At 37.1% G+C, this 144,179-nt stretch overlaps 1 protein-coding gene and 1 long non-coding RNA gene across 6 annotated transcripts; one reads left to right on the top strand and one right to left on the bottom strand.

Annotated features, from left to right (window-relative positions):
- Positions 1–18,986: 18,986 nt before the first annotated feature.
- Positions 18,987–35,491, bottom strand: LOC109490720. 4 transcript variants are annotated; one of them, XR_004626707.1, is made up of 8 exons: positions 35,409–35,491; positions 34,090–34,204; positions 32,921–32,958; positions 31,093–32,829; positions 30,928–31,011; positions 22,721–22,850; positions 21,994–22,041; positions 18,987–20,153 (listed from the first exon to the last, which is right to left on the bottom strand). It is a non-coding gene; the product is annotated as an uncharacterized LOC109490720 (long non-coding RNA). The 4 variants fall into 4 exon arrangements; XR_002144091.2 differs by adding an exon at positions 35,112–35,145 and having other exon boundaries at positions 30,806–32,829; positions 35,409–35,457; XR_004626706.1 differs by having other exon boundaries at positions 30,928–32,829.
- A 45-nt stretch (positions 35,492–35,536) lies between these two features.
- COG6 (component of oligomeric golgi complex 6) lies at positions 35,537–120,893 on the top strand. Of its 2 annotated transcripts, none has more exons than XM_034665089.1 (19): positions 35,537–35,743; positions 38,370–38,513; positions 42,505–42,576; positions 46,910–46,968; positions 51,429–51,540; positions 52,626–52,708; positions 53,081–53,151; positions 56,278–56,371; positions 61,495–61,623; positions 61,702–61,793; positions 63,540–63,604; positions 68,375–68,466; positions 73,484–73,601; positions 100,397–100,528; positions 100,868–101,035; positions 103,757–103,864; positions 104,942–104,995; positions 107,793–107,872; positions 119,109–120,893. In XM_034665089.1, exons 1-19 carry the CDS (start codon positions 35,591–35,593, stop codon positions 119,254–119,256), a joined length of 1,974 nt encoding a protein of 657 aa, XP_034520980.1. In that variant the 5' UTR covers positions 35,537–35,590; the 3' UTR covers positions 119,257–120,893. The 2 variants fall into 2 exon arrangements, with proteins under 2 accessions (XP_034520980.1, XP_034520981.1); XM_034665090.1 differs by having other exon boundaries at positions 35,605–35,743; positions 38,420–38,513.
- Positions 120,894–144,179: the final 23,286 nt, after the last annotated feature.

The following is a 144,179-nucleotide window of genomic DNA, read 5'->3' on the forward strand; positions in this document are numbered from 1 at the left end:
TTTATACCAGAGGACTCCTAGTGGCAGAAAGACAGCAAACCAGAGATTGGACCTACCGTAGTTTTTCTTCTAAGATACGCATGGGTGAATTAGATTGTAGCCCAAGCTTGTGTGACTTTTCTGTTAGAAATTGACTAGCATCCCAGTGTCTCCACTCCTCACACGTTAGCGTGGGAGCAGACGTGGTTCACTTATAGGTATACTGAAAATGGCATTAGGCCAAGAGAAGCCCGAGTTCTATCTTGGCTATAAACTCCCTGCCGATGCAATTCTTTTTCTTCTTTGGTTTTTACATATGTGGCTATTGTTTCTTTCATGGCCTTTGTGCCTAATAAGAAATTATGTATAATGTACTCACCGCTAAATTTTAAGTCTTTACTTACCACCTTCTTTTGATCCAAAAGTCTTCGAAGTCTTATTTGAGCCTGAGTGTTGCTTAGAAAACAATTATGGTGCAGGGAAGAAAGGAAAGAGGGGCTTCCTTGATTCAGAGGAGCTTTGAGTTAAACAGAAGAGACAGAGAATAAACATGGGTTGTTTTTTTTTTTTAAAGATTTTATTTATTTATTTATTTGACAGAGATAGAGACAGCCAGCGAGAGAGGGAACACAAGCAGGGGGAGTGGGAGAGGAAGAAGCAGGCTCATAGTGGAGGAGCCTGATGTGGGGCTCGATCCCAGAATGCCGGGATCACGCCCTGAGCCGAAGACAGACGCTTAACGACTGCACCACCCAGGTGCCCCTAAACATGGGGTTTTAATGGATGCTCCTCGCCTTCATTTTTGTCTGTGAAGAGGCAGAAAAGGGAGAGGTGCAGACTCCAACAGGAGATCTAAACACGGGGGTTGAAGTCCAGAATGCGTAGTTCTGGGTTGGGTTTAGCTGTTAAATTGGCACTTGACCTTGAAGAAGTTACACTGTAAAATGAGAGATCTGATCATCCTGCTGTTTTCTCCTCCGAAAAAAAAAAAAAAAAAAAAAGAAAAGAAAAGCTGCCTGGTTTTGTGATGAGACTGAGAACATGATTATCAGTAGTCGATGAGGCCAGTATCTGGAAATGCTCTGCTGTAACATGTTAGCTGAAACTATACCAGGTAAACGTCTCAAGGATTCAACAACCCCCAGCAGCTATATAGGTGAAAAGATGCACCGTTTTGCCAGGGATTAACTTTTTCCTATTTCTTGTTCCTACACTTATAGAAAAATATGCCCTGAAGCCTTTATAACAATTCAGTTGCACTAACCAGGGCTGGGTAATGTCAGAACAACCTGATGTCAAGCTTTCCAATGTGACAAATTAGTCTAAGCCATCAGTTTGGAATCATGTCCTTTCCCTAGACAGTTGCTGTAGAATATCTCTTCTGCCATCTTAGAATTCATTAAGTAACACAAAATTCATTAACTAACACAAAATCCAACTATAGTAAAAGTCTGACCTACCCTTTCTTTTTTATTTTTTAAACCAATCTTTTTTTTTTAAATATTTTATTTTATTTTTTCGACAGAGATAGAGACAGCCAGCGAGAGAGAGAACACAAGCAGGGGGAGTGGGAGAGGAAGAAGCAGGCTCATAGCAGAGGAGCCTGATGTGGGGCTCGATCCCATAACGGCAGGATCACGCCCTGAGCCGAAGGCAGACGCTTAACCGCTGTGCCACCCAGGCGCCCCTGACCTACCCTTTCAAGATGAATTTCAGGGTACAATGAGTTTGTCAAGGAGCATGCAAAGACCAAGACCCTTTTAGGGGTCATAACAAAAGATAATGGACCTAATTCCAATTGCCTTTCTTCTTTTATATGAAAGAGAAGAGGGGTTTTTTGTTTGTTTTTTTGTTTTCGTTTTGTTTGGTATTGGTTTTGGTCTAGATATTTTCCGGAGTGTCTTGGATTACATGTTGATGTATAATAAAGGTCAATAGAAATATAAGACACAGCATATGACTTGCTGCCACCAAGGCAGGATTGATCTGAATTTGATTTAGCCATAGAAATACCCCCTATGGGGGGGGGTGGCGCCTGGGTGGCTCAGTCAGTCGGTTAAGTGTCCAACTCTTGCTTTTGGCTCAGGTCATGATCTCGGGGTCATGAGATCCAGCCCTGCTTTGGGCTCCACACTTGGCAGGGAGTCTGCTCGAGATTCTCCCCCTTTCTCGTTGCCCTTTTTCTCGTGCTCTCTCTCTCAAATAGCTAAATAAAATCTTAAAAAAAAAAAAAAAAAAAGAAATACCCCCTATATGGGGAGCCTGGGTGGCTCAGTCATTGAGCGTCTGCCTTCGGCTCAGGGCGTGATATCAGAGTCCTGGGATCGAGCCCTTCATCGGGCTCCTCCGCTGGGAGCCTGCTTCTTTCTCTCCCACTCCCCCTGTTTGTGTTCCCTCTCTTGCTGGCTGTCTCTCTCTCTCTGTCAAATAAATAAATAAAATCTTCAAAAAAAAAAAAAAAAGGAAAGAAATACCTCCTATGGGGAGGAAGGCCTGTTCTGATTTAGGGAAGGCAGATTCTGGGCTTAGCTACTTGCTGGTTCTCTTACCTTGAATAAGTAAGTTATTCAGCCTGCCTAAAACCCAATTTGCTCATCAGTAAAATGGAAACAATAATACCTTCCCATAGTGTTATTCTAAAGACTAAATGAGATAATATATGTGGCGTACTTATCACAGTGCCAAACACATAGTCACTGCTCAATAAACAGAAGTGATTGAAGCCATTATTTTCCTGAGACTTCTTTTCAGTAGAATTCTCTCAGTAACAAATAATCCAACACATTTAAACCTATAAAAAAGGTCTGCCTTTTTAAGATAGATTGCTATATAAAAATTAAAGTGAGATTTCTTTTTAAACATGATTATTCAATACACAATCTGTTATGTTTTCCACATTTTCTTTCAAAAGAAGAAGACAGATTCTTTTTTTTTTTTTTAAGATTTTATTTATTTATTTGACAGCGAGAGAGAGACAGCCAGCGAGAGAGGGAACACAAGCAGGGGGAGTGGGAGAGGAAGAAGCAGGCTCCCAGCAGAAGAGCCTGACGTGGGGCTCGATCCCAGGACTCTGGGATCTCGCTCTGAGCCGAAGGCAGACGCTTAACGACTGAGCCACCCAGGCGCCCCGAGAAGACAGATTTTGACCAAGTTTTTCATATAAATAAAATTGTCAAAATGTACCCCAAATTTGATGCTCTATAAAATTCAATCAGAATGCTGTATAAAGACACAGGTTAAGATGGCGGAGGAGTAGGGGACCCCTTTTTCAGCCGGTCCCCTGAGTTGAGCTGGATAGGTACCAGACCAGCAGGAATATCCACGGAATCAGCCTGAGACGCAGGAAGATACATCTGGATCTCTACAAATGAACATCTCCAGCGCTGAGTATCGAGGTACGAAGCGGGGAGCCGTGAAACCGCGCACAGATATCGGAAGCTAAACAGAAGGGGGAGGGAGCCGCCGTGTCAGGGCGCCGGGAAGCGGTAGCCACCTGCAAGGGGGAGCGGACAGACCGCGGACCCGCACGCTTGAGACAGCAGGCTGAGAAGGGAGCTCCGGGAGCGCACGCGGGACGGCTGGCGGTTGGAGGGCCACCTGCACGGGGGAGCAGGCGGACTCGCGGTCAGCACCCGTGAGACACCAGACTGAGATGGGGAGCTCCGGGAGCCCACGCAGGGCGGCTGGCGGCGGGCGGGGTTGGAAACACAAAGGACAGAGACGTGCCGGCCCTGGAAGTGAGGGCTGGGACGCCGGGTGTGGGGCGCACAGCCCGGGATGCTGCAGGGTTGAGCAGCACCAACAGAAACAGAGTTAAAGTGGCCAGAACATCAGTGGAGAACGATCCGCGATCCCTCTGTTCTGAGACAGAGGCTGAATTTCAGCCGCTGCTGCTCTCTCAGAAGAGGCATAGCAAACCGCCAGGGAAAGCCGCCAGAGAACAAAAGCCCGGAAATACCGGCTCACAGGGTGCCCATCCCCATCCCCCCTCGCAAGGGACACAGAGACTCTACCCAAACAGGGTTTTCTGAGTACCTGCAGGCAGGCCCCTCCCCCAGAAGGCAGGCTGAAAAATCAAGAAGCCCACAACCCGGAGCGCCTGAGTGGCGCAGTCACCAAGCACCTGTCTTCGGATTAGGGTGTGATCACAACGCTCCGTAAGGAGTCCTTCATCGGGCTTCTCCACCGGGAACCTGCTTCTTCCTCTCCCACTCCTCTGCTTGGGTTCCCTTTCTTGCTGACTGTCTCTCTCTCTCTCAAATAAATAAATAAACTCTTTAAGGAAGAAGCCCACATCCCTAAGATCTCTATAAAACAAGGGCGCACGGCCTGGGTCCCAGTCAACACTTGGGCTCTGGACAACCCTGCAATCTCTCTTCATCAGAATGACGAGAAGGAGAAGTCCCCCCCAGCAAAGAAAAGATAATGAGTCTGTGGCCTCTGCCACAGAATTGGCCTCGGCCACAGAATTAATACATATGGATGTATCCCAATTATCAGAAATGGAATTCAGAGCAACAATGGTCAAGATGATGAGTAAACTTGAAAAAAGCATCAGAGAAAGCGTTGCTGAGAATATAGAATCCCTAAGGGCAGAAATGAGAGCGAATCTGACAGAAATTAAAAACTCAGTGGGCCAAATACAGTCAAAACTAGAGGCTCTGACGGCCAGGGTCACCGAGGCAGAGGAACGCGTTAGCGAATTGGAGGATGGGTTAGTAGAAGAAAAAACGAAAATAGAAGCTGGTCTTAAAAAAATCCACGCCCACGAATGTAGATTACGGGAGATTACTGACTCTATGAAACGATCCAATGTCAGAATCATCGGCATCCCTGAAGGGGTGGAGAAAAACAGAGGTCTAGAAGAGATATTTGAACAAATTGTAGCTGAAAACTTCCCTAATCTAGCAAGGGAAACAAGCATTCGTGTCCAAGAGGCAGAGAGGACCCCATCCAAGCTCAACCAGGACAAACCTACGCCACGGCATGTCATAGTGCAATTCGCAAATATTAGATCCAAGGATACAGTATTGAAAGCGGCCAGGGCAAAGAAATTTCTCACGTACCAAGGCAAAGGTATCAGGATTACGTCAGACCTGTCTACAGAGACCTGGAATGAGAGAAAGGCTTGGGGGGGCATTTTTAAAGCTCTTTCAGAGAAAAACATGCAGCCAAGGATCCTTTATCCAGCAAAGCTGTCATTCAGAATTGATGGAGAAATAAAGACGTTCCAAAATCGCCAATCATTAACCAATTTCGTAACCACGAAACCAGCCCTACAGGAGATATTAAGGGGGGCTCTATAAAGGTAAAAAGGCCCCAAGAGTGATACAGAGCAGCAAGTCACAACCGATACAAAGACTTTAAAGAGAAATGGCATCATTAAAATCATATCTGTCAATAATCTCTATCAATCTAAATGGCTTAAACTCTCCCATAAAACGCCACAGGGTTGCAGATTGGATAAAAAGACATGACCCATCCATTTGCTGTCTACAAGAGACTCATTTTGAACCCAAAGATGCATTCAGACTTAGAGTAAGGGGATGGAGTACCATCTTCCACGCAAATGGACCTCAAAAGAAAGCTGGAGTAGCAATTCTCATATCAGATAGACTGGATTTTAAACTAGAGGCCATAGAGAGAGATACAGAAGGGCACTATATTATTCTTAAAGGAAGTATTCAACAAGTGGATATGACAATTATTAATATATATGCCCCCAACAGGGGAGCAGCAAGATACACAAGCCAACTCTTAACCAAAATAAAGAGACATATAGATAAGAACACAGTAATAGTAGGGGACCTCAACACCCCACTATCAGAAATAGACAGAACACCCTGGCAAAAACTAAGCAAAGAATCAAAGGCTTTGAATGCCATACTCGACGAGTTGGACCTCATAGATATATATAGAACACTACACCCCAGAACCAAAGAATACTCATTCTATTCAAATGCCCATGGAACATTCTCAAGAATAGATCATGCTCTGGGACACAAAACAGGTCTCAGCCAATACCAAAAGATTGAAATTATCCCCTGCATATTCTCAGACCACAACGCTCTGAAATTGGAACTCAACCACAAGGAAAAACCTGGAAGAAACTCAAACACTTGGAGGCTAAGAACCATCCTGCTCAAGAATGACTCGATAAACCAGGAAATCAAAAAACAAATTAAACAATTTATGGAGACCAACGAGAATGAATACACAACGGTCCAAAACCTATGGGATACTGCAAAGGCAGTCCTAAGGGGGAAATACATAGCCATCCAAGCCTCACTCAAAAGAATAGAAAAATCTAAAATGCAGTTTCTATATTCTCACCTCAAGAAACTGGAACAGCAACAGAGGGACAGGCCTAACCCACTGACAAGGAAGGAGTTGACCAAGATTAGAGCAGAAATCAATGAATTAGAGACCAGAACCACAGTAGAGCAGATCAACAGGACTAGAAGCTGGTTCTTTGAGAGAATCCATAAAATTGATAGACCACTGGCAAAACTTGTCCAAAAACAAAGAGAAAGGACTGAGATTATTAAAATTATGACTGAAAAGGGAGAGGTCACGACCAGCACCATTGAAATTGCAAGGATTATTAGAAACTTTTATCAACAGCTATATGCCAAAAAACTAAACAATCTGGAAGAGATGGAGGCCTTCCTGGAAACCTATAAACTACCAAGACTGAAACAGGAAGAAATAGATTTCTTAAATAGGCCAATTAACTATGAAGAAATTGAGTCAGTGATAAACAACCTTCCAAATAATAAAACTCCAGGCCCAGACGGTTTTCCTGGGGAATTCTACCAAACATTCAAAGAAGAAATAATACCTATTCTCCTAAAGCTATTTCAAAAAATAGAAACAGAAGGAAAGCTACCAAACTCATTCTATGAGGCTAATATTACCTTGATCCCCAAACCAGGCAAAGACCCCCTCAAAAAGGAGAATTACAGACCGATTTCTCTAATGAATATGGATGCCAAAATCCTCAACAAGATCCTTGCTAATAGAATCCAACAGTACATTAAAAGGATTATCCATCATGACCAAGTGGGATTCATACCTGGGATGCAAGCATGGTTCAACACTCGCAAATCAATCAATGTGATACATCATATCAACAAGAAAAGACTCAAGAACCATATGATCCTCTCAATTGATGCAGAAAAAGCATTTGACAAAATACAGCATCCTTTCCTGATTAAAACCCTTCAGAGTGTAGGAATAGAGGGTACATTTCTCAATCTCATAAAAGCCATCTATGAAAAGCCTACTGCAAGCATTATTCTCAATGGGGAAAAGCTGGAAGCCTTTCCCTTAAGATCAGGAACACGACAAGGATGCCCACTCTCGCCACTATTATTCAACATAGTACTAGAAGTCCTTGCAACAGCAATCAGAAGACAAAAAGGGATCAAAGGTATCCAAATCGGCAAAGAAGAAGTCAAACTGTCTCTCTTTGCAGATGACATGATACTCTATATGGAAAACCCAAAGGAATCCACTCCCAAACTATTAGAAGTTATAGAACAATTCAGTAAGGTGGCAGGATACAAAATCAATGCCCAGAAATCAGTTGCATTTCTATACACGAATAACGAGACTGAAGAAAGAGAAATTAGGGAATCCATCCCATTTACAATAACACCAAAAACCATGCGTTACCTTGGAATTAACTTAACCAGAGACGTAAAGGACCTATATGCTAGAAACTATAGATCACTTTTGAAAGATATTGAGGAAGACATAAAAAGATGGAAAAATATTCCATGCTCATGGATTGGAAGAATTAACATAGTTAAAATGTCCATACTACCCAGAGCAATCTACACTTTCAATGCTATCCCGATCAAAATACCGAGGACATTTTTCAAAGAACTGGAACAAATAGTCCTTAAATTTGTATGGAACCAGAAAAGGCCCCGAATCTCCAAGGAACTGTTGAAAAGGAAAAACAAAGCTGGGGGCATCACAATGCCGGATTTCGAGCTGTACTACAAAGCTGTGATCACAAAGACAGCATGGTACTGGCACAAAAACAGACACATCGACCAATGGAACAGAATAGAGAACCCAGAAATGGACCCTCGGCTCTTTGGGCAACTAATCTTTGATAAAGCAGGAAAAAACATCCGGTGGAAAAAAGACAGTCTCTTCAATAAATGGTGCTGGGAAAATTGGACAGCTACATGCAAAAGAATGAAACTTGACCACTCTCTCACACCATACACAAAAATAAACTCCAAATGGATGAAAGACCTCAATGTGAGACAGGAATCCATCAAAATTCTAGAGGAGAACATAGGCAACAACTTCTATGACATCGGCCAGAGCAACCTTTTTCACGACACATCTCCAAAGGCAAGAGAAATAAAAGATAAAATGAACTTATGGGACTTTATCAGGATAAAGAGCTTCTGCACAGCCAAGGAAACAGTCAAAAAAACTAAGAGACAGCCCACGGAATGGGAGAATATATTTGCAAAGGACACCACAGATAAAGGACTGGTATCCAAGATCTACAAAGAACTTCTCAAACTCAATACACGAGAAACAAATAAACAAATCATAAAATGGGCAGAAGATATGAACAGACACTTTTCCAATGAAGACATACAAATGGCTAACAGACACATGAAAAAATGTTCAAAATCATTAGCCATCAGGGAAATTCAAATCAAAACCACACTGAGATACCACCTTACGCCAGTTAGAATGGCAAAGATAGACAAGGCAAGAAACAACAATTGTTGGAGAGGATGTGGAGAAAGGGGATCCCTCCTACATTGTTGGTGGGAATGCAAGTTGGTACAGCCACTCTGGAAAACAGTGTGGAGGTCCCTTAAAAAGTTAAAAATTGAACTACCCTATGACCCAGCCATTGCACTACTGGGTGTTTACCCCAAAGATACAGACGTAGTAAAGAGAAGGGCCATATGCACCCCAATGTTCATAGCTGCATTGTCCACAATAGCCAAATCATGGAAGGAGCCGAGATGCCCTTCAACAGATGACTGGATTAAGAAGCTGTGGTCCATATATACAATGGAATATTACTCAGCTATCAGAAAGAACGAATTCTCAACATTTGCTGCAACATGGACGGCACTGGAGGAGATAATGCTAAGTGAAATAAGTCAAGCAGAGAAAGACAATTATCATATGATTTCTCTCATCTATGGAACATAAGAACTAGGATGATCGGTAGGGGAAGAAAGGGATAAAGAAAAGGGGGGTAATCAGAAGGGGGAATGAAACATGAGAGACTATGGACTATGAGAAACAAACTGAAGACTTCAGAGGGGAGGGGGTGGGGGAATGGGATAGACTGGTGATGGGTAGTAAGGAGGGCACGTATTGCATGGTGCACTGGGTGTTATACGCAACTAATGAAGCATCAAACTTTACATCAGAATCAGGGGATGTACTGTATGGTGATTAACATAATATAATAAAATAAAATTAATTATAAAAAAAAATAAAAATAAAAATAAAAAATATTACACAGTCTTTTAGCTGAGTAATCCAAACTTTGACTATCTTCCTAATTTTGAAAACATCATACTTGTATCCAAAATAGAAATATAATCTTCTGCAATTGTAAAAAAAAAAAAAAGAATGCTGTATAAAATACCACAAAATGGTAGTCCCAAAAAGTTTTCCAATGGAAATAATCTTTGATACTTGAATACATTAAATTAATGAAAATTAAACACCAGGGATGTCATAGAAATACACATTTTCTCTCAATTCAGAACATCTGAGGCTAAAGCCCCCCAGAGCTAGATTCTGTATGTCTATTTTCTTTCCTCTAATCAAGTCCAATTCTACACCATGCCCTCCCTCTTCTCTCTTCCCTTCTTCCTTCCCCACTTCTGAGTCTATCTTGACAATCCGGCTTAGCGGGGACATATATATATTTGGGTTCTGTAGGGAAGGCATGTTAATACCATCCCCAAATCCTTATTAAATAGCATTAGCTCATAAGTGGTGTCACCCTTCCTGACTTACATCAATCCCAGCTAGTAACAATTAATGACCTTTGTGGATAAAATACAAAGCATACTCATGTGCAAAAATACCTGTGACCTTTTAATTCTTCACACTGTTGACCATTGTGAGAATAGAGCCTGACATCTGAGTACACAAACATGAAGAGAAGAGATTGTTCCCACGAAAATAGACTTCAGACTTTAGAATTGCCGTAGAAACCTCAGACACCGTTTTATCTTGATCAGTTTTAAGAAACCAAATAAATGCTATTTTTATTATTAAAATTTGAAAATATCCTTGCAGGGCAGAATTAAAATAAGGGTATACAGCACACTGTTTCTTTGGTCTACTGCAAGTTTACTGTTTAGGAAAAGGCCGGGTAGGCGGGGAACTGCCTGTCTGTTGCTCAATCGCGCCATCTGCTGGTTGCCCTGGAGTATGGCTAGCCACACTAGGAAGCTCGGCTCCTTGGCACTGACGCGGCTGGAATTAGAGTTAAGGCTCAGGCATAGAGAGGCTTATTTTCTAGTTTGTGGGTTTTGTAGGTCTTTAGTGACTCTTCATTCCCTCACCTACTGCCTGCCGGTTGGCTAAAAGTCTAATCTTAGCATTCTTACCAGAGGTTAAGTATGTAGAGACTAGAAAATGAATCTCACATCAGTCAATATTGTTTCTATTATTTGATGATTCAAAAAATACAAAGTTTCCTCAAGAATTCCAAATAAGATATGTAGACACACTCCCACCCCCACCCAGGAGGTGGAATTTATCCCCTCCCTCACTGCTTTGAGGGCAGGCTAGACTCAGTGACTCACAAAGATAGAGTACAGAATGGAAAAAAAAAATAGTAATTTGCAGTGGGAGAGGGCCGGCCGACAACACTTTATTCAGGTGGCCAAGGTGAACATTACCAGTGACGTGTGGATACCAGAGACCCCTGATATGATGTGAGGAAAGGGTGCTTCCCTCTGTGTATTCTTTCCCCAAACACACAACCCTAGTCTAATCACCGCAGACCAGCCCAGATTGGGGAAAATTCTACAAAATACCTGATTAATACTCCTCAAAACTGCCAAAGTTATTAAAAAACAAAAAAGCAAAAAAACAAGGGAAGACTGAGCAATTGTCAAAGGCAAGAGGAAACGAAGGAGACACATGACTAAGTCAATATGGTCTCCTGGGAGGGATCCTGAACAGAAAAGGGGCGTTCGCAGAAATCCAAATAAATCTGGGATTTAGTTAATGCTAAGGTGCCAATGTTGGTTTCTTAGTTTTGACAAATGTACCACAGTAATGTAAGATGAAAACATTAGCAGAAAACTGAAACTGGGTGAGGGGTATATGGGAATACTCTGAACTCTCCTTGCAAATTTTCTGTAAATTTCCCAGTATTCCGAAACAACAACAACAAATTTACTTTAAAAAACATCTCAAGTACCTTCTGTGTGTCCATTTCTAGGCTGGACACCTTTCAGGATTACACCTCATATTTGAAAAACACGTCACAGATGAAAATGGATTTTCATATGCTTTCTCCTGCACTCCCGCAGCAGCTCTGCAAGACAGGAGAGAGGCTATTTTTCCATCTACAACATGTAGAGGAGGAAGCAGAGACTCGGAGAACTTTCACCCCGCTCGAAGTCACAGAGGGAGGAAGAAGTACCATAGGCCAACCGCGGGACTCTTTCTACTCCCACAAGTTTGTCAGCTTTAAATTCTAATGGAACTGATTCTGTTGGGCGTGACTGATTGACCTGACGTTGTTAGACTTCATGTAACCATGTGATCCTGCCCCCTTGGTGTGAGGACCTAAGTGTGGAAAATTGTGATGAATGCTACAAGAAAAAAATGGAAAAGGGAAAGAATAAGTCAAAGTTCCAATATTTACTTCTAGACTTCATCACAAAGCAATAAAAGTCTCTGTGCCAAGAAAAATCTCTCTCATCCCTTAAGGCTTGGCTCAAGAATTACTTTGTCAGTCCTTCCCCCAGACTTCCCTCTGCATCCCGGGAGCACATTCCTCCACCTCTGTACTTCCCTAGCACTTTTCACGCTGTTTTTTCTTTTTTGGGGGGGAGGGGGAATAAATATTAGAAATACACATTCATATTTTAGCTATATATAAAATGACTCTCCCACTTCTTCTTACATATTTTTCTATCCAATCTGTTTAATACTCAAACCTTTATTTTTATTTTTGGTTGAATGGCTCAATGTGGGTAGGCATGTGAAAATACTTACTTAAAAATCTCAAATTCAAACGTCTACAGAGACCAGCAAATGAGTATACATGGGTAAAGTAGGCCTGAGTATAGGAAAAGTCAAGTGGCCCTCACGGTCTCTTATTTTTCTATTTTTGGAAAACCCAAAGAAACTGATGTTTTTTCTACTATAAGCAAAATGTTATTTGATGATAAATAGTAAGTGACATTTGACCTCAGTATTTGCGTGGAGACAAGGGTGTGATGTGAATTAGTGGCAAACCTGGAAATTCTTGGCCCGTGTTAAGGGGCAGAACTATTTTGTTCCAAATGACTGTCGCCTTGTGGAAATTTAATGTCAGTATTTGCACACATCCTCTTTCCTTCTTCTTCTTCTTGTTCTTGTTCTTCTTCTCCTCCTCCTCCTCCTTCTTCTTCCCCTTCTTCAAGGGAAGCTGGAAATTCATTCAAATTTTTAGGTTTTAAGTTTTGGCTTAGCTTTAGTTCACATTCTCTGCTGGCTAAGTGAGATGCATGTGGCCCAAATTTGGCCGAGGTGTGCCAGTTTGCAGCCTCTGATTTCAATAATATGTCAAGACTAATATAAAAATAAACCTGCTTCGAGAGTTTTGGAGAAGAGACATTTGTCCTCCAACCTGGAGCTGATCTCAGCAATTCTAGTGCTGAACCTTCTTCTTCTGAATTAAAAACGAGTTCTCTCTATTCAAAATGCAAATATCTCTTAGAAAGTAACACATTAAGTTATTATTAGTGATGTAAACCTTAATGTAAATGATAACATTGGATCCTTTTTAAAAAAAAAGATTTTATTTATTTATTTGACAGAGAGAGAGAGAGTGCACTCAAGTGGGGGGAGTGGCAGAGGCAGAGGGAGAAGCAGACTCCCTGATGAATAGGGAGCCCAATGAGGGGCTCAATCCCAGGACCCTGAGATCATAACTGAGGGCAGATGCTTAACCAACTGAGCCACCTGCTTAACTGACTGAGCCACCCAGTTGCCCCAACATTGGATCCTTTTCAACTGTTGGATAGATAAGTTGTGAGGATAGGAAAAAACTGAACAGAGCATATCAGACGAGAGGAACTAATCTGGGATAAGAAGGAACCAAAAGCTGTGTTACGTTCTACAATTAAAACTTCTACTAAATGACTTGATTTTGAGCAGTCCTTGACTTTGACGTCTAATGGTAGTTCCAGTGGGCATTGTTCTTTTCATAAACCTTGAGACAAAAAGATGGAGACTGTCTCACTTTGATGGAATGTTCTTCTCCTTGATTAGTTTCCAGTTTCCAGATGCCAAGATGTTAAAGAGGCAAGGATTACTTGTAGATGAAGTTCATAAGTGGACTTCATACAAAAGCCCCACCATATGTATCTCTTCTGACAGCTAAAGAGCAATATCCAGTCTCCTCCTTAGTTAGACACAGAGTCCTAGTTAAAATGCATCCAGTGAGAGGGATGATGTCAATCCTTTAGGATTTCAACAGAGGGAACTTGAAAGAATGAGAAAGGGCAACAAAGAATGGGATGTGGGAGGGGCTGGACTTCCGGGAAAATCTTTAGCAGCATGGGGGCAAACTTACCTCAGAGTATTTAACTTCTTTAGAAAAGGACGAAAAGAAGGGAGCTCCAAACTAGACATGGGGAATTGAAAAGTCTAGAAAGTACACTCTTTCTCATTATTTTGCCTGTATTTAGTTTTGTGAGTAGAAATGACCGTGTTATTTCCTTCTCTGGAAGTATCCTCCTCTGTTCTCCCACCTACTCTTATCTAGATGCTTCTCTGCAGGACATCTCAGTGCTTGAATGAATCTCTAATTGCTTCTATTTGGTAATTTAAGATTTAATCAAGGCAATATTCGAGTCTTTCAGGAGGGTCATCTATAATTCTCATCTCAAGTTATTCAAGGATTAATTTCATCGTTAGAATATTTTTCTGTTCTGAATTTCTTTTATGGAACCCCTGTCCCCTGGCAAAGAATTTTAGAGCCAAACAGGGAGGGAACTGACCATTGTCAAAGCATTTTGGGAAAAGGATGATGATTTTAGGAAAAAAAAATAGATGTTTATATATTGTTTGGATTTCATGATCTGGGTATTTCTCTCAAGTCATTTTTTGTTGCTGTTGTCTGGTTTCTCCCCTTTGCCTTTTAGGTGTATTTTTCAACTAACATCACTTCATTGCTTTCAGCTCATTTCTTTTTTTTTTTTTTTTTCCTTTTTAAGCTTTATTCATTTATTTGACAGAGGGAGAGAGAGCACACGCAAGAGGAGCAGCAGGCAGAGGGAGAAGCAGGCTGCCCACTGAGCAGGAAGCCTGATGTGGGGCTGGATCCCAGGACCCCGGGGTCATGACCCACGCCAAAGACAGACGCTTAACCAACTGAGCCACCCAGGTGCCCATTTTTTAACATCTTTAAGCTATAAAATATAATATGTCTATACAAAATTGCAAGAAATAGACAATGTTGGCATTCCAGAAATGCCCCCTGCCCTTCCTTGAACACAGTTCTTTCCTTCACCTCTGCAGGCAAGCACTATTCAAATTGACTTTTACCACCTCTGTCAACATTTGGTTCTTTCTGGCTTCTGTAAAGCCTCATATGATACCATCATTTAAGGTCATTCTTCTCTTGCTCAATGTTATGTTTGTGAAATTAATCTGTGTTGTTGGATATCTCTTGGAGTTTGTTCCTTTTTATCAATGCATAATGTTTCTTTGTATGAATATACCACAATTTATTCATGGATTCAGAAGTCGATGGACTTTCAGGTAGTTTCAGTTTGATTCATTACAAAGATCCATTACTCTTTGAATGTACTTTAATAGTGGAATTGTTCTATCAAGTTTTATAATGAATTCCAAAATATTTTCCAAAATGGTTGTACTAATTAATACTTGACCAGGATAGAGGCATCTGGGTGGCTCAGTCAGTTAAGCTTCTGGCTCTCAATCTCAGCTCAGGTCTTCATCTCAAGGTCATGAGTTTCAAGCCCCCAAATAAAATAAAAAATATGCCTAACTAACATAAAGTGATATTGTACTCTCCATCCTCACCCACTTGGGTATGTAATATTTCACTGTGGTTTGAATTTGCATTTTCTTTTTTTTTTTTAAAGATTTTATTTTTATTTATTCGACAGAGATAGAGACAGCCAGCGAGAGAGGGAACACAAGCAGGGGGAGTGGGAGAGGAAGAAGCAGGCTCATAGCGGAGGAGCCTGATNGATGTGGGGCTCGATCCCATAACGCCGGGATCACGCCCTGAGCCGAAGGCAGACGCTTAACCCCTGTGCCACCCAGGCACCCCTGAATTTGCATTTTCTGATTATTAGTGACATTGAGTGCCTTTTTTAATGCTTCGTGGCAATTAGATATTCTCTTTGGTGAATGGCCTGTCTAAACCCTTTGCCCAGTTCCTATTAGGTTACATAGGACAGATTGTACAAATAAGTAATATTAGGGATAGTGGATGCCAAGTTTCTCAGGGTTTGAGAAGGGAGTTATAATCACAGAAAGGCAGAAAGCTAAAATGATCCCTGTGGTGTTGACTGGAAATAGAAAGTTTGATGTGAACTCATGATTTTCAACATATGTAAATGGATATGTAGATATCAATGTAGGCAGGGAAAGTATGAGATGAGCCTGAATATATTATTATGACAGGAAGCAAGCAAAAACTCAGATGGAATTGTATCAAAAAGACACAGAATCCCATTTGGATGGCCACCCACTGGCCAAGTCTGAGACAATTTGAGCATAAAACTAAATAATAATAGCAACGGATTATGACTGATTGGATAAAATTAAAAACTCTAAGTCCTAAACAAACAAGTTTAAAGTTTGATGAAAAATGGGGTATTTATATAGTTTCAAATTACTTCCCATGAAACATTTATTCATTAGAAAAAGGAAAAACATAGTATTGCAGCTAAGAATCCTGGCCCACAGCACATTAATCAAACGATCAAAATCCACACCATCAGTGAATTGGACACATTAAAATTCTGTACCAGCTAATAAGATGCAATAAGAACATAGCACCATAGCACCAACTACAGCGGTAGCCCTACCAGTAATGCATACTGAACGAGGAAACAGAGACCCTGAAACTGAGGGACATTCTATAAAATAACTGGCCTATAATCTCCCAAAATGTCGAAGTCATAACAGTTAGAAAAGGTGGAGAAACGGTCCCAGACTGGAGGAGAGTAACGAGACTTGAGAAATAAAGATTCCGAACTATGTCTTTGGTGAAACTTGAGTGTGATCTGAGGATCTTTTTCAGGACTATGAGATGATTTACTGTGATTCAGCCTATGCTTGAAGGGCTACGAGAGACAAGGCTGAGAGGAGAGTGACCGGCTTGGGGGACTGATGGCAGCTGGGACAGTACATAACAGCCTGTGGGAGGCATCCACGGGAGGGTCTGTGGTCACCTCTGTCCCCAGTCACTGGGCTGGCCCGGCTCCGGCAGCACTTCCTTCCTTTCCTACCCTCAGTCTTTCTCCATCTTTGCCTCCTCCCTGCGTCTGGCACCTGCCAACCCAGTGCCTGGGCCGGGGGGGAGGGGCACAAAGGTCCAGCAGGACCACAGAGGGCGTGCAGCAACCTCAGGAGAGCAGGCACCTGCACTGTTCGGGGGGATGGACTCAGCTCGCACAGCTTGTGCTGCCCCATCTCTCACCCAGTGAGTGGTCCTCCACGCCAGCTCTGGGGACCACTGGGTTGTACCTGTCCTGGGGGTCCCGGAGTGTTGCAGAGCTGGAGAGAGAGCCAGAGCCAGAGTGGCTGTCCTGGCATCTCTTGGCCTATGGCTCCACACAGGGAACGCTGTACCACAGTGCACATGGCCAGGCCACCCTTGTTCCCGATCAGCACCACGGGCAAGTCTTCCAGATTCTGCACCCCCTTCATCCGCTCCCTGCACTGGTGGATGTCCTCCCCTAGGACTTGGTGCAGTGATGGTGAGCACACAGTCAGTAAATATATGCAGCCAGTCCATTTTTAATGTCATTTTCCTGAAATTGATGTTTTTATCATGGTTATATTTGCAGGAAATATACACTGAAATATTTGGTGTGATGGGAATCAAGTTGGGATTTGGTTTTACTTCCCTACAAGCTAACTGGTTAGCCTGTTGATATGTCACTGGCTCTGAGAGAAGACGTAAGATCTCTGGGTCAGCGACAAAGGAGTTTATTCCTCATGGCACGGGAAGCGGCATGGAGATCATTTGTGTCTGCTCCCCTTTCCCCCAAAGTCCCGAGGGGGCAGCACAGAGAGTCCAGATGGCACCTGCACAGTGAAGGGCGACACAGAGAGCAACACTGAACTTGGGGAACCTGCTGTTATGTAGCAAACCTTAAGCAAGACTGATTTTTGCCCAGAACATTACCTCATCCCTCAAGGTTGCTCACTGCCAACAGAACCTGGGTACATACAAAGGGATAGAGTGTGCAGCTATTAAAATGTACCAGAATTTTGGTGACAGTATTCATATTACTCCTACTATCTCCAGATTGTGAGCCACTGAAGTGTCCATCAATAGGAGAGAATCTATGTGAATTACAGTGTAGTCCTACCTGAATGAAAAGGAATAAGCTACTGGTACACAAAGCAACATGAACGAATCTTACAAACATAAGGTGAAATGACCGCTTCCAGATACAGACCGTATATAGCGTATTGTTTCATTTACATAACACTAAAAAGCAGACGGAACCAATTGACGGAGACAGAGGGAGGATGAAAGAGAGAGGGGTCTTGGCGGTAGTGACTGGCAGAGATACCCAACATTTTTTTTTTCTTCATCTGTGTGGTGGTTGCATGGTTGCGTTCACTTTGTCATAATTCATTGAGCTGAATACTTAAGATCTGAGCCGTTTCCTCGGTTGTACTTTAACAAAAGATTTACAGGTGAAAAAACTGCTGTGTATATATATTGTATAAGTGAAATAATACAAATATGTTTAAAGGGAACACTATTAACTTTCCCATCTTCCTAGTCTCCAGGGGTATCTGTTTTTAATAGGACAGTAGGCACCCTTTCCTATTTTCTCCTAGTTAAACAGGCAAATATAGTCATTTATACACACATATCTCTGGTTTCTCTTTTTTGTTTCATTATTTGTGTTTACTGTTATATGACACACACACCCTATCAACTTTAAAGTCTAATTTTTATTTGGTAATTTGTCATGGGATTTTCTGTAAATCAATAGCTATAGCTAGAACTTTTATCTCTAATTTGTCTACCCACACATTCATATTTTACAGAAATAAGATTTGCTGGTGTTTATTTTTAGTGAAGCCCTTTTTTTTTTCCTGTGCATTCTGCCTTTCCCCACACAATCTCTCCCACTTCTGAAACAATCTGGTATTTTTCTCCTTACTTAAATTATCATTTATAAATATATAATGTATATATATATATATATGACCATCTATGTATCACAAAAATTTATATACAAATGTATAAAATATGTTCACATTAATATTCCCATAATCATAAATTTCATTTAATATTTCTACTCTACCTTTTCCCAAAATACATTTAATGTACGATTCACCCACTGAATAATCAAAGTTCCATATAGTAGACCAAAATTCAAGATATTATATAAGTACACACAATTATTATAGCATTTTAAAGGTAGAAATAGTGTGGATAGGTTTATTTCTCATCACAATTCAAATACTATATGAGGAATTGGGGAAAAGTACTTTCTTTGAATTAAACATAAGACTTTATCAAAGTATATTATTTGCCTCCTACTGGTAACAAATGGAAATATTAGGCTCTATAATATGCATTAATTTTTCTTTCCAATATCTGTATTCTATTCTCCTCTCTCTAGTGGGGAAGAGCTTTATTATTAAATCATTAATGTTATGCTTATAAGGAGTTATAGGTAGTTGACAAGATGTTCTTTCGCTACACATACTTTAAATTATCTCATACCTTTTGAAAGATATAATTTCAACAATTGAGGTTAATTTCTATTTTTTAAGAAAATTATCCTGTGAATTGACATGTATTTCTTCAGAAATAGAAGCTAAGTGACATATGGAATTAAAACAAACTCATGGCGCTTTATGGTGTTTTCATTTTTTTAAAAAAGGCTGATATTAACTTCATTAGAGTTTACAAAAAATTTACATTGCTTCAGAAAGTTAAATGCAGATGAGGAACATCAATTCAATAAGTTTAAAAGATTTTCTCAGTTTAAAATTCCATCATAAATCTGTGTCAAGTATGGAAAATATGTAGACATGTATCTCATGAGTTAATTTTTGTTTTGACATCGATTTCCTATCAGAGGCTAGGGATTTATAAGCTTTTCATTGTTGATAACAGGAATAATGATGCTGCCTATACTTTACCCTAAAAAATAGGAAGGAGATAGACTTTAAAACCGGACTCCGAAGAGCCGGCCTAGAGTTATACAGGAGAAACAGAGAGGATATCTCCTTGGATATCGTCACCCATCTGATCATGTTTTCTAGGTCTGAGGTCCCAGAGAGAGGTGGGTCTGGCTTGGGCCCCTGCCTGGGGTGACAGGATCTGGTTGTTTTTGGTCTATAATCTGTTGATCAGGCTTTGGAATCCTCTCGTCTTGATGAAAGAGAAGTCTGTTTTCTCTAACCCGAGAGTATTTGAGCACACTGTTTTCCCTCTTTCAGACATCAAGAGTACGGCTGAGCTCAATAATACACGGTCCATATTTTATCAGGCCTCTCACACCGAGATGCTGGGACTTCACAAATGTCGCTTTTCACCTAGAGTCACTCCTCCCCATCTCTTCTCTGCTCTTCTCCCTCCTGGTATGAAGCGCCGGCTGGTTTGGTGGTTCTGTTCCTTAGTCTCATGGTCAAATTTCTTGCTCAGAAGGAAGCACTCCATCTCCGACACCAGGCAGCTCTTTAAACAGACGGGCTGAAAACTGCAAACCGAATAACCCCCGGGGTCAGCTATTCATTATGAGGGATGTAATCATTCATAATCATATGCCAATTGCTGGAAAGCACAATTCAAATTTTGCTAACCAGTCACTGTTGACAGCTTTGCTATCAAATCTCCTACAACAGAATCTAACCTGACTTAGGTCTTGCTGTTTCTGTGCAATTATTGCTTTAAGCTGACGAAAAATTGCATTGCATTAATATTTAAGATTAAAATCAATGATTACTCTGGCACAGTGACAGAATGCTGCTGCTGAATGCTATTGGGTTTCTCATTAATATTAATTTGTAGTTTGTAGGGAAATTGTTTAACAACTGAGCTACACACATATAATTCAAATATTGATTAACTAGGCCATAAATCTGTGATCATGAAAAAAATTGCTCTTAACCATCTGTATTTGATTTTATGATCTTAGCATTTTCAAAATCCATATTTCATAATAACCTGTAATGTACTTCTTCTAGTATGTTAGTTATTAGCAAATATTTTCCAATTTTCTTTTTTTTTTAGGTTATTTATTTGTCAGAGAGAGAGCATGTGTGCAAGCAGGGGGAGTGGCAGGCAAAGGGAGAAGCAGACTCCCCACTGAGCAGGGAGCCCGATGTGGGACTCAATCCTAGGACCCTGGGATCATGACCCGAGTCGAAGGCAGACGCTAAACCAACTGAGCCACCCAGGTGTCCCAATTCTCCAATTTTCTGGCCAGCATAAAGTTGTTTTAGGTTGCCAGGAATGATTCAAAATTTTCTGATGACTCTTTACCTAAAGGTAAATCTTTACCTGATATCACTATCATTATTAACTATGATTACTGAATGTGTTTTAAGAATTTAGGACTGAACTGAGAATCTGATTTTCCTCCAGATAGGAAAATTATGCTATTGATCCCACATTAGTAGGATACTTAATTTGAATTGCTTTTCTTGACTGTGTAATTAGCTTCCATGCCACTTAAGCTATAAATACACATGCCATGTTTGTAACATTAGGTGAGCATGTGCCCACAGAACAGAAGTTAAAGATCCGCCACCCTAACTGGGTGTGTTTGCAAATTCCAAACAGAAAACTTGCTTTCTGTAAGACAATAGCTTATTTGTTCATTGACAAATATTTATGAATGTGTAGGCATTATGCTGATTTCTGCAGTGGGTCATACAGATGAGTAACACGTGCTCTTTAACCTCTAGTCATCTTACTACAAACAAGAAAAATCGTGGAGGCGTGTATGTGATAACCATAATACAAACTCAACTTTTTATATGTTCATTTATTTATTTTTTTTACTATCTCCCTAAGACTGTGAGAACCAGAGTTGGGGAGCAAAATTAGGGCAGGGATGAAGTTTCCTCTCAGGGCCTTTTCTATTTGGGTATGCCTTCCCTGGAAAACACACGCTTCAGGCCAGCGCAGTAGAACCTGGACCTTAGTGTGTGTGTCCCAGAGTCGCTTGGAGGACTTGCTGAAACACAGACTGCTGAGCCCCCACCTCAGAGCTTCTGATGTCTAGGGCGGGGGTCGGGTGGGGTCTAAGAATTTGCATTTCTAGGAAGTTTCCAGATGCTGCTGAAGTTCCTGGTGGAGGAACCACGCCCGAAAAACCACTGGATTCGAGATGCCCAAAATTGATCAATAGTAAAAATTACATAGAGAGCATTTTCTTTCCTCCTTCCTTCCTTTTGAAACTTTCTCTTTTTCTTTTTTCCTCTCCTTCCTTATTCATTTTTTCCTTTTTAGCATGGACCTTCCTCCTTCTCACTCTTAAGAGATGCAGTGGGTCTGTGCCAAAGATCAAAAATCAACACTTTTAAAAAGCTTACCCTGTGGTTTGCTGAATCCTGGGTTACTTAATTTTCCTTTCCGCTGCACTGGGGGAAATTAAATAGGGGAGAGGATTGAGTGAACATGGTAGATAAGTGTAAAATAAAGGGTTTGGTTAAATAAAGTGGAGAACTGTTTGTACTCTTTGATTTGACTCACTGATAGGTGAATTCTCTGGTGTCCAAAGGTGGCAGGATTTAGAATATTCCAAAAGGCCAGTTCTGACTGCTGCTGGACCATGCACTCCCAGGGCTGGGGTTCATAAGGAGCTAAGGGTGGTCATGCATAGTGTAGTCATGATGAATGACTCTGAATTAATGTGACCCGTCCTCCATCTCCTCCACATCATGTGTGTTTCTCTATTTTTTAAGCAGCTTCAAGGTCCTTAGTCATTTTTCACTCTTACTATTCTTAACGCAGTAACCCATCCTTTGTGTTTCCCAAGCTAGACTACGAGAATACCAAAAATTACTATGGGGTACCTTCGGGGAACATCAGCTTTAGTTAAAAAGTGCACTGCTACATTATCTCTCAGAAGAGACTCTAAGGATGAGTATTTCAAGCGCCATAGATGTGTGTGTATTTTATACTTTAATGCTGGTAGGTGAGTAACAGTCTTAGTCATCAACCATGTTTGCAACTATTTTTTCGGACTGCTACATGGTCAAAACGGAGTATGGAAGGTGACAAACCCAGCCCTGCAAAAAATGATATAACTTCCATTACCTAAATTTCCTTCGGTGTCTGTGTCTCCCGAATGTGGCTGGATGATATCACACTGAATTCATCGATTTAATAATTCTTGTCATCAACAGCACAGCCAGTCCTCTAAAATCAGCTTGTATGTGATCAATTACTGAAATGGTTAATATGTAAAACTAGTTACTATGTGACATGACCAAACCTATTAAAATCTGAAATCACATCTAATTTTAATTCAGTATCTTCTGTAAGTATTAGTCAATAAATAAGAATGGAAATGGTTAATCTCGATTGAGATATAGCAGATGACTTCAAAATAGAACAGCATTCTCCTTGGAAATGGCCTTCAGAGATTTGGTATTTCTTTCTCCTCCAAATCACAGAGTCATGCCACTGAAAGGAACTTCAATTTGATGTTCCACCAAATGGGGAAGTCGCTTCTGTATCTCCCTGAGGGATTGCAGCTGACTCCTGCTTTAGCGCTTCCAGTGAGAATGAATGTATAACCGGTCTCTTATTGGGCAGCCCTAAATGATGGCAGGTGATTTTGTTTCCAAAATGTTCACAGAAATGCTAATTCTTCTGTGAGTCAGGTCTGTGTGATTCCCAACTTCACACTGGTCTATAGTATCACAAGGCCTCCTTAATGCACGCGTACTGCGTGCCAAGAAATCTGTAGGATAATTGTTAGGAACAGAAACATTAATAAGACGCAGTGTCTTTTCTTAAGGTGTTTATAATCTGCTCATAGAAGAAATAATACATGCACAAAATTATTTCTAATTCAAAGAGAATCTTCAAGTTCTATGAACTTTTGTTCAGATGAGGTTAATAAGGAACTATACCCAAATGCAAAGAGGTTTCATGGATGAGGAACCTGATAGGTGGAGACACTGAGGTCAAATGGGGAGAACATTCAAGGCAGAGGGGAAGGCCTGTGTGTTGTTGGGACAAAAATATTGGCATGTTTAGAAATAAGGAGTAAACTACCTGGAGTGCAGCATAAAATAAAGATGGGGCAGCTGTGTGAGTGAAATAGAAGGCTTTCTTTCTCAGATGGCTTGGGGTCAAACCACAGAGTACCCGGGAGCCAGAGACAGCCGTATGGATTTGATCCTCCACACAAGAATTCCCCAAGGTGGGGTGTCAACTCCGGGAGGGATGTAAGAGAACGCACTGCGGTGTGAGGAGACATCGAAACTTCAGTGAGTTTTCATTTTTATTCTTAAAAACTAAAAAAAAAAAAAAAAAAAAAAAAAAAAAAAAAAAGCCTTACTAAAATTTACTCTCTTAACTGGTTCTCTCACTGACCATAGTTCAAGGTCACATGTCTTATTTCATGTCCAGCAGGAGAGGCATCCTGAGGGAAGAGTGGGTGCCCCGGAATGCTGAGAGGTTAGGAGAGGCCCCTCCCTCTTTGCTAGTTTTGGGTGAGCTGCTCACTGCAACACGCTATCTACCTCTCAGGGAGTTTGCAGCTTTGGGGGCCCAGGTAGCTGGATTTATAGACTACGTCATCTAATTTTAACTAAGGGCATGCTCACAAAATGACACAGTTTTAAAGGATTCCTTCCAAGAACCCACAGGTTGGAGACAAGACTTAGGATCCAATCACAGATAAAGAAAAAGTGGCAGGGGTGACATTCCTTTTATACTAAATGCAAGACATTCATCGGCCATGTTACAAAACACCATTCCAGCAAGAAACAACTGCTCCAAAAAGTGATATTTGAAATATGGATATAGATCCAATTTTAAATGAACCCTCTCATGAATGGTATGAGATACATGATGCCTTTGTGAAATCTTAAGACTTTTTTTTTTTTCTTTTTGTCATGATAGCCCTTAAAGTAGGTATTGAAATAAACTGAGCTTGGAACAAGAACAGCGACTTCAGTTACTGTACCATAAAGTATTAACCAAAGTTTTCAAAAATAATGAGTCATATATATGCCATAAATATGAATAAAGGCACATAAACTGTACTCATAAAACAGGCACAAATTATACATTATGAGCTACCTAAATAAATATATAGAATATTAATGATAAAAATTTAGAGAGCTAGAACATTCTTGGAAACATTAATAAAGTAATTATTTGAATATCTTTTACTATTTCTTAGCTCAACTTTTTACATTTTTATGCCTGTTTAAGAACTTATCTAATATATTAGGACAGTCATAACTTAAATATGCATTTATAAATATATGTATGTCTGTAGACAGCACATTCTCAAAATATTTTACCTGAGAGGGGGTGATAGTTTTTCAAATTGTGAGAAACCATCACTCTACATTTTGGACAAGGGATTCATTAAAGGTTTTGATTCAAAGTGATAAATCACTGCATGGAGAAATATCAAGAACTGTAGGGGAATAATGGTACCAATGTGCTAAGAAAGAGACTATTTGATAATGAACTGTAAAGGAGAAAGAAGGGAGGTGACTGATAAATTGTTGAGATAAGTCAGGGCTTGAATAAAGGAGAAAGCAGTGGAAATTGAAAGGAGAAGCTAGATGCCATAGATACTGTGGAGGTAAGATCTGCAGGATTCCAATAAGTGATTTGTTACTAGAGAAAGTGAGGGGAGTCACGGAGGCAAGCCAAAGGTAACTGTAAGCTTCTCCTCCAGATAACTGAATTCAGGGTGAGGACCTTCAGCCAAAAATAGAAATGCAATGTCTTCAGTTTGGTTTAGAAGAGAATAGATTTTTCTTCAATTTGGGTCACGGTTTATTTAAATAAATCAGTCTATCCATTTATTCATATTAATTTTTAATTGGCTCCAAAAATGTTTAATAAACTCCCACTACATTTCAGAAACTGCATCAAGTGCCAAGTATTCAAAGATAAATGAGATTGTTTCTAGCCTCAGGGAGATCACAGATTAGTGAGAATAATAAAAATATATTGATAATGATGTATATGGGAGATGTGCAATTACAGAACCATCTGTAAGGGGATTTGCAAGCACATGGAAGGGCCACCTGGCCTGGCTGGGAACATTTCTGGAAGATGAGGCTCCGGAGAAGAGTAAAAGAATGACTACATGCTGGTAGCCAAGGGAAGAAAGGAATGTGTTCTAGGCAGAGGGGACAGAGCGGCCAAGGCATGGCGCAGATAGGTGGGAAGCTCAAGCAGAAGGAGTTCAACAGAAATCAGATTCCCTGTGACAGGTGGACTGCTTAATTCTGCTCAGAGGTCATGGGCTCATATATCCCGAAAAGAAAATCAATAGCAATCAATTAAAAGAGGAAGGCTGTCAGGTCTATGCAGAATGGCAACAGAGGAGGCCAAATCAAATGAAGGGAAACAATATAGTTTATATCCTAAAGCTGCGGCATAGAAGTTGAACAATGAAAGTTTTAACTGTGGCTATTTAAATTGAAGACATTACTACCCAGTAATTAAATGTGGTCAGTGTTAAATGAGAGAGGCTAGCTGGCACCCCTGCAGATGAGGACCACAGGGATAGACACACATAATTAGAAGCTTGCTTCTGGAAAATACATGCATCTATATAGGGAAAGAGGCCACAAACAGCGCTCCAGGAAGTACATGGATGCTTACAGTTTACTATTTTTTTTTAAGATTTTATTTATTTATTTGAGAGAGAGACAGAGAGAAATAGCAGGAGAGACAGAGAGCATGAGCAGGGGGGAGAGGGAGAAGCAGACTCCTTGCGGAGCAGAGAGCCTGACACCGGGCTCCATCCCAGGACCCTGGGATCATGACCTGAGCCGAAGGCAGATGTTTAACTGACTGAGCCACCCCAGTGCCCCTGCTCACACCTTACTATTAAAGTGTGTATTTATGTGTGTGCCAGATGAAACTTGAAGCTGAAAGAGGATATGGTGCTTTGCCTGAAAATGTGAAACCACTGCATGAGATGGGCAAAAATGAAAGATGATTGTTTTGTTCCACTGATGGTGGTGTCCGATAGCTCAGAATAAATGTGGCAAGTATGCGTTACTTTACAGATTATATATGACACCCCGCACACATTTTATTTCATCAGATCCTCCTTACTCAGTAAGTTGGTGGGGCTGCAGTAGTTTGCAGGTGAGACTAAGACTTGCAGGCAAAAGGGGAGGTGTCCAATGTCATACCGTGGAAAGGTGAGACTCAAACCGAGTTTTCTGACTCCAAGACCAGAGCACGTGACACTTCACTAGAGGTTTTCGAATGGGCTCCACGGAGGTCTAAGGGTCTTGCATTTCTGCATCAGGGGCGGCGTGGGGGACTTCTGTAACTTGTGGGCCATCAAGCACCATTCTCCCTTCCTCTGGTAATGATACATCAATTGTTTTGGAGAATTATCTTTTGATAATTGAGGTGGGGTTTTTTTTTTGGTGTTTTTTTTTTCTTAAATGTATATGGATAGCTTTTGCATGCAGAAAGAAATCCTTACATTTGCATTCATTTTCATCAATAGTCAACATAACAAAATTTTCAATGTAAGTTGTAGATATAATTTATATATATAAGTAAATCCACTTACAAATCTAGTGATTGTTAATTAATATTCAATTAGTTTCTGAATGTCAGATATTAAATTTCCCCAAGCATTTAAGTACAGCTTATTAATTTAAGTTATATATTATGTTAAACATGTCATAGGAAAGTCATGCAAACTGTATGTTCTCCTAAATAATTTAAGGTCTTTGTAAATGTGATTGTTTTAATTATCTGAAAGTTTTTAACTTAAAATATTTAATATATCTGGTTTTCTAAAGTACTTTAACACTTTTTTTTTAAGATTTTTTAAATTTATTTATTCGACAGAGGTAGAGACAGCCAGCGAGAGAGGGAACACAAGCAGGGGGAGTGGGAGAGGAAGAAGCAGGCTCATAGCGGAGGAGCCTGATGTGGGGCTCGATCCCATAACGCCGGGATCACGCCGTGAGCCGAAGGCAGACGCTTAACCGCTGTGCCACCCAGGCGCTCCTAAAGTACTTTAAAAAGGTAAGTGGAGTTACAAATCTAACACAAAATTTTCTTAAGTACTTAAATGACACTTATAAACCTAATAAAGATTTGATGATTCAGATTTATTTAAACTTATAAATACTGTTAAAAATTTATCAAATAATGTACCTATTAAATTTAAAATCATAAAGGATATTTTGAATTAAAATTATAAGTTTAATATCCCAAATTTAATATATCGGATTTAAAAAGAAGACAACACACGTTTTTCAGATGATTATATACTGCTCAAATTTCCCATTTTCTTTTTCATTTATTTTCTGCTGCTGTGGTCACCTAGATTTGCCCTTAACCTTCTAAATTTGGCATAGATATTCTGATTCCAAGGGTTTGATTTTATCATTCTTTTTTCTCTGGTTATTTTTACATCTTCCTGGAGTTACTAAGTCTTTTATCATCCGTTTACTCAAAAAATTTCAGGTGATGATCAGAGATCCTGGGCAGGGACCTGGAACCTAGTGGTAATTTCCAGAATAACGACGGGAGCTGCCTGTTAATATACCAAACCTGTTTGTATAAAGGGGAGGCTTTCAAATCCTTGCATTTTCTCATGAATGGTTTCATCTGGCTATTCTTAGCCATTTTATTTTTACTATAATTTCTGACACAACTCTTACTATAGCTCCTTCCTAAATATAATTGCCTAATTATATCTCTTACCCCACCCACCCAGTTGTAATTAACCTCTGCTGTCAGCTCAAAGTTAATGAAATCTTCAGGACAGTCCCTACCTCTGCCCTGTGCTGTGGTTATAACTAATATCTTTACTACCTAGTTGATTTTGCACCTTTCTTATATAGATTGCTTCCTTATCTGTCACCCAGACCACAAATTTATAGCTGTTAGGTTGGCCAGAATTACCTTTCTGGTGTTGCGTGCTATTGGGTTGGGATGATAAATCATAATGTCCTGACCAGTGGATGGGCATGTGGCCAAAGTGGACTTGCTTCAGGACTTTTAATGTTGAGTAAAGGCAAAACTAAAAACAAAACAAAAAAGAAAACACGCACACGCACACACACACACACACACACACACACACACACACAGAACTAGCAGGAGTGTCCTAAACACCAAGTGGTTCTAACCACTGAGATCTATTACTGCTGGTTCCCAGGTGAGTCTTCAGCCTTCCCTGCAGTCCTTTCAGCATTCACATCCTTCCAATAAGTTACCATGTCAGTTACTTTGCAACCCCAAACTCCAAGGGCTACAGGCAGCCTAGAGGAGGCCGCACAGATGAAGAAGGGGCTGTACTTAGTGGAGAAAGGGCAGGAGGCCTGACCCATGCCTCAGTCAGATCAGCCACACTGTTATATGTCCTGCCAATTTCATTTGAAGATTTGAAATCATTTTTTTGCTAAAAAGGTGTGAGATCATTACACCCATGATTGCTACGGTTCCAGAGAATTTTAAGGACAAAGTGAAGGATAAGAACCACTGCAAGACATATGCCTGAATAAAAAAGAAAATGAGAAACTTGAGACAGGTTTCAAAATTCATGGAGTACCAAAGAGAACAGAGAAATCATGACATATTTCAATGTGAGAAGCCTCAATGCCTAAAAAATTGAGGACTGAGCAGTAAAGGCAAATAATAAAAATGAATGGGGCACCTGGGTGGCTCAGTCGGTTAAGCACCTGCCTTCAGCTCAGGTCATGATCTCAGGGTCCTGGGATGGAGCTCTGCCTTGGGCTCCCTGCTCAGCAGGGAGTCTGCTTCTCTCTCTCCCTCTGCCCCCACACTTACCATTCTTGTGTTCTCTCTCTCTGTATCAAATAAACAAATAAAATCTTAAAAAAATAATAAGAGGTATGAAGAAAGGGCTAGGAAGTTCTTATTAAAGATGCGTAGGAAATGTGTGATCATTACTGCAAAGTCCCTGGGAGAAATATGCAGCAAAGACAGAACATGCTAGGAGTAGGAGGACTTCCACAGGGCAACTGATTTAACTAAAAATGAAAGCTAAAACTCTCATACTCGATTTCTCAGCTTTTCTAGAAACCAGAACATGGGTATATGCTTTGGGTTCAACTAATCAGACACACAAACATAGAAACACAATCGAAGGACACAAAGGAACTGATGCCATGGAGAACTTTTCCCAGAGGTGGTGTCTGTGGCACAGCTGTTTCCAATGGCAGCAGTGCCAATATGGCTAGTGGTAGGCACAATGTATAGAATCAATCAAAAAATCTTGGGTTCAGCTTGGGGGCTGGTGACTTCAACAAATTGATCTTGGAATAATTTCAACCATGGGTTTGGCTACATGGCTTCCCTCCATTTCTGCCTATTTTCTGAGCTTGAGTCTCCCGTTTTTGCAAGGATTCTTTGATTTGTCCAATAGAAACTAATCCTTCAGAAAAAGAGGGGGAAATCTAGTGTTTTCTATCTGGTCTAATTGGTGCTGAAAAAATAAAACTGGTTAATATTAAGGGATGGGATTTGGGCAGCCTATGACATGCAATGACTAGAAAAGTTAATCAAATTATCACCTGTGGGCACTCTGGAATAATACGCCTACTAACGGCAAGGGTTTGGAGGACCATGTGGCCTCCACTGCAATGGAAGTTCTTAATAATCAGATGAACAAAATGACCAGCTCTATGGATGTCAGACATCCTTCTTCCTAACCACCAACAAGTTTGTTCACTTGGGCCCATGAACAAAGTAAAAGGATGATGGTGGCAGTTGCAACAATGTGAATTTCCTTTTACCTGCCCACCACTTTTGTGGAGTGCCCAAATTTGCCAGCTGCAGCCAAATCTGAATGTCTAGTTTATGAACATAGCCCAGAAGGACTAGCAGCCTTTGAGTAATTAGATTCCCTCCCTCATGTAGGGAGAAATATTTTGTTCTACTGAACTGGAATTTGCCTCCTTTTTCTACCATCCATTCACTTACTGAATGCCTTATTTACCACCATAATTTCACATGCAACGTCACTTCTTACCTAGGAAATTGCTTTATAGTGAAAGAAATAATGTAATGTCTATGAAATTCATTAGTCTTATGATACATTCCATTAGGAAGAAGCAACTACAAAATAGTGATTGAAGCTATTCATGATTTATTACCACAACAGCCAGAAGACAATGTCTCATAAGTTTAGGGTACCTGCTATCCTCTAAATTGGAGTTCAGTATTTGTCCTGTTTCTCCCGTAGCCAGAATATATGATGTGAGGATAAAGGAGGTAGGTAGGAACAGCATCTCCTACTATATTTATTACCCACTCACAAAAATGTTGCTCTTTGTCTCCAAGTCTGGCACTGCTGCTGGTGCTGATTCTGGAATTCTGTGTTGCTGAACATCTGTTGTCTCCTGAATGTAATGAGAATAGATGCACATTATTGTAGAGCTTAAATCTTGTGATTAAAAGTTTCAGGGCCCAAGAGAACTTACACATATCGGGGGTAGTAAGAGTTGTCCCAGCTGAACTGGATGGTGAGACTCCTAGGAGCGCTGGGTGAACAACCATATGGTTGTGCAGAGTAGCCGATCCTGACCATACAGGGAAGTTGGGTTTTGCTATATGGTATAGCTAGAAAGAAGTAAGGACAGAACCTAAAGATTTCCTGAGTACTTCCTAGGACTTCCATGTCCTGGGGCAAAATTACAAGGAAAGTACGGTCACTTAATACAGCCAGATCCATCTGATGCCCTGCTTCTTTCAGTATGGCCCTTTGGGTCACCTCAATGGATAAGGAACTTTGGTCAGGGGATATATTGGCTGAAGAGAAAGGATCATGGAAAAAATAGAAATCATATATTCCAGTAACAGCTTTGTGACAGTTGCAGAAGTAAAAACTGACATTTAACCCTGTTTTCTCTTACGTCTTTTCTTTGTTGAACAACATTTTTTGAAGGATGGGCTTTTGATGGTTACTTTATAGTTTAATCCATAAGTTACATGATATTGGAGAAAGACAATAACAAAGCCAGAGAGAAATTTGACTTTGAGCTAAATAGAAAAAGATTCAATTTTAGGTTTTCCTTAGGGGATAAAGTAAGTGAGGTTTTGGTTATGTGGTAAATAAATTGCATTAAATTAGACAAAAATATTTTTTTAAGGGTAAGTATGAGAAGAAAAGTGCATGTTAATATTATCCACCTGAAGGGATAAACTGGGTGGACATTTGCTATATACATAGGTGTGTATGTGTGGGAGTGGGGGTTATACAGTCTATGAATATTCTTTCTATTTTTCAGTAGTGGTCCACTTTCTCAGCTCCCCTGACAATGGGCACAAATCTGTTATCTAAGCTCTGCCAATGAGAAGCACCTGTCCTAGACTTTGAAACAAGAGAAAGCGGCACAAAAAGCAGAGACAGTGGAGAATTCTTCAGGAACGGCAAAGTTTTAAGCAACATGATCTCCAGAGACGGCAATGGCAGTTGTGCCATGGAGGCATCCCTATGTGTGGGGTCCGGGTGGGGGTGCAGTGAGTTACGGATCCCAGCCTTCGGCAGCAATGATGACAGAGTCCACGACGAGCTTCTGTGTGGAGTGATTTTGGCAACTGTGACATGTGCCCCATCTCCTTTTGTTTCTGCCTCTTTTCCGAGCATGGTTCTTCATCCTTCCTATCGATTCTGAGACTTCTCCAATATCCTCTTGTTAAATAAATTCCTCTTTATGTCATCCATAGTCAGCTTCTATTAATTGCAATTAAGAGCTCTAACTTCTAAAGCCACTAAACTTCATTTCAATACTTTCATTCAGGAAGCCTTTGTAAGGCAGCCAGTAAGTGCAAAGCCTCGTGGCAGAAACTAGCAAGGCAAAAACGAGTGACGTAGTCCCCATTATCCAGGTACTAAGAGTCTGGGGGAGAACAACACATACATAAATCAGTTTTAAGGATAATCTTATAAAGTTATAATAGGTGTTGTATATTAAGTTCTATGGAGTCTGCTTGAGGAATGAAATAATTCTGCCCAAGAGAAGTGGGGAGCTTTGTGAAGGTACAACAGAAGAATTTATTTGAGTGGAGCTGGAAGGACAAATAGGATTTCACTAGTTTCACAGGAGCAGACACTCCCGGAAGAGTGGGTTGTATGAGCCAAGGTATGGTTTGTGATGTGTTTGTTGCCCAGAAAACACAGGTGGCTGGAGTGTTGCATCACAGGCAAATGGCAAAGGCTAGAAATAAAACCAGAGTAGTAATGTCAGATCTGATTATGAAGGCTTGTTGTACGTACCATACTAAACAGTTATTTTCTTCAGTACTTACCAGTATGGGTTTTAAAGCAAAAAGTGATAGGACCAAATCTGTTTTAGAAAAATAATGCTGATGTCAGTATGAAGACATTAAGAACAGTGTCAAGTCAATACCAGCACAGAACACATTTGAATGTTTAGCTACACAAGTTTTTGCCTACATTCCAAATGGGAAATGTACACAACTCAAAACCCAAACTGAGAAGCCATAATAGAATTTGATAACTAACTGCCAGTTTAGCTAGAACTAGCTATGTGATCTAAGGTTAGCCATATAGGCTTAGTCTTGGATTACTCATCAATAACAGAGTACTAGTTACATGGTAACATGGTAATCATCCTTATGTTGCAGGGCAGTTATCAAGAGAAGAACAGCATATTAAAAAGATCTAGCATTGAGCCTGATTATCAATAAATTTGAATGCTAAGTAATAGAGGCTATTGCTGTTAATACACTGAAAAGTATAGAGGGCTAAAAATTCTATGACTCACCAGACGTGGCTTCCTAAATGCCATGTTATATTTTGATGAAGCCACAGGGACTACTATTATATGACTTCCACTTATTTTGGAAGCCAAAGAGCAAGAAAGCTTAAATAACCATCCAAAGGAGAAGAGGGGGATTTCGGGGATGCCCTCCTTTCAAGCATTACTTGGAAGGGAAGAATCTCCACGTTTTACTCTGCAGCATGGTTCCTCTGTAGGTGTGCGAGAATGCCTCACTCTTCTACAGGCATGTATTTATTTTCCCATGAAATTGAAATATTTAAATCAGAGCCTGTCTTTTCATTCTTTCAGGGCTCTAGTATATTAAAGAGCTCAATATATGAAATTATCTTTCACATTTTCATGAAAAGAAAACGTTTATGTTTGATCTTATATACATACATTTATAACATAGGTTTGTGATGAGGCTTACCTGAATATTTACTTTAACTTTTGAAAAATATTGATTTTAAGCACTTAACTTATAATTTATAGTTAGCTTTATAGAACATATGATAATTAAGTAAACATTAAAAAACATACAAATGGCTTTAAATGTTTAAATTGTACAATAATTTCCATCCTCATACTACCACATATTATTCTAATTTTCAGATGATTTTGTTTCTTTTTTTTACAATTGCAAATTCAGAGAGGTACAAGTGAGCACAGAAAAGTAGGCCATAATTACCCTACCTTAATAATCTCTGTTAATATATTCAGTAGCACATGGGTAAGATTAGAAACTTTCAATCCATTTGGAAAAGTACAAAATAAAAAGTGAAAGCCTCCCTCTCACAGGAACGCTGTCCTGAAAAAAACCAGAAAAGTTTAAATTTACATGCATCTACAAGGGATTATATGCACTATAATGCACTTTGCTTTCTTCACATGTTATATTTTGGAATTCTTTCCACATCAGCATTTAGATCTCCTTCACAGCAGATAAGTTGCATAGTACAGTATTGAGTGAACGGACCATAATTTATTTGTACTGATGGACACTGATTGTTTCCAGTTTCTCTTTCTCTAGCTCCCTCCCTCTTCTTTATTTTCCCTCAGTAGCACTTTAAAATTTTCTTCATCTAGGTCCTATGTATTTATTGAATTGAATTCATAGCGCCTTTAGGGTCATTTCTTTTTGGTAATTGAGCCATTTCTTCTTTACTTGCCAGAATTGGGATATGTAATTTTGTTATATATATATACATATATATGTATATGTGTATATCTATACATACACATATGGCATAAGGCAAATTAAGGACAAAAGCTAAATGGTTAGTGTTTCAGAAAAATACTAAACAAGTTCAGAGATTTTACTCTGATCCAAATTTTAAAAAGTGAGAAAAGGAATTTTAAAAATAATGATATTTGTTAACTAGACCCTCCTGAGAATTTATTTTTCATCTTATTACTCACTTCCTCATGGGTTACACTGGCTTTGGCCAATTCGTGGAACACCCAAGTTCCTTCTTGTCTTTGGACCTTTGCATTTACACATTCTCCTACCTGGGAATGATTTCACCCTATGTTTCAGATTTTCCTTCAAATCTCAGTTTAAATGTCAACTCCTTACCTTCCTGGGTGAAGTAGGACCCTCCCTCCACCATTCTCTTTCGCTGCATTTCAGTACCTTCAGAGCGCTCATCACCATCTTGTAACATTCAACTCTTTTGCTTCAGACATATAATGTAGACCCCCCCCCCAATACCAACCTGAGTATGAATACGTAATATGCTTCAATAAATTCTTTTAAAAAAGAGAGAGAGAATTCAGGTAAGGTGAATTTAATTACTGTAGAGTTAACTTTTACTGAATTTATATGCCTGGCACAAGAGTCAGTGTGTGTTACTCATGTTTGGCTTAGACTTTCATAGATTCAGGATTCCGAAATCCTTTCAATCCCATAAATCTTAATCCCCAAACTTTAAATATAATTTAAATTTCAGACCTTGTGAAATCTCCCACCAGCCTCCCCTTCCCGCCCTAAGGATCCGCCCACTTACCCTTACCTTCTCTAACGCCCCGCCCTTCCAGCCACCTGGCTGAGCTGGGCCGTGCTGGCAGAGCCTTCTGGGACCCGGGACGCATGCGCGGCACATCGCGCACATGCGCAGTACTCGCGCAGCTGGCGTGGTTCCCAGCCTAAGGCTGAGGTGGCCGCCACGGAGCTGGGGGCGGGGCCTGCGACACTATGGCCGAGGGCGGCGGGGAAGTAGTGGCAGTACCCGCGTCCGAGGCTGCCAACGGCCTCAGCAATGGGGCAGGCCGGGTCCCCGCGCAGACCAGCAACCCGCTGTCGCGGAAGCTGAATAAGATCCTGGAGACGCGGCTGGACAACGACAAGGTAACCGGGGCTGGCAGGGCCAGGGGTCCCGCGTCGCCCGCGGAGCTGAGCCTGGCCGGGGGCGGTGTCTGTTTGGCACCCACTCCCTCATCCCTCCGTCCCTCCGTGGAGGGGACCGGAGACCCGCGGGATCCGACGTGGACGGGTAAGAAGGGGAGGCCGAGGAGCCCCTGGAAAAGCGAAGAGTTATCTTGGATGTCACCCCCTATTTGAAAAACCTCTTCCTGGAAGGCTCTGGGTCTGGGAGGCAAACGGTGGAGTCCTCGTACCCGGGAGGTGTTCGGGGGTCCGAACTGGGAGAGAAGAGAGCCCAGGGCAGGATTAGAAACCCATGCAAGAGTAAATTACAAGACTAGGCAACGTGAATCGGGGTTAGGAGGAACTGGAGAAGCGGGGTAGGCATAACTGAGCATTTCCACTGACGGGTGAGAACGACTGAAATAACTTGCAGCGCGAGAGAACTATTACTTGCTCAGGGCTCAGATGAAATACTGTGTAGTACTAGTTTTTGTTGATGTTAGCTAAGCTCCGCCTGTGGGCTCATGCTGTATTTCTTTATAAGATAAACCGTCCACATCCTCTCCCAAGTACCTCCTGAAATCCATCCATCCAGCTTCTGTCGTACCTGGTTATCTTTTATGTATCACTGAGTCTTTAGGTAACTTGGTCATGCCATAAAGAAAAAAACATATGCAAAAGGGAGAGAATTTTGTAGATAAATTTATAAGTAACTGAAAATAAGTTGTCAGTAAGAATTTGGGTGTAAGAAATAACATACGGTATTAAGAAAGATGGGCTCTGAGGCCACCATTTATTAGATATAACCATCAAATTGAAGCATTATGATTTGAGTAAGACCCTTAATTTCTCTGAGCTTATTTTTCATCGTTTCTAAGTTGAGGATACTGCTGGTAACTTTCTCAGGGTTGTTGTGAGGATTCAACAAGACAATCTATCTGAAGTGCTCAGCACAGGGCCCAGCGCTTACCATTTCTTATTAAATGTTAATTTTATCATACGGCTTATTGTTTAATGTGACTAATGCTGACATTTATTATCTCATTTAATACAGCTACTGTGATGTAGGCAACATTATCTCCTTTTTACCCAAGAGAAAAATAAGGTATTGAAAGAGTGTAACAAGGTTAAATCATATAACCAATAACTGGTGGAGCTGTAATTTGCACCTGTCTATGTGATTTTGTTCATTCATCATTTAGGGACTACTTGAGCCAGGCCTAGGATATTTCAAGGTTATAGTTAAAAGAAATGGTTTCATTTTGTGGCTTTTCTTATTTTTTTGGGTACATAAATCTTTGTAGTGCTTTCTAAAATATTTAATTTAAATAACTTTATTATTTTTTGTCAGTCCAGCCAATATCACAAAATAACATTTTAACTGAAACATAGAAGGGTAAGCCTATTAGAATATATGTTAGTTCAGGTGTAGGAATTTATATTTGGAGTTAGATATCCTGGGCTTGGTCTTCTCCCTTCCTTCCTCTATGCATATTCTCTCTGTAGGAGAACTCTCTCACTTTTATGGTTTTAAATAACAAAAAGGGTGATGATTCTCAAATTTATAACCCTGTTCTTGATATCTCTACTGAGCTCCAGATTTGTGTAATCCGTTGCTTATATGACACCTCCAATTAGTTACCCGATCAGCATCATAAAAACTTAACATAGCCCAATTCTCGGTTTTGGAATATCTCCTTCTTTTCATCTGCAATGCTACTGTCTTCTTCTAAATCACTATCAGATCTTTGTTTGGATTATTTTCTTCCTGCTTGCTTCCTTTCTTGCCCTCCCCCCTCCCCCAATCTGCTCTCTTCACAAAGTTAGAATAAACTTTTAAACATATAAAACACATTACATTACTCTTTTCCCTAAAGCCTCTAGTAGTGTCCCACAGCTTCAGTCATACTGGCCTTTCTGCTGCTTTAGGGTCTTTGTACTCATAGCTTTTTCTGCCTGTGAACAGCTTTGTCCCTATGGATGCCTTTCCTATTACTTAGGCCTCAGTTCAAAAGTCACCTCAGGGAGGCCTTCCCCTAGGTTCTGCTCCCAGTTACTCAGTTCCTAGCCTGGAGGCTACAGGTGGTACTTACTTCATATATATATATATGTGTGTGTGTGTGTGTGTGTATATATATATATATACACTTCCAGAGATAGTTTATACATTCACTAGTAAGTATGCATGTATATAGTCTTCTTTTTTAGCAGTTGGTATTATAACTGTTTCTATACCTTGCTGTTTCACTTACTGTATCTTGAAGTTTGTATTATATAAGTACATAAAGAATTTTCATCTTTGTTAAAATGGATATATCATAATTTCTTTAACCAATTCACTTTAGATGGACATTAAGGGTATTTCCAGTCTTTACAATTCCAGACTATTCAGCAGTGAGTAGTCTCATATACATGTCGCAGTGGACAAGTAAGTAGATTCTTATTGTGTTTTAGAAGTAAGTTTACTATTCAGTAATGTGAAGGTCGCCAGGTATTTTTGATTATTTAACGGAAACATTTGAAAATGATTTCATTAACATTTGGCTTGAGATTAGGAAAACATTTGAAAATTGTTCCCAGTAATTGTCTTCTATTATCAATTGTGTAGGAGATGTTGGAAGCTCTCAAGGCACTTTCAACCTTTTTTGTTGAAAACAGTTTGCGGACTCGAAGAAATTTACGTGGAGATATTGAACGCAGAAGTTTAGCCATCAATGAAGAATTTGTCAGCATTTTCAAAGAGGTGAAGGAAGTATGTAAATTCTTTTTGTTTAACATTTATTGAGAACTTACTGTATGCCTAACTCTGTGCTAAGTATTTTTATGAATTGGGTTATATGTTTGCTGTTCACATACCATGTTCAAATAGAAAACTTAACTACTTAACTCCAGAAGCATCCAGGTCCTTCAGTTAGTGTGATTTCTCAATCACTAATGTTGCTTCTTAGACAGTTGTAACGTTTGTTCTAGGATACTCTCTTAGAAATTTTTGTTTTTTTAACACTAACAAGGAAAAAGATTTCTTTAAATGATTTTCTAGTAGAAATTTTCTGTCACTGAATAAACCTCCTTTGGATAACCACTTCTCCATTGAAGATTAATTAGGATTGAGTTACTTTAGTGCATCACAAATTATGAAATTTTCAGATTAATTAAGATCAATTACTTCCAGCATAAGTAATAATCTATCATACTTGAGTGAGCAGACTACTCACCATAGGGTAAAAATGAATTATTTATTATGTTATTACATTTTACTTATGCAATATTTTGTTCATTTTATTAATATCACATATTCTGTATGAATTGTATGAAAGTGTTATATATGGTTTCAGTGACTAATAAACAAATGATGTTTAATAGTTTAGAAAGATTTCATTGACTGATTCTAAAAATCTGGAAGGTTGGAAGGACAGTTTGGTAGTGTTTGTAAGAATAGAAAGGGTATCCATGAGCACATCCAGATTGCAGTCTCTAAGTACCGTTTCCCACTGAAAGGAACAATCTTACAAATATCAGAAAGCAAGGAAGCTATCTGAGACCTTTGGGAAAGTGGTGGAAGAACTTTGGAGCTAACTTGATGAGGCTTCTGTTGGCCAGAGATAGGGTGATTAGAGCATCAATAAGAATAACTCAGTGGACTAAAACACATCAAACGTGTTTAAACCCACAAATTCATACTGAAAAAAACCAAACAGAACCCTCATTGATTATATTTGGTGGATATAAGGGAACCAGCTTATTTTGAAAACTGCTAAATAAAAGAAAGAGTCAAGCATTTATCCTGTATTTTGTTCCAGCTACATACAGTTGTTGAGGGGAGGCTTCCCTTTATAGCTTTATTCTAATAAATGAAGAAAGAATGATAGAAGATGAGAAGATTTTGCCACCACTGTTAAATTTATGGATCTAGTTCAAGGTTTCTCAGCTTGGCACTATTTTCGTTTTGGGTCAGACAAGTGGGGACTGTCTTCTGCTGTTTAGGACGTTGAGCAGCATCCCGGGATTCTATCCACTAAATGCCAGTAGTACTACTTTTTCTTCAGTTGTTCCACTCAAAAATATCTACAGACACTGCCAAATGCCCCATCAGGGGGCAAAGTTGCCCCGGTTGAGCACCACTGATCTAGCCATTGGTCATCACTGGCAGCTAACCTCTCAAAAACCAGCTAACCTCATATCTGTCACTTCTAATAAGGGTATATAACACTGTCTATGAAAAATTCTTTCCAGAAAACTGAACCAGAATATAATCAAGCTTCTAGATCTAACTGCCTGTTTATAGGAAATACTGGGGTCAGAGAAATATGTTAGCACCACAGATATGCAGTTAGCAAATATAGAATGTAGGGAACTGTAGAGACAGATGAGCTGCTTTCTTCAACAAATAAATTGTAAGAAAAAGAGAAACAGGGAGAAGTGAGACTGTATAGATTTAAAAAAAAAGAAATGAGAAATAGCAACCAGTTGCTATTTGTGAATCTAGTTGGTTCCTGACTTGCAATAATTATTGAAAAATTGGGACAGCTGGGGAGATTGGAACACTGACTAGATGTTTCATATTAGGAGATCATTGTTAAATACTTGATGTGAAAATGGCGTTATGTTTTTTGAGTCTTCTTAGAAGCATATACTGATGTTTATGAATGAAATGATAAAATAACGTGAATAGAAAATAATTCAGTTTGTGGGGGACGGAGAAAAGGATGAAGGAGAGGTAGAAGGTGGGTAGAGAAATAGATGACACAAGAGTTGTCAAAGCCGGGTGATATGTACATTCATTCATATTATCTCAACTTTTGGATATTTTTGAAGATTCTCCATAATAAAAAGTTTTTAGAAAGTTTATCATACACCAGTTTTATTTCTCAGCTTATAATTTTATTTAATTGGGGAGCGGGGGAAGACAGTTTGCCCTAAGTTCAAATAAAGACTTTATAAGTAATATACAGGCCATTGAATTACAATCATCAAAACGTGGCAGTGAAGTCATATATTTTAAATAGATGTAATATGTATATATTACATAGATGTAATTTATATTATTTGACAATCAGGTCCATTTGGTATATTATGGTGGCTAAAGTAAGTATTAGGAGAAACTGACTTAGCTGGCTGATGTTGTGCTATTCGTATTAGATTACACAGTGAGATTTAAGGGAATAGTGAGATTAGTGTACTTAGGTTTCTGTTATTGCTAATATTAATTGATTTTTGAAATCATGTTTTTTTTAATTGTTCACCTCAAAGCAATTTAGGACTTCATTTAATGATTTGATTTATATGCTATTTGTAGTGAAGTATAGAGAATAACATTTGAAAATATTGGGTGCTGTGATATTTATAATTCAAGGTACTTTATAGAAAGAAGGGAGAAAAATCTTACTTCGCAGACTTAGATCTATGCTCATATTTTGATAAGTGATTTTCTAACTTGTTGATCCTCACACCTTGTTTATAGCCTCACTGGGCAGCTTTCTTATCTCTTGCCCTCTGATTGGCCCATCCCTTTGTAAGATGGTCATTTTTCTATTTGAAGATCTGGGAATTGTGTTGAAAGGGATTGTCTACTGTCTACCACTGAAACCTCCTTCTATATTTTTCTGTTGTGTGACACCAGTTTGAATTGGGGAAAAGAAGATAGTAGTGCAATGTGAAGCTAAATGTGATATCATTTTTTCGTATAATATTTTTCATTGATTCAATAAGGACTAGAGAATGGTTTGGTAACAAGTGTAGAGCCTGGGAGACCTGTTGGAAAACTTTTTTTTTTTTTTAATCAGTTCACATAGAGATACCAATTGACCTGAACTAAAGTAGCTGTTAGAGTAGTAAAAAAAGAAATGGATAAGATACATACAGTCAGGGCATAAATGATCGGATTTAATGACCAGTTACATTCCCATGTACCTGGAGGGGGCTAGAGGAAGAAGTACACAGGGAGAGAATGTTACTGAGAAGATTGCCAGCTCTGTGGCATGATCTACTATGTGACTCCACAAGGTAGAGGAGGCACGGTTTTTAGTTTATTAGGTTTTTGTATTTGCTTGTTTTTATTAATTAAAAGTTACAAATAATTCATTATTGAAAAGTTAGATAAGATCAGAAGCCAGAACAATTGTTTATTATCCTATCACCCAGAAGTATCTTTTGTCATTATTTTATTGTCTGGCTTTTCCTGTGTTCTTCTGTGTGTGTGTGTGTGTGTGTGTGTGTATGTATGTGTATATACACATTTTTTTAATGGGAAGTATTATATGTATTGTTGCATAATACTTTTTTTTATCTTATATAGACATCTTTCCATGCCAACACACACACACACACACAGTCTTATGTATGTGCACAGATTTCCATTGTGTGGTTGGAAATATTTCACATTTTCCTTTTGTTTTGGGCAACTCTGTGTTGATCATCTTACATATATTGTTGCACTCTTATCTGATTAATTTCTTAGGATAAATCTTAGTGTGAGTATACCTGATTGTAGAGTTATTAATATTCTTAAAGCATTTGTCATTTCCAATTGTCACCCCCTTTAAAAAGCATATACTAATTTCTTTACATCTTTTTTAACACTAGCTGTTATTCTTTTTAATTATTTCCATTCTTAAATATGAGATCTTTTGTCATGCTTTGGCAAAAAAAAAAAAAACCTCATGAGATGAAAATAGGTTTTGGCTTAGGGAAGAGAATTTCTTTAACAATATATGTAATGCTTGTTGTTATTTTTTCCTTTTCAGGAACTTGAAAGCATAAATGAAGATGTTCAAGCAATGAGCAGTTGTTGTCAAGATATGACAAGTCGCCTGCAGGTACTGTGTAATGGCTGGATTTTAGCTTAGTTCCTGGTTCAAAGTAAGCTTTCAAAAATTGTTAGCTAGATCTACAAGATATATGGATATCTAATATATTGTCTCCTATAGGAAGGTCAAATATAAATATTATGCTTATTTTTTAACTATCAATGGGTATTTTTGGATGATGGTTTACTGATATTGCTCAGTTAACTCCAGTTGCCTTTTTATTTTGATCTAGTCAGTGTGGAGCTAACTGTATAGAATTTTGAGAAACCTCTCAATCCTGTAATATTCCATAAATCCAGCAGAAATGAGTTCCTTAGTAGAAAGTCTCAGGAGTAAGTCGAGACTGAAGCTATGCCTAACAAAGACCCAGCTTACTCATGTTTTGTGCTCAGCCTCCCCACAAAAAAAATATCTCAGGAAAATATCTGTAACTCTACATCTGTTTATTAAAGCAGTTTGGAACTTCCAGTTTGATTGCGGAGTTAAGATTTAACCTAATTACCCTCATTTATATCATTTTGGAATAGTGAGTAGAATAGGGTTCCTCCTAAGAGTTAGTCATGATTATGTTTACTAAGATTCTCCTGGAACTATTGACAGCTACAGTGATTCCAGGAAGAATCATACGCATATTCCACAAATCAATCCTAAGCTACTTGCATGATCTATCTCTAGAACCAGTTTCCCGTTTCTCTAAAATTTTAGCTTTCCTAGTCTTAACTAAATTTCAGTACTCTTATTGAATCAGATATTATTAGCATATCTATTGTTCAACCTTAGGTCCTTATGAATTACATAGTACTTAAATAGTCATAAAATCTTTGCTAATTATTGTCATTTTACATTTTTTGTAATACATTTGTTACTTAGTAATTTTGTTTGACTGTTCTGTACCTTTAACTTTTTATTTCCTTTTCTCATCTTCTGGCTTTCATGATTTAATGCCTTTTCTCAAATTACACTCTATAGGGTTTTTTGTATTTTATACTCTTACAGTTATTTTGTAGTATTTTTATATGTGATGTTATGGGATTACTCAAGTTCGTGTTTTGTTTTTTTTTTTAAAGATTTTATTTATTTATTCGACAGAGATAGAGACAGCCAGTGAGAGAGGGAACACAAGCAGGGGGAGTGGGAGAGGAAGAAGCAGGCTCATAGCAGAGGAGCCTGATGTGGGGCTCGATCCCATAACGCCAGGATCACGCCCTGAGCCGAAGGCAGACGCTTAACCGCTGTGCCACCCAGGCGCCCCTCAAGTTCGTGTTTTGGGGGGCAGTATCTCTTGTTTTCTAATTTTTATCTTTAATTGTATTTTTATCCTTTTATCATAGCTATTTGTAGATATGAAAAGATCAAAGTATTTTTATTCTTCATGCTATTTTCAAAACAGATTATAAATATTTTAAATCGCAAAGCATCCTCTTTGGTTTTGTCCTTTGTATTTTTTTTTTTTTAAGATTTTATTTATTTATTTGACAGAGAGACAGCCAGTGAGAGAAGGAACACAGCAGGGAGAGTGTGAGAGAAAGAAGCAGGCTCCCAGTGGAGGAGCCTGATGTGGGGCTCTCCCAGAATGCTGGGATCACGCCCTGAGCTGAAGGCAGACGCTTAAGGACTGCGCCACCGAGGCGCCCCTGTCCTTTGTATTTTCTTTGTACCCACCAATCCTATTTTTTCCTTATAATGGCATGGGCCCTTCTTTCTTTTTTTATATCAATTTTATTGAGGAAAAATTGATATACAATAATAAACTGCATCCATTTGATGTATACAAATCAATGCATTTTGACAGTTCTAGACCCATGAAACAGCTACCATAATGAATATGTACATTTTCATCACTTGCAAAAGATTCTCTCATAGCTTTTTAAACTGAATATTTAAAAATATTTTATACTACTTGTTGTTTACATTCAGTTTTGATTCTTAGATTAATAGGGATTAGATCTCTGATTTTGAAAGTTTTGTTCATCTGTTGGCACTGATTTATTTGCATATAGTGTTGTTGGAATCTTAATAGTACCCACTCGGACTATCAACTCTAGAGTAATGTTTTTAATTTATTCATTCATAGAAAAAAGAATTACTTCTTCATTTTAGGATGTTATACACAGGACTAATTTAATTAGCTCATATGTTTCAAAATACTTTGGACTTAGGACATTTTAGAAATTATTATTATAAGAATTATTACAAGAATAACATTTTAGAAATGTTATTAATAATTATATGTTGTGGACTTGCTTGGATAAATTACATTTAGAGGGATATGTTTATTATTTAATGAGAAATAGTCATCATTAACATTTAAGATAAATTGGAAATTGTTTTAGGATAATGATCTTTACTGGTATTATTAAACATTATTTCGGAATCATTACCACAATTTATGAATGAAGAGTCAGGAAATGTAATTCTTATTGTACACCATAAGTATCATATTTCAGCAATTAATAGATGGTATTTTTTGTAAGATATACCTTCAATTTAATAATGACTGAGACTAAAAAAAGAAGCTAGTAAGCATTTTTTGATATTGATTTTGTGAAGCATTCTTTTTTCACAAATATTAAAATGTAAATATATTTTTGAATTGTGGGAATACTACCTTTTAAACAATTACATTAGGCAAGAATAAGGTGGCAGTGGATCTTGAAAGCAAAGCAACATAAGGAAAGATAAGGAAGAATTTGAAGAAATTAGTAAATTTAAAAAGTAATAATTTTAGAATAGTACCATGAGAGCCATCGTGTTCAACTCCTTCCTTAAAAGTTATTGATCTGCTGAATTACCTAGGTTCAAATCTATTTTCTTAAAAATATTTACTATTTGCTAGGTGCATACTTTGGTTGCAAGGAACACAGACTCAACTGGAGGTGGGGGTGGGGCTCATTGATGGGATGCCCTTATGAAGCAATGAGGCAGAAAATTATATTGACGATCTGAAAGACTATAGGAGGATTAGGCCTCTAAGAACCCAGAAGTTGCAGTGGGCTAGGGATTTCTGTCTAGATCTAATGTAGCTCTAAAACATTAGCAGCAGAAGCGTGGCTCTTTATTGTAGTGTTCCAGCCTGAAAATGACCTATATCTTCACATATTTGCTCTGGTATCCTATCTTTAACAGACTGATCTTCCACAGCATGTGTTTGTCTACTTTATGCAGTTGACCGTTGAACAATGCCAGAGGTTAGGGGCATTGACCACGCATTGACCACCCACACAGGCAAAAGTCTGCATATAACTTTTGACTCCCCAAAACTTAACTACTACTAGCCTGCTGTTGACTGGAAGCTGTTAACATAAACAGCCAATTAACACATATTTTATATGTTATTTGTATTATATACTGTATTCTAATAATAAAGCAAGCTAGAGACAAGAAAATGTTACTAAGAAAATCATAAGGAAGAGAAAAGAGATTTACAGAACTGTAGTTCTTGTGTAAGTGGGCCCACGTAGTTAAAATACTTCAACTGTAATTTCCACTTACTGGTGGCTTTATTTATACATAATTCTAACTCACTCTGTGTCCCTTCAGGGCATGGACCCCATGTCTCTAGCTGCCATACACCTACTTGTTTCTCCTCTCTTTTCTAATTGCCTTATGTTTAGTTCTTTGAGAATCTGAGTAGCTACATTTGTCTTTTGTTTCAGTCCACTTTAAAATATTTGCCTAATCTTAGGATAGAATAGCTTTTCATCAAGTTTTCATTCCTGATCCTTTTAGTTCTGGCTTGGGGGAGGAAGATTGCTTAATATAAAACTTGGTCAGGAACTTTTCCTTTAGATAGGGCTGTCTCTGATCTTCCCCAAAACCCTATATAAGGGATAATTTGTACATTCCAACTCTCAAATACTTATCTCCATCTTGGGCATTTCTGTTGAGTTCCACACTAGCATTTTAGTGACTTACCTTACAATTCCATTTAGAGGTCTTATGGTATCTCAAGTCACATGTGCATAACAGAAGTCACGTTCTTCATTCTTACCCTGCTTTTCCAGTACTTCTGTTTCACTAAAAAGATCATGAACTGTTAAATTCTTTAGCGCCCTGATACCTTTTCCCTTGTAAGCCTTAGTATTATGTGTATTGAGAACTCTGAGTGGGTTCCTCTTAGTGAAAGTAGTATTTGAGCCTTGAAACATCGGTGTCAACTGGCCTTTTAAATTTTTATTTATTTATTTATATTTTACTTATTTATTTATATTTTGGCCTTTTTTAAACTTTTGAGTTCTGGATCTCACATGCTGTAAGTTTGAACTTCAATAAGTGGTACTATTAGTTTTCTGAAGTATAAAAATATTGAAATGTACTAATGTTAGATATGTTTATAATTTAGGCAGCAAAGGAACAGACACAAGATTTAATAGTAAAAACTACTAAGCTTCAAGGTGAAAGGTAAGTTTTACTTTGTTTAGTTACTTCTTCATTAATTTGGAGATTAAGTGGAAAGAAAATTATAGATAATTCCAAATCAGAGTTAAAATAATAAAAAGCGTGATTCAAAATGCATAAAACATATAAGATTCTAAGCTATTATCCAAGAGGAAAATAAACATAAAATGATAATTTAGGAGTATCAAACTTGATATTTGAGTTGAGGGATTATTCATTCTTGGAGGTGACAGTGTGTTGTTTATTGTTTGCTGTGGAATTATAAAAAGATTGCTTTTTAAAATGTAGATGTTTTTAGAGTTTTAGTAATTTTCTTTCCACACTCATTGTCTCTTATTTTTTTAGCTATGATTAATCCTCTCTGATATAATTAAGAGTTCACTGTATAAATTTTTCTTGTGGTAGTTACAGATAAGTATGTTAATATTGGTTCATTGAATAAATGGGTGAATGAAAATGAGTAGAATATGGATTCATGTATTTTAGTGTGTATTACAGTCTTTTGTAATTAGTTGTTGATTTGGTTGTCTCTTTTCCCTCTAAACTGTGAACTCGTTGAGAACAATGATAATTTCTTACCCTCTTTTTATGTCTCCAGTGCCTAACACATTGTAGATTCAATAAATAATTTTTAAGTAAAGCAATGTGGAATGCAACTAATCTAATGTCAGGAAAGGAACATAAAATAAAAGCTGAAGAAGAAGCATTGTATTGGAGTTTATACCATATATGGGACCCTGATTAATGTCTACAGGAGGCAACATTAGAATATTGTGTTTCTCTGTATATTCTCAAAACTAAGCAGGGTTGTTCATGTTTATTATTTTGGTAAGCTGATGAAAATGTTTTGGCCTGGTTTGCTTTTGGGAGTGAAAATTTCTGACATTCTAGTATCCCAAGAGCTGTAGCTTTGATGTGCCAAGTGAACATTTGTGGAAAGTATTTTAGGAAAATTACATAGCAGAAATTATAACAGATTCCTAGGAGCTGGCCGAGAGTTGTTTTTCCATTTTTAAATATTACCTTTTCTTTTTAGCAAGAAACCTTGTTAAACAAGCGATTAGCTTTAGAAATAGAAATTTTGTGGGCTTATTTGGATAACATGACATTCTTATTGAGGCAGATATATAAAGGATATGAATATTTTCCCATCTGGGTTAAAAGAAGGTCAGTCATTGTGACAGCTGATGCTCTAATAGGTAAAGGTCCATGTAGAATTGCCTTCAAGAACTTCAGCTAACATTTCTTTATGGTATTTAGTTGATAGAAGGTGAATTTCAGTGATAATCAGGAAATGATATCCACAAAATATACTTCTATATTTTTTAATACTATTGAAGTCACTATTTATTATACATTTTTTTGTCTTCTGTGAAGACCCAACAGCCAGGTTTCTTTCTGGACTCAGAAAAATAATCTCTGGTGAATGTTTGTTTCTTTTTGAGGTGTAGTTTGTTAAAGTGGAAAGAATGTAAACTTTGAAGACAAAACCCTGAATTCTAATCTAAATCTTGGGTAAGAGTTCATTAGATTTTTAATTTTGTAGAAGTTACTTCTTAACCTTTGGCCTCAGTTTTCACTTCCGAAAAAAGCAACTAGCATCTGTGTCATGGGGTTGTCGGGATGATTGGATGGTATGCATAGATACTGAACACATTGCCTGACGTCTGTCAGGGAACATTACTCTTCCATCCTCCTCCAAAGCCTTTATTAGATAAACCTGTCAGCACATCTTGTTTCTACATTGGCTTTGGTGGTTAGGAAGTTTAGGCTATTTTGTGCCTAATTTAATTAGAATAGCTTTCCTCAGCTCTTATTTACTTTTTCATCCTTTCTTACTATTTTATTTTTTAGTAGTTCTAGTTTTATTTTAATTCTGTTATTTGTTATAAACTAATTCCTCTCTAAAAAGGTTATAACAATTTACAGTTCTGTCAGCAATATATGAGGATGTCTCCTTTGTCAGTAGTAGGTATTGTCATTAAAAACTTTGCAAATTTTATAGATGAACAATAGCATCATAATTCTAATTTACATTTTATTGAATGTTGGTGAATCAGTATTCTTTTCATTTTGTCATGCCATTTATATTTCCTAATCTTTTTTGTTTTCTTTTATGTATTTTGCCCATTTTTAAATTCTTTTTCTTATTTTGAAATTATTTGGTAGAGGTTAGTCTAAAACATTGAGTTAAAATATGACAGAGGCATATTTTCAGGAAAAAAAATGCACCATAAGATTCATAAATCATGTTCTGAGAATGCTTGAAAGAATCATTATAAGGATTAATTAGTTTATTCTAAATACTTAGTTAATATATGAAGACATATCCTGAAAATTCATTTATGGATGTATTATATGTATTTTTAAAAAAAATAAATATGTGTTGCTCCACATATTTTTGGCAACTTGCTTTTTGTATCTATAAAATGCCTTAAAGATCATTTCATGTTAATATATACAGATCTACATCTTATTTATCTGCCGCATATTATTTCATAGTATGTATTTGCTGTATTTATTTATATATTATATAACATACAATATGCAGTGATTACGTGAACACATCTCAAAGAAGTTGTAATTTATTGTAGCCATTTATATGTTTTATATGAACATTTATTTTATATGATTTTATTTAGGTATTAAAAACTCTCCAAAAGATACCATATATCAATTTTGTTGTAAGAGGGTGATGAAGTCTGTATCATATGTATCTTTTGCCACACCAGACCCTGGCTTAGAGTTCTCACACATTGTAGGTCCCTGGTAATGTTACTAGATTGTGCAGATGCTCCCAAACCAAATGATTGGACTATCACTGTCTAACAGTAACTTCCTGTCAGAATGGTTGTGCAGTTTTACCTGGGAAGGATATATATGGTAACTGAAGAGTAACATGACTTAAAAATATATTAGAATTTATTTCATTACTACTTTTAAAATAGTTTTCATCTTGAGATACCAAACTCTTGTTTTAGCAGTATGGCCATTGTTCAATGTATTTTTGGACCAAATCTTTTGTAGATATAGAGCCTCTGGTTCAAAGTCTTTATTTCATGGATTTTTTTTTTTTTAGAATAGTCAACAATATTATTTGGAATGAGATTTAATGATTAAGAAGTAATATCAAGATAGGTAATACTAGCTTTGATTAAAACAAAAGTAAATTATAAACTAAAGAAATTTATTTCCTTTGTGCCTAATAAATTGACTCTAGAGATAGATCCAAAAGAAGCATCAAAAAGGTTTTAGTCAATATGATTGATCTATATAATCTCAAGGAATTTTATGAATTCTTATAATTACCTTAAATCCTGCATAATGATTGGAGCTTTAAGAGTATAAAACAAAACCTGTTAAGGTGGCTTTTTGATACCCATAATAAGACGATTAAGGACATATGCCATTTATCTATTGTAGATTTCATTGGGTGATTTACATTATTATGTGAGATAAACAGAATGTTACTGCCACCTAGAGGACTTTTACTTTCTAACTTGCTATATTATTTCAGAGCATTTGACTGAATTTAAAACCTGACAACCCTACCATACCAACAAAACAAAGATGGCCGATGCGTTGTACTCTCTATGCATATAATGTTCATGTTTATTTTGTTCACTCTCATTTGAATATTTTTAAATTGTGGAATATTACTGCCTTGTGGTTACTGCTAGTGAAACCCAATTTTATTTATATATCTCTAAATCTAAGATAGAGTAGCCAGGTATGTTGAAATCCATTCAGGTAGTTTGTACTCCTAACTTGCTTTTAGATGGTGACTCGACTCACTCCTTCAGGTCTTCGCAGACCACATTCCAGATAAGAGTGTGCCTTTTCTTAATTGTCAAGCTAGTCTAGACAGGTTGCATCCAGATAATGTAATTTAAAAGGCTTTTTTATTACCATATCATGCAGAAAAAATGGGGAAGACAAAAGTGAAGTGCTTTTATAGATTAATGAAGAATTGGCAAATGAGTTCTTGACTGCTGTTTCTAACCTAAAATTAAAAAATAATAGACCTGATTTGGGGTTGCTGTGTACTTCATGTGAAAACTTCAGAAGCTTTGGATTTTTTACTGACTAAGAATAAATTAGTTGAAGAAGGGTGTATTTCTCTCCTGTAAGATAACCTTGTTATTACAAGATGAACAATTCAAGTACATGTAAGTGGCTGAGAATTTGTTGTGCAAAGACCATTTGTGAACTTATTTCTTCTTTTCCATAATGATTAACTCCTTTTACTGTCTGCAGGTATCTGAGGTAGAACAATTTCAGCTAATTTTATTATCTACATGCCTGATGAGCTTCTAATGTTTGAGGCAGAACTGAGGCTTTCAAAGATGTTGAGAATCTTTCACACTTGTTTTAAGAAGTTATTATGTCAGAGATGTAATTTGTTTTAGGCGATGCAAATTCACAGCATGCTTAATTTTTTTATTGCTTTTTAAAAAATATAGTCAAAGATTAGAAATAAGAGCACAAGTCGCAGATGCCTTCTTATCCAAGTTCCAGCTGACTTCTGATGAAATGGGTCTCCTCCGAGGTACTAGAGAAGGACCTATTACTGAGGTATCTTGCTCTCTGTTACAATCATTTAAAGCACAGCAGATACTGACTTACAGAGAAATCACTTTTTTTAAGGCTTTATTTTACCATCTTAAAAGTTTGATTTAAAAATATTTTTTAAGTTTAGAAGCTAAGATGCATTTTAAATTACCTTAATTTGGCTTTTTTGTTTGTTGTTTATTCAAAGCAATACCTAGATTTTTTTTTAAAGAAATCAGAGTATCAAGTTTATAAAGAAAACCTACTCCTCCTCATTTCTAAGTCCTTTGACAACCATTTTCAACCTTGTTAATTGCTTCTTTCCTAAATTCTGTATCCTGGATCTGTTGATTTAAAAAAAGGGGGGGGGGCTTTTGGTTATCTATGTTCCTTATTTTCTGTTGTGAAATAGGAGATTTTAGTCTCTTTTATGCCTCCAACTTTACATTCTACTCTTGGATTAGAGGCAAGAACAGGTATATAAAAGATATGTAGGGGCGCCTGGGTGGCACAGCGGTTAAGCGTCTGCCTTCGGCTCAGGGCGTGATCCCCGCGTTATGGGATCGAGCGCCACATCAGGCTCTTCCGCTATGAGCCTGCTTCTTCCTCTCCCACTCCCCCTGCTTGTGTTCCCTCTCTCGCTGGCTGTCTCTGTCTCTGTCAAATAAATAAAATCTTAAAAAAAAAAAAAGATTAAAAAAAAAAGATGTAAAACATCATCTTCGGTGATCACAAAACTGTGGTTAATTAAGTCATAAGGTAATATGTAGCATGTTTTTCTTTATGGAGTAATCTTTAGGTTTGCATTCTCTTTCACTAGACTATGTATTTCTTGAGGACAGGGATTTTTGTCTATAAATTTTGTGTTCCCAGCAACTAGCATACTGTTTGGTACTAGCAGACATTGAATTAATGTATGTTTTAAAATTTAAATAAATATCTATTACACTTTCTATAAAAATTTAGAGAAAGTTAAGGTCAGTTATAGGAGGGCTTCATTAAAGTAAATGCAAGGATTTGTTTTTCCCTTGTAGTGATATTTCAATTTAGAGTAATGTAATTTCACCTGAAAACATGGGCATTTTAAAGTTGCATTCTTAATTTTAAAGGATTTTTTCAAGGCATTGGGAAGAGTAAAACGAATTCATAACGATGTCAAAGTTCTCTTGCGTACAAACCAACAAACAGCAGGGTAAGTAACATTTTCAATTCATAATTGTATTTCCTCTGATATTTCTAAAATTTTAAAGGCATCCTAGGTTCTTTTTGAAATATGGCATTTTGTGAAATAGGAATTTACTCTTTATGTATCTTTGGATAAGAAGGGAGTTAGTTATACCCTGATACTTACAGAGTAAAACAACACTTGCCTATCTAAGTGATGGTATTAAAATTTGACAACATTTACTTAGTCATAAAAAAATTATTGAAAAATCATTCCATAAAATGATAAAAAGTTAATATACTGTAACCAGATCACTCTGTAATTAAATAAAACAATCAAATTCTTAGGTGTAGCTGTTATCTGTACCTTTAAATTAAAATAAATCTTTAATTTTCTTAGTTTAGAAATTATGGAACAGATGGCCTTGCTTCAAGAAACAGCTTATGAAAGACTTTATCGGTGGGCTCAAAGTAAGTGATTTCTTTCATATGTTCTAGATTCATGAATATTAGTTTTCAATTTGGTTATTTCACCTGACCTTTGGTATTGTATTTTGATCTTAGTAATCATAAAGTATTTTTAAAAAGAAAAATGAGCTTTACTTTTGAACATGTTGTGTTTGTATCATGAGCATCTTGTATCATTGAAGCTCTATGTATGGTTAAGGATGATAATAAAAAAATAAAGTTAGTATTTCTGCCCTACCTTATCTTAGAGTTGATTAGACATTTTTTATTATTTAAGTACTGTTTTATACATGGTGAATTGATTTTTCTCTTGTTGCTATAACAGATCACCATAAACTTAATGACTTCAAACAACACAAATTTATTACCTTATAGTTCTGTAGGTCAGAAATCAGACACGCTGTCACACACTAATAGTGTTGGCAGGGCTGCATTCATTTCTGGAGGCTCTAAGAAGAATCTGTTTCCTTGCTCATTTAGTTTGTTGGCATAATTTAGTAACTTGAGTCTGCAGGATGGACTGAGGTGTGAGTTTCCTTGCTGGCTGTCACTGCAGGCTTTTCCCAGTTATAGAGGCTTCCTACATTCTTTGGTTTATGGCCTCTTCCTCTGTCTTTAGAGCCAGCAATAATGGATTGAGTCACTCGCTCACTTTGAATCTCTCTTGCCTCTTCGTCCATATCATATCTCTGACTGACTCTTTGCCAGCCTCTTCTACTTTTAAGACCTATGTCATTGGACTTACTTGGGTAATCCAGGAACATTTCCCTGTTTTAAGATCTGTCACCTTAATTTTGTCTGTAAAGTCCCTTTTGCCATGTACTATAACACAGTCACAGGTTCTAAGAATTAGAGATCTTCGAAGGGCCATTATTTTGCTTGCCACAAGTGGTTTATTTATTTGTTTTAAAATGTCTCAGTATTCTGTTCACAAAACTGCCTGTTAAAACCAAAGAAGACAAAGACAGAAGGGTAGGATAGAAGTACATGACATTTTAATAGGTGTTACCAACTGACTTGTTGGAAGGAGTTAGGAATACAGACAGTTAACTAGTAACATCTGTGCTAGACTGTGGAAAACTTAATTATCTGCTTGATCATTTTACTCTTTATGCCCCAAACCCATTTCTTTTTCTGTTGGTCTTGTTTGCACTGTTGACTCCTATTTGGAGTGTTGTCTGACTTTCTATCTTTAAATTCAATTCCTACTTCAGTATTCAAAGCTGAACTTAGGTTCTGCATCTTTCTGGAACCCTCCATGACTACATTAAATCACAGTGACTTTTCCCACCTCTAAACACCAACTGCTGGAAACATTTGACCTTCAGTACATTACTACTTAACTTTTCATATATGTATATCTTAGCCTCTCCAGTTACATTTCTACTTCTCAAAGGCAAGGACATTGCCTCACATTTTTTTTTGCTCCCACAACACCTAACATAGTGGTTCTAAACTATGGCCTTCTGACTCCTAAGGACTTCGGAGTCATCTTAAGATATCTCTAATTCCTGCAGAGGAAAGAATCAACAAAACAAAAAGACAACCTACTGAGTGGGAGAAGATATTTGCAAATGATATATCTTGATACCCAAAATATATAAAGAGCTCATGCAGCTCAACACTAGAAAAACAATTTGATTAAAAAATGGGCAAAGGAACTAAATAGACATTTTTCTGAAGAAGATCCACCAGATGACTAACAAACACAGCAAAAGATACTCAGCATCATTAATCATCGGGGAAATGCAAATCAGAATCACAATGAGATATCACCACACCAGTCAAAATGACTAATATCACAAAGACAAGAAATAACAAATGTCGGTGAGGATGTGGAGAAAAAGGAACCCTCATGCAGTATTCATGGGAATATAAATTGGTGCAACCATTGTGGAAAACAGTATAGAGGTTCCTCAGAAAATTACAAGCAAATACCATATGGTCCAGTGATTCCACTGCTAAATACTTACCCAGAGAAGATGAAAACAGTAATTCAGGAAGATACATACACCCTTATGTTTATTGCAGCATTATTTACAATAGCCAAGATATGGAAACAACCCAAGGTCAATTGAATGGATAAAGAAGATGTGGTGTATATATATAGAATCAGCTGTTACTCAACCATAGAAGCAATTGAAATTTTACCATTTGTGACAACATCGATAGACCTAAAGGGAATTACTGTGCCAAGTGAAGTAAGTCAGAAGGAGAAAGGCAAATACTATATGATTTCATTTATATGTGGAATCTAAAAAACAAAACAAACAAACAGACTCTTAAATACAGAGAACAAACTGGCTGTTGCCAGAGGGGAGGTAGATGGAGGTGGTGGGCAAACTAGGTGAAGGGGATTAAGAGATACAAACTTCCAGTTATAAAAAAAGTCATGTGGATGAAAAGTACAGCGTAGGGAATATAGTCAACAGTCTTGTTAAAAATAAAAGATCCCTTCAATTCCAAACATGCATGCATTTTTCTCAGCGCATGCTAGAAAATATACTGCTAGTGTGAGAGCCACATATACCAAATGTTTGGGAATTTCTGAACAAGTTCAAAGTTTTTTGAACATAGTAGATATTTAGTTAGCATTTTATGGATAACATTAGAATAGTAAAATAAAGAAAATGTTCGTGTAGAGATTTTTAAAAGTTTAGAATCTAAGCTATTTTGAAATTATAATCTTATTACCATGTATTATTTGTGTAAACATTTTTAGTAAACTGCTTAAAGTTTGCTTCCAAGGAAAGGGATTTGGTAATATATTTTTTATATTCCGCCTCTTCCCCCTTGAACATTGCCATGTATATAGCAGTTACTCAGTGAATATTTGTTCATTGTTTGGTTTCTTTGGAACTGTGGTTTTTAAATAATAATGAAATAGAGGTTTGGGATGCACTGGATAGCATGTGTGGTCATATAAAGTTATACAAATACTTAAGCTTACATTTTTAGTTTGGTTGACAGCATAAAATATTTTTTGATTGGCATATTCTCTAAGTTTTTCTGAGCATTTTTTTCATGTAATATTTGTTACAGAATTTAGACTCTGGGTGTACAATGGATGTAATAAAGACCTAATTTTAATTTAACAAGTGCTATAATTATATGTTAACTGTTTTTCAGGTGAATGCAGAACATTGACACAAGAATCATGTGACATATCTCCAGTATTAACTCAGGCTATGGAAGCCCTACAGGATAGACCTGTCTTATATAAGTTGGTGACTTTTTCCTAATTAAAAAAAAATAAATCTACTTTTTATTTGATGAGTTACACTAGCTTTCAGTGTTATCAAATTTGTATACAATAGTTTGAGTAATATAATAATTTACAGTGGTATTTTCATCTCATATGTGTATCATTGGAACATCAGCTTATGTGTGTGTTGTGTATTATAGAATGCCATATGGAGGGGAAAAGCAGGTGTCTCTATAACTAGACTACCCCTTATTTATGTAGAGGTTAAGGAGCTTTTCCTCAATCTGTCATCTCATTAATTACCTTAGAATTGCATGAAACTAAAACTCCTCTATTAACCCTTCCCTAGAAAGAAGGAGGTTAGATAGGGGACTGAGAAATATAATTTTCCAGGGGCGCCTGGGTGGCACAATGGTTAAGCGTCTGCCTTTGGCTCAGGGCGTGATCCCGGCGTTATGGGATCGAGCCCCACATCAGGCTCCTCCGCTATGAGCCTGCTTCTTTCTCTCCCACTCCCCCTGCTTGTGTTCCCTCTCTCGCTGGCTGTCTCCATCTCTGTCGAATAAATAAATAAAATCTTAAAAAAAAAAGAGAGAAATATAATTTTCCAGAAATGAAAAAAGAAAATTTAAAATCAGGATTCCATTAATAGGATTCAAGAAAAGAAAGAGTTCAGGTGTTTGATTCTGTAAGTTATGCCAGCCAACAGCTATATGATGGTGATTTGTATAAGAACTCTATGCATTATTAATTGTTCACATATTTTTTATTATTCTGTATTTTAATTTTCTTTATATAAAATAGAATTTTTTTTTTATTTTTAATTTCTGCAATAGTATGGAAATAGGGAGAGTATAACTCCAAGTGGAGAGTTATACTGGAGGAAACAGAAAACCAGGAGACTCTTCCATAGGTGTTCAGTCCTGCCCTGAGTCATGCTTTTCAGAGGCTTGTAATAGTTTTAGAGGATTTCCCATTCTTTCTGATTGGAACATTGCTTAGCCTATAAGAACTTTCCAGAACACAAATGCTGGGACAGCTGTGTAAAATAATAACATCCCAGTACTACTTACTGAGTACTTACTATATGTTAAGCACAGTTCTATGTGCTAGAGACACGATATCAGTGAAACCCTACCCTGAAATTGCTTTATTTTATTGGAGCAGATATAAAAACATCCATTTTAATGACTATATTAATTGCTATTTTAGAGTCCCTGTGTTAGGTGCTGTGTGGCTCGAGTATTCTGTGGTAGGGGAAAGGGATGAACTTTAGGGAAGGTTTCCTCTGGGAAATAGGTTTAAAGTGAGTTCTAAAAGTTGAATAGACATTTTCCAGGAAGAGAAGGGAATGAGAGTATCCCAAGTTGAGGGAACAGCAGGTGCGAAGATGTAGATTGAGAAAGAACATGTATTTTGGGGAAATTGATTGCAAAAGCTTGCACTGGCTGTTGGGTTGGTAGCAAGAGCTGCATTGTAATAGCCCTGAATGTGGTGCATGTGTATATGATAAACCATATTCACTATGGATCACCAGCTCAGCAAATTTTATCCAGCTTGGAATTTCTTTCCCAGCTTTTTTACTTTAGGTATTGGTGTTTAATTACGAGCGTCTTTTAGTACTGAAAATATTTGGTATTTGATTTTAATCAAATGTTACATTGTCCACAGATTCATATTTGTTCATAAGGTTGGTCTTTGTTTAAAAAAATGCCTTTGTGTGTTTTGGTCAGCTGACTTCTACCATGTACATATATTTTTACTAAATTTTGATTCTTTCCAAACACTTGGAAAGGAGCATTATTGCATAATAGTTTAGAAGATGGGCTCTGAATTAGATTTTTTGACAAGCCCTTCTACTTTCAAAAACCTTAGTTTCTTTAAATGAGGATAAAAATAGTGCCTGTCTTATAAGGTTTTTGTGACTATTAAATTAGATTATTCAATAAGGTATTTAGCATAATGATTTGCTCATCACTAAATATTAGCTATTATTTTTATTTTAAAAGGAGATAAGGTGGAAAGTTGTCAGCCACAGAGGTATGTATGTAGAGTCTGTTGTGACAGCCAGAAAAAGCTGGAAAGAGAAAGAATAGAAGTGATAATAGGCAAAAAAGATTTATGTTGAAGGGACAGATGTCAGGGAATAGGGAAGGCAGCAGTGCAGTTGGGAAGAGTGTAAGAGGCATTCGGAAGTTAACTTCGGAAGAAGGAGGATTTTTAAGACCAATTGATTCCCATAAGATGGGTGCTGAAAAAGAGAAAATTGGCTTTTCATTATCTCCAAAGTGATAGTTTTTTTAATTTTAGGAAAAATTTAACAGTGTGTCATGTTAACCACCAGATGGCACTATATGAACTTTAAGTAATGGGTAAAAGCTTCACCGTCCTTAGTGTGTCTCAAATGTGTCGGTTTCATGTGCAAGAAAAATGGTAATTATTGAAGTCCTTGGGAAAAGTTTCCACCCAGTTTTTATTAGGTAGTATGTAACTGGAGTGCTAATGCATTATTAATTTTTAATAAATCAAGAATAGAAATTTCTTCATAGGGGTGCCTGGGTGGCTCAGATGGTTGAGTAGCTGTCTTGGGCTCAGGTCATGATCTCTGGATGGTCCTGGGATTGAGCCCCGCCTCAGGCTCCCAGCTCAGCGGGGATTCTGCTTCTTCCTGTCACTCTGCCTCTCCCCTCTGCTCCTGCTCTCTCTCTCAAGTGAATAAATTTTTTAAAAATCTTCAAAAAAAAATTTCTTCATAAAGAAATTTATTGTAAGCAGAGTAGATTGACATCTTCCTTCCTTTGGTAGACCTTCAGAATATAAAGTGTTAAAGAATGTTGTAATTTGCCAACTTCTTCATTCTTAATGTATTTGTTACATTTCTTGGAGGCTTTTACACTATTTTAATTTGTTTTTGACCAACATGTTTCATATTTTAATTTGCTTTTTGACCAGAATTTTTCTTTTTTTGCTATGGACATTAAAAATGGGGACTGAACTTTTTATTTTAGCTAGAGGCATTTTAGAATATTTATATAATTTTAACATTCACCTCTGTAAAGCTCCATTTTGAATTTTACCTTTGTTGGGAAATAATCTCTTTTTAGTCAAAGAAATTTCCTTCTTTCTCTGGGAAAAGGAATTTCACATATATAGATGTCATTGAAGATTCATTGCAGTGCATGCTGGTTTTGCTTCAGATTATATCTATTGTTGCCGGGGGATTAACATTCGTATTAATGTATGTGTATATTTTATATAATTACACAGAGAACAGTCCACTGTTTGCCAGACTTGATAATTCACCCCACCCCCATTTAAAATGCCAGTGAATTGACTGGTTTCCAACATAACTGGTGGTCAGAGTGAATAGACCTAGAAACAAAAGTTACATTGCTTCTGTTTATTGTAGCAGGTTGGGTCCTGAGGATGAGTTTTATGTATTTGAGAAGTTAAAAGTTTGTGACTTTTGTGCTGTAAGTAATCATCTGATCATAAGTCATTTCACAGAGTTGGTGATCATTTAAAGGAATGCGTTCTTTACACTAAACATATAAATTTAAGAGCATGAGGGGGGGAAAAGCATTTTGGTTCTAATTTGTTTTAAGAAATGGAAAGTGATTGCAAGGTCACTGCATGCTTAGAGTAAGGGACAGTGCATTTCATCTTGACATACTGCTAGTATGTCACTACACAGAATTTCAGAGCCATTTCCTTTTAACTGAAGACAAAACACAAAAAAACGTGATCTGGTTTCTAGTGAACAGCCCTTTAAAAAGGTTCAGATTCCTACAAATATGTAGATATTGACCACTTTACTACACTTTCCCTTTTATTTAAAAACATTCCCTCTTTGAGCTTTCTTATGTTAAAAAATGTGGATTTTATTTTCTATTTTTTAAGATTTTACTTATTTATTGAGAGAGAGAGTATGTGTGCGAGCAGGGGAGGGGCAGAGGGAGAAACAGAATCTCGAGCTGACTTCCGGCTGAGCCTGAAACCAGATGTGGGACTCAGTCTCATGACCCTGAGATCATGACCTGAGCCAAAATCAAGAGTCAGTCACTTAACCGACTGAGCCACCCAGGCACCCCTGAAAAAAATGTGGATTTTTTATTAAATGAGTAGTATATTAAAGAAAGCAGTATAGCTTTTATAGTAGTTTAAGAAATTAATTCTTTTGGAAACCAAAATCCTAAATTTTGGTAACTTTGGTTTATGTGGAGGGCAATGAAATAATTCTTAATATGAAGTCTATTAGAAAACTGTTAAGAGATTTAAAAGTTCATGAGTCTAGAATCTGCTGACATTGGACTATGAAAAAATTTCTTGTTTTCCTGGGTAGTTTTGAAATAGCAAGAACTTTGAATTGGTGGATGGGTGTAAGGAATGGTGGTAATAGTGGGAAACCAACGCTGATTCTAGTCAAAGAAGTGGGCACTCTTGGTAACTCCAGGCCATCCTGTAATTTCACCCCAAATTACCTGATCTCCCAGTTCAAAGTTCCCTTTCCTGTAAACTCCTTCACTTAGGAAGTCTTTTTTTTTTTTCTTTTAACCATAATGGATGACTTTTAAATATAAGTTAAAACAGTTTTTGCTTTGTATGCCTCGTTGATCAGTAAATTTAGGGAACATATGTCCAGTATTGGAGTCAAAATAAGCTTTTAAATATGGATAGTATGTTTGGGGAAATTTTGATGGTAGAAGAAAAGATGTTTTTTGGATTGCAGAATTCTAACTGTAAGCAGCCTCTGAGAACTAGATATTATGGCCTGTGTGAACACTAGAACATCATGTTTTGGACCTAAGAGTACTGAAACTTGAAGAATCCCAGATTTTCCCCTTTCCTCGATTTTTACTATTACCAAACCCACTGCTCTGTCCCTTATTGCTGTTACCCTTGTTATTGATCCCAAATTCCAGCATTCTTTCTGAGAAAGAGTAAAAATATATACCTTTAGACTGAATTTTCATTATGATAAAGTTATTTCATAAAAATTTTTTGTTTAAAAACAGTATTGCTTGAGAGAGGTGTTGTGTAAAGCTGTAGATGTCTTGCTTATCTCAGAAATTGCATGAATAGTTTGATATACTCATTAAGAAGAAACTCATCTGTTTTTTCAAATAACTTGTTTTTTCTAGGTATACCTTAGATGAATTTGGAACAGCCAGAAGAAGTACGGTCGTTCGTGGATTTATCGATGCTCTCACAAGAGGGGGCCCAGGAGGCACACCAAGACCCATTGAAATGCACTCCCATGACCCTTTGAGGTATAGTCATCAGACAGTGTTGGAATAGTTGATGTTTTTCTGACAGAAATCTTTACTAACGTTTAGTTTTTACATTAGATATGTAGGAGATATGTTGGCCTGGCTCCATCAAGCTACTGCTTCTGAAAAAGAACACCTTGAAGCCCTCTTAAAGCGTGTAACCATACAAGGTGGGTCCTCTGGTGGTTATTGCTAAGGTCTAAGTGTAGAAAAGAACACAAGGCTTCTCTGTTTCTATTCTTATTGCTGCCATCTTCACAGAGGTAAACTCTTCACACCTAGGTGCCACATTAAGCACCCTCATTAATTTTCCTCTCTGGTTTCTCCCCTTTTCTGCTTATAGACTTCTCTCCTCCATCACTTTCCTGTCACGCAGCTGTTCACATTTGTATCCTGGTCCCTTGTAGCCTTCCCGTATCAGGCCTGGACTCCCCTGCCTCACTTTCAAGGCGCTTCTAGAGTGTGTAGCCTACACTGTCTCAGATCTTCCACGCCACACTTATTATCTTCTTCTTTTTTTTTTTTTAAAGATTTTATTTATTTATTTGACAGAGATAGAGACAGTCAGTGAGAGCGGGAACACAAGCAGGGGGAGTGGGAGAGGAAGAAGCAGGCTCCTAGCAGAGGAGCCTGATGTGGGGCTGGATCCCATAATGCCAGGATCACGCCCTGAGCCTAAGGCAGACGCTTAACCGCTGTGCCACCCAGGCGCCCCTTATTATCTTTTTTTTACCTGTGAGTAAACAGACTGAGTGACTTGTTTAAAGTCATTAAGCTACTAATTCTTTTCTACTATCCAACCCCTTTATTCATTCTCATGTGACTGTTGTGAAGTTTTTTGAATAATTACTCATGTAGTACCAAATATACTTAAAAATTTTGGTCTTGATTTCAAGGAAGAAAAAAATGATGATTTTTGAGTCGCTGTGTCTGTTTCCTACAGAATTTCCGATCTTCTTAGTATTGTGACTACCTTAAAATGCCTGTTAGAGTTTGAGGGGCAAATGGGAAATTAAGATACTCTGTTTTTGATAGGAATTAAAGAGAAATATTGTGACTGGTATCATTTGACTGTGTTGCATTGCCCAGCCCTGCATCCTTCTGGCTCACATGTGATCTCCTAGGGAGGCTAGTGTACAAATTGGGGAAGATCCTTACTCACCCTTCCTCATTTTTTTGTTTTTGCTCTTTGATATTCAAATTAGACTCAGCATGTATGTTTGATTGGCACAAGGTCTGAACTTTTTTAAGTTGTTTTCTGTTATCCTAATTACCTAGCTTAAAAGAATGAATTTCTTAGAGGATGTTTTAGTAAAGTATTATGAGAGGCATTGTGAAGAGATTGGAAGACTATAGATCAAAGTTGGATGAAATAGGTTATTCTTTGGGAATGGCTTCATTCTTCCAAGCCTGTTTCTCTGTGTGTAAAAAAGAAGGCAGTCACAAGCAGTAAATGCCAAGTACACAGGAACTTGGTAAATAGTCAGTATTTAGTAAATGCCAGCTTTTCTATTAGATTACAAGGTGTGCTTTCCATCTTTATATCCTCAGCTTCTGTGTTCAGCATCCCTGCCCAGGATAAGGCGTTTATAGAACAAATACTAATACATCTTCACATCACTTCCTTCAGTTAATATGTTTCCTAGTCATTTTTTCCTGTGACTCATGTATTTACTCTTTTTCACAAAGAAGTAATGTTTATTTTATTAGTCAGCAGTGCAATAAATTAACAAGGCTCTAGACCCAGATATTAATATAATTAATAATGTCCTAAAAGATATTGGACTTAATAAAATATTGCTATGTTATTTTAAATGTTTGTTATTAGAGTCATCAATCATATGCGTTATTGTTTGTTTTTTGACCTTATGTGTAATATGGAAAAAAATTTTCAGTTATGTTGTAATTAATTGTAGGTGTTGAAGAAAATATCCAGGAAGTTGTTGGGCACATTACTGAGGGTGTGTGCAGGCCTCTAAAGGTAAATATTTTGCTTTTTATATATGTTATATGGCATCTGGCTAAATTATTGCCTTACTCCTATGAATTTAAAAAAACTGTTAATGGCTTGAAGTCAAGCTATAATTTTCTCAAGTTAACACATTAGTGTAGGATAATAAAATACATTTTAAAGTAATCATTGTCAGTTTTCTTTCTAAGGAAGAAAATTTGAAATATTCTTAGTTTGTATATATTCACTTATTTTTTTTTTTTACCATATTATGTTTTCCATGGTAATTTATGTTAATCAATTGAGAAAAAGTCCCTTAAGTTGAAATAACTAATCTATGAACTCTTAACAGAAATTTTCTAAGAACATGTTCCATTTACTTGTTTCAAGCATTGTACATTTTTTGTCTATTATAGCAATAAATAATGATAAATACAAGGATAAAATAACATGTGTAAGTTTTATTATCAATACTATTTATAGTATTATCAATACTATTATAATATTATCAATACTATTTATTATCAATACTATATATAGTACAAGGAACAGAATTTGAAGTCAAACTTGGGTTAGAATTTCCACTTTGCCTCTTAATTGTGTTCACTTGTTTGAGTTGCCTCTTCTGTTGAACCTGTATATAAAAATACCTACCATGTGTCTCCTGGTTGGCTCAGTCTGTTAAACGTCTGCCTTTGGCCCAGCTCATGATCCCAGGGTTCTGAAATCTAGCCCCCGTCTGTTTGGGCTCCCTGCTCATGGGGGAGCCTGCTTCTCCCTCTCCTTCTGCCCCTCCGCCCTGCTTGTGCTCTCTCTTTCTCCTTCTCAAATAAATAAAAATCTAAAAAAAAAAAAAAGAACATTAAGGGTGGTTGTGAAGATCAAATAAGAAAAAAAAATATCCCCACTTATGCCATTGGCAAGATTCTAATGACTAACTGATTATTTGCCAACATTCAGTGTTTAAAATCTAACAAAGTAAATAGGTGATGGGGATTAAGGAGTGCACTTGTCCCAATGACCACCAGGTGATTATGGAATTGTTTAATCACTAGATTGTACACCTGAAACTTATATAACACTGTATGTTAACTAAATGGAATTAAATAAAAACTTAAAAAATAACAATAAAAAAAATTAAATCAAAAAAAAAAAAAAGAAGAGCAAATGAGAAAACTGTGTAGATGAAGTATATAGTTCCTGACACCTACTAGGCCTGCAGCAGGTGCTGTTTTTCTTCATTAGTAGTAATGGAGAGGCTCCTGGGTGGCTCAGTCGTTGGGCCTCTGCCTTCGGCTCAGGGCGTGATCCCGGCGTTCTGGGATCGAGCCCCACATCGGGCTCCTCCACTGTGACTCTGCTTCTTCCTCTCCCACTCCGCCTGCTTGTGTTCCCTCTCTCTCTCTGTCAAATAAATAAATAAATAAAATCTTAAAAAAAAAATAGTAATGGAATACTTTGTAGTTATTCGTTTACTTTCCTTATTTATTCAGTTTACTGTATAGAAATTGAAATCCAGAAGGTTTATGATTTATTCTTACCAAGAACTAAATTTTAGAAGTTTTTTTTTTGGTTTCTAAGAGTTTTTTTTTTTTTTTGGTATTTTGTTGTGGGCAAGGAAATACCAGACAACACACCCTTGTAATAATTGATTTACAGATTTAATTATTACTGTAATTTGATCACCTTAGGATTCAGTTGCATATTCAGTAAATAAATAGCAAAATATTTTGAAATTATTTTACTTAGTTCTCTGAAATATTTGCCATAGTTTGATTTTCAGACATTTACACTCATGTAAATGTTGCTTGTTTTGTATACTAGCAATTATTGGAAAGATGAAAGGAGAGAATAAAAATGTTTCTCTTCCTACACATTGTGTATTTTTTTGTAACTACACGGAGTTAAAGGAAACTCGGGGGCGCCTGGGTGGCTCAGTCGTTAAGTGTCTGCCTTCGGCTCAGGGCGTGATCCTGGTGTTATGGGATCGAGCCCCACGTCAGGCTCTTCGACTGGGAGCCTGCTTCTTCCTCTCCCACTCCCCCTCCTTGTGTTCCCTCTCTCGCTGGCTATCTCTCTCTCTGTCAAATAAATAAATAAAATCTAAAAAAAAGGAAACTCAGAGTCATAACAATGAATAAATTGCTTTGGTGAATAAATTGTATTTTATCTGCCTTATCTCCCTCTAACCCCTTCCTTACTTATGATATTATGTTCCTTATATTACTAATTCCTTTTTTTTGTTGCTGTTAAAGCAATTGTATAAGTATAATTCTAGAATCTGAGGGTTGGAATGGACTTTAGAGTTTCTTGTTCTGGTCTGAGTAAGAAATACTATGATGTTTAAAATATCAAATTAATACCCATTGTCTATATAAAGAAATTATATACCAAAGTCTGTCTTTGTTTTAAAATGTACCTCATTTCATCTTCCTTAATGTTTATATCCCAAAAGGTGTTTATAACAATTGTAGAGCATTATTGTGACTGCCTTTGAAATTTTAATGTAAGATATCAAAAGATGAAGAAAAAACAGTAAGCAAGCAAAAATATTTCTATTGTAAAATGAATAAAGACCCTTTTAGTTTCTGAAGTGACAGAAACCTTAGATCTTTTCATATGATAGTAATATTAAATGTATACTCCAGAGAATATTTAACAGATGTTCACAGTAGTTACATATCAAATTAGCTTGATAGTGATACATAAGATGATACAGCAACTCTTCCCTTCCTTTATATATTTGTGGCAATTTACACTATTTTAAGAATTTTCTTCCTGTATGACCTCATTTGGGTATCTGATATTCTTAGTTGATATACTGTAGTTGTCAGCTGAGGAAAAAAAAATAACAGCTTACTTTAACATTTTCTTTTGCAATTATAATTGTAATTTTTTTAGTGATATTTTACATTCCAGTAATATAAAAATTTTTACATTCATTAATTACATTCCATTAATAGAAATTTTTTTGACCTGATAAGCTGCTGAACTTTTCATAATGGCTTATGATATTGGATCTTTTGGTCAAATATCTCTCACTCGGTCTTGTTTCTTTGTAGGAATGAATTCTTTTTAGGAAAGGTGAGATAGTGACTTTTAGAAGCATAAGCAAAAGGTTGTAATGATAATGAGGGGTACCATTGCAAAACTGTGGACTTGGTTTACTCTACCCTGTATTTAACTTTTACTGTGTGTGTTAATAAAGTAAAACTTCGTATGTAGTAGACTATATATTTATAAATGTATGCGTAAGTTATGATTATTTCTAGTTTTAAAAATTTGTGTTGAAGCTCAACATTGTATATACTGTGGAGAAGACGCTATGGATCATCTGCATCAAAACTGTTACTTTACATGTGTCTTCATTTCAGAGTTGTAGCTACACTTACCAGAATTAATGTGTTACATCTGTTTTTCAAGTCCATAGGTAGTAAAATTATGTTTCTTTTATGTGAATGTTCTGGATTGCAGAGAGATTACCAGCTAACATTTGAGTTCTCTCTCTTTTAATAAAAACTTTAGTGTACCGTATACTCTGAGCTTCCTAAATTACGGTGGGTTATATGCTGTTATAAATCTGCTAGAGAAGAGTTGTTGTCATAAATAATATCTTTTATATTTTGTCCTAGTAATTATATTAAAATTCAGAAAGTATCACTTTTATTGATATAATATATAATTTAAATCACTGTTGATCCAGGCCTTAGACCTAGAAAGAAATTGTAATATGAAAAACCATGGTTTTTAAATTCACACTCCATTCATGATTTGTAATGTGTGTCAGATCAGTAGTACTTTATGCCAAAAGATGTATGAATTTCATAAACATATTCATGTAAAGGTTTAATTTCTGTAATCTAAGGGTTTTATATGCTCATATACATACATTTGCAAAATCTATTTTAGCAAATCACATATGTTGGCATTATGACATATTCCAAAATCTAAGTATAGAGAAACTTCAATTTTCAAAAGCGTGTATTAAGCATCTGTTGTGTATGTACTGTTCTACCAGATGCTGTAGAGATGTAAAAGAAGCAGAAAACACAATGTCTGTGTTTAGAATCTAGTTAGGAAACAAGAAGACACAATGTAAGCATCAGCTTACGAACAGATATAATATGTAAATAAGCACATTACCAGTGTGATTTAGATTGTATCCATTAATTAGGGAATATGAAGTAAGGGCGCGATTAGTAAGGAATAGAATTTAATTAAAGATTCCTAGTAGTTAATCTTAAGAGAGATCAAGTTAACTTTGAAGTAGATCTGATATTTCCCTGGTAGCAATAATTAGACATACATATTGGTGCTAATTTAAGATTTGTCTGTTATTGTCTAATAAAAAAGGAAATTTGGTGTAATAGTTTGAAGATAAGAATTCTTTCATTCTTTTCTGAATATTTGGTGAAAGAGCAGTACTTGCACTGATAATCTGTTTTCAGGGATGTAACAGCCGCTTTGCAAATCGTGCTGAACTACATTCTGTTATAATCTGGTGAAAAACCTCACAGTGACCTCATCATTGTATTATTTCTGGTAGCAACTGCCTTGAGCCAAATTCTGTAGGTAATGGACCTGGGTTTGTTTTGTTTTTTTGTAGAGTATTTCTGTGTTAAAATGTTTCTGTTATTTTACCATCCTCTATAGTTTAATATTCGAAATTACTTAGAAGGAATTTTGTGATTTCTACAGTAATTAAATTTTATCTTTTTAAATGCTGTTTATACCACATGTGATTATTGAAGGAAGTTATGCCTTTAAGAAATGTTTAATTTTTTTCACATATTTTAATAGGTTCGAATTGAACAAGTAATAGTTGCTGAACCTGGGGCAGTTTTGTTATATAAAATTTCTAACCTCCTCAAATTTTACCATCATACAATCAGGTAAGTGGAATGGTTAAATGTGCTTTATTAAATCCTATGTGATACATAATTTCAAGTAGAACACGGTATACGGGTTTTTGTGTTTTGGTTTGTTTTGTTTTCATCATTTGTACAACTAAATATAACTAGCAGAACCTCCACACCATATGAATCATTATATATGTATTATTTGTGCTATATTTTGAGGTCTGTCATTCCTTTTCTTCCCTAAACATAACTGTACACACCCTCACACACACGCACGTGCACACATACAACTTATAACAGTGTAAGTTTATAGGGTGAGTATATTTTTAATTCTCTTGCATTAGTAAAAGAGATAGTGGCACCTAACGTAACTATACAATATATTCAAATAGGACACGATAAGTGAAGTTTCCTATTCTCGATGTAAATAATGTAAATTCTTTGTCCTTTAGTTTCCTATTATGGTAAAGCAGAACTATAGCTTTATTTGCCTTAAATAAAAGCTACTTAATCTTCTTTAAATAATGATTAGAAACCACTTGTTTGCTCTATAATATGGTCTTTGACTCTCCAGTGTGCATTTATTCTCACTTTGCAGTGATGGTATACACTTGAGCTTTATTATGTCACTGTAAGACCTTGAGTCCTTTCAAGCTCTATTATAGACAGTTTCCGTATGAGTCCATTTAAAATGATTTAACAGTTACTTTTCCCCAGTCTGCTGGAATCAAGAACAGAAGTCCAATTGTTAAAATCCAAGAGGGTTATTATAACTAATAGATCCAGGAGAAGTACAAGATCACTAGTTCAAGAAGCACCAAAAGACTATGGCAGTGATGTTACCTACCTTCTAGTAGTTGAGATTAGCCACCCCAAACTTCACAGCTAAGAGGTGGGTTTCACATTTTTAAACAAAACCAACAGTCCACAGGCTGTAAAACTAATCAGAGAAAGGATTTGGGTTAGTCCTCTAACATTTTAGATATAAATTATCACCACTTGCTATGACTCAAAAGCAATAAATTAGTTTCATTTGTGATGTTATAGGCTTCCTAAAATAAGAGAATGATCCATACTGAGGAAACACAAGAGCAGCTGAAAAAAGCTAACACTGTAACTAATGCTGTATTAGGCAAAGGTAGTGGTAAATCATTTTTACATTATTTATGGAGTAATACCCATGATGGTACTGCATGAAATTTATTATTTGATGATAATGATAACTCAGTTTCTAATGCAAATAATGCTAAGAAAAGATCATTTGTATTCTGAAGGTAATAGGTTGCTTAGACTCTGAGAAGTAGAATTTTTTTCTATTTGAAGATGATGATTTTGAGGAAAGCAGTTGGATCTTTTAATACATTTTTTCCATGTTATTTTTTTACTTGTTCTCATATTTCCTTATTTAGTCAGTTAAAAAACTGATTACAAATATCACTCTTTTAGATGCTAAAGAAATGGCAGTAAACAAAATAGCTTAAGCTTACATTCTAATGGGGAAGAAAGACAAGTATAAAATAATAATTTTAACTGGTGATAAGGGCATTGAAGAGAAATAAAGCAGGAGAAAGTAAATAAAGCATGGAGAGTGACCACATATGAGCAGGCGTATGCACGTGCGGCTGTTTTAAAGGCCTTTTGGCAGAGGTGATATTTGAGTACAGACCTAAATAGCGTGAAGGAGTTGGGCATGTAAAGATATCAGAGAAGAGTGTCCTAGGCAGGGTACACTCTGGCCCTGAGGCCAACAAAAGCTTCCATTTTAGAGGACCAGAAGGAAGGCCAATGGTTGGAGTAGAGTGAATGGGAGGAGTAGGGAGGGATGAAATCAGAGAGGTAGGCAGAGGCCAGCTCATGTAGGACTTTGTAGGCTGTGGTGAGGATTTAGATTTTATATTGAGTGGTTGAAGAAATGTGTGTGTGTGTGTGTGTGTGTGTGTGTGTGTGTGTGGAGTTGGGGTGTTTCAGTGACTTGAGCTGATACATGATATAAGGTGACTCTGGGCTCTGTGTGGATAATGTAGTGTAGTGGGGTAAAGGGGAACAAGGGCAGTATTTAGGAAGTCATCTGTGTCCTAAGCAGAGACGGTGGTGAATCAGAGTAGGGTGATAGTCTTGGAGGGGGAGAAAAGTAGTTGTTTCCAGAGACAGTAGGATATGTAGAGAGAGGGTGAGATGTGAGGAGTCAGGGATGAATTCTTGGCTTTTGGTTTGAACAGTTGGGTGAATGGTATTGTCATTTGCTGAGAGGGAGGACAGTTTGATGGGAGTGGGTGGGTAATGAAGAGTCCAGCCCAGTTTTGACTGTCAGATTCACCATCATTTATGAACATACAGTGGGAGATGTTGAGTGAGCAGACAACAGAGAAATCAGGGGTGAACCTATAAATCTGATAGTTTGCAGTATATAGATGGTATTTGAAGCGTTAAGACTAGGTAAGATCACTTATGTGAGCGTAGATAAAAAGAGGCCTAGGACTAAGTCCTGAGGAGCTCTAATATTTAGAGGTTAGGAAGAAAAGAAACCTGCAAAAAAAATTGGAAAAGAATAGCCAGTGATGTCGGGGAAAAGTGGGTGACACATTTTCAAAAATATTTTGCGTCCTATACACTAAAATTCCCAAAGGATGGATTCCATCAAGAGGCCATAGTAAACCAAGAAAAGGAAGATGTAGAATGTATAAAAACAGGGAATCCAGCATACTTTGATTGCATTTCCTTTCCTGTAAAACTTTTTCTCTCTGTGGTTAATAATCTCTTTGTTTTTGTACTTGCTTGCTTTCTTGTGTCCTTATCACTATTTCAGACGCAAACTCTAAAGTAGACTCTGCATTTTCTCACCATATAGTCAAGCACATTAGCCAGTCCTTCCCAACTTCCCTGTCCTCTCCCCTTCCCACATCCATCTTGGAGACCCCGTTCTCTTTCTTCAGTCTGAACTGGTTGCTCTTTATGCCTACTGTGAGGCTGTGACACGGGATTTTGTCTTCTTTATCAGCCCGCTCATTCCCTTATGTTGAAATCCCTGATGCCTTGGGCAGCTCTGAGTAGTATTTACATGCTTGTAATAATGTAAACATTGAATATTTATTCACCAGAACCCTATGATATAACTGTATTAGGGAGCCTGGGAATGATGAAATTTGGGTGTGTTGTGGTGGGGGATGAGTATTATAAAAGAGAATTTGACCCTCATCTTTTGTAGCAGGGCTTTTCTATATAATACCTGAAATTGGAAAATGTAATGGGAGGATAAGCATGTTGGGTAGAAATGTGGAGTGAAATGCAAAAAACATCTATAAGTATCTAGCCCAGTTACTGGTACCTAGTGAGTACTTAGTAAACAATAGTAAATTCTAGATCTGAGTAACTGAAGAATATGGCTGATAACTCCATTTTTTAAAAATGAATATAAATGTGTCTTGGTATCTCTCCAAAGTTTTCATTAAAGTATCAGTTTCTGCGGTGCCTGGGTGGCTCAGTCAGTTGAGTGTCCAACTCTTGGTTTCAGCTCAGGTCATGATGTCAGGGTCCTGAGATCGAGCCCTGTGTCGGTCTCCACACTCAGCGGGGAGTCTGCTTAAGATTCTCTCTCTCCCTCTCCTTCTGCCCCCTTCCTGCTTTTGCTCCCACTCCCCACCTCTCTAAATAAATAAATAAAATCTTTAAAAATGCAAAAAAAAAAATAAATAAAATACCAGTTTCTGTTTGTATCCAATCAGTGTTTTTGCCCGTTGCTTGGGATGGTATACTTTTATTCAGAGGCATACTTACTTTTATTGTATGTATAAGCATGTATGAGAATTTCTTTCAATTTATTTTGGTGTTTAGCTTATAATATTTTAACTGAAATACTTTTTTTTTTAAATGTAGGTATTATAGCTGCCTATCTAGGAATTTACTTTTACTTTGTTGTTTGCTTTATATATATATTTTAAATGTTAATTTGCTTTGTCTGCATTAAATTTATAAGAATTCATTCCAATTTCAGTTTCAGATGTATTGAAATACATAGTATTAGTATTTGCTTTTATAATGTGTCGTATGCAGCATATCAGTTTTCTGTAAATTTGCTGGGGTTTTTTTTGTTTTTTTTTTTTTTGCTTGCTGTCTACTGCTATTTATCAATGCCATTTTATTTATTTTGAGCAATCTTTCACTTCAACAAAAACTTTTTCCCCTAACATCAGATTTTTAAATGACTTTCAGTACTTGAATTTGGAGAATAAAATTGAGAATTGTTTTATATACATGCTTGTCTTACATTTTGGCAAAAATGAGAAACTCCTTGGATAGGTCTAAGAAATATAGCAAATTAAGGAGTACAGAATGTGCTAATATTAAAATACTATCAGCTTTTTCATAATTAGTCTAAATATACTGCTATTTAGGCGGCTGTATAAAAATTGAGAAACTTTATAATTTAGATATGGTGTAAGAGTTTTAATTGAAAGAATAACTCAGTGTTAATAAAATTTAAATATTTTATGAATAGAGCTATTGATGGAATGGCTTCCTTAAAATTAAACTTAGGTCTTGGATAATCAAGAGACACATGTACTGTAATAGAGAAAAATAGAGAGATGGGTTTGTATATTATGAGTGTCTATTTTTATAAAAGAGATTGTGCAACACTGAAACCATTTGTTCATCACCTAACTCTTAAAAAAAAAACCTGTCATTTTTATATGAAACTAGAGTAGTTGTTAATTCACAGTTTATATTCTATATACACACTTTTATTTAAATATAGATGGGTTTGTTGGTTTTGTTTTGTTTTTAGAGAGAGAGCACAGGAGGTGTGGCAGAAGGGGCAGAGGGAGAGAGAGAGAAAATCTTAAGCAGGCTCCATGCCCAGCACAGAATCTGACATGGGGCTCCATCTCGTGACCCTGAGATCAGGACCTGAGCTGAAATCAGGAGTCAGATGCTTAACCGACTGAGCTACCCAGATGCCCCTAAATCTAGAGCTTTTAAATGAATTATATTCAGTTAAAGAGTTGATTGTTTTAGCCTCTGTTTCGCAACCTGAAATATTCTTTGTTTTTAGTGGCATTGTTGGAAATAGTGCAACTACCTTATTGACTACCATTGAAGAAATGCATTTGCTAAGCAAAAAAATATTCTTCAATAGCTTGAGTCTTCATGCAAGTAAATTAATGGACAAGGTATGTTTGAAAAATTTGATTCTTAAACTACGTGAGTGTGAATCTTTCACGTTTAAAAATGTTGTTTTACAGTTTTTACATTGGTGACAGTTTTTTTCCCATTCTATACAGTGTTCTCTTGAGTTCTTCCTGTGAACGACAAAATTTATTTTGAGATGGCTTTACTGTATCTAGGTTTATAGGCTGGGTTCCTGGAACAGTATAATGTTGAGTCATAATTGGTAAAATCTCAAGCCTTAGTTTCACTACCAGTTTTCTATAACCAAAAATTTGTAATTAAAGCAAACTTACTATATTTAGTTCAGGACTAAGATGACATGCAGATTGGAAAACTGGAACTCTTACTAAATGTTTTTTCTAAACAGCTTGCTTTATATATTTACTCTCTGATGGTCCAGTTTTGTCTTGAAGAAATTTATGCTCTTTTGAGTTATCTTATTTTCATATTAATTGTAGTATATAACAAAAAACTTCCCATAAAAAACAAACAACCACAACAAAAATCTGTAAGAGTCCTGAGAGCTAATATTTTTCACTTGAGCAGTGTGGTATGGCAAGACCTTAATGAATGGGTTTACAATAAGTAAATCGTTCTTTATTTTTGTTTCATTATTAAGGACTCAAATCTTTTAAGGGTGCGTCACAATCACTATACTGGGTTTTTTTTTTTTTCTTTTAATCACCACTCTATCTAATAGGCTGCCTCTATTAGGCACAGGTTGTAATATAATATAGAATAGTGAGTAGCATTCCAATCCAGAGTTCCCTGGTCAATTTTCATATCCCTAAGCTCAGAGAAGCCTTAATAGGAATCTACTTTCTGACCCCCCCCATGCACAGCTCAAATTCTTTTGGGAAAGCAACATGAATTTATAGACCTGTTTAAATTTTTTCCTGTTTTATGTATTTTTGTTTACACCATAATTTTACTAACAGTCAGTGCTGGTTATGTATGTGTTTATATGAGTTCTTATTTAAACAAAAGTTTAAAAAATCATTCATGCATACTTTGAACATGAATAAACATGTGCTAGCTGATGAGAGTACAAGGTTCGTTGCTTCTCCTTTAGTGGAAAATAGTTAAATTAATCAATGATTGCTATGGAATCACATATGTTATGAAAGATACATGCCCAAGGTGCTATGCCAGCACGAAAGGAAGAGATTTCCAGAGAGGAGGATAGCGGAGTTGAACTTTGAAGGATGTGGAATTTAAATAGGTAGAAAAGGAGGTAGACAGAGGTCATCCTAAGTAGAGGAAACAAAAAGAGTATGAAAGAACATAAGCTGTGAGTCACTGGTAAACAAATTTTTCATTTGTTAAAAAAATCACTTGGAAAGTGGTGTAGCATATAGGTAGGAGAGAGGCCAGGTTGCAGACAGAAAGATTAGGGGAGTGTCAAGGTAGTTTTTTATGAAAATACATGATCTAAAGTAGAGATTCTTGGAAGAGCCATGAAGGAACACATTCTTAAGGGGTAATGGTAAACCTTCAAAATTTGGTGACTGATTGAATATGGGTACATGAGAGGCAGGAACCTAAAATAATTTCTACGTTACCAACCTGGGAATATCAGTAGTAATCACAACTATATAGAATATAGAAAGAGGGTAAAATTTATGGGATAAAGATGTTATTGCCCACATTAGGTAGAGAGGATACCTTGAAAATATCCCATTGTTATTTGTCTAATCTAGTTAGGAGCTATACATTTGGGTTTAGAGAGTTTTACATGTAAAAGATAGTTGAATCCATGGATTTGGGTGAGGTCACTAGGAGTCATGTTTAATAAGAGTAGAGTTCACAGGACACACAGTCTTGGGAAACCCTAACATTTAAGAAAAGAAAACTACCCATGGTAGGATACTGAGGGAGGATGACAGGAGAGGCAGGAGAAAAGTGAGGAAAGAGTTTTATCAGAAGAGCCACAAGAATAGAATTTCAAGGAGGACATTGTTGATGACAGGTATTGTATAAAGAGTTCTAGTAAAACAAGGACAGCAAATTTGTTATCCTGGACAACATGTAGATGATCCGTGACTTACTGAGAACAATTTTAGCTGTGTGGTGAGGACAGGAGCAAGAGTGCAGTATGTGGAAAAGTGCATTGATATGCCTGTTACCCAAAGCTTTACCAGTCAGAAAACCTATGGACTAAAGACTGAAAATATAATATAGTAGGCATTCATATTATGAAATTTGGAAGAGAAAGAAACAACGGTAGAAGGAAAGATGGAATTAAATTTCTGTGATCAATTAGAAGACAGGAAGAAATTGATTTTCGAGAAGACCAACCTTCTAGCAATTCTTTAACCAAAGAAAAAAGAAAATTAAAATTAAAAATTAAAATTAGAATCTTACAGGGCACCTGAGTGGCTCAGTTGTTAAGCATCTGCCTTCGGCTCAGGTTGTGATCCCAGGGTCCTGGGATCAAGCCCCGCATGGGGCTCCCTGCTAAGCAGGAAGCCTGCTTCTCCCTCTCCCACTCCCCCTGCTTGTGTTCCCTCTCTCACTGTGTCTCTCTCTGTCAAATAAATAAAATCTTTAAAAACTAAATCAGAAAATCAGGAGGGCACGTATTGCATGGTGCACTGGGTGTTATACACAACTAATGAATCATCGAACTTTACGTCAGAAACCAGGGATGTACTGTATGGTGACTAACATAATATAATAAAAAAAATTAAAATAAAAAAAATCAGAAATAACCAGAGATAATAATTAAAATTTATTAGGAAATATCATATTAAAATACAGCAATCTTATACTAAAATAATCTGAAAATCTGAATAAAAGTGATTTTAAGACAATATATATTGACAAAAAGAATGAAAAAGAAGTGGAAAACTTGAATACACCTAGCAAGGCAAGAAAAACTATTAAAGAAAATGCTGCTAGGCCTAGTTCAGGTTATGCAGATAGCTTTGTTCACACCTACAGATAATTCTCCAGAATGTAGGAGAATATAGAAAACTTCCCAGTTCATTTTCAGTGTTTTAACACTGACATAAAAGCCTTTTAAAGACAGTACAAAAGTGAAAATCACAAATTAGTCACTTCAAGTTTAAAAAAAATAAAAATAGTTAAAATACCATCAGGTCAAATCCAGCATTTTGTTAAAACCAAGTATGGGTTATTCTCAGAAATACATTAAATTATGTTTCAGTGTTAAATAAGAAAATTTTATATTAAATTGTTGGGGGGAAAATCTTAGTGAAAAAAGAAAGTAAAAATACTTCCTTAACCATGTAAAGATAATAAAATTAACAGCCCACATCATAATTAACACAGAAGCACTGCCAATATAGTCTCTTTAAGTCAAAAAAGAATGAGACAAGAATGTTTGCCAATAACATTTTTAAATAATAGAAACATCAGACTAAAAAATGAGAGATATAAGTATTTCAAAGGAGGACACATTATTTATGGATGCTATGATTGTCTGCTTCAGAAACCCAAGAGAATTAATTGAAAAGTTGTAAAACTAGGAAATGGATTTAGAAAGTTATTTGGTGACAAGGTCAATATACAAAAATAAATTTTGAGGGAAGGTAGCAAAGTTGAAAGCACCAATAATCTATCTCCCCACCTAGACAAAAAATTGCACTGGCAGAATCTGGCTAATGTCATTATTTTTTAACTCTGGAGTCTAATGAAAGCTTGCAGTGTTTGGGGGAAGTCTTGGACAGTAAATTGTGATCAATTTGGTCAATTTCAACTTAGCACAGTAGCAACTACCTATCTTCCTCTCCCTGGTGCCATGCAGCAGGCAGCTGTGCACTTGTTTCTGGACCACCTTGCACACAGCTTGTTGAGCCAGGGTTGGCAAAAAGGAGACTGTCCTCCAAACTTCAAGGGAATCTGTACTCTGATCACACAGGTGCAAAGAGGAGGGCCATTGTTTTTACACTCCCCCATTGTTGCAAACACCTCCTCAGGCTAGAGTGACTTCCTGGAAATTTCAGTTTTTCCCAACCCCTTAGTTTTTCTTTTTTTCCCTTTTTGGGAACCTAGACATTAAAGACTAGGAATCCAAAAGCAACTCCATACATAAGGATGATTAGAAACTAACCACACATGTCCAGGGAATGGAGCAGCTCAGAAAAGAATTGAGAAGACCTTAAGATTACATCTCAGGCTGATCCTTGGTACAGTGATAACAGTTTTAAAAAACCAAAAACAATAATAGAAAATGGCAACCCTGGGGAATGGGGAGACTCTGCTTTTTCAAAGTCAGCAAATTTTTACATTGAAATATTAGGTTTTCAACAAGAAAATCACAAGGTACACAAAGAGGAAAGTATAGCCCATTCAGAGGGAAAAATATAAACAACAGAAACTTTCTGAAAAATACGATAGATCTACTAGACAAAGGCTTTAAACAATTGTGTTAAGGATGCTTAAAGAATTAAAGGAAGATGTGGACAAAATCGAGAGAACAATGTATGGACAAAATGAAAATATTAGAGTTGGAAAACCTAAAAAGACACCACAAAGAAATTCTGGAGTTAAAAAGTACATTAACTGAAATAGAAAATTTCACTACAAGGATTCAGACAGATTTTAGCAGGCAGAAGACAGAGTTGATGAGCTTGAAAATAAGACTTAGGAAATTACCTAATCTGAGGAATGAATGAAAAAAAGATAGGAAAGGTGAACAAAGCCTAAGGGACCTGTGGAATACCATCAAGGAGACCAAGGTATGCACTGTGGGAGTCACAGAAGAAGACAGGTTGTGGGGGGGGGGCAGAGAGAATATTTGATGAAATGGCTGAAAAATTCCCAAATTTTATGGTAAATGTGTATGTAAACATACCCAAAAAGGTCAACAAACTACAGGAAGATGAACTCAAGAGATCCATATCAAGATTCATTGTAATTATAATCACATAATTTGAAAGCCAAAAATAAAGAATCTTGAAAAATACCAAGAGAAAAGCACTTGTCACATAAAATTATCAGCAGATTTATCATCAGAAACTTTGGAGGCCAGAAAGCAGTGGCAGATATATTAAAAATGCTCAAAGGAGGGAAAAAAAGTCAACTAGAGTTCTTTGGCAAAACTCTTTCAAAAGTGAGGGCATTCTCTCACAAAAGTGAGACATTCCCAAATAAACTAAAGCTGAGGGAGTTAAATTACCAGTAGACCTGCCCTGAAAGAAGTGCTCAAGGGAGCCCTGTAGAGTGAAATGAAAGGACAGTAGACAGTAACTTCAAGTTTTATGAGGAAATAAAGATCTCAGTGGATCTCAATAAAGGTAAATACATAAGCAATTAAAAGCTAGTATTGGGGCACCTGGGTGCCTCATTCAGTTAAGCATCTGACTTTGGCTCAGGTCATCATCTCAGGGCGCTGGGATGAAGCCCCACTTTGGGCTCCCTATTCAGTGGGGAGTCTGCTTCTTCCTCTCCCTCTGCCCCTCCCCCTGCTCATGCTCACTCTCTTTCCTCTCTCTCAAATAAATAAAATCTTAAAAAAAAAAAGCTAGTATTGTAACAAAGGTTTGAACTCTACTTTTTGTTTTCTCCATAATTTAAGAGATTTAATACCTTTAAAAAAATATTTACTCTAAAAGCTAGTACTTTGGTTTGTAATTCCATATTTTTCTACATAATTTAACAGGCTAATGCATTTAAAGTGATTATTAATTTATATTTTGTTGACATCAACTGACAGGATAGGGATGGAGCTGTAAAGAAGCAGAGTTTTTTGTATGTTATTGAAGTTAGCTGGTATAAATTCAAGTTAGAGTGTTACATAATTTTCAAACCTTAAATGTAATCCCCATGGTAACCACAAAGAAAATAGCTAAGTATACACAAAAAGAAATGAGAAAAAAATTTAAATCCTTCATTCACTACAAAAACCAACTTAAAAGAAGATAGTAATGCAGGAAATGAGAGACAAAAAAAGACTATAAGGTGTATAGAAAATAGCAAAACAATGGGAGTAAATTTCTTATCAGTATTTACTTTAAATGTAAATGGATTAAACTCTCCAGTCAAAGAATGGAAATTGGCAGAATGGATAAAACCACAAGATGCAACTGTTTGCTGTCTACAAGAGACTTATTTTAGATATAAGACACCTAATGAAGCTGAAAGGAAGGAAAAAGATATTCCATGCAAATACTAAGCAAAAGACAGCAAATGTCGCTATAATAATATCTTCAAAATAAACTTTAAGTCAAAAATGGTTACAGGAGATAAAGGACAATTAGATGTTAATAAAAGGTTCAATACATCAAGAAGATATGACAATTATAAACATTTACATAACTAACAACAGACTAGCAAAATATATGAAGCCCAAACTGACAGAATTGAAGGAAGAAATAGATCTACATTAATAATTGGAGACTTCAGTAGCCTATTTCCATTAATGGATAGAACAACCAGACAGAAGTTAACACAGTAAACTAACCAAATCTAACAGACATATACAGAACACTGCCCAACAAAACAAAAAAACAGTATACACATTCTTCTGAAGTACACATGGCTCATTTTCCAGGGTAGACCATACATAAGACCACAAATTAATCTCAGTAGATTTTAAAAGATAGATATACAAATTATCTTCTCTGACCACAACAAAATAAAGTTACAAATTAGTAACAAAGGGAAAACTCAGAATTTTGGCACCTGGGTGGCTCAGTTGGTTAAGTGTATGCCTTCTGCTCAGGTTATGGTCCCAGGGTCCTGGGATCAAGCCCCATGTCAGGCTCCCTGCTCCATGGGGAGCCTGCTTCTCCCTCTCCCTCTGCCTGCCGCTCCCCCTGCTTGTGCGCGCTCTCTCTGTCAAATAAAATCTTTAAAAAAAAGAAAAAAAAGAAAACTCAGAATTTTATCACAAATCTGTAGAACAACCAATAGATTGAATAAGAAATCACAAGGGAGGGGCGCCTGGGTGGCACAGTCGTTAAGCGTCTGCCTTTGGCTCAGGGTGCGGCGTTATGGGATCAAGCCCCACATCAGGCTCCTCAGCTGTGAGCCTGCTTCTTCCTCTCCCACTCCCCCTGCTTGTGTTCCCTCTCTTGCTGGCTGTCTCTCTCTCTGTCAAATAAATAAATAAAACCTTAAAAAAAAAAAAAGAAATCACAAGGGAATTAAAAACTACTTAGAAATGAAAATGAAAACACAATGTGACAAACTTATGGGACACAGCGTAAGTGGTATCAAGGGGAATCTTTATAGCTATAAACAGTTACATTAAAAAACAAGAAAAATATCAGATCCACAACTAACTTTACAACTTAAGGAATAAGAAAAGAATACACTAAACCCAATCTAACAGAAAGGTAATAGTAAAGATTAGAGCAGTGATAAATGGAGACTAGAAAAATGATAGAGAATGAGTCAAACCACAATATGATTCCTTGAAAATGTCAAGAAAATTAACAAACTCTTAATTAGATGGACTAAGAGAAAAGATTCAAATTACTAAAATCAGAAATTAAAATGGGACATTACTATCAATTCTATGGAAATAAAAAGGATTTTAAGAGAGTATTATTGAAGAACAATATGCCAACAAATTGAATAATCAGATAAAATTAACAAATTCCTAGAAATACAAAAGCTACCAAGAATCATGAAGAGTTAAGTTGAATAGACCTGTAACGAGGCGAGAGATTGAATCAGTAATCAAAACTTGCCCCCCAAACAAAAGCCCTAGATCTGATGGCTTCACTGGTGAGTTCTACCAAACATTTAAATAAGAACTAATACCAATCCTTCTCAAGGTTTTTAAAAATTGAAGAGGAGGGAACACTTCTTAACTCATTCTGTGAGGCCAGACTTACCCTAATACCAAAGCCAGAAAAAAAGACACCACAAGGAAAGGAAACTACAGACCAATGTCCCTTATGAATATTGATGCAAAAATCGTCAACAAAATACTAGCAAACCAAATTAAGAAGCATATTTTAAAAGATCGTGCACCATGATCAACTAGGATTTATTCCTGGAATGCATATGGAAGTCAAACAATGTAATTATCACTTAACAACAAAGGGGAGAAAAACAGGTCATCTCAACTGATGCAGAAAAAGCATTTGAGAAAATTCAGTACCTTTTCATGATAAAAACACTCAACTAGAAATTGAAGGACATTATCTCAACATAATAAACACCATCTATTAAAAAGCTTCCAGCAGGCATCATGCTCATCAGTGAAAGACTGAAAGCTTTTCCTTAAAGGTCAGGAACAAGTCAAGGATGTCCACTTTCCCCACTTCTGTTAAGTGTTGGAGGTTCTAGCCAGAGCAATTAGTTAAGAAAGAGAAGTAAAAGTTGTCCAAATTGGAAAGAAGGAAGTAAAATTATCTTTGTTGTAGATGATGTGATCTTATATGTAAAAAGCCCTGAAGACTACAGCAAAAAATAGAACTAGTGAGTAAATTCAGCCAAGTAGCAGAGTACAAAATCAACACCAAAAAATCAGTTGCACTTTTGTATACTAACAATGAAAAGGAAATTACCGGGAAAAAAAATTCTATTTATAATAGCATTGAAAAGAATAAAATACTTAGGAATTAACCAAGGAGATGATAGACTTGTACAACAAAAACTGTAAAGCATTGCTGAAAGAAATTAAAGAGGACATAAATAAATGGAAAGACATCCCGTGTTCATGGATTGAATGACTTACTATTGTTAAAATGTTGATACAAAATAATTGCAGATTCAGTATAATCTTTATCAAAATCTCCATGACATTTTTTCAAAAATAGAAAAACCCATTCTATAATTCATGTGGAATCTCAAGGGACCCTGAATAAATAAAACAATCTTGAAAAAGAAGAAAGCTAGAGGATTCACATTTTCTGATTTCAGAACTTATTACAAAGCAACAGTAATCAAAACAATGTGGTACTGGCATAAAGGCAGATACATAGAATAATGAAATAGAGAGCCCAGGAATAAACCCTTGTTTTTATGCTCAGAAGATTTTTACAAGGATAACAAGACCATTATGTGGGGAAAGGGCAGTCTTTTTTATCACATATGGTGTTGTGAAAACTGGATAATCACATGCAGAAGAATGAAGTTGGACCTTTATTTAACACCGTATACAAAAATTAATTCAAAATGGATCAAAGACTTAAAGGTAGACCTAAAACTATAAAACTCTTAAGACATAGGACAAAAGCCTCACAATATTGTATTTGGAATACATACATAGAATATATGAGGACTTTCAAAACTCATCGAGAAAACAGCCTGACTAAAAATGAGCAAAGGACTAAATAGACATTTCTCCAAAAAGCATATATAAATGGCCGATAATGTTTCAAGGAAAGATGTTCAAGCATCACTAATCATTTGGGAAGTAGAAATCAAAACTACAATAAAACCCATTAGGATAGGTCTAATGTGTTCACACCCATTAGGAGGCTACTATCAAAAAAAAACAAAAACAAAAACAAAAACAAAAAAACCCAGAAAGTAGCAGTGTTGGCAAGATTGCAGAAATTGGGACCCTTGTGAACTGTTGGTAGAAATGTTAAATAGTGCAGTGCTCTGGAAACCAGTATGGCAGTTTCCTAAAAAAATTTAAAATAGAGCTACCATTATGATACAGCAGTTTCACTTCTGGGACTCTATCCAAAAGGATTGAAAGCAGGGTCTCAAAAAGATATTTGTGTAGTTAATGTTCATTGCAGCATTATTCCCAATAGCTAAAATGTTGAATCAGCCAATGTCTATCAATGGATGAATGGATAAGCAATATATATAGCAGAATACTATTCAGCCTTGAAAAGGAAGGGAATTCTGACATTATTCCAGAATGGATGAAACTTGAGGTTACTATGCTAAATGAAATAAGCGAGTCACAAAAAGATAAATGCTGTGTGATTACACCTATGTGAGATTCTACAGTGGGCAAAATTACAGAGGCAGAAAGTAAAATGGTAGTTGCCAGGGATTGGAAAGGCGGAGGGATAGGGAGTTATTGTTTAATGGGTATAGAGTTTCAGTTTAAAGATGAAAAGAGTTATGGATATGGATAAGGGTTGCACAATGTTAAGAGTATGTTTAGTACCACTGACCTGTACACTTAAGAATGGTTAAGATAGAAGAGTGAGATCACTAAGATGGTGATATAGATCATTCTTGGCTTTGCTCCCTTTCACAAGAACTATTCATGGGCAAGGCACCACTGAGAGAATCCTAGAACTCTGGATAGAGATCAAGACATATAAGAATAAGAGGAGTAGGTGCATGCTGACTATATATCCCCCCAACCTAGCTCAGAGTAGCACTATACAGACAGCCCCCCCACCAAGCCTGTGGTTCCTCCAGTGGGAAAAAAGAGTCTGGGTGAATATCTAGCCTCCCCAGTGTTATAAGTTGCTTTATGGGAGCTCCTATGCTATTCTTACCCCATGGGGATTACAGGGGATTCTTTAGGTGTCAACCACTGGGAATCTGACTGATGGAGCAATGGGGTGGGGTGGGGCTTGAAACAAGCACTCAGATCTTGGCGGACCAAGTTCATACTTGTAGAGCCCAAGTAGTAGTCCTAACCAGTGGTTTTACCCATCTGTAGAACCAAGACAGAGGTGCACTCTGACCAGTGACCTCATCGAGGTTCAGGTCTGCTTGATTTGGATCCTGAAATGAAGAGTTTTGATGGCATTAGATCTTGGTTTGCCACACCTATGAAAGGCAGCTGAGTCATAGTCTTTTCTGCTCCAGAGCATGACTCTTGGTCCTATCTGACTAGAAGAGCTGTCAGAAACACTTGACAGTGCATAACCTAGCAACACTCAAGCCTAGAAATGGATAAGCAGAGCTGCATGCCTCTGGAGCAAAGCCAGTTCCAGGCATAGACCATTCACCCACTATATCCATGTAGGGGAATTAATCCAAAGCTTCATCTGAGGTTGATGGTAGCTCTCAACTAGGTAGCCTGTTTGGGAAAATTGGGAGTTGCTTGGAGGAACCCCTCCCTACCTTCTCCCTAGGCAGAGAGCTGAGTCACACAGCCCCACCTGCTGTGAAGCCTGGCTCCTAGCACCATCTGACAAAAACAATAACTAAAAGCTGTGTAACCCAGCAAAGCTTGAGCCCAAAGACAGGCTGGAAAGCTGATAGTCTGCAGAACAAAGCCAGTGGCCCTGTTTGTTCAGGGAACTTGGCTTGAGTTAAGACCACAAAGAGCCTTACTAGCTTTAGAGCTGCTTTTCCTTCTGCTCCTGGGCAGGGAAATTAGTTTGTAGCCCTATTCATTGCTGAATGTAACCTTCAGCCTGCTCCACCAGGGAACCTAAGCATTTGGGAAGCTGCGTAGCCCATCCACTAGCCATGCTTACAGTGGCAATTGAAGAGGTCACAGCCCATGGCTTCCCCTATCTGTACAGCAAGTCTCATGGCCTCAGCTAACCAGGGAATTCAGTATACACTCTTGCCTGATTTTGATACCCAAACAAAGCAGTATAGGCCCTGGGTTTTGTCTTGCTGCCATGCCAGGTCAAGGTAGCTAAAATTCATAGTCTTAGCTACTGCTGGGTATAGTACCTAACCATGGTTGTCTAATAAGCCTGATGAGGGAACCTGGGCAACACTGGAGCTTAACCTTCAGTCTCACTTGGGCAGAGAACCAAACGAGCAATCATGTCCACCTGTTCTCAGCCAGTGGCACACCCTCACACCCCTATCCTCAGAGCTTAATTGCCTTGTCTAAAAGTTAACTCTAATAGGAAGTCCCACCTGCTCAAGGATAGTCTTTATTAGCAGACATGCCCAGAAACCTAAACCAAGCTGACTGGTGAAGATCTGTCTCTGCCAAAGCAACTCTGCACAGTTGTGAAAAGAAGCCTGCTTACTCAAATGCACATATACCAATGCAAGTAATCAAGGATCACAAAAAATCAGGTAAATATAACATCACCAAAGGAAATTAATAAAGCTGCAGTAACGGCACCTAAAGTAGTGTAGCTCTGCTATCAGACAAAGAATTGAGCATAACCCATTTGAAGAAGTATAGTGAATAAGAGCGCACAGACAACGAAATGAATTTAGGAAAAGAGTAACAAAATGCATGAACAAAATGAGAAGTTTAAAGAGATAGAAATCTTAACAAATCCTAGAGTTGAAAAACACAATGACTAAATGGAAGAATTCGAAAAAGGAAGGATTAATGACCTGGAAGATAGAACAGTTGACATTATTCATTCAGAAGGAAGGAAGGGAGGAGAGGGAAAGAAAGAAAAAAAGGGAAGGGGAAGGAAAACCTACAGGACTTATGGAACATAATGAAAAGAAACAATATTCATATTATGGGAGTTCCGGAAAGAAAGGAGAAAGGGACAGAAAGTATATTTATAGCAGTAATGGCTGAAAACTTCCCAAATGAGGGGAATAGAAATGGACATCCAGATCCATGAGACCCTAAGGAACCCAAATAGGCAGACCCCCAGATAGGACTACACCAAGACACATAATTGAAAAGTCAAAGACTGAATTTTATAAGTAGCAAGAGGAAAAGAGATGTAACATACAAGGGAACTCTATAAGATAATGGGCAGAATTCTCAACAGAAAACTTTCAGGCTGGGAAAGAATGTGGTGACATATTCTAAATATCAAAAGAAAATAACTGTCACAATAATTACTTTAAATGTAAACAGATGAAATTTTCTGGTCAGAAGACATAGAATGGCTGAACGAATAAAACAGGAAAAAGAACCAATGATATGAGGCTCACAAGAGAGTCACTTTAGCCTTAAAGACACACATAGACTGAAAGTGAAGGGATGGAGGATTATTTTCCAAGTAAATGGTAACCAAAACAAAACAAAAAAGCTGGGGTAGCTATACTTATTTCAGACAAAGTAGATTTTAAACTAAAAATTGTAAAGAGACAAAAGTTACTATATAATAATAAAGAAGTCAGCCCATCAAGAAGATAAAACAATTACAAATATATGTGTGCCCAACATTGGAGCAGCAAAATTAAAGCAAAAACTGACATAGCTAAAAGAAAAAATAAATAGCAATGCAGTAAGATTGGAGACTTTAATACTCCACTCTCAACAATGGATGCATCATGTGGAGAATCAGTAAGTAAGCAGTCCATTTGAACACATTATAGACCGAATGGACTTAACAAATATATGCAGAACATTCTGTCTGAGAACAGTATACAAATTCTTAAGCACACAAGGATCATTTTCTAGGATAGAAATAGGCTACAGAACAAATCTTAACAAATTCAAAAAGACTGAAATCATACCAACTATCTTCCCTGACCACAATGCTTTGAAACTGAAATCAATAACAGAAGAAAAACTGGAAAATTCAACATGGAAATTAAGCAACACACTCCTGATCAACCAAAGGATCAAAGAAGAAATTAAAGGGGAAATTAAAAAGTTTGAGACAAATGAAAATGGAAAAACAATATGCCAGAACTTGTGGGATGCATCAAAACCAGTTTTAAGAGGGAAGTTCATAGCAATAATCACCTACATTAAGAAACAAGAAAGATCCCAAATAAACAACCTAACTCTATACCGTAAGGAACTAGAAAAGAACAAACTGAGCCCAAGTTAGCAAGAGAAAGGAAATTAGATCAGAGCAGAAGTAAATGAAAAACAGAATAGGAAAACAATAGAAAAGACTAACCAAAATAAGAGTTAGTTCTTTGTAAAGATGAAATTGACAAACCATTAGCTAGACTAACCAAATGAAAAAGAAGACCCAAATCAACAAAATTATAAATAAAAAAGGAGGCATTGTAACTGATACCACAGAAATACAAAGGGTCATAAGAGGCTACTATGTACAAGTATATACGAACAAACTGAACAACCCAGAAGGAATGCAGTGTACCAAAATTGAATTGGAAAGAAATAGAAAATCTGAATAGACCAGTTACTAGTAAGGGGATTGAGTTGGTAATCAAAAACCTTTCAACAAAGAAAAACCCAAAACTGGATGGCTTCACTGGTATATTTTACCAAACATTTAAAGAATTCACACCACTCCTCAAACTCTTCTAAAAAATTGAAGAGGAGGAATGCTCCCAAACTCCCTTTGTGATACCAGCTGTACTCTGATACCAAAGCCAGAAAATAACACTAATAGAAATGAAAACTACAGGCCAATTTACAGATGAAAAAATTCTCAATAAAATACTAGCAAATTGAATTCGGCAGCACGTTAAAAGGATCATTCACTGTGATCAAGTAGCATTTATCCCCGGGATGCAAGGATGGTTCAGCATACCCAGATCTATCTAATACATCACAATTAGAATGAAAGAAAAGAAACATGATCATCTCAATAGATGCAGAAAGAGCATTTGACAAAACTCAGCATATTTGTGATTAAGTATGTAAGTAATGTATGTCAACAATTAAGTACATAAATTATAAGCCCATAGCTAACATCATACTCAACAGATAAAGATTGAAAGCTTTTCTTCTAAAAGCAGGAAGAAGACAGGGCTGTCCACCCTCACCACATCTATTCAATATAGTACTGGAAGTCTTAGAGCGAGGAAGCAGGAAAAGTAAATAAAAGCCTTCAGAATTGGAAAGGAAGGGGTGCCTGGCTGGCTCCGTTAGTGGAGCATGTGACTCTTTATATTGGGGTTGTAAGTTCAAGCACCATGTTGGGTGTAGACATAACTTAAAAAAAAAAAAAAGAATTGGAAAGGAAAAAGTAAAATTTGTCTCTATTTGCAGATGACATGATTTTATGTATAGAAAAGACTAAACTAAAAACAGATATAATCAACAAATTCAGTAAAGTTTCAGGATACAAAATCAACAAAAATCAGTAGTTTCTGGGGTGCCTAGGTGGCTCAGTCAGTTAAGCATCTAACTTTTGGTTTTGGCTCAGGTCACGGTCTCAGGGTCATGAGATTGAGCCCCAGGTTGGGCTCTGTGCTCAGCACAAAGTCTGCTTGGGATTCTTCCCCTCTGCACCTCCCCCTGCTCGACTTGTTCTCTCTCTCTCTCTCTTATAAATAAATAAAATCCTTAAAAAAATCAATCGTGTTTCTGTACACAATGAATTACCTGAAAAAGCAATAAACAATCCCATTACAATAGCATTGAAAACAATGAAATTCTTAGGAATAAATTTAACCAAGAAGGGAAAAGATCTCTACTCTGAAAACTGTAAGACATTGGTGAAAGAAATTGAAGAAGACAAATAAATATAAAGGTACTCTGTGCTCATGGACTGAAAGAATTAATATTGTTAAAATGTAAATACTACTACTGAAAGCCATCTATGGACTCAACATAATCCCTAACAAGATTCCAAAGGCATTTTTTACTGAAGTTAAAAAAAAAAATCCTGAAATTTGTATGGAGCCACAGAAGACCCCCAAAAGCCAAAGTAATCCTGAGAAAGAACAACAAAGCAGGAGGCTTCACACCTCTGATTTCACACCCTGATTTCAAGCTATACTATGAAGCTATAATAATTTTATAATAATTAAAGCAGTATGATACTGACATAAAACCAAAACAATGAAACAGAATCAAGATCCCAGAAATAAACCCAAGTATATACATTCAATTAATTTTTGACGAGGGAGCCAATAATACTCAATTGAGAAAAGAGAGTATCTTAAATGGTGCTGGGAAAATTGGATATTAACGTTTAAAAGAATGAAACTTCACCTCAGTCTTAACACCACTCACAAAAATTTAACTCAAAGTGGAATTTAAAGACTTAAATGTAAAACCTGAAACCATGAAACTCTTAGAAGAAGATATAGGAAAAAAGTTCCTTGACGTGGCTCTCAGCAATGACTTTTTGATATGACACCTAAAGCACGAGCAATAAAATCAAAACTAAACAAATGGGATTACATCAAACTAGAAACTTCAACAAAAGAAACCGTCACGAAGTGCAGACAACCTACCGAATGGGAAAAAATATTTGCAAACCATATATATAATAAGGGGTTATTATTCAAAATGTATTAAAAAAAAACTCATACAACTCAATAGAAAAAAGCAAGTAATTTAATTAGCAAATAGTCAAAGAACATGAATTTGTATTTTTCCAAAGAAGATATATGAAAAGTCAGTAGGTACATGAAGAGATGCTCAGCATCACTAATCATGGGGGGAAACGCAACTCAAAACCACAATGAGGTGTCACCTCAGACCTGTCAGAATGGCCACCATCAAAAGGACAAGAAATAAACGCTGCTGAGGGTGTTGAGAAATGGGAATACTTCTGTACTTGTTGGTGGGATCGTAAATTGGTACAGCTGCTATGGAAAACAGTATGGAGGATCCACAAAAAAATTAAAAATAGAACTACCATATGTTCCAGCAATTCCACTTCTGGGAATATATCCAAAGGAAATGAAAACACTAACTCAAAAAATCACCCCCTTCATAGTAGCATTATTTACAATAGCCAAGACATGGAAACAACTTAAGTGTTCATCAACAGATGAACAGATAAAGAAGTATACACACACACACACACACACACACACACACATACACACACACACACACACAATGTAATATTATTCAGCCATAAAAAAATAAGGAAATCCTGCCATTTGTGACAGCATGGATGGATGGACCTTGAGGGCATTATGCTAAGTGAAGTATGTCAAACAGGGAAAGACAAGTGCTGTATGATCTTAAATGTGGAATCCAAAAAAACAAAACAAAAACCAACCTCAGAAAAAGCGGTTTGACTTGTGGTTATAGAGGCAAGGATTGGAGAGAGGGGGAATTGGAGAAAGATGGTCAAAAGTTACAACTTGTAGTTATAAGATAAATAAGTGCTAGGGGTGTAATGAACAACATGATGACTGTAGTTACCACTGCTGTATGATAAATGGGAAAGTTGTTAAAAGTAAATCCTATGAGTTCTCATTACAAGAATTTTTTTCCATCACTTTTTATTGAATCTAAATGAGATGGTAGATGGTAACTAAATTTATTATAATCATTTCACAAAATATATGTCAGATCTTAATGCTGTATAAATAAAATGAATAATCATGATATATATATATTAATTATATTTCAATAAAATGGGAAAAAGGTGTATTATATTTCAGTTAACGAATGGCTGACTGATCAGAATGATGCCTTTTACAAATCATGGCCAACATTTAGTGAGCACTTAATATTAGACACACAAACATACACACAAACGGTTAAGATGGTTACCTAGGTAAATAAAGAAAGAAGGAAAAAATCTTCCTGTATGCCCGATCACATGGGACTTAATAAATGCTAGTTACAAGAATGACTCCTTCCTTCCCTTCATTTTCTGCTAGACTATTGTCTCTTGCACCCTTTTCATTTTACCATGCTTCCTTTGCAAAAACACCCTGAATTCAGCTTTTCAATTTCTCTTTTGTATACCCTGACTGCTGAAATCACGTAACCACGCAGACTGGATTCACTAAAACTCACCATTTCTAGCATCAGCGAAGCCCACTGTAATGGCAGTCCTACATGTCCTTAAGTAGCCACTCCTATTTACCTTTCTTTTACCTGTTTCCTCAGATCTACCATACTGCCAGCTCTTGTTGAGATTGGATAATAGACATTTTAAAATATCTTTGCCAATATATGAGTAAAAGGTGGTATCATTGTTTTTTTATTTGGATTTCAGTGTATTCTACTGAGAGTGAACATTTAAAATATGTTTATTGGCTGTTTGTAAATTGCTTGTTCGTGTCCTTTGGCATTTTTCTACTAGGTTTTGTCTTACTATTTTTTGATATTCTTTATACATAAAGAATATTAACTAATTTTTATTACAAATATTTTCTCCAAGTTATCATTTGCCTTTAAATTTACTTGTAGTATTTTCTAACAAATTTACTTTCATTTTTACATAGTAAAGTCTCAAGTTTTTTTCTATATGGCTTCTCCCTTGGGAGTATGTGATGCTTAAAAGCCTGGACAATCAGAAGATACACTTAGAATTTAATATATGATAAAGTTAGCTTCTGTCAATGGGAAAATGTTAGATTATTTAATAAAATTATTTAGATTCATGTTCTTAGGTGTTTCTGTGGTTACATTTTTACATCAAATTTTTAATCTACCTGAACTTTATTTTTGTCCATGCTGGAGAGGACGGATTTTATTTATTTTTCCCAAATGGTTACCCATTTATTTTATTTTTACTCAGAAAACTACTAAGTTCTTCTGTGTTTTATTTCTCTTGTAAAGTTAAAATGAAAGTTGCAAGAAAATAGGAAAATAAAATGGATAATAAAATAGAAAAATAAAATGGATAATAAGGGATGGCATCTTTCAGAACAGGATAGGGGATAAACAGGAAAAGAAAGTAATTATAATTTGAGTATTTTAAGTACAAGTTATGTGAGTTTATAGCAGTGCATGGGTTTTGACTCTTATTGGGTTTTTTGTCATTATCAATAATTGTGCCCTGAAATGTTTTTCTCAGATATGAATTGGGCTATATTTAGGGATATTTTAACATTAAGTTGAGATTGGAATAGGATACTGTTGGGGCACCTGGGTGGCGCAGTTGTTAAGCGTCTGCCTTCAGCTCAGGGTGTGATCCCAGTGTTCTGGGATTGAGCCCCACATCAGGCTCCTCTCTCCCACTCCCCCTGCTTGTGTTCCCTCTCTCGCTGGCTGTCTCTATCTCTTTCGAATAAATAAATAAAATCTTTAAAAAAAAAAAAAAGGAATAGGGTACTGTTTACAGCTTGCATGTTGCTTATATCTGCAGCCATTTCAGGTTTCTTTTAAGAATTCTCTTTCTTTATTACACCTAACAATTTTTTTCTATATAACTTAAGCATTCCTACCATCACAAAAATAGGCTGGCTACTTGACAAAACTATCCAGATATATTTCTCACTATGAATTAATAAACTGCATTCTCATATAAGAAAAAAAAAGAATTCTCTTTCTTTCATTAAATTTTAATGTTCCATATTTTATATTGATTATATCTTTCTCTTATTCTGCATCTCATAAATCATTCAATTCTTCTAAAAAGAGTCTAGCCTTATAAAGAAAACAACACTTACTCAGAATGGTCTTCATCAGCAAAGCACCCAGCCGGAAATTTTTGTTGATAAAATTCTAAGTGGATAGTAAAATTGTTGGGAAGAATACCCTTTAAAATGAAGGCATAGCCAGAAATGAACTCTTTATAGGATTCCTTCTGTGCTTTTGAAAAGACATATCTGGGAACTAATTCTTTATTCACCATGAAAAAAAGAAAATTCAAGGACATCATTTTATTGACAGTTGTACCTTTTCCCTAACAGAGCAATTTGAAGCACTTAAGTATTCAAGTATGTATATTCCCTTCCTTATCAGGCTCTCTTGAAACTTTCATAACCACAAACCTAGCAATGTCTAAAGATAATACAATCTTCCTCGACTTCTGATAGGTTTATGTCCCTAAAATATTATAAGTTGAAAATGCATTTAATATACCTAACCTACAGAACATCATAGCTTAGCCTAACTTGTCTTAAACATGTTCAGAACATCTTCATTAGTCTGCAGTTGGGCAAAATCATCTAACACAAAACCTATTTCATAATTAAATTGTTAAATATCTCATGCAATTTATTGAATATTGCACTGAAAGTGAAGAATGAAATGGTTGTATGGGTGCCGAATGGTTGTCAGTTTTTTACCCTTGTGATTGCGTGGCTTACTGGGAGCTGCAGCTCGCTGCTCCCGCCCAGCATCATAGGGGAGTATTGCACTGCGTCTTGCTAGCCTGGGAAAAAAATCAACATTCAAAATTTGAAGAACAACTTCTACTAAATGTGTATTGCTTTTACCCCATTGTAAAGTCAAAAAATTCTAAGTTGAACCATCATTAGTTGGGAACTGTGTATATGTATCTGTGCTGCAAAATAACGCAGTGTCATATCAGTTTAAGCTAGACAGACATTTGCTATGTTCACTATTTTGCTATATTTCACTATAGCGATATGACAATTCTAATTTAAAAGTATATGATATATCATAAATAAAACCCAAATCAGAGGCACCTGGGCGGCTCAGTCAGTTAAGATTCCACCTGTTGGTTTCGGCTCAGATCATGATCTCAGGGTCCTGGATCTAGCCTAACTCTGGCTCCTGGCTCCCCTCTCCCTCTGCGCCTCTCCACACTCACGGTGTGTGCACAGGTGCTCTCTCTCTCTCGAATAAATAAAATAAATCTTTATAAAAAATGAAACCCAAATCAAATTAATAGAGTTAATTTACCCAGACCTCTAAGAAAAAAAAAAAAAAACTAAACTAAGTGGTCCTTTAAGTTCATCAAATTATATACATTAAATAAGTATAGCTGTTTGTTATGTCAATCATACCTCATTAAATTGGTTTAAAAAAAAAACACTTCAGTTCTATTTATTGTCAGTTGCTAGAACATAAATGCCCATAGATAGAGCAAAAGGAGTCTGTATATAAGATGAAGAAATGAGTTTAAAAATAGGAGGGTTTTTTGTTTGGTTGTTTTTTTGGTTTTCTGGTTTTGTTTTTATTTTTGAAAGAAGATGGGTAAGTGGCCTTCTAAACTACAGAACAGAAAATTAGAAGACCTTAAATAGAAGGTATTTGAAAGAATAGAACTAAAGTTGACAGTGGAATGATGTCTTAAAAACAGCTTTGGGAATCTTTATGGTGCAACCTTTTCATTTTCTTCTAAAAAAGAGCACCTCTATAAAAGGGATGAAAAGTGTCATGGTAAACAGTCACAGGAAGAATAACTGTTTAGTTGATAGCTCTATACATTTTTTAAAAAGAAAGGTTCTAACATATGGAATGTGAAATTTTCAGTACACTAAATGTTTTTAAATGTGAATTTTTTATAGTTCAACTTTATCAGTTAGAAAATGTACATAAAGTTATGAATGTGTTTCATAAAGCACTATTGTACTTTAATAATTATTAATGGTAACTTTGCTTATGAATTTTGGATATTTTTATAAAGCATTGTTGATTCTCAGTGCTTACATAATGTAAACAAATACATCAAATAAACTTTCTTTTTAAGTGGAGATGTAACTGATGGTACATAAATACTAAGTGTACAGTTAGTTGAATTTTTTATTTGTATATGCTCATTAATCTCCACCCAGATCAAGACATAAAACATTTCCAGCACCCCAGAAGGCTTTTTTATGCCTTTTTTCAGTAACCCCCAAGGTAAACCACTATCTGACTTCTATTTCCTGTTTTTGTGTGCTATTTAAATTAACATAAATAGATTCATACAGTTGAACTTTTTTGGTCTGACCCCTTTCATTTAACATATCTGTAAGATTCATCCATGTTGTTTATAGTAGTTCCTCTTTGTATTATTGTGTAGTAATTCAATTATATCAATACACCACAGTGTATTGATAGACACTTGGATTGTTTCCAGTTCTTAGGTATTGTCAGTAAGGATCCTATGAATATTCTTGTCCATGTCTTTTGATGGATGTAAGTTTTCATTTCTCTCGTGTGTATATACAGGAATGGAACATGTGGGTGATAGGATTGGTAGCTTTAGTAGGTACTGCCACTCATTTTTTAAAGTGTTTGTATCCATTTACTCCACCAGAAATGTGTGAGAATTTCAGTTGTTCCACATCCTCTCCAGTACTCGATATTGCTCATCTTTTAAATTTTAGCCATTGTGGAAATTGTGTGGTGGTGTTTCCTTTGTGATTTGTACTTTTCTGAAGACTAATGATGTTGAATAGTTTTTCATATGTGTATTGGTTGCTGGATTACCCTTCTGTGAAGTGTCTTTTGAAGTCTGTTACCCAGTTTTCTACTGGATTATCTGTATTTTTCTTACTGATTTGTGGGGGTTTTAAAAAAACGTGTTCTGGACACAAATAAGCATTACAAATATTTTCTCCCAATTTTAACCTTTTTACTCTCTTAATGGTGTATTTTGATGAACAGAAGTTCTTCATTTTAATTTTGTCCTATATCCCAACTTTTACTGATTTAATCTTTTCCTGCCCCTGGGTCATTAAGTTATCCTTACAGGTATTTTCTAAGAAGCTTGGTTGCTTTAGCTTCTACATTTAGGTCTTTGGTCCATCTCAAATTAATTTTTGAGTATGCTGTGAGGTAAGGGTCAAGGTTAAAATCTTTCCCATTTGAATATCTAGTAGATCAAGCACCATTTATCAATAAAGGCAATCCTTTCCCACTGAATTGCAGTGGAAACTTTGTCAGAAATTACAAGACCATATATGTGTGGATTTGTTTTATAAATGTTTATTCTACTCCCATTGGTTTATTTGTCTGTCCTTGCACCCGTACCACACTATCTTGTATGAAGTTTAACCATTAGAAATACATGTCACTTTGATGAAATTAAATTGAAGTGATAGGATATTTAGATATTTTTCTTCTTTCAATTTTCTGCCCATTATTTTTACTACATTATTATAAAATTGTAAATCGTGTTTATCTGACAACTGCCATAATTTTCACTTTGCCTTTGAAGTGTGATTCTGAGCTATTGCTAATCTGATAGATGTGTGTAAAAGTGCTTCATAGAATGTCAGTTTGTTGAATGAAGTGAGTTCAAGTAGTACTTGTTTCATTTATCATTGGCTCTGCTAACAGAGGCATGACTTTTGCTTTAAATTTACACAGCTTTTAAAGACCTTAATTCAAGAGGGTAAAAAGAGGTTTCTCATCAGCTCTTACTGGTGCATGAGATTTCTGTCATTGGCCTTCTCTTTTGATTGGCAATTGAAAAACTATGTATTTGAAAGATATTCTTTAGGTTTTTTTGTTGTTGTTGTTTTCAAATGGTACTATACTGTAGTTTATAACTTAGAAAAGACAATGGCACATTAAACATTAGGGTCTTAATCATACAGTGTATATAGCTATACTGAAGCTTTCCTGGAGGATTTATTAAATTCTTGATTATTATTTTTTTTATGAAAGGTTTTGGGAAAGTGAGACACACACATTTCCTTTGGTTTATATAGCTGCCTATTTCGTATTTAAGCCGTTAGAGTGCTGGCAAATCTTATTGATTTATACTTATCTAAAGATTCCCCTGAGTCATTTTTTATATGTCTAGTTTCTGTGCATTTTATATTACTTATGTATATGCATGCATGTATATGTAATACCTGTATATTCTACTTAAATTTCTAAAATCATAAGTACACTTATTTTATTAAATATTTTAGTTGATTTTAAAACACTGAAAACACAAAGAACAAAATAATGGTCATCCATCCCTTGTTATCCTGAATTAATTGCTATTAACAGGTTGACATGTTTCATTAAGTTTGGGTGATAAATTGCTCTATTTTTATAAAATTGATATGCATAAACTCATAAGGATTCAGACAATGCAGAAAATTACAAAGATGAAAGTTTTTAGAAATTCCTTCATTTAGAAATAATATTAAGTAACCATCATTGCCATCAGTTTGTTTGTTTGTTTTTTTAAGATTTTATTTATTTGACAGAGAGAGCACAAGCAGGGGGAGTGGTAGAGGGAGAAACAGGCTCCCTGCTGAGCAGGGGGCCTGATGCAGGGCTCTATCCCAGCACCCTGGGCTCATGAGTTGAGCCGAAGGCAGATGCTTAACCAACTGAGCCACCCAGGCACCCCTCATTGCCATCAGTTTTAACAATATTTTAGATATCTTTTTTAATTGGGTGAATGAATAGAAGATATGACTTCATATTCTGGAGTCTTTCTTAACTCACTTTGAATTTAATACAAAAAAGGAAGCAAAACTGAAAGAGATGTGAAACTTGAAATAAATATTTGCCATGAGAGATACTTTTTCTTCAATTTTGGCTTCAATCTTGGCTTCATGTATTTTGGGGCTCTGTTGTTAAATGCACACATGTTTGTAATTGTCATGTCTTCTTAATAATAAACATAAAATATCCTTCTTTGTTTCTAGTAGCAGTTTTTGTCTTCAGAGTTTATTTTGTCTGAAATTAGTATAGCTGCTATAGCTCTCTTTTTTGTATGCAAGGTTTATCATTTCAGTCTTTTTGTATCTTTAAATCTGAAGTGTTTCTTGAAGACAGCATATAGATAGTTGGAACATTCTTTTTAAAAAATCCATCTGCTAGTCTGCTTTTTGGATGGCATGTTTAATCATTTACGTTTAATTTAATTGCTGATAAAGTAGTGCCATTTTGCTATTCTGGTATGTCTTAACTGTTCCTCTGTCCCTCTGTTACTGCCTTCTTTTGTGTTAATATTTTCTAGTACGCTACTTTAATTCCCTTACTATTTATTTAAATATGTGTGTGAGAGTTTGTGTGTGTAGTTAGTTAGTTTCTTAGTGGTGCCCTGGGTATTACAATTAACATCTTAATTTATAACAGTTCAGGTTAATACTAATCTACTTTCAATGGAACACGAAAGCTTTATTACTACGTAGCCCAGGTTTCCTCTTCCCTTACACTATTATTGTTACAAATTACATCTTTCTACATTGTGTGCTCATTAACATGAAATTATAATTATTGCTTCATGCAGTTGTCTTTTAAATCAGGGGGAAAATTACAAATGGAAAGTACATTAATAATGTCTTGTATTTACCTATGTCAGAACCTTTACTGGTGTTATTTATTTCTTCATATGAATTTAAGTTACTGTCTAGTGTCCCTGTACTTTATTTAGCCTGAAGGATTTCCCATATTTCTTGTGGAACAGGTTTACTAGTGAACAGTTTTTAGTTTTTGTTTATTGGGAATGTCAATTTCTCCTTCATTCTTGAAGAATAGTTTTACTGAATATAGAATCCTTTTTTGACAGTCTTTCAGCCCTTGAATATGCCATCCAGTGGCTTCTGGCCTCCATCTTTTCTGATGAGAAATCAGCTGTTAATCTTATGAGAATCCTTTGTCATAATCCGTTCTCTCTCCTCTACTTTCAAATTCTGTCATTTGACAGTTTGTGATGTGTCTTTAGTGTGGATCTATTTAAGTTTATTCTGTGTGGAGTTTGTGAGCTTCTTGAATGTTTAGATTAATGTTTTGTTTTAATCCATTTGCAAAGTGTTTGTCATTATTTCTTCAAATATTCTTTCTGCACTCCTCTCTTCTTCTGAGGTCCCCATTGTACTTATGTTGATGGTGTTCCATAGGCATCTGAGGCTCTGTGAATTTTCTTTCATTTGTTTCTTCCGACTCCACAGACTGGATAACTTTAATTGACCTGTCTTCAAGTTCACTGGTCATTTATTCTGCCTACTCAAGTGTGCCATTGAATCCCTGTAGTGAATTTTTCATTTTAGTAATTTTCAACTACAAAATTTCTATTGGTTATTTTCTTATAATTTCTGTCTCTTTATTGATGTTCTCTATTTGATGAGACATTGTTCTCATACTTCGGTTCATTAACATAGTTTCCTTTAGTTTTTTGAACATATTTAAAATAGCTGATTTAAAGTTTTTTTTTTTTAAAGATTTATTTATTTATTTATTCATTCAACAGAGATAGAGACAGCCAGCGAGAGAGGGAACAGAAGCAGGGGGAGTGGGAGAGGAAGAAGCAGGCTCATAACAGAGAGCCTGATGTGGGGCTCGATCCCATAACGCTGGGATCACGCCCTGAGCCGAAGGCAGACGCTTAACAGCTGTGCCACCCAGGCGCCCCTGATTTAAAGTTTTTGAGTAGTAACTCCAGTGTTTGGGCTTCCACAGGGAAAGTTCCTATGGACAATTTTTTTTTCTGTGTATGGACCATATTTTTTTGTTTCTTTGCATGTCTTATAATTTTTTTGGCTTTGTTGCTTTTGTGAAGGAGGGATGATTTTCAGAGGTCCATACTTTGCCATTCTTGCTGATGTCATTTATGTATTAACTTTTCTATATAAAATATTCTTAATATAAATCCAGATATTTAAAAATTCTTTTACCTTTCCATCTGATACAAGGCAATAGTCTCATACATGGACTTCTAAGTATGAGATTTTATAAATAAAATGTCTATATTAATATTATAAGTACTCAGAAAAATGTTTTTTAAAAAATTCACAGGAATGTCTTCTTGAATATCATGATGCTGGCAAGTAGGGGTAATGAACTTGGCATACCTTCCAGTTACTAAGTGCCTGGTACTCTACCAGTAGTTTAGCTGCAACAATCCCACTTAGTCCTTACAGAATCTCTCTGAAGCTCTGAGTTGTTTAAGATTTACCTAGGACCATACAACTAGAAAATGATAATCTAAAATGTAAAACTAATCTTTAACTTGAGTGCTTAAGATCTTAGTGGCAGTATTATACTGTGTAGAATACAGTGTGTACTGTATTTTTGTGAAGTGTGTAGCCCATAGACCAATCCCCTGAAAATTGCCTATGGTGCTTATTGAAAGATAGATTCCTAGGCCCCCAACCTATGCTTATTGAACCAAAATCTCTGAGATTTGGGCCCGGGGGTGGATGATGATTGTCAGTTTTGTTACAGTTGGGGGAGCGCTGGTTTCTGGGTTGCCTTTTTCTTATGACTTGGGCTAAAAACCAAAACAGGACATTTCAGGTTTGTATAAAAATATAATTCTACAATTCAAAGACCACTAAGTTTTCTTATAACTTTTTGAATTTTAGAAGTACAAATTCTACACTGCTGTGAGAAGAAGATATTCTGTAATAATATAACAAAAAACTTCTGTGTCTCTTTCTGTGCTTATTAGTATAAGCTATTGATAAATTATAGATTTTGTAATATGTCAAAGCTTTACATCTTTCATATGTATTATTTTACTGTAAATTGCATTTATTTGTATGTTAAAATGTAGCGGAAAAATGTAAGCAGTGGATGAAGCACCCTTTATTTTAGGTTGAACTCCCACCACCTGATCTTGGACCAAGTTCTGCATTAAATCAGACACTCATGTTATTGCGTGAGGTTTTGGCATCTCATGATTCTTCAGTTGTACCACTAGATGCCCGTCAAGCTGACTTTGTGCAAGTATGTTGTAAATCATTTTTAATAATTACTTATTGCTCCTCTATTATACATTCTGTTGAAATTCTGGCGTTTTATAACCCATACATGTTAACAATCCTTCTCATTGATTTTTCCTTCAAATATTAAACCAGCTCTCTTTAGTTTGAAAAGTATTTTGTTCAGTGATGCTCATTGTAAAAAAACATTATGATTACTGTACCATTTAATCTTTTTAAAATGTACTTCTGTAAGTTGGCCCCCTTCCAATTAGTTTGATGTTCATTCTGAAATACTGTTAACCCAGGCATGTATCATTGATTGGGGAATAAAAAATAAATTTGTTTTATTTTTCATTTATAGGTTTTATCATGTGTCTTGGATCCTCTCCTCCAAATGTGTACTGTATCTGCCAGCAATTTAGGCACAGCTGACATGGCCACTTTCATGGTCAATTCACTATATATGATGAAGACAACACTCGCTCTGTTCGAGTTCACTGACAGACGTCTAGAAATGCTACAGTTTCAGGTAAATTTTACCATAAGATGACAACTCACTGTGATAGATCCTTTTTTTCTGTATATGATCTCAGTTACTGGCTTTAATCCAATTTCAGTGACCTACTTTCTATAAATCCTTTGGTATAGTCTGATGGAAGTCCACACGCGCGCGCACACACACACACACACACACTCGGTATTTTGGTTTTGTTTGGGGGAGGCTAGAATATGTAATAAGTACGATTTTTAATCAAACAATAGTTTATGATGGTGGAGTGAAGCTTTTCTTATTGATTGGAACAGTTAATCTATGCAGATTTCGGTTTCTGAACTGTGAATAATATGCTATATTTTTCAAGCTTTCTAGCTAGTGCAGAAGGTGTTACAGAGGACAGATATATTTTTATCTATGTGTAAACCGGTGTTAGGCAAAACATTACAGTTTGTTATACCAATGACTCTAGTCCTATAAGCCAAATGGTGTCAGTTAAGAGTTTGTAAAGTGGCTAATACAAAGCCATTTGTAAAATTTACCAGATTCTTGGCTTCTGATTTTGCAATAGTGAATTTCGGTAAATATAATGTTTTTAAGAAAAAACTCTGAATGTTCTGTGTTATTACAAGTATATAAGTAATTTGGCAGTGGCTGTGGTAAAAATTCATTTGTAAAGTTTTAGGGGTTTCTAAGGAATCAGTTTTGATACATCTAAACTTGTGATATTTCCCAATTTCTGATGCCTTCTTTTAAAAGAAATATAATGAAGTATGATTAATTTTCCTTTCTTACATAACTCTTTTTTGTGGAATTAGTAAAATTCTTTTTTAGAAAAATTCATTGGTTTTTACTGTATTTTTCACTAATTCAGCACCCAAACTCTGCCATTTGTCTAAATCTTTTCTTAAGCAGTTCAGATATATCAGGTGCTCATCATTCTGTCTTATCCCCAGTTATCTGTGTTTCCTAAATATTCTGTGGTCGTGTTTGTGTTCCAAGGGGAAAGGCCCCAGTGTCTCAGTGCGTGCGAAGCCTGCACTTATCCATGCTTGCTAATCGGCTGTTGGCCAGTGCTAGTTACATGGGCCAGCCCAGAGTCAGTGAGGGAGGACTGTACAGTGTTGCATATACTAGAAGCTGTGGGTTTTTAGGCTCTCCAAAGAGAGTTCACCTTGTTGAGTAAAAGATTCTTGATTTTTCAGAGCTTTTCTATCAATAGCCTATTAATTTTCTTCCACTCTTACTTGCCTTATTCCAGCGTTTCAAGTAAGGAGTTCGGGCTAGTCTGATTCTCTTTTCTTTGTGGTAATTTACTCTGTCCATCTGGAAGCTTGTAAGGATTTTCCTTTGAGTTCAGATATGTCCTTAGGATATTTTTTGCTATGTCTCTTTTTCTGTTATTTCCATTTGGATTTTGCAGAGCCATTTCAGTCTGAAGATTCAACCCTTTCTTTTGCTCAATAAAGTTTTTTACTATCTAATTAATTATCACTTTTCCATCTGCTACTTTTTATATTCTGAAGTTGCTGCCCTTAGTTGGTTTTATCTCCAGAATCTGTCTTCTAATTTCTTTTTATATCTCTTTAATTTAATCTTTCTTTGATGTTACTGTATTACTTTTCTTCTGTTCTTCTTCAGATACTCATTTGGTTCTTAGCAGTAACTCTTTCATTAAATGTTTATATTTGCACATCTTGTTTTTCTCTGATTTCCAGTAAGTCTAGTGACTAAGGGCTCTAATTGTACTTTCTTGGACATTCACTTAAAAAAAAATTAAAGTACTCTGTGTCTTTTAATAGAGTTGCCTTTGGAAAAGATACTTGTTCTAATAATTCAGATGAGTTTTCTCTTAGAACATACCTCTTTTCAGTTAGTTGTAAATTTTTTAAAGGGGAAGAACTCAGCTATTGGAGTTACTTGGACAACAGCAAGCATTCAGACATTAACAGCACAGTTAGTAGTATACTGTGCGATGGGCAAGTGAACTGGTAAAACTGAGGGAATTCCCTGGTCAGGAAAAGATGGAAGACCTTCGAACTCTCAGGCCTATACTGGTAAAAGTAAGGGAGCAGCAGACTTTTTCCCACTGGGAGATACTTCAACCCATCAGGGTAGTCCGCTTGTGTGGATTTTGCCCCGTTAACACGAGACGGCTTCCTCAAAGACACTACAAAGCGGGTGAGCACATACAGCTCACATCTGCTAGCTCACATCTTCGTGGGCAGTTCCTAAACCTGAAATCTTTGACCAGCCTTCTGCCGAGTCCTCGACTCTCCCCTAATTGTAACAAACCTGCTTCTCCAGACGGCGCATTTGATGGGTTGAGTCGGTCCCGTAAGTTGGGAGGGTGAGGGAATGTGGAGGTCAGGAACATCAGGCCGTCATCTTCCCAGCAGTCTTCCTAAATATTTTATTTTACAATTGCTATTTTTTAGTGTTTGTTTCTTTGTGTTTTGCTAGTGCCATCTTTTAAAAGAGCTGACAAGCAACTCAGATTTTTTTCACTAGTGGCTAGCCTGGCGTCCTCTTCAGTTATCATTTTTAAAGTGAGACTTTCTCTCCCCTTTGTAGGGACTTCCTCTTTAGGGAGGGAAAAGCTTTTGTCACAGAAGCAGCCCCTGTGCCTCATGGTCTGGCCTTATGCCACTGCAAGGAGCAAGTCCCTGATGAAGAGCTGACTCCAGGGTGGTCCACTACTCTCACCAGTCTTATTCCTCTTTTAAAATATTTTCTTTCTGTTGTGTTTTATTTTAGATTGAAGCACATTTGGACACACTTATAAATGAGCAGGCCTCTTATGTTTTAACTAGAGCAGGCTTGAGTTCTATCTATAACACCGTACAGCAACATAAGCCTGAACAGGTAAGCACATGGGTGTTCCTAATTAGAGAAACGCCCGTTTAGAGCATGGGTTCTAGAGCCAGACTCTAGTTTGGATCTTGGCTCTGCCACTTAATAGCTATTGATCTCTCTGTGTCTACTTCCTCATCTGTGGAATTGCGGTAATAATATTATCTGTATCATAGGGTTCCGAAGATTAAGTGAGAAGATACATGTACAGTTCTTAGTTGACTACCTGAGATGTAGTAGAGTGCCCCCAAATATTAACTGTCCTTTTTACCATGGTAATTTTGGTTAAAAAATTAAAAAAAAACACTTACTATTATAAAATGTATAAAGGATATTCATACTGGTAAATTTTCCAGAGTGCTGTATCACTATCAGTTAATTGAATGTATAGATGACTGTGTAAATACAGTCATCGCCTTTTTAACTTAGCAAATCTTGGTCTTTTACTTTGGAAAGGTAAATACTTTGAGGCCAGCACAAGATCTTCTTAAGTTATAGAACTCCGGTGGAAATTGCGAAGGGAGTGGGGGAACTCGAGAAATCCATGGAAGGATCTTTCTTTAAAAAGCAGAGAACTCATTTAAATAGCATTAATGTGAAGAATATTTTATAGTCCAGGAACTTTAAAATGAAGCTTTCAAAAATCACCTTGCAAATTTTTTATTCTGATAAAGCAGCAAGCAAATTTCTACCAAAGGAGAATCAATTCTGCTGCTATTTTACACTATCTAAAATTGTCAGTGCAGCTTCAGGCCTCCCTGACGTACTGACATTTTCTAAGTGCTTCCTTGCGTTTTTGCTTTGCTTATGTGTAAATCTGAAATGTCCTGGTATTCCCATTGTTAATAAACTTGTGCTTGTCACTCCCTTCAGCAAATATGATTGCATGCCGTTGTGCTGGTTACACAAAAATGAGCAAGTCATAGTCCCTGCACTAATTGAGGTTGAAGAGATGAGACTTGAGTTCTTTGGAAAGGAGCTGAATGTCCACATTTGGGCAATCTATTAATAGACTATATTTCGTAAGTGAACTGAAACCATAGCACCTTTTTTTATGTCTTGTTTTTGTTGTTCTGTTTTGTTTTTTAGGGCTCTTTAGCTAATTTGCCCAACCTAGATTCTGTGGCACTGAAGGCTGCAATGGTAAGTGAATAGTAAAGCATTTCAACATAGGTTTCCTCATAGAACATTATTAATTTTTTCCTGTGTGATAATTTTGTCCTGGGTGGTAATTTTATCTCTTGATACGCTGTATTCACATTGGATGCAGTAATAATGGTTGTACACACGTTTGCTTTAACTAAGGTCTGACCAAGACATACGTTTGTAGTACTGCTCCACTCTACTAACACCTCATCATTCCTGTTTAGGTTTTCTTCATTTTCCGAGTTTTACTTCAAACGTAATGGAGAAACAGGACTGACAGATGCAAACAAGTTAGGCTCTATATCATTAAAGACTTCTTACTGGCAGTGATCTATGGCATATAGTTCTTGATTTCTTCCTGAGATGATAACTGAAATTGGATTCCAGTCTTAAAATAACATATTACTCTGGAGTGTGAGACTCCCTGAACCTCCACTTTATTTCCTTCTTTTCGAGTGAAGAGCTTACCTGCACATCTGCATGAGCACCGCTTCTCGTAGCGTGTTTCCACGTCTTACGTATATATTCGGCATGTATGTATATCCACCAGTTGGATGATGCGTGTTTAGCCATCGTAGGGTGATCTTGTTTGAAAGCTTTGTAAGGATACACTAGCAACAGTAATAACAACAATGTCTTTAGCGTTAATTGAGTGTGCTAGTGTTTTTCACGTATTCACTCTAATCCTCTGAACAACCCCATTCAACCTAGTACTGACACTCTCAGCTGCTATACTACCTATCCTAAGTATTTAAATACTCACACATGCTCCCTACCACAATGGCTTGACTGTAGCACATAGTTCTCCTGGATGCCTTTTAATGCCAAGGCTTTGTTACCTATCATGTTACAGAGCTAAATTAAACGAAAAGGATAAGCCCACAAGATACCTAACAAGGCAAAGAGTACAGAGCCGACAATATTTATATTAGATAAAATAGATTTAAAAAACACTAAATAAGATAAATAAGGAATATTATGTACATAGAGAGAAGTAATAGTTACAACTTCTGTTCATCAAACATCACAGTAAAAACTATAAAAATATGAAGATTTTATCCTAAAATGTTTAAAAATAAATGAAAATGAATAAATTTTAGATTAATTAAAAAAGATAACTTTCTTAGAAAGTTAAATGTACACTCACCATAGTACCCAGTAGTCTCACTTCAAGATATTCCGCCCCCCTCCAAATGAGGAGGTAAGTCTACACTAAGATCAGTAATCTTAGTTAGTACTCAATAAATGTGTTTCCTCCCTCTTTCTCTCCCCCACCAACATATATCCAGTCCATAATATAAACCCACAAAATATATTTAAACCCCATTACAAATTATTTTGTGCTTGGTCTTAAACTTCAATAGCAATTAAGTTGAATATCTGCCTCTCTAAAGAAACAGAATCTTGTTTTGTGTGTGGTCCGTCATTTTATATAGAACCGTCTGTTGCCTTCACGCGAATGCTTCAGGGCACTTCAGTTCATCATTTCCCAGACTTGAACCCTTCTAAGTCTTTCCTACCCCCCCCACCCCCAGGTTCTTTTCCAAGTTTCCCAACTCAGAAAGTGGTAAGAGCATCTGTCCATTATCATTTCAACACTATCTGCTGCTTCCTAGGCATCATACTAAGAATTGGAATGAAAATAGACGTGATCTAGTAAGGAGTGTAACTATTACACAGCTAAATAAATATGAAAAGAATACAGTTATGAATTGTGATAATGTTCTGAATTAAATTATACAGCTCCAGATCTAGGAGTCAGCCCTGCACCTTGTCACTAACCAAATGCTGATGATTTTACTGTCCAGTTCTCTCAAATATCTCTCCTCTTCTGTTTACCATGTTATTGTCCTTATAGTCTAAGATGCTTCAATAGCTACCTATTTGGTGTCCTTGCATCTACCATCACGATCTTCCCCTCTTGCTGTAGCCAGACATAGCTTCTTAAAACTTAAATCAATTTATTCCCCTCCTTCAGTGGTTTCCTAAATGCTCTTACCGATAAGAATTAAAATCCTTTAAAAAAAGAGTAGGAGACCTACATGAACTGATCTCTGTTAGTCATTCTCTTTTTCACCTCAAGCCTTCATCCATGCTGTCCCATCCATGCTACTCTCTGAACCCCGCCTACACCACTCTTACTTAATCTCTGTTCATTTCTTAAGATCTCACTTCAAAAGTTCTTTCCTCAGATTCTTTTGGCAAACACAGAAACCAGGTCCATCCTCCTGATTTACACTTTTATAGTAATTTGGTGTTTTTCCTTCATAGCATCTAACACAATTTGTAATTCTATATTTACTTACATTATTATTTGTTTACTACCTTTCTCAGTAGATCATAAGCTCTGTGAAGCTAGGGACTGTCCTCTTACGCCACTGTTACATACACTTTACCTAATACAGTACCTTCCTAATAGTGGCTACTCAATAAATACAGGTTGAATGAATAGGTAAATTAACAATTAACAAATGCAGTGGATTTAAGAAAGTAAGATAAACTTGAAATCTGATGACTTTTCTTGTTAATATTGTTACTCAAAAGTTTGGTGAAGGAGATTAGAATGAATGACTTGGATTCAGGATTTTTAAAGTAGCTATTGCTGATATTGACTACATTAAGAAGTCGACACTTTTAGGGAATTTTAGTTAGAATGTTGAAGCAATAACTCATTTTGATCACAAAGAACTCATTATTTGTACAATGGTATATTTGCCAAGATTTAACCCTTATAAGTGATAGTTTATTTGAGATGTCTACTAGCAAATATATGCTCTTTCTCTCATTCATGTAGGTTCAGTTTGATCGTTACCTGTCAGCCCCAGACAGTTTGCTATTGCCACAGCTGAACTTTCTTTTAAGTGCCACAGTGAAGTAAGTATTTTTTGGTTTCAACTAGTTGGTAAAAATTCATATATTTTTAAAAATATCAGGCACATTTCTTAGAAAAAATTTATTTTCAAGAATAGATTTACCGTTGAAGATCTATAGTTACCAACCTTGTGTTATGCCTGAGCATAGGAGATCCGACCTGAGACCCTGTTCATATTTATTGCTTGCATGTATACAGCTCCAAAATCTCTATTTAGTGAATGGTTTATAAAATTAATGTGAATATAATTGGATGTGTATAGCCATAATGCCAAGTTCCACAAACATGTCAGAATGGCATTGAAAATGTCATGGAAGATCAACAATATATTAATTTCGCAGTGCAGATGTATGACTTTATAGACTGTTTTGGATCTGGGGATATATTTTTAATTGTTCAATATCACATATTAGGAATGTGTTCAAGACAAAGAACTATATATTAAAATCTTAGAAAGCTACAGTTAGAAGAGACAGATCATATTGTCTGACTTTCTTGTTTATAAGGAATATATTGACAAATTTAAATTGTCTAAGAGTAGGAAATTAGACAATTAACTCTATGCGTTTTTTTTCTTTCCATTCATCCAGTTCTGTATTAAATACTTTCTATATAACAGGCAAGGATTGAGATTTAAAAGACATTTGCACTGTCTTCATGGAGATTATAGTCTGTTGGGTCAATTAGACATGTGGACAAATATTTATATTAAAAATTACGGTAAGGAAAGAATAATCAAACTTGAAGAAAAAATTTCAGTTATCTGCAAGGATGTAGTGGTACAGAGGTGGCGGTACACTTTTTGTTGTTGTTCTGGATAGTAGGTCTACAGCAATAAATAAAGCAAGGAGGCAGCTTTAGACTCAACATGAAGAAAAGTTTGATACCAATTAGAATTGGCTGGAAATGGGATGGACCATTTTTTTTCTCAGGCATAGAGTTAGAGAATTTTTACTTTTTTTCCCTTTTTTTTTATTGATGGCATTTTCTTATTTTCAAAATTAACTTCTGTCCTTATCTCTGCTATTGTATAGGCACAATATTTGATCTTATTTATAAAGCATTTGAGACAATAGGACAGAACTTTTATTCAGTTAAATTTTGAACCTTTTCAAAATGATAATTCATTTTTAATCAAAATTAATTTCATATTTTTATGTCACCAATTTCTTTTCTATTCATATTTTATTTAAAATGTCATTTGTTTCTTTGAAATAGATCTTTGAAATATAAAATATTCTTTTTTAATCTTTTTTAAAAATTTGTTACTATTCTGCCTTCCTGCACTTTACTATGGTTGCAATACCTCTGGGACAGCTATCACTCTTGTCTCCCTTTTCTTTGTCTTGAAGAGTTTGACTGCCTTTCAAAGGAGATTTTGATTGAATGCCTCAGCCTCGAAATAAACTATTGAATAAATGCCAGGAAGCAAAGTTGTATAGGAAATGAAGAAAAGGGAAAGAAAATAGTTTTAAGGATGTCTTCCTTCCTTTCTTCCTTGGGGTGAATTAGAAGGGTGTGTTCTTTTTTCAGTGCCAAACCCCAGTAGTCACCTTTCAATGGTGTAAATATAGAGATTAGATTACAGAAACCACAGTTAAAAATACATGTTATTCTCAATGTCTTTTCTTGATGATTCAGAATTATTTCTATGAGTAATTTAAGAAATAAAGGAAATTATAGATGCTTCCTAAAGTGAGCATATCAGAAATTGGATGTGATTTGAGAACTCTTGTTCATCTTAGGAAAATAATTTAATAATTAAAAAATAATGCCTTTAAAGGAAATATATTTTTAAAAAGGTAGACAGAATAATTTTTTCTTTTTCTTCTTTTCTTTAACTGCCTCCTTTTAAGCCACACATATTAACGATCAGGAATACCGGTATCGGGGCGCCTGGGTGGCGCAGTCGTTAAGCGTCGGCCTTTGGCTCAGGGCGTGATCCCGGAGTCCTGGGATCGAGCCCCACATCAGGCTCCTCCGCTGGGAGCCTGCTTCTTCCTCTCCCACTCCCCCTGCTTGTGTTCCCTCTCTCTCTGGCTGTCTTTCTCTGTCAAATAAATAAATAAAACCTTAAAAAAAAAAAAAGGAATACCTGTATCAATAAAAATAAAGTAGTTTTGGGGGAAAATAGGACTACTAGGGAAAGAACAGTTACTGGAAACCTGTGAGCTGAAAAATAACTGGAGCTTACACAGTGCTTTAGAAACTTCACAAAGTCCAAGCCTTAAAAGCAGGGTTAATTTAGTTCTACAGGAAAGGCTACTTTAGACTCAAAGAAGCTTAAAAACAAACTCTAAAATATCATGCTGATCTTCAACTAAATTAAGTGCCTTCCAGAACAACACTTAGCACTCTTGAGGATGATAACAAATGCAGACAATCAACAGTGTAGCATTTATAATGCAATAAAAAATTACTTAGGTGAAGTAGTAGGAAAATATGAACCAAAACTAGAAAAAAATCTGTCAGTAGAAAAAACTGACAAATGACAATTTATAGAGCTAGCAGGTAAAGTCTTCAGGACAGCTGTTTACAGTGTGTTCAGGGACTTAAAGGAAAACATTATTATGCTGAGAGAAAAAATAAGGAATTTTACAAAATGAGAATTCTGTACCCAAAAAGTATCATATCTAAAATGAAAAATTAACTGAGTAGGCATAACTGTTGGACACGGAGAGAAAGATCAGGCAGCCTGAAAAGAGTACAGTAGATACCATCCAAACTGAAGTACAGATAGAAAAAAATGAAATACTAGAAAAAGATGGAGAGTCTTAGTGAATTGTGACATAATATTAAACAACCTAAAGTAGGCATAACTGGAATGTCATAGTGAGATTGAGTCAGAAAAAATTTGAAGAAATAAAACAACTTTTTCCAAATGTGATAGAAAACATGAACCCACAGACTCAAGAAGTTAAATAACCCAACAGAGAAGACTATACCAAGGTACACCATAATCAAAACCATTGATAAAGAGAAAAATCTTGAAAGCAGCCAGAGGGAAAAAAGACATATTGTTAGCAGGGAATAATGGTAAGTATATTTCTGACTTCTGGTTAGAGATGGTGCAAACCATAAGACAATAGAATACCATCTTTAAATATCTACTTTGATAGTGTATTCATTAAAAGTATCTTTCAGACTGAAAGAGCATTAAGTACATTTTGAGATAAACAAAAGCAGAGAGGATTTATCGCCAGTATACTGCACTATAAGAAATGATAAAAGAAGTCTTTCAGGCTAAAGAAAAAGAATACCAGAAGAAAACTCACAGAGGAATAATGAGCACAGGAAATACCAAATATAAAAGATGTTGATAGTTGACCATTTAAAACAAAAATACAGTGAATTGTGGAATTTTTAAAACATAGAAATAAAATTCATGACAACAAATGCACAAAAGATAGAGTGGGAGGAAAGTAGAAATGTACATTTATGATGTTATAAGGTTATTGTATAGTATTTTTGAAGGTACATTGTGAACCTTGCAGCAAGCTCTTGAATAAAAATTATCTAACATGCCAATAGATAAGATAGAATGCTAAAAAACAATCATATCAAAACAAAGCAGAAAAGGAAAAAGAACAGAAGGGACAAGTATAAAAAAAAATAGGATGACAGACTTAAATTCAGCCTTATAAATAACTATATTAAATGTGATAGACTTAACACACTCCAGGTAAAAGGCAGAGCTTCTTAGATTAGGTGAAAATGCGGGGCCCAACTGTCTGCTATCTATTAAGAAATCCACTTTAAATATAAAGATACAGATACTTTAAAAGGATGGTAACAGGTATACTGTGCAAATTACTAATCATAATAAAGCTGAGGTAGCTATATTAATATCAGAAAAATTAGACTGCAGGACAGATACCAAAGATAAGGAGGGACATTTTACAATAATAATAGAATCAGTTTATGAAGAACATATAATTATCTTAAATATGTGCAACTAATAGCAGAGCTTCAAAAAACAAGCAGTATAAGCTCAAAGAATTGAGGAAGAATAGATACACTGACAATTAAAAGTAGATATTTCAGCACTGCTATCTTAGTAGTTGACAGAAAAAGTAGACAAAAATCTAGTATGGTGTAGAAAACCGAACAATGCCACTAATCAGCTCAACCTCTAACAGAGAGATACAGAATACCACACACAACTGTAGAAGGGAACATTCTTTTCCTGTGCATATGAAACATTCACCAAGCTAATCTAAGAATGAGCAAAAAAGAACTGAAAAAATATAATCCATTAGTGAATATTCCCATCTATGAGCATGGTATGCTTATTTATTCAGATCTTTTAGAATTTTCAATAAAGTTTTGTAATTTCCTCATGTAATCTTCTCTATATATTAACAGGTTTATTCTTAGGAAATAATTCTGTGACTGTGATAAGATCTTTTATTTTCCATTACCTGTTCTAATTAGATAATGCTGGTATATAAGAAACATACTAAATTTTGTATGATAATTTTGAATCTGGCCAAGCAACTAAACTCTATTTTAGTTCTATTAGCTTATCAGTTGTTTAGTTTTGGGTAAAGACATCTAAGAACAATGAGTTTCATTAATTTTTTCAGTATTTATAACGAAATTCATTACATTGGTTAAGAGCTCCAAGGTAAATAGTAGATGTAATAGTGAATGTGCATATCTTATTTTGAACTTTAATGAAAATGTTTCTGATATTTCATCATTAAGTGTGATGTTTGCTGTAGATTTTCAGTGTTCCAACATAGTCACATAGTATTCTTCTCAAACTGGTTATGTGATATAGTTAAACCAATAAATTCAGTATAACTTCAATCAAAATTCCCATGGAGGGGCACCCGGGTGGCTCAGTCATTAAGTGGCTGCCTTAGGCTCAGGGAGTGATCCTGGCTGTTCTGGGATTGAGCCCCGCATTGGGCTCCCTGCTGGGAGCCTGCTTCTTCCTCTCCCACCCCCCCCCCCCCCCCCCCCCCCCCCCCCCCCCCGCTTGTGTTTCCTCTCTTGCTGTCTCTCTCTCTGTCAAATAAATAAATAAAATCTTAAAAAAAAAAATTCCCATGGAACCACTTCATTAAATGTTTATCTAGAAAAAAGTATGTGAGAGGAAACTAGTTATTTTTGAACATCTTCACAGTTACCACTGTGGTCCAAGGGAGTGTCATCTGTACCTGTACTATCACGTTAGTTTCTGAACTATTCTGTTTTCACCCTTGCCCCACCCCAACCCCTACAATGTAAAATCTGAATACCTCAACAAGATTGATCCATTAACTTCACTTAATCCTCCCAGTGAGTCCATGATTTACGATTTCCTCTTTACAGAAGAGGACATTGCTTAGAAAGGTTAAGTAATTGAACCAAGGGCAAGCAATTAGTAAGAAGCAGAGCCAAGATTTGAATCCAGTATTTCTGATTCCAAAACCTATTCTGTTTAACACTGGACTGAACTGTATCTTTATTAGTCCTTTCTATGTTGAGATTATATTACTTTATTATTTTTAAAGGAAGCTGAAAAACGTTTGCATGATAGGTAACACTTACATGAGATTTGTGGGCATGGTGTCACATAAAATATGCTTTTTTAAAAAAGATTTTATTTTTTAAAATAATCTCTACACCCAGTGTGTGGCTTGAACTCAGAATCCTAAGACCAAGAGTTGCATGGTCTTCCGATGAGCCAACCAGGTGCCCCTAAGATATACTTTAATTTTACAGTGAGTGACAGGAAACTGACCTGGGATGAAAATTGACTTGACCCATTGTGACGTCTTTGATGTTTGTATTATGTTAAAAGAAAAATTCTTTAACCCATGTATTGTTTATAAATATATTATCATCTTTTCTTTTTAGTTTTTCAGGCTTAAACTGTTAATGACTTCTCTCCTGTGATGCATTTTACTGCACTCTTAACTGTGGTTCTGTAATAAAGCTCAATTTTAGTGATCACAGAGCCTGAATGTTGAAATAAGCTATTTTTAGAGTTGCTGGGTTTATGGTAATGATGAAAGTTGTGTCATGTTGTTATGGCAACCAAAATCCTAAAGTACTGATGAATGACAAGCTCACTGATTGTAGAAGTAAGCAGTTCATTTCTTATCACAGCTAAATGCTTTAAATAATTATTTAAAATGTTTTGTGAACATGTTTTAAAATGGACGATATCTCCATTTAGTTATATATTAGTCTTTATTAGTATTTTTGAGATTTATAATACTAAATTTTTAGGACATTGCGATGTTTATAACTGGACAAATTCATTTCTTAATGCCTGGTGTTCTGATACATAAGAAAAGTACTGCCCTTCTGTACTATTTTATAACATCCTCATCTTCTCCTCTTTCAATTTCTTTTTTCTTTTTTCCAGTAGTTGATTAACTACATGACTGTTATCCTTGATACATGATACACTGGTATAGCAAACTACTTTCTAAAAGTAAGAAAGACTTTCTGAAACTTGGAAATACGGCACATCAGGTTTGGGAGAGCAGTGTATCCTTTCTGTGTCACACTGAAGCGTTGTTAACAGGCCCTTCAGGATTTATTTAATTATTTGGGGGGATGTTTCATAGTTCGATGCTCTCCTTATTGTTGATTAAAGGCCCCATGCTTCCTCATGTCCTGTGTATTTTTTTGCTTCACGGGACATTAACCCGTTCTGTGTCTAACCTGTTTTATTTTAACCTTCCTTTCCAAATGCCTGTAAATGACCAGTTCCTCAAAACATTCTGTGAACTGGCTTTACCATCTTAATAGTTTCCTCATGAAGAAGTTATTAAATTTTTGACATTCTTTCATTCTTTATTTTTATGAGTCATGTTTTATTTTTTGAAAGTTCTGTTTGCACTATGAGGATTATTAAACTGTCGAAAGGCCAATAGAGCACCACCTAATAAATGACTACCAATGAGATTTTCATGGTAGTAAAGAGACCAAGAAAGTTAATGATCTAACTTTATAGATATCATAGCTTACATTCAAATTTTTTTCCCTTTCAACTGCCCTTTTTGCATATTCTTTGGTCATGTGAAAAGCAGGACCTATCTTTAGATTTTAACCAACAGAAATAATTCTAAGCAGTGTCTACAGTAGCCAAACTATGGAAAGAGCCCAGATGTCCATCAGCAGTTGAATGGATAAAGAAGATGTGATACACGCGCGTGCCTGGATGCACGTGCACACATGCACGCGCCGGGATATTACTCAGCCAGCAAAAAAAAAAAATGAAATTTTACATTTGCAACAATGTGGATAGAACTAGAGGGTATTATGCTATAAACAAAATAAGTCAATCAGAGAAAGACAATTATCGTATGATTTCACTCATATGTGGAATTTAAGAAACAAAACAGGGTCATAGGGGAAGGGAGGGAAAAATAAAATACGACGAAATCAGAGAGGGAGACAAACCATAAGAGACTTTTAAGTCTAGGAAACAAACTGAGGGTTGCTGGAGGGGAGATGGGTAAGGGGATGGGGTAACAGGGTGATGGGCGTTGAGGGCACATGACACAATGAGCACTGGGTGTTATATACAACTGATGAATCACTGAACTCTACCTCTGAAACTAATAATACACTACATGTTAATTAATTGAATTCAAATTAAAAAAAAAAATTCTGAAAGTACTCTCCATCCACCAGCTGTGGACTCAGCTGTGATTGATCAGAATACAGTGTGTAGGTGTGAGGTGGCTGCCCATGCTGGCACCAGTGCTCTGCATACACCACTAAAAAACAATATTGCTTTTTTTCCTATCTGTACACGAGTTGATCAGTGGATAAGCCCATTCCAGGTTTTCAAAAGCACATGACTGACATGATTTGTTGGTGAGTTTGTATTTAGTTAGAGAATACCTGAAACTTCCCTTTTGAACATTGATTATTTGTCACCATAATGATTCATTATTATTTGAGACTCTGTATTTCTTAAATGATGTTAGTTAATAATTTGGTCCAAGACACCAGGCAGGCAGACAGACAGATATACAGATACATGCATATACTTATTAAGATAAAAGATACATACTAATTGCATAGTAATTAACACTATAAATAAAAAGGAGGGGATAGTAAAATGGCAAGAAAGTAAAACTTTTAACACCTCAGATTTGTATATAAAAGTAAAAATATTTACATACAAATAACTGATATGCTTATTATAAATCATTATTTAAGGAATCCAATTCCCCAGAATAACATGCATGTATGTTTATATATGTGTATGTATACATGTGATGTATGCATATGTATGTATGTATGTGTATAAATAGATAGGCATGTAGAGGGTTTTTTTTTTTAAATAGCAGATCATTAAAATGCCCTTAATCCAATGGAATAATTTAAGAGCTAAAAGTACCCTATAAATATTATCAAGCTCAATATTTTGCCTTATTGTAGTGAATTAGTTCTAGAAAGGCTGAATTACTTGTTCAAGACAGAGTAATAGTGGCAGAGCTCCAACTAGAGTCAAGGTCTTCTGACAGTAATGTCCATCACTGTACCATTTGATCTCTACTATACATCGTTCATTAGAAAAAAAATATTGAATGTGAGTGTGTGGACCTATACCTGGCTTTGGTAGTGGTAGTGAACTCTTATATTTGTTCAGAAATGTGGAAGATCATTATCAGTCACAGTTCTTGCGCTTTACAGTTTGGATTTGACTCAGATTCACTTTGGAGAATCTCTCTTCCCATTGCCTTTCTCCCCTGGTTGGCTTTAGCAGCTAGCTGACAGGCCAGGAGGAACAGTTCTTTCTCCTTTCTTTATTCACCCCACTACATGAAAGACGACTTTTCTCCATGAGCTTTGGTATCTTTTATCTTGTTCTGCACAGCCGTGTTCATTTTATAATCCCTTCCCTATCTTGGTAGCTTCCTAAACTGAGGAACAGAATGAGAAACCCTGTACTATCGAACACCAACTTTGAAAGTAAATTATGAACTCTTATTCATATTATTGGCTTGATTTTATTTATTTATGTCTTAGCAGTATTGCTTTGTTCTGGTTTTCTCCATTGCAGATTTATAATGACTTTTCTGATGCATTGTGAGTTGTAGACATTTGTAAGCTAGTTTAGCTTACAAACAGAAGCTTGCCCTGGGTTACAACTAAACTCCAATAAATTTAAAATTTTTCATCATTTGGACTTGGGAATAAAATTTAAAATTTATTCAGATTTTTCAGCAATTCATTCTACATTTACCAGTTACTCTGGATTTTTAAAAATTATATTTAATATATGGTACAATTACCATATTCTGATTTTAAACTTCTTGTGAGAGGGAATAGCCTTGTCTGTCTGTATTCTTTATGTAGTATAAGTAACACACTATGTTCAGATGGAGTATAGATTTTAGAGTATGAGGTATAAGTAATGGATGCTTTATACACCCCCCCAAAATCAATCTGTCTTACTGCTTTGAGTAAAGAATGAAAAACACTATGTCTAAAATTCATAATTTGACTTGTTGCAAAATGGACATCAAATGTGTATTTAACAGATTTTTAAAATATCAGTTTATAGTATTTTTCACCAATTTCATGTATGGAAAATAATTTTGCATCGTACTGATGCATTTATTATTGTGTTCAGTTAATTATAGGAATGATCACTAATAGATCAAAAATATCTCGAAGGATCATCTGGTTAAGTAGATTTCCAAACCAGTTTCTACCATCCTCCCTTCCAGTGAAAAGGTAGTATAGCTAGTAGCATTACTCCACTCTGCTCAGAGAATTTCCTCAGTGTAACTTCCTTCTACCCACTCTCATTTTGAAAGCTTTAGTAGTTTGGGGAAATGTCAAGTCGTTTCACCTCACCAAGAGTTTGAGACCCCATCAGAACAGGGTGCTGATGATCATAGGTCATTAGTGTACTTCCCTCCTCATTCCATCCAATTAACTTTCTTCTTTCTTAGACCACAGATACATGTTTCTACAGATTGTCTTCCAAGTATCATTTTGGTCATGGACATTCCAAAATGGAATGATTACTTCTAGCTCTGAGGATCAGGGAATGAGAGAGTACATTTTTACTGAGAATTAAGGGCATTTGAGGGTGAGAGAGAGAGAAAAGCACCCTGGGCAAATGAAGGAATAGAGCAGAGGAATTCAGGTGAACAAGAGCAGGACAGAATAATCAGGAGTTATGTCAGACCTCAGGATTAGCGTTGTGATATGGAAGGTATTATAAAGGATTCTAAACGACAGGACGAGGGATTTTGACTTCTCAGAAATTGGAGAAACTCCTTGAAGGAAGGCCCTGGGTGAGGGAGAGACAAGATAATAGGTATGCTTTAGAAAGATTAATCTAACAGCAGTGCTTATAATAGATTGAAGGTGGAAGAGACTAGAATGGGGGAAGACCAGATGGGAGCTTTTTTCTGTACTCCATATAAGAGTTCGTTAGGGTCTGAACTGAGGTGATGCAACATGGTTATGCCACTGACGGAAATAAACGACAAAAAAGTAGGTTTGGGAGTGAAGCTTGAAAGACACATTTAAATTTAGTTGTAAAAATCAGAAAAGATAGTGTTTTTATCTCTAGGCATAGTGACACATGAATAGAAGTAGCTGAGGATGACAAGAAGTAAATGTCATGGGAACATGGAGGCAGTTAATGGAGACATTATGAACCCAATGCTATTTTTTCTAGCCAGATCTTTAAAATTTTGCTTCAGTTCATTTGAAACTTTTTATTCTTTTATGTGCATATATAGAAATGCTTTTTGTGGAAAATGCTGACTTGTTGGAGGCAAGTGTCACATTATTTTAACCTGGTAACATAAATAGATGAGAAATCTAAAATGCGATTACTAGTGTAGGAGCTATAGCTGAAAGGATGGTTTACTGTAAGTTATTCTGAGATTCAGAGTGTTGATAAATAGAATGATGATAAGCCTCTTTCTTTAACATTACTGTGTTGTCAGTCATGTTTGCAAAATCAGGACATTGATGGTAGGTCACAGTTTCTGTTTTTTGTCTAGTAATCCTAAAGGTACAACTGTGGACAAAACACAGCCCCTGCCCTTCTGCAACAATAAACAAATAATGAATATAAAAAGTATGTTTGATCCCCAAACCAAAGTAACTTGTGTAGTTGTACAATGATTTTTTTATAGTATGTATGTGGCAGTTATGAAAATGAAATGTATTGGTTCAAATATGAAGTTTCTTATAATTCTTAGTGAGTGTTTTATTTTCGGATTGTGAGTTCACATAATGTTTGTTTATCAACAGGGAGCAGATCATAAAGCAGTCTACAGAATTAGTCTGCAGAGCCTACGGTGAAGTGTACGCTGCTGTGATGAACCCAGTCAACGAATACAAAGATCCGGAGAGCATCCTCCACCGCTCGCCGCAGCAAGTGCAGACACTTCTCTCCTGATAATCTTATTTGAATGTGTTAGCAAAATAGTGCATCCCTAAAACTCTAAAGGTTTTCGTGTTCTTTAGTCTGCTAATCTTCACTTTGAGATTTGATGGTTACGATTTTTTTTTTGTATCATAACATTGTAGGTCCCAATAATTTCTTTTCTTTGATCACAGTAACACGGACATGAGTCATGTAATCTCGAGCTGAGTTAGTGCTGCTCTGTGTTTGCTCCTTATGTAGCGATGCTGAGCTCTCTGCGCGCCACCTCCCCAGTGCTGCAGTTTTCTAGAATATAAACATATGGGGGAAAGTCATATGAAAGGTTTGAGGGAGTTTTCTTTACAACATTTGTTCCGAATTAATCATACATAAAAAATTTGTCTCAACTTCAGAATTAGTACAAAGATGGGACATACCGTCTCCCTACCTAAAATGAAGTTGCTTTCTTATTATTCACGTGAGTAGACATATTTAAACTGAGGAGCAGAAATACACACTTAGCAAAAAGTGGGAAAAGAGAGAGAGAAAAATAATTAAAAATTAAAACAGGGTGGATTTCTCCCTGTGTAAGCCCCGGACTGAATTCAAGGTGAAGTTCAGCACTTTAAAAGGATTTTAGGTATGTAGGCACCCTGTGCTGCATGTAAGTCTGGTATTTAATGATAAATATTTTTTACATAGTATGAACTCTAAATCCAACCAACTACAGATTTTATCTGGTGTTCAAACCAAAGAAATAATGATCTACTCTCACACCAGAGGAAAAATACTGAGTAGCAATTGCTCACTGACAGTATCTGCCCCCCTGATGGCCCCTCACAAAGAATGATTTGGGTTCTGACTTTAGAACTTTATCTATGAGGAAGATTCAGAATCACTGTGTTTTTCCCAAAAAAAAAAAAAAAAAAAAAATCTCAGTGTGTTTGATGTGACTTTACTTTGTTGGTAAGATTTCAAGGATGATTCTTATTAGCAAAATATCTTAATTTCTGATAAAACTATAAAAAGAGGTGAGTCTCTAAATTATAAATGAGAAAACTGAGGCATAAGGAAAAAATGGACAAGGCTAAAATATTTTGCAAAGTAGTAAGATAAAATTAATATTATGTAACATATAATGTATAACGCATTATTATTTACAGAACATGGCCTATTCATGTATCTGAAATTTATAATTGTTTATAGTAATATGATTCTTTTGGAGTAAGAGCAGTTATTTATCACCTCTTTTGGTGTAAATCTGTGCTTTTAGTCTTTTCCTTCAATGAGTATGTGTGATATATATAAAAGATAGAAAATAAAGTATGATATAAATCAGCTTAAATTTTATATAATTTATTTCTACAATAAAAAAAGATTGCTGCCTTAGCATTAATGAATCCCTGTGTTTTCTAGAAAAAAAAAGTGTATTTGGCTTTTTACACATTTTCTCAAAATATTAAAGCTATTTCTAGAACAGTGATAATTGAAGTAAGTATATTTTTATACATCTCATCAATATGTTTTTAGAAAATGTACTAATAGAAAAGGAAGTACAATATAGGGCCAAATTGAGATAACCAGTGGAAGATTGATGAGCAGTATGTGTTATCACTATTCTCTTGAGTACTAAGTCAAAATAAAAGATTATAAGTGCTATGTCATGGACACAACACTTACATTTGCTATATCCTTCCTGGTTTGCGTTTTGAGCCGTTTTGATGTGGCGTAAGTATAACCTTAGAGAATACATGTTAGCCTTTTCTCAGAAAAAGGTATTTGCCTTGCAAAAACCTCTGGTTGAATTCTTCTGTTTCTTTCTTTGCACCTGACTTGGACAGATGAATGTTATCTGAGAAAAATCACATAAATGGACTGAATGACTTTTTAAATTCATGATCACAGTCTTCAAATGGCACTCAGTATTGCTTTGTAGTTCTACTCTGTCTCTTAGCCAACCTCACCTCTCCACTTTTCAAGATGACCTTTCCGTCCTTGCTCTCAGTTAATGACCCTTATAATTTATAGAGAAAATAGAATCTGTTAGATTAATCTCCCTTATTTTCCCACCTTCAAATACTGCACTCATCTTCTCCGTTTTTCCTGTAGAAATGGCAAAAATTATGTTAAAATTATAATTTGAAGTCATAATTTTACAAAAATTTTAAGTATCTTTTCTGGAGTTGAAAATTACATAATAACTGAGATTTAAAAATTCACTGTAGGAGTCCAACAGATTTGAACACTTAGTAAAAAGAATCTTCAGATTTGAAGTTAGGCCAATGGAGATTATCCAGTCTGAGGAACAGAAAGAAAAAAGGGAAAAAAAAGAAAAAAGAAAAAAAGTTGAAAGTGAACAGTGCCCCAGAGACCTGCGGGATATTATCAACAGTATTCACACAATGGGTGTTTCAGAAGGAAAAGAGTAGGGGAAGGGGGACCAAAAGAGTATTTGAAGAAATATTTGTAGGAAACTTTACAAGTTTATTGAGAAGCTTAATATACACATTTAAGAAGTTAACCAAGCCCACATGAAAATACACACTAAGACACATCCCAAATTATCAAAAGCCAAAGACTAAGAGAGGGACTTGAAAGCAGTGAGGAAGAGAACTCATCATGTACATGTGATTTATAATAAGGTTATCATGATTCTCATCAGAAACCATAGAGGCCAGAAAGCATTGGATGATACATTCAAGTATCTGGAAGAACAAAACTGTTAACTTAGAATTCTGTAGCCAGCAAAACTGCCTGTGAAAATACAGACAAAATTAAGACAGTGCAGGATAAACAAAAACTATCACACCTGCCTTAAAGGAATGTTAAAGCTAGTCCTTGTGGCTGAGGGGCACCTGGGTGGCTCAGTTGGTAGGCATCTGCCTTTGGCTCAGGTCATGATCCCAAGGTCCTGGGATGGAACCCTGAGTTGGGCTCCCTGCTTAAGTGGGAAGCCTCCTTCTCCCTCTCTTTCTGCTGCTCCCCCTGCTTATGCACTCTCTCTCTCTCTCTAATAAATAAATCTTCTAAAAAAAGAAGAAGTAGTCCTTGTGGCTGGCATGAAAGTATACTAGAGAGTCACTTGAATCGACAAAGAAATAAAGGATAGCAAGGAAATAGAGGACTCGGCAACACTGTAAACCAGCTAGACCTAATAGACATCTACGGAACACCACCCAACAGCAGGGTACACATTCTTCTCAAGTCCACATGCTGCATTCTCCAGGGCAGACCATATGTTAGGCCACAATTCAAGTCTCAGTAAATTTTAAAAGACTGAAATCATACAAAGTATCTTTTCCAACTACAATGGCACAAAATTAGAAACCAATAACAAAAGGAAAATAAATAAATATGGAAATTAAACAATATACTCTTAAATAACCAGTGGGTTAAAAAGGAAATAACAAAGGACATTAGAGAAAACTTTTGAGATGAATGAAAGTTTGGTGTAAAACAGCATACCAATACTACTGATACGCAACAAAAACAGTGCTCAGAAGAAAATTGATAGCCCACAGTAAAGAAATAAATTAACCCAACCTTACACCTTAAAAAAACTAGGAAAAAAAGCAAACTAAAAGCAAGAAGAAGGAAATAATAAAGATTATGGCAGACATAGAGAATATATACAATAGAAAAATAGTGTTGTCTCAATAAATGGGTGTGCTAGCCATTCTGTAATGCATGTAGAGATGCATTTGAATGTATGTGTAAAAAAGTTTGGAAAATTGTTTCTTGTATGGCATGTTCAGAAGAGTGTTACTTCTGAGATGTATGTGCTGATCATAATATAATGCATGCAGGCAAGGGTTTAAAGAAACATGTAAGACATTTCTAGGAGTGTTCCTTGTTCATCACATTGAGAAAAATGTTATTTCAGTTATTGGATGTGCTGACCAGTGTTGCATGTAAAGAAGGTTTTATAAACGTGTAAAAATATAAAAAAAATAAAGAATAGATAAGTTGATTTTTTGAAAAACCTAAAAAAAAATTGACCAACCTTTGGCTAGATTGATCAAGAAGAAAAAGTGAAGACTCAAATTATTAAAATCAGGTATAAAAGGTTGCTACTGACCTACAGAAATAAAACAAATAAAAAGGATAACAGAATACTACAAATTGTACATCAATAATTAGATAATACAGATGAAATGGACAAATACAGAAAAACACAAAACTGACTCAGAAGGAAGAGAAATTCTGAATAGACCTATAGCAAAGAGATTGATTCCTACTCAATTTGATAGAGTCAAAACAGTTCCAATTTTTAAAAAGCCCGTACCAAATGGCTTCACTGATGACTTCTAGCAAATGTTTAAAGAATTAACACTAATCCTTATCAAAGTCTTCCAAAAAATAAAACAGAGGGAACACATCCGAACTTGTTCTGTGAGGCCAGTATTTGTTACTGGTATAATTAAACCAGAAAAGGCAACATAAGAAAATCATAGTCCAATATCCCTTATGATTATGAATGCAAAATCCTCAACAAAATACTAACAAGAAAATCCAGCAACATATTAAAGGATTATATGCTAGGACTAAGTAAGTTTGTCCCAAGAATGCAAGACCAGTTTCACATATGAAAGTCAATCAGTGTACTACACTGATTAATATTAATCAGTATTAATAGAATAAATAACAAACATAATTACCTCAAAAGATGCAGGGAAAGCGTTTGATAGAACAAAAAGCACCCAACAAATTAGGAATAGAAGGGAATTTCCTTGAACTGATTAAGGACCGTTATGAAAAACTCACATCTAACTTTATACTGAAAACTTTCCCCCCTAAAATTATGAATAAGATAAGGTTGTACACTCTTGCCACTTCTATTCCACATTGTACTAGAAATTATACCCAAAGAACTTAGGTAAGACTAAATAAAAAACACTCAGATTGGAAAGGAAGAAGTAAAAGTATGTCCTTTTGAAGATGGTATAAGCATGTATATCTGTTACATATATCTATACATATGGTCATATATATATATATTAGAACTAATAAACAAGTATAGCAACATTGCAGTATGTAGACCAGTATGCAAAAATCTGTTGTATTGCTATACACTAGTAATGAACAATCTGAAAAAGTAGGAAAACAATTCCATTTACAGTAGCACCAAAAAGAATAAAATACTTAGGAACAGATTTAACCAAGGAAGTGAAATACTTTTCCACTGCAAACTACAAAACACGGTTGAAAGAAATTAAAGATGGTCTAAGTAGATGGAAAGACATTTCATGTTGATGGATGAAAGACTCAATATCATTAAGATGGCAGTATTCCCCAAAATTATCTGTACATTCAATGCAGTCCCTATCAAAATTTTATTTGCCTTTTATTTATTTATTTATTTTTTTGGTCCAGAAATAGACAAACTGATCCCAAAATTTATATGGACATATAGGAAACCATGAATAACCTAAACAGTCTTGAATCTTCCCAATGTCAAAACTTACTACCATTCCACAGTAATCAAAACATCCTTATGCCAGATACTGGCATAAGGATAGGCATCAATGGGATATCATTTAGAGTTCAGAAGTTACCTCATACATCTATTTTCAACTGATTTTTTACAAAGTTGCCAACACTGTCAATGGGGAAAGAACAATCTTTTTAGCAAATGGCACCAGAACAACTTGAAATCCACATGCAGAAAGATTGAAGTTGGGGGCGTCTGGCTGATTGTCAGTGAAGCGTGTGACTCTTGATCTCAGGGCTGTGGGGTTGAGCTACATGTTGGCTGCAGAAATTACTTAAAATCTTAAAAAAAAAGACTGAAGTTGGACCATATTCATGACATATATAAAAATTAACTCAAAATGGGTCAAAGATCTCAATGTAAAAGTTAAAAACTATAGAACTCTCAGGAAGAAACATAGGTGTAAATTTTTGTGACCTTGCATTAGACAACAAGTTTTCACCTTTTATACAATATAAATTTTTAAATAAATATTAAGATGCAGAGTCACAATAATGATGAATATTTGGAGGTCAGCTTATTTTTCCTATTTAGTTAAATAAACTGCTTAGATAATATTATAAATGCATAGGTCTACATATGGTTACTTTAGGGCTATAAACGTACTTAAGCACAATTATCTTGGAAATATGTATTTATTTCTCCTTAGAATGTGCTTTTGGAGATAGATGATGTAATTACGTATTTTCACATCCACCCATGAAATGACTGTAAATTGGCTAAGAAACAAATATAATGATCACTTAATAACAGCATGCTCGTCTATCAAATCCAGCTAACATTAATGTTAAAAATAAAAACTTTCCTAGCACTGATAATTTAGTAAGTAAAAATAAATGGTACTACACTTATGAAAATAAGGGAAAATTGTTGGGGAAAATTGTTGGTAGGGCCGAAAATATCCATATGAAATATTTGCTTGCTTTGAGAGGATATATATATATTATTTGACAAAGTGTTTTTTCATTGTGTATTTTAAACAGTTAAAGTCCCAGCCAAATCTAGGAGTTCCAAAGTTAATAGCTTTGCCACCAGGAAATTAATTTACTTGAATATTCTCTTTATTTCCACCAGTGTCAAGATCTGAAATTCCACTGGAGTGAGCATTAGTTTTTGCCTACCAAAAGCAAAATGACAAGAAACAAGAGTGGTTTTTCTTGTGCAAGCCAGCATCAAAAGTTGAGCCTCATGTGTTGAGATGCTGTGAGCCTTCCTAGGGGTATCAAATGTGTGAGCCTACTTCGGAGAATTCAGACAAGAGCTGGCTGCTGTTTGCTACCCAGGCCTCACATGGAATATAAAATGGTAATGAGGAGTGCACTGAGGTAGAAAAATGCATTTGCCTCAGAAGCCAAGTCTTAAAAAGGAAACCAAAGATTTGGTTAGTATTCCGCAGCCTTGCACTATGCACTTAATAGAAGACCAGGAATTTTTCTTGCTTGAAAACTGTATTAGTACCTTTTCATAAACAAAGATGTAAGCAAAGCATGCATTCGGAAGTCAGAAGGCTGCTGTTAAAAACAGTGAAAACAAAAACACCATGTCAAGTTACCCTGCCTTTATTCTGAATCCTACAAAGAAGAAATCACTTAACCACTGAGTATTAACAGGTTAATGTAATGAATCACACAATAATAAACCATAATGGAATTTGCAGAAACCCAAAAATGTGCAAATACACTCCAGTGGTCAACCTGTGATTCTGCTTGCAAGTGGTAAATGATAGCCGTGGTGTTGCTCTTGGTAACTGCAGATATCAGGGGATGATGCAGAGTTCCTGTTGCTTCCTACTTTGTGAGTGGTAACAGTGGGATGAGGCTAGTGCTAGCTCTGTCATAAATTGTTATATATGTGGGCACATTTCTGGATCTTTTTCGCATTCTTTTCATAGGTTTACTTATTCCTGCACCAATAACAAATATTTTAATGTTGTAACTTTATCATCCTGATATATGGTAGGATTTCCATTTTGTCTTTTTCATCTACAATGCCTCAGGCATTCTTGGCTTTTTGCTCTTCCACTTAGGTTTTAAAATCAACTTCTAGGGGCGCCTGGGTGGCACAGCGGTTAAGCATCTGGCTTCGGCTCAGGGCGTGATCCCGGCGTTGGGGGATCGAGCCCCACATCAGGCTCCTCCGCTATGAGCCTGCTTCTTCCTCTCCCACTCCCCCTGCTTGTGTTCCCTCTCTCACTGGCTGTCTCTATCTCTGTTGAATAAATAAAATCTTTAAAAAAATAAAATTAAAATAAAATAAAATCAACTTCTATTTCTCAAGCAGCCATTGGGAATATGGTTGGGATTACTTTGAATCTATATATCAGTTTGGGTGCAATTAATATCTTTATGATGTTAAATAATCCAAATCATGAACATGTTAAATATCCCTATTTAATTAGAGTAGTTTCAGTGTCCTTCAAAAAAGTTTCTATTTCTTCATACAAATCTAAGATAACTTTGGTCTATTCATTCCTAACAAACTTGTAGTTCTTGTTCATAGTGTAAATGGCTATCTATTTTTAAATTCTATTTTAAAATTATCTGTTGCTGTGTATAGAAGCAGAATTGATTTTTATATGTTGATTATATTAGATCTTAGCATTTAACTCACTTATTATATTTAATATAATATCTATGCTCTGAGTTTTCTATATAGACATTTATATTATTTGAGACTAGATGACAGTGTTCTTTCTTTCTTTGCAGTCTATATGCCCTCCACTTCTTTTGTTGTCTTAACATGCCGACTAGGACCGCCAGCAAGTGTTTACCAAGAGCTATGATAATGGGCGTGTTTCGTAATTCAGATTTTAAAGGTGAGGTTCCCAGTATCACCATTAAGAATTACGTTTGCTGGAGGTTTTCAGTAGATTAATCAGAGGGTATCATATGATCATAAGGCACTTCTCTTTTTAATGTTAATGTGGTAAATGACATTTATAGTTTTTCTGATCATAAGCCCCTCTTGCATTCCTGGGATAATCCTATATTGATCATATTATTTTCTCTTTCTGTACAAACCACTGGATTTAGTTTTGTTTTATATAGTGACTAGTGACCTTGCTAAATTTACTAATTCATTCTAAACTTTATTTGTAGATTCTTTTGTAAACTTTATCAATGCAATCACATAGTCTGTGATTAATGACAGTTTTATTTCTTCTTCTTAGTCTTTCTGGCTTTTTGACACTCCGCAGTGTTCAACAGTACAACGTGACAGTGTTGAATAGAAGTGGTCATCGCGATCACCCGCCTTTTTCCAAAATGTGAGGAAGGAGGGAAAGCTTTTACTTGGCTGACATTTTGTAGATAAGCTTTATCAAATTAAGAAAGTCCCCTTGCGTTCCTGATTTGTTATGATTACTTTAAATCATGAATGAGTTTTGAATTTTATCAAATGTGGATTGTTTTTTTTTTCCTGTATCTATGTAGATAACTGTATAGGCTTTATCCTCCCTTATTTGCTTAATGTGGAGAATTTCAAATGTCAAAACAACTTTGCATTCCTGGAATAAACCCAATGGTCATAATGTACAATCTTTTTATATCTCTCTTGATTTGATTTACTTATATTTTATTTAGAATTTCTGCTTTTATGTTCATGGCCTGTAGATTACCCTGTAATTTTCTTTTAATATCTTTGTCAGGTTTTGGTAACAAGATTGTACTGACATCATGAAACAGATTAGCACATCATCTCTTCTTCTCTTATCTGGAATAGTTTGTGTAAGATTGTTGTTATTTCTTCTATAAGTACTTGAGTGAGTTCCAAGTGCAGCCAGCTTACCTAGAGATGTCTTTGCAGGAAGGCTTTAAATTTCAGATTCAATTTTTTAAATATATACAGGAGTATCCCTATGGTCCATTTCTTCTTGTGTCAGTTTTGATGAATTCTGTTTTTCAAAATATATGTCCATTTCACCTAAATTTGTCATAATGTCATTCTCTTTACTGTCCTCTGAACCTTTTTTAATGTCTGTGGACATGGTATTAAGAATTTATGTTTTCTTTCTTGATTAGTCTTGCTGAGAGTTATGAACTTTGTTAGTCTTTTCAAAGAGTCTGTTTTTGGTGTGGTTGATTATCTTTCTTTTACATTTCATTGATTTTTTGCACCATTTTTATTATTTCCTTCCCTCTACTTTCTTGGTATTTTATTTGCTCTTCTTTTTCTATCTTCTTGAAGTGGGAGCTTATAGAGATGGTCCCCGACTTACTATATAGTTCAACATATGGTATTTTGACTTTACGGTGGCACAAAAGCAGTTGCATTCAGTTGGGACTGTACTTCACATTTTGAATTTTGCTCTTTTCCTGGACTCGCCGTGCGCAAGATGGTCCTGTCTTGATGCTGGGCAGCAACAGGGAGCCTCAGCTTCCTGTCAGCCCCGTAATCACAGGGGTAGACAACTGACACAGCCATTCTGTACCCATACAACCATTCTGTTTTTCATTTTCAGTGCAGTAGTTACTAAATTAAATGAGATATTCAACACATTAAAAAAGGCTTTGTGTTAGATGATTCACTGTAGGCTACTGTGAGTGTTCTGAGCACATTTAAGGTAGGCTAGTGAGGCTAGGCTATTATGTTCAGTAGGTTGGGTGCACTAAATGCACTTTCACCTTATTTCACCTCACAGTGGGCTTCACGGGACATGACCCTATTGTGAGTCAAGGAAGATCAGTATCCTCAATCTTCAAACTTTCTTCTCTTGTGATATATTCATTTAAATATCATCTATCTGTATTTCCATGTAAACACAAACTTAGTTATATCCATGTTTTTATATGTCATATTTTCATTATTTTTCACTGAAAAGTATTTTCCGATTCCCACTGCGATTTCTTCTTTGACTCATGGATTATTTAAAAAGTGTATTTCTAAACATAAGAAGATTTCCCAGGTATCTTTTTATTCCTGATTTCAAGGTTAATTCCACTGTAGCCAGTCAGTATATTGTATATCAATCCTTATATATTTGTTCATACTTATTTTATGGTCCCGCATACTATGTTAGTGACGGATGTCCCCCTTATATTTGGAAACGATATGTTCTGTAGTTATCAGGTGCAATGTTCTATACATGTTAAGAGGATACATTTTGTTAATCTTGTTCAAATCATCTATAGTCCTTTGGGATTTTGATCTGCATGTTGTCTCAGCTGCTGAGAGAGATTTGTTAAAAAATTTTAACTAAGACTGTGTATTTGCTTATTTTTTAAAGTTTTTTCAGTTTTTGCTTTATATGTTTTGAGACTATGTCTAGACATTTACAGTTTTATCCCTTATGATTTTTTTCTTCGAACCTTTAGTTACTTAGAAGTATGTTATTTGCATTTCTGCTATTAAAGTTTTTAAAAATGGAGGCAAACAAAATTTGTTAATTAAAAAGAACAGTTGATGATGATGATAGGTTTCCTTCTGTCATAGCCCTTTTATGTCCCTGTCTCTGTGTCCTACTTCACAGTTACAAAAATAAACTGTAGACTTACCAGTTAAGCCAGTCATCGATATATGAACTACCGGCAGCACGAGTCACTTTGGTCCCAGGGTAAATTAAGCGAAATTAGCAGAGCATATTGAGATAGCATTCATATTGTTCACTTCTGTCCTCTCAAACCCTGGGTGACTGGGATTCTGTCGGCTCTGACTGTTTTTTGAATACTGGTATCTGACTTGAATCTCGAAGAGATCAATCTGATAAGGTGATCTGATTTCATGAACCAAAATGACCTTATCTCAAAATGAGCTACGGGGCATAATCACGTTAACAGTTAACAAGCGTAAGCAAGTATGTCAGCTCCCAGTCTTTTGAGATAGTATATATCGTGGGACTCCTTTTCAACACTGGATGTAGCAACATTCCTCGCACATGGTTTCTTGAACAAAATGAGTCCCTTTTCTTGCTTGGTGGACAGTCTGAGGTTTATACCACGATCCATAATCTGAAGCATAAACTGAATGTAAAACTCGGTTTGGTTTATACCTAATAGCTTCTGAGAAACTTTTCATAGAATTGTGGTGGTCTGCAAAGGAATTATTGGAATAAAAATATCACAGCTTCTGTGCTGTGTGCAGATAACTTACTGAGTGTGATGAAGGAATTACTCTCTAACCATGCACATATTCTGAGCAATTAGGCCAAGTGCCAACACCATTAAGGCTCAAATGCCAAGTGCCTGTAGGGAGGGTTCTGTTGGAGGATTTAGCAACCAGCCCCTGGCTCAGTTACCAGAGGGTGGCACTCCAGGCTTCCTGAGAGCAGTGCCAGGCTGGCTGAGACTGCAGCTGCCACCCGGCCACTGCTGGCTTCTAGATGTTCTCCTCGGTGCTGCCTCTGTCCCCGCCCTTCTTGCCCATCTGCCCTCCATCTGCCTGCCACCTGAGTGGTGGGGGCCCCATTGGGGACACCTTTCGAGTTGAGTCATGACACCCAGATGACACATTGCATTCACCTTCCCTGTGCCTCCACGGCTCTTTCTCCAGTTTGGCAGCTTAAAAGGAAAGCGTTGCTAAATCCTGTTTCATAACATTTCAGGGGCTCTATTCGGAGGCTTCTGGAGTATCCTGGAGTTCAAGGAAACTGGGCATGGGGGTGGGCTAGGGAGATCCGTTCAGGGATTAGGGACATCCAGGCACCCCTGGCTTGTACCCAAAAAAACCTGAGGGAACAAGAGGAGCCTTTGTAACTCCAAAATTTCATCTCATGATGAGCTGAAATCTGGTTCTGCCATTTCCCGGTTTCGTTCTGTTCCACGACCCCCCCCCACCCCCCAACACACAAAAAAGCAAAAAACAGAGCTCTGCAGTATCTTCACAATTTGACTTTTATCCAGAACTGAGGCTCTTTATTTGTTAGAGCTAAGCGTTTGGTCCAAGATTTTCTAATTCTTTCTGTGGGAACTTGAATCAGCACCCCCTCCCCAATCCCCCGTGGAAGCAGATGGGGATCTTGGCGAGGCTTAGAAGTCCAGGACTTGGCAGGTTGAGAGTTCTATTTGCCAGGCTGAATTGCTTGTAATTAAAAAGCTCATCCTCCTCCTTTTTGCACTTCTGAACTTATCTGAGGAATCAAGAGAGTATTTAATCATGCATAGAAACAAATCTGTTCATATAAGTGAAAAACTGCTTTTGAAGTAAGGGACTTAGCAGCGGTGGTGAGTAACGCAGGCTGGTGAGGGTGATGGGGCACTGTCCATGTCCCGTGCCCAGGTCAGGGCTAGGTGTGCAGTCCTCCTCTCTGTCCCTTTCTCCTGCTGTCTCCTGACCCCGTCTCCTCGCCTCACTTGTGGCCACGGGCAACACTCCTAGACTGGGGGATTCTGAAGCAGATTTGGGGTTTTGCTAGTGACACTCACTGACACCAGATTGGTAATGTTTATCTGCTTTCTAATACTGCAAAGAAAATAACTCATTAGTGTTGACATTTTAATGTGTGAGCGTTCTGAGACAAAACTTAACTGTGCTCCTTCCAGACTGAGCTGTGCTAATTGCCAGATTGAGCGCATGTTGGAAACTTGGGAACAAAGTGAGGCATGACCATTTGTGGCTCTTGGGGTAATAAGTGCTTGGAGTTAATTTTAGAAATAACTATTTCAAAAAAAAAAAAAAAACACCAAAGGAGGTGAGTAGAGTAGCCGGATTTTTCTCCCATCTAGGAGCTCTCCTATGGGGCATGGGTGATTTGGGTGGCAGACATGGAGGCGGCAGCTGCAGGCAGCCCTGGCGTGTCACCGGAGAGGGGAGAAGAGCATCCTCTGTGTGTGTGACCGTTGGCAGCGTTGGCGGCATCTCGCCAGAGCCTGGTGCTCTGCGTTCTTCCAGGGCAGGCGGAGGCGATGGCACTCATGCAGGCTCCCTTCCAGATTGGCCAGGGCACGCATGGGAGCGTGTCCCTCTGCAGCTATTCTCTGCTCCCGAGACGTACCTGTCCCACAGGCAGACAGCTAGCCCCAGCCCCAGCTCTGAATTCGGCCACGAGGGGAAAGCAGGCAGGAAAAGTGCCGATGGCACAGCTCGCTGGGGGAGTCATGCCAGGAGGAACTCTGGAAACGGTGGGGGGACAGAACCCTTTGCTACACACAAGACTAGAGCTTGGGCTTCCAAACTGGAGACTCCCTGGCAGGGCCTAGGACCTGGCGACCATGAGTTCGGCCCAACGCTGAGCCACCATCCTTGTGCGAGAGCAGCCACCAGGGCTGGGTTTCCCAAGTCATTCAGATGCTCCACGAGGCGCCGAGGTCTCCTTCCACGGAGGTGGCCCAGTCAGGCACTCTGAGGGCTCTGGTTCACATTCATTTATGCAATTTTGTTTTCTTGCAGTTGAACACACGTGTCTCTGTCTATCTCTTTCACACTCACACACAATGAGATTTAGTAACCCATTTTAATGAGGCAATTATATTTTAACTCCATTATGTGCAATTATCCACTCACATAAATTGCCCCAGCTGGAGCGCCTGGTGTTGATGTCTCACTGGCACTCACTTGCTGGCTCCTGGGGGCAACTGGGCCTCCAGCCCTGGAACACGGACACTCCTGCCACCCCTGCTGCTCTCCACAGGTGGCTTAGTGCCGCCAAGGGGCAGGGACATTTGCAGTTTCTGGCCCACCCAGTGCAGCTCTTGGTGGCTGCATGGGTGGTCTAGAACTCTGTCATCTGCTTTGCTGTGCTGGCAGGGCTATTCATCCAGACCCAGAGCCCTAGGTAGCCTTCTAGTGTGGAAGGGCCGGAAAAACAAACTTGGATCATCGGAGCCGTGCACCTTGGCCTAATGTCTTTCCTTTTCAATCATCTACACTTCAGGTGCCTCAGGGCGAGATGAAAGGCCCAGGCCCCTCTTACCAGTACTAACTTTAAAGCAGAGGTTTTAATGATGAGATGTGTACTTCGTTCAAAGTATATGACCTAATTTATATGGTAATACGAAGCAGGACAGAGCGGTCACCCGAGGACTTGCCACCCAGTCACGAGAAGCAGAATGTACCCAATACTTTTGCATCGACCTATAGGCGTTCATTTCACCCTTGCCGACACTCAGAGGGTAGGCATTTGCTTGCATTTTGTCCTTACCTTTCACTTAATTGTTTAAATGTTCTATCACGTACATACATATCCGGATTTGTGTTACTTTTACTTGCTTTGAGTTTTACTGAAGTGGTGTCGTTCTAGAGGTGGCCCCTGGAACCTGCCCTTCTCCACTTGGTGCAATGCGAAAGATTCGTCTCTGCAACTGTGTAGAGTTATGGCTCCTTCCAAGTCACTGCTGTGTAGTATCGTGTGACAAGTTCTTTACATCCATCCCCCTGTCGAATGAACTTCTGGCTTTTCTAGATTGTTTGTTTGCATTATGAGCAACGCTTCCATAATAGCCCTGTGTACGCAGACTAGTACAAATAGAGGAGAATTTCTGTACCTCGGAAGGCATTTCTGAGTTATAGAGTATATGAATGTTCAAGATTTTTAGAAAGTACCAAATTGTTTTCCCAAGTGATCAAACCGACTCATGGCCCCTCCAGCCAGGCGCTATCTTTTGCAAATTTCCAGATTCCCACAGTGTCCTATGTCCAGTGTGATGTAACGGTTAAGAGTATCATTTGGAGCTGCGGGACCTTCGAAAAACAAGTCACTCTCTCTCAGCCCCAGCTTTCTCATCTGTGAAGTTGGAGGAAAATACTCAAGTATGGCACCTTAATATCTAGTGGGTCACTTCGGCAAATCTCCTTCCTTAGGAAAATGCAATCTCCCCCAGCAACTCAGCGCCTTCACGTTGCCAAGGGGTAGCCAACCAAAATTCCTTGTGCTATTACGATGTTGGCTACTTGGGACCTTTCACAATTTAAACCTGTCCTGCAAAGAAAATGAGAGATCAGGAAGATACCAGAAGGTATGAACATTTTCTGGTTTGCTTCACAGGTGGTAATCTGGTCATTTATCTAATGAACACCCACCGCCATTGCTGTCATCTGGTACCTATTAGCTGCGTTTTCTCTCGGGGCTGTCAGTGGAATGCCACTGCCCTCAGGGCCCCACAGGGCCACAGGAGCCACACGGAGCCTCCCTCACCAACGGGGCTGTGCTGGGAGGCAGCCTATGCTGATGCTGAGAGCAGTAACAGTAGAGGAGGGCTTTTAGAAAGCATACCCCTACATGCCCTGTCCCTCGTCCCCCCACCAGGTCCTCCAAGTGCAGTGTTATTTCTATTCCCTGCTTTTACAGATAAAGAAACCGAAACTTCGAGACAATTAAGTGACTTGTCTTATGTAAGTGACAGAAGCTGGACTGAAGCCCAAGTCTTCTGTCACTGGACCCAGTGCTTTTTGTCCCACTGTCTCCCCCCTCCCCCCGTCTGACTGAATTATGCTCCATTGTGTGTGCGTATTCATTTTTTTCCTTCCCGTGTTATTTAGTAATCCACTTGATTAATTAAAAATAAAAAGAAATTCATTTGTGTTTCCAGAGCTGGTTGTAGCCATTAGTCAGGCTGTTGAACAAAGTTCACTGTCAAATTTGCCTTCGGAGGAACGGTTGGAGAATTCATTGCACAAGGCTTGTTCATCATGAATACGGCTTAGGACCACGGGCCTTAATTTCTCCCAGTCAAGTTGTAATTACCGAAAAGTTTGGTAACAACTGAGGCGTGTAGTTAGTGCGCTGTGTTCTTCATTGTCTTCTCTTCTCGTTTCTGCAAGACCTCACCTGATAATAAGAGTCGTCTTTACCGCGTTCTTTTTCACTAGAAGGAGTTCTGTGTTCCCCGGGGCTCAAGCGCGAACTGTTGCTCGCGTTAGAGGCGGCGGCAGCGGCGACGAAGGGGCGTGGGCACAGGTGTGGTCGGCGCCCCCCCGCCCCCCGCCCCCTGCGCGCCCCAACGCCCGAGCCAAGACGCATGCGCGGCCGCCGAGAGGGGCCGTTCCGTCGGAGGCCGAGAGATGAGGTCCACCCGGATCGCTCACGACCCAGGGCCTGTCCCCGCAGCACCACTAGGCAGGTAACAGATCCAACAGTCTTCCTGGTTTATTTCCCGCGGATTCTGAAAGGCACTTGCTCCCTGCAAGTCGCACTGCCAGACTTTCCAGGCGCTTCTTTCTTTGTTGCGTTGGTGGCAGACACGATGTGCGGACCAGGCGTGTTTGATCCGGAGGCACCAAGTTAGAGTTGCGGTGTGCGGTGGGCCTCAGCCTTTCCGAGACTTCCCCAGCGAGATCCTGCCCTGCGGTTCCGGTCTCCGCAGGACCACAGTCATAAGTGAAGCCTTACTTGGGCCGCGCCCCTGGGGGGTGATTTAACCCCACTGGCCCTTTCTTGCAGACATGGTTCCTGCCCTCGGGGGAGCGTGTAGTCTCTATTCCCTCAGCTCTCCATTGTTGGACAGCTGGAGCTGAGCCTTACTTCGTGTTCTTCGCAGGGGCACCAGCCCCTGAATAGTAGTCGGAAGGACTCGGTCTTTGAAAGTCAGAGGAGTTCTCCTTAAACACCTGAAAGGGACTCTGCTAAAGTGATTTCCCGCCACTGTGGCGTCACATCATTGATGATCTGTTTCCTGGCTCAGAGACCCTCCTCAGACTCCCCTTCCTGGCCCGAGAGCTCAGTCCTTGATCTCTTATGGGCGGTGGAAGTAAACAAGTACTTGACTCACCCTATGGTCTCTTTAGAAAACAGAAAAAACTTCCTTCATCCAGCCTCCTTGTGCTCTCTGGCCCCTCAAGGAGCCGAAGGGTTTTCCAAAGCGTGCAAATAGTAGAGGCTCTAGTCTGAGCATTGCTGCACTCCTGCCACTGTCCCAGGCACTGCCTCCTACTATATGCCTCGCATTTTGGATCTCCAATTTGGGGTCAGGCACTTTGCATATTTTATGTCTCAACCTCACATCAACCCCACAAAGCAGACGCTGGTATCACTGTTTCCCAGATGAGAATAGGGAAGGGCTGAGAGGTTGAGGGACTTTCCCCAGTGGCAGAGCAGGTATCAAAGCAGGTTCTCGGTCCACCGGGGTTCTCTTCCAAGCCCTCTCCCCTCCCCCATCCTAATGCAAGGAAGGGAAAAGAACAGATCTGTCTCCAAGGCAACTGGAGGAAGGAAACTGGCTTTCCCTGGGTGACATTCATTTGGGATGTTTGTAAAAACTTGTTTCTTGGGAGGAGGCTCAGGCCTGGGCTGAGGCGGCAGTGAGCGCTTTCCAAATGGACTCCCGTGGCTGTTTGAAGGGACAGGTCTTCATGTGATCTGGATTTCCCCCTAGCAGTGGGAGCCTCGAACACTGGAGATCGCCTGTGAGGCTTCTGATAGACAAAGAGGAAGAGATTGTATGCCGTTTAACATTTTCTGCTGACAACCAAAGAGGCCAGGACACCATGATTTTCAGTAATTAGAAGCTGATTATCTCTTTCTACCTCGGCTTTGATTAGAACAGGAGGAAAACAAAACAAAACTTTGAACTGGAGATTGTCTGATTGTAGCTTGGCAGTGCCCGGTCAGTGACAGAACTGGGCCACTATCACTCATCAGTTATCTAGAGAGAAGTCACTGGAATGTAGACATTCTGCACCAGCCTGACTCCAAGCAGGATTCTTTTAAGGCTGGGAGTTTTGTGCAAATAGGCTAATTCTTCCCTGCGACTTAAGTTCCACCCACCTAATAATCAGCTGCTTCTTATCTAAACATAAATGCGTTCTTTAAGAAATGCTGTGTTAGCCTGCATAAACCTGTACTCAGGTTGTACTCTAATTATTCCTGATGGGTACGGAAATTATGTATCTCTTGACATTTTTGTTTGCTCCATGAGATCTAACTATGGGGTAAAATGAACCTAAAAATCAGCCACACAAGGGAACATGAGGGTTGTAAGAAATTTGGGGTAGCTTCAGTGCAGGATGGCTGCGTGGAAACCCACAGGCAGGCCCCAAGATGGCCTCCCATTTCACAGAGGGCAGCTGTCTCATTGCAGGAGAAGGCCCATCCAACTGCTTCCTTGGCTGTATTATTAATAGGGCGGTAAGCCCCGAGTTTATATCTGCCAACAGAGATCTTAGTTGTGACTTCCAGAGTCTTCCATATTATCTCTTCTTCCCTAAACATCATGCAGTTTTCAAACTTTATAAATGTAATGTACATTTTGAAGGCTTCTTTTTAATAGAAAGTCATTTAAAAAAATTGTTAGGCCTATAGTTTCTGGTCTTTAGAACAGATTATAGGATACTCATTAAAAATAGGGTTTTGAAAAAAATCTAGAAACTGTATTTAGTATTTGGTACAACTTAGATTATACTCGAAGGCTCTTCTGTTTGATCTGTCATCTTGGATATTAAGAAATGTCCCTTCTGTAGCTTTTATACTGGTTCCTTTGTGAATCTTATTTATAATTATTTTACTTTTATTAATGGTATAGAGCAAACTTTTTGGTTATCTTTACATCTAGGTAAACATCTTTGTAAACAAAGAGGCGAAATTTGCAAAGTTGGTAGTTTCACGTCATTGCCAAATCAGTGTGATTGCATTCAGAAAATTCTAAGAGAGTGAGATTGCAAATTCATTAGTAGTGATTATGTAAGATAGGGGTTCTCAAAATGCAAAGCCACAATAATGACATTGAAATAGCAATGCCTCAGAGCTAGAGGCATTTTCATTGCTTTTCTAACCCCAGGGGAAGGTTTGGTTTTGCTGAGAGACATCATGTGTAATGGGTGAGTGTTGTTCTCTGGAGTTAAGGCCTTGGAGTCACATCTTATCTCTATCATCTGTTACCTGAACTAGATTACCTTGAAAAGTAACGTAAGCTTTTTGTGTGTCAGTTCCTCGTTGGTAAGATGGGAATAATGGTCTTGTGACTCAAATAAGGACATATTAGAAGTGTAGAATAATGCAGAGCACAAAATAAGCGTTCATTAGATGTTAGCTGTTCTTATCTTCATTATGGTTATATTGCTGAAATTTAGATTGGGGAAAAAGAAAAAAAAATGCGCACAACTCAGTTGTCTCTACCCACTTAATCCTTGGTATAATGAGCAAAGTTCTAGATGAAAAATGAAGACATCTGGCTTCTGGTCTAGGCTTTGACTCCCACTCGCTTTGCGAGCCTGTAACACATCTGGGAACTTGGCTCCTTCCTCACTAAAATGAGAGGGTCCTGCCAGAGCCTCCCTGCTCCCACTCACCCCGAACATTTTCAGATCTTGCTCAAGTGGCTCAAAAAACCACGGTTACTTATTTTTTAATGTAGTATTACATTTTAATGCACCGAAACAAAATAAAGCATCCAGATGACAGCTAAAGGGAAAGCTGAAAATAATCTAAAACAATCTTTTCAGAGATACTTTGGAAAGATGTTTCTTAGGCAAAATTCTAATCAGCCAAGTTGGAAAAATAGGACCACATTTAAAAGGCTAAAGAAAACAACTGCAAGAGAATAGTAGTATCAGCTCTTTTATTCTAGTGTCAGGCTTTGTTTCTAGGAACTGTCACATGAAAAGAGGGGCAGAGGAACAAGAAGGAAGAAGCAGGAGGGAGCTAGAGCAGAAAAGTACAACGTGCGTGTCATGTGTGGTTGTTATTTTACAAAAAGGTACTCTGACCAATTTTATTCAAAGACTAAATCAACCAACACCCAGTGATGAGGTTGTGGAATTTAAGTGAGGTTCAGTGGGGTTGAGTCCGGAGCCGACGACCAAGAAAGAATTCTTGAGGCGTCTTTGGTGCAAAATGGTGGTTTAGTAAAGCACGGGGACAGGACCCGTGGGCAGAAAGAGCTGCTGCCCCCGGGGTTGTGAGGAATGGCCCATTACATACCCTCAAGTGGGGAGGGGGTTAGGGATAGCATAAGTCTCTAAGGAATTTTGGAAGCAAGGTTTCCAGGACCTTGAGGGGGCTAGCTACTGTTGGGAAAAGGTCATTTATTACCGTCTAATAAAACCTTAGTCATGAGACCCTTCAGATGTATATCGGTGGGCCATATGCTTTGGGGATGATTGCCACATGTATCTTGGGGGGGGTGGTTAGAGATAAAGGAAGTTTCCAAAGGAATTTTTATACGTTAAAGTAGACTTACAGGATCTTGGTGGAGGGGAGGGGGTCAGGCTAGGACTGCCTTTTGCCCTTAGCAAAGTATTAACATCCAGGCAGCTGAGTTCCTAGAGGAATGTCACCATGCCTGTTTCAAGAACTTGTCAATGGGCTGTAGGTAGTAAGGAAATTTAACTGTGTCTACATACATTCCCTTCTGGAAGCTAGGTTACTGATTGCTTTGTTCTTGTAAACTGCTAAGACATTTGTAAAGTGAAGGAGACCCAAGTCTTGCAGGATCGTGGTATCTATAGGTTAACTGTTTCTTTGTCCTTTTGGGCAGCCAGGAGTGCCTGAGAAATGTCACATATATCCCATGGGGGGGGGGGTTGCAGGGTGTCAGCTTCTGCTTTGCCTTCAGTTTGCCTTCCGTTCCCTCATCACCCAGTAGCAATCTGCCTCAAGATCCCCCCCCCATATAGACCTAATCAAAATAATCGGGTTGTCTCCAAAAAGTTTCCAGCAAAATGGCCGTCTCTCTCTTTTCCAGTGTTACTATTAAATATGAGCCCCTGTGGGCTTGCACAGTCCCCTTGCTGGCTAACGTTAGAGTAAGAAATATTCGTACTGTGCACATTTCCCTCGGAAAAATGAAGGTGAACAAATGGGAAAAGATGTCACGAATGTTTTGCAGTCTTATTATAAATACTTTATGAATGAATCAGAAATTAAAGATGAAAAAGCCCACTAACTCAGCTGGTTCCCTGATGTCTGCTGCCGTATACTTTTAAGTGGTTTGTCTGGTCTAGTTTCTAGTGACTCAGGTTATAGGGAATTTACCACTTCTCTCAAAGCCACTTTCCCAGTGGAGACTATCTGGCCAGCTAGGAAAATTTGTCAAATTCCCCCTGCTTTGTTTAATTCCTCACTAATCTCATATTATTCAGCTTATGTAATGGTTTACCTCTAGTGTCTTTAGATTCTTCATTGTTTTCTATGTATGTCTTATGTTTTTTTTTTCTTTTCTTTTCATTCAGCCTTCCTCTCTTTAGTTGTTGCCAGGAAGAAAGCAAGTACTTTTTTTTTTTTTTTTTTGCTTGTGGATCTGTGAGCAGTAACCATTGGTTTCATTCAACAAATTAACAGTAACAGCGACAACCTGAATTGATCACTTACTATTGTCAGGTGATGTGCTAAATACTTTATATACATTATCTCGTTTATGAAGTCCCTACTATTGGACAGATCCCAGGAGTGCAAAGTTAAATACAATCCTGCAATTGTTGTCAAACAGGAGAGGCGGAGGCGGGAGGAGACAAGCATTGAAACAGATAATGTCAACACGGCACCCCAGAGTGCAGCGGTAGTGTGGTGGGTGAGAGGTCACTCCAGCTGTGAAGAGGAAGCAGGAAAGGCAGAGGTCCCTGGAGAAGGAGGATGCTATTCCAGATGAGACAAACTCTAGGTCGCACCCTCAAAGAGAAAGAGCGTGTGCAGTTGAGAGGATGGTGGCTCCAGAAATTACATAGAGTTCAATGTTATTAAGTCGAAAATCATGAGGATTGTTGAGAGATAAGCTAGGCCAGGGTCAGACTGTGGAAAGCTCTGGTACTACCTGGTGGGAAATTTGGACTTTGCTCTGGGTTTGAAGCAGAGGAGCAATGTGGCTGCCCCTCGGAAAATACCCAGGAGTAGAAGCAAAGAGACTGTGGTTGTGACATCTGTCCTGGTGAGAGACAGTGAGTGTCAGGATGCCAGCACAGGTTAGTTCTTCCTGGTTGGAACGTCATGGAGGCCTCCTGTCTCCCTCGACTCCAAGTAACTAACAAGCTACTCACCACATACCTTCTGAATCTCTGAGTGGATCCTCCGGGTATCTCGACGCTGAAAAATGGGTGGTGGGGAACACATGTTTGCTGCAATCAGTGAAGTTATGTCAAATGATGGTTATTTACTGACAACTGTCTGACAGTGTCTGTGGAGAGAGACGAGCACTAACTATTGCTAAGCATTCAGTCTGTGCAAAGCACAGGGCTATGGGCGCTAGCATTTATTCTATCAACAAGGTGGCAGCAGAGAGTCAACCTTCGGACAAGCAGCCCAAATCAACGCATAAGGGGAAATAACCACATGCAGAAGTGATCCTATCTTAGAGATGAGTTGTTTATATTTTCCTCCCAGCCTAAAAGTAATAGACGATAAAAGAAGGCTAATACTTGAGGTCAATAGATTTGATACATATCTAATTTGGTTAAGGTGAGTGTGGTGTATCCATAGGTTAGAAATGACCCTAAAATAAGCTGTAATCTGATTAATTACATTCTAACAAGCTTGTCTGAAGTACTGTGCTGATGGAAAGGTAGTGTCTGCTTGGAGACCAGAAAAAACAGGATAGACCAAAAGACCTCCACCAACATCCATTCAGATATCCAAGGAAAGGAGTGACTGTATGTAACTGATGCGTGCATTGCCATCATCAGATTTATAAATGTCTAGAAACACATTAGAATTTCTTACAGCTTGGATGAAACAGTCCTCCAAATTATTGAACACTTTTTGTCAGAATCTGACAATAATCTCCTTTGTATCAACAGAAGCAGAAGGATATAGTGGTAAACTGTGGGCTCTGCTTTCGGACCGTCTGGGTTGGTATCTTGGCCCTGACACTTAGAAGCTGTGTGTATTAGTTATCTATTGATACATAACAAATTACCTCAAACCTAGCAGTTCAAAATTGTAACCATTTATTATCTCACAGTGTCTGCAGGTCAAACTTAGAAGTGGCTTAACTGGGCACTTTTGGCTCAGGGTGTATCATGTGGTTGCTGTTATCAGAAGGCTTGACTGGGGCAGGAAGACCCACCTCCAGAGTGGCTCACTTACATGGGGGACGCACTGGTGCTGGTTGTTGGTCCTCCCACATGGGCCCCTCTAGAGGCTGCTTAGGAATCCTCAAGACATGGAATTCAAGAAAAAGTCAGCAAGAAGGGGCGATCAGTGTCTTTTATCCTAGTGTAGGGAGCACCTGCCATCACTTCCGCCACATTCAGTTCATTAGAATTGGGTCTCTAAGTCTGATTCAAATCAAGGGAGAAAGAGATTGATACTCCACTTCTTGAAAAGAAGAGTTTCAAAAAATTTTCACACAACTGTCTACCATCACACTGTGTAACCTTGAGCAATTTATCTAAAATCTTTCTGCTCCAGTTCCCTCATCAGTAAAAGAAAAATAATTTTAGTGTCTGCCTATAGAGTTCTGGTAAGAATAAAATAAATTAATAGAGACCTTAAGACAGTGCAGGATATACGATGAGTGCTTGATGAGTATTAGCAGTTGTTATGCTGACCAATAATTCGGGTCCAGACTGCTTTGACCTGTGATGGAGCTAATCTGGAAACAAGAACAATATAGGCTGGCATCAGCCATGGGCTCCCCCTTAGGTCGCTCATATCTGTAAGCAACAGAGTTATCTTCATACCTTCTTGTTGGGCTTTGATGAACTAGATACTGTTCTTATCTAGGTTGGGGATCCAGAACAGGCAGCATGCTTTCTTCTCCTTCTCCTTCTTTTTTTTTTTTTTTAATAAAACCTCCTTATTCTTTTCTCACCAGTGAAAGTGGTCTGGAAAGGGACCAGCCAGACTATGTGACTTTTCTGGCTCAAAGGAATTGAGATGAGAAAGACCAAAAGGCACCTGGGGGTCCTGCTGAACTCAGAGGTACAAATCTCAGCTGAGCCATCAGAAGCCATCCAAAAACCCTTGAATAGATCCTTTCAGATTCTTAGGGTGGCATCACTGAGCAAGGGCCTCTCCAGGGCTCTGTCCTGAAGTCACCTCACAAAGCTGTGTCTCTAACATTGTAGGAAAGGGCGCCAGAGATGAAAATCACTTCAAAATCACCCACCTCCGTGCCAGCTCTAAGAATTGAACTCTCAGGAACAAATATTGCAGGAACGTTCAAGAATTTCAGAGCTGTTATCCTAGATAATAAATTAATATCCTAGATTAAATCAAATTAATAAATAATAAATATTTATGAAGCACCTACTATGAGCAAGTTCACAGAATTTCCGAAATTGAAGGAAACTTTCTGGTGGCCGAGGGATGAACAGAATTTTAACCCATAGAGGTTAAAAGAGATGCTACTTCTATCTGCTGCAGTCAAAATCCAGTGATAGTCTAAGAACATGGGTTGGGAAGTTGAATAAGGAGAGTTTTGATTTTTTTTTACTTAACAAAGGCATTGAATTCAAACCAGAAACCCCAAATCATTACCTGCTCCTCACAGTTTCAGCTCTCAAACCAGCAAGCTTGCCTTCAAAAAGAGAGAAGAAATTTCACAGGGTGTCCACAAGGTACCCCATGGCCTGATATCTAACCAAATGAAAGTTCAAAGTTCAGAACTTTGCTTCTGAATATCTGAACGATATTCAGGAAGCATAAATGTCACCCTCCAGCATGTGT

Source organism: Ailuropoda melanoleuca, chromosome 7 (assembly GCF_002007445.2).
Source record: "Ailuropoda melanoleuca isolate Jingjing chromosome 7, ASM200744v2, whole genome shotgun sequence".
Classification (NCBI taxonomy): domain Eukaryota; kingdom Metazoa; phylum Chordata; class Mammalia; order Carnivora; family Ursidae; genus Ailuropoda; species Ailuropoda melanoleuca.

Excerpts from the sequence above, each read along its gene's own strand:
- COG6 (XM_034665089.1), top strand. The coding sequence starts at position 35,591 with ATGGCCGAGGGCGGCGGGGAAGTAGTGGCAGTACCCGCGTCCGAGGCT. Across the intron at positions 56,372-61,494 it reads GATAGACCTGTCTTATATAA|GTATACCTTAGATGAATTTG; the intron begins GTTGGTGACTTT and ends TGTTTTTTCTAG. Across the intron at positions 107,873-119,108 it reads CTTTTAAGTGCCACAGTGAA|GGAGCAGATCATAAAGCAGT; the intron begins GTAAGTATTTTT and ends GTTTATCAACAG.